This window comes from Balaenoptera acutorostrata, chromosome 2 (genome assembly GCF_949987535.1).
Source record: "Balaenoptera acutorostrata chromosome 2, mBalAcu1.1, whole genome shotgun sequence".
NCBI lineage: Eukaryota > Metazoa > Chordata > Mammalia > Artiodactyla > Balaenopteridae > Balaenoptera > Balaenoptera acutorostrata.
This window is the reverse complement of record NC_080065.1, coordinates 52987765-53131943: the sequence shown is the minus strand read 5'-3', so window position 1 is coordinate 53131943 and position 144179 is coordinate 52987765.

Sequence of the window (144179 nt, the reverse complement as noted above, 5' to 3'; positions counted from 1 at the left end):
ACACTCACATAGGCCATATAACAACCTGGGAGTTTGCAGAAATCTTTGAAAGGGATGCGGGGGGAGTGGAAACATGGAGAAAGCTGTATCCATGGGACAGTCAAATATTGAGTACTTCCATATTAAATAAGCGAATTCAAATGCCAAGGTTCAATAGCCATTCAATCAGATACAATGTTACATTTATATTATCCTTGTTTATTTTGCTATTACAGATTGATTTTTATAAACCTGCATTCTGGATTACATTTTCTGAATTCTGTAATCTGAATTCTGTCATTGTAAATCAAAAACTCACACATTCAAATATCACTTAATCATCACATGGGTATAATTTAAAACACATACACACTATTTAACTTTAATTGCTTTCAGTACCCAACAGAGTAAACTTCTCAAAGCACTCATATTTACAAAAGTAAAAATCCATGCCTACTTTAACAACAGCTGTCTAATAAATTGAAATTGAAGCAATAAAGACTTGTAGCACCTATCAGGTGAGAAAAAAGTAGACTCATATTCAGATATGGTTTGCTGTCATGACTCATCATTTCCCCAACCCTCCTGACAATAATGGGGAAAAGCACATAAATGAAATGTTAATTAAGAGTTCATACCAAAATCCTGCTAAGCAAAAATTCTAACTCCTATTTTTCGGTTAGTAGGAAAAGTCAAACATTGACAACCTTTATTACTATGGTGTGATGATAACAGATGAACATTTTCCCCAATCTATACCTCATTGCCAGGAATCTGAGGTTCAGGTGTCAGCTGTTAGAGACAAGCCTCCTCCATCTGGAATTTCTAGAAGGTAATAGGCATAAAGGTACTTATCACAGAACCCAGCAGGCAGTCCATAACTGTTAGTTTCTTTTCCCATCCTCCTTCCAACATTACTAACTCACCTGGTCATAATTATGTCTAGTTCCCATCAGTCTTCCAAGCTCGAAATGAAATATGAACAAATTCCACTGCCTCAAAATATGCATAAACAAGAAGGGTCAACTCTTCTTATCTCTTTTAAGTGTCCTATGCCTCTAAAAACCACTTTCCTTAGCTCCAACAACTGTCTACTGAGGGGTGACCATCGTGGTCCTCTGTATCCTCTCTGTGTAGCATTGTGTCCCCCTCATCAGGACCTCCACATTCGCCTTGCAGGGATCCACAGGAGACTGGTAGGGACCCAAGTAACAGCATTCAGAAGGGAAACATACATGAAAATATACAATGTGATCCAAACACAAATCAAAATACATTGTATTGTCTCTTATTATGACCCTCTCTTTTGTCAGAATATATCTCCCTTCCATCATCTCTTTACTCTGGAAGGAAAAAAAGACAAAATCAAGAGTTGAAAGAAGAGAGAAAAAAATACAAAGACTGAAAAAAGTAGAAAGAGAAAGAGAACAGGACTGTTGCAGATAGGTTTAAAAAACAAAAGGTCATCTTTCAAACTTCCAAAAAACTGCTATCTCTAAAATTATTAACCAGATATTCCCATATATATTGTTGTTCAGTGACTTCATATTAGTAGTCTACAGGATGAGCATCCTGCAGAAGGCATCCATCCTCATTTTTATGAAAATTTTATCAGCGGACTCACTGCATGCCAAGCCCAGGTGGACTGGTCCCTGATGATTTTCAGGGCAGCATGACACAGCTTTCTGGGCTTTCCTTCAGGGTTAGTTAAAATTAGATGCTAAGGACTCAAGGAACAAGGGAACTCATTTTTAGCTGTCACAGATGCCTATGCACCCCAGAGAAGATACTGATATTGCATTAGGCATGGTGGAGATGCCCACTTAATGTCTTGGTCAAATTCATTTACCTGTTGTGATGAGTTCATTTCCACAATGCAATTTCCAATCTGAAGCATGAAATCAAAATCAGCCAACTATATTCTAGCTTGTGATGCAGTGCAATGAACAAGTAGAATTAAAATCAGCTCATCACTGCCCAGAAAATTAGTGAAAACCTCAGATTCACAAATCAACAGGATTTATGTATGCAGTGAAATCTAAAAAATTATCTGTTATTTAACTCTAAAATAAACACATTTGAACATTGATACTCAAAGTATTCCTCATTTGAATTATACAGAGCTTAGGAAACCAACATGTATTCTCAAAACACAAGAGCAGGAATAATTTACTGGCCTATTTCAATATTAGCAGCCCATGGAGGGCTTTTGGTAACCACCATCTATCTGTTCCTGCAACCTGTCCAAACCAAATTCATTAATTGGATTTCCTCAGCCTCCTGATATAGAATATAAATCTATAAATGTATATACCAGAAGATGTTCCCTTGGATATCCCTGGGGGGTGAAAAAAACATGTTAAAACAAAACCACAAACACAAGAGGACAGCTATCGGCTTTCAATTATCCTTCAGAGCAGACAGAATGTTCATTTTACATTTTAGGACTTAATAATAGAGAAAATAACTCTGTGATCTCTAATCACTTCTTGAAATTCAAACCTGGGACTCCATTGGGCCTCTGGAGATGTAAACAGTGAGATCTTCTAAAAACAGTTTGGAAAAGAGGCTTCCAGTAGAATAAGAAGGCAATCACCCTTCTGAAGAAATCTAGAGGGATACCATTTTCGCAGGCCAGATTGTAAGAGGCAAAATAAACCCTTCCAATTCTACCTTGGGCATGGCTACCATTGCCACCCATTCCAAATAGCCCTACACTGGCTTAGGATGAGGTGGGATTTGGAGGTGCTCACACATCTTTACCCAGCCCCTCCTCCCCCCGAGTAATGAGATAGTGGTGTCCTCCAGAATAACATTTTTGTCTTCGTAAGACCATATGTCCTGGGTTGTCACTCACATTGCTTCACCAAGAAGCAAACACATTATTTACTTAATTGATAAATACAGTTCTAATTAGAATCCCATCTGCATTCATCCTCTTGTAAAATTACATGTAAATGAGCATGTTTGTTTTTTGTTGTAATCATAGTCTTATGATGCATTTAAAAATATTTACATAGATAGACCTAGAGATTGCCATACTGAGTAAAATAAGTCAGACAGAGAAAGACAAATATCATATGATATCATTTATATGTGGAATCTAAAAATATGGTACAAATGAACCTATTTAAAAAACAAAAGTAGAGTCACAGATGTAGAATACAAACTTATGGTTACCAAGGGAGAACGGGGTGGGGGGGGGGTGGGGAGGATAAACTGGGAGATTGGGATTGACATATACACACTACTATATACAAAATAGATAACTAATAAGAACCTACTGTATAACACAGGAAACTCTTTTCAGTACTCTGTAATGACCTATATGGGAACAGAATCTAAAATAGAGTGGATATATGTATATGTATAACTGATTCACTTTGCTGTACAGCAGAAACTAAAACAACATTGTAAATCAACTATATTCCAATAAAAATTAATTTAAATAAAAATATTTAGAAGAAACATAAAATAAGCCCTTATTCTTAAGAACTATTAAAAGACAAGTAGATCATAGCACATAAATAAAAGAGGACTCTTAAATAAACATATGTATATCACCTTCATATCAATTTATAAATATTTTATTTGAGAAGTCATATAACATAACCTTGAAATATTAGTAAAAGTTTGAATTTCTCCCTCTTGATTCTATAATTAGAAGCTAAACTCACCAATCATTTCCACTAAACACAGTGTTTCTACTACAATTTATTACAGTAACATGTTACTATAATCAATATACATCTGTCTTGTGCTTTGTATGTCTTTCTGCCCACCATAATTACTGTAAAGGCAATGTTATAAAACCACACTTTAATTCTTTATCTTGACTATAAATAGAAGGGTTTAGCAAGCCTTCGTGGCCTTATATTTTGTGAACTTAATCTGTATACTGTAACTATAAATCCTCTAGCTTAATACATTACAAGTCAGCTATATTACTTTGTTTACTTAACAGACAATTTAAACTAAATAATTGATAACCCTTGAGTTTTCTTTTGAGGAAAAAAATTATTATTTTATCCAGGAGGTGACTCAATCACATCTGCGTTCACTCCTCTCATGAACACAGCACATCCACGAACCTTGTAGGTGTCCGCAGGTCATCAGGTCAGTCAGTCACTTTTCCCCAAGTCCACCCTGATTCTTATGTATACCACCACTCTATATTACTAGGGGAATTCCAGCATGCCTTTTGCCTGAGAATACACAAATTCTAAAATAATTAACCATTATTACAGGAAATAAAGGCTAAGCCTTGAGGGAATACATCCTAGAAGGTAAGTTTGAATTGATATTTGGTGGAGAGATTTGCAGATAAAGGACAAAGGTTTAGAATATGAGATATACCCCCAAAAAAGAGGACAAATCAAGGCTGGACTTCAAGGGCAGACACTAAACCTTTCCACTGCCTCATGAAAACTTTATAGTTCCTTAGGTAGGAAAAGAATTCCCAATTAGTTAATTTTTCAATGGGTACAGCTTTACCATTTTCCCTACAGTTGCCCTTATCAGTGGCCCTTTGACCATAGAACTTTGGGGTGAGTTGGTAATTGATAACATCCTACTAGATGCTCCTTAGCTTGCATGCTTATTACTAAGTTCTCTCTCCTAAAGAAATATGGAGCATAAATTACATGAATCATGCAGACATAATTAAACCTCAATGCTGAATGAGAAGCTTTTTCAAAGAAGCATAAGCTCAACTGCCTGTGATGTTCTCTTCAGGAACAGGTTCTGTCACAAGCAGAAATAAATCTTTAAATGTGATTTAAGCCTCTAGATAAGTTACTGACATACTCCTATTGACTAATGTCAAAATTTTGTATACAACTATTCCCAGTTAATTTGACTGACGTGTTTCTCGGCTGATTGGCTAGTCACTACCTCTTTTGATTGATGTTCATTAAGTTAATCAGTAAATTTGCACTTTACTGATTAAAGTTCAATTTGATAGGTATGTTAGCTATTTAATAATAAGTATATATATATATGTACAAAGTTAAGATAAATTTTCATTAGTAAGGAATTTTTAAAAGGTACACATACGTGGCATGTTAAGGAGCTCGGTATTTCAAAAACATGTTTCTGCTCTAGAATTTACCATAGTCATCGGTGGAATCTTGCAGTGCATGATTGAATAAGTATGTCTGATAAAACTGTCCAAATGATTTCTGTGGAACTTCCCAAATCCTGTATTTCAGACATCATTATATTGGATTTACAGAATGGCTCATCTCTACTCACACTTAACAAAAAGTAAGGGAAGGGGAAGACGTTAGCAGAGAAAAGCTTCCAATCATACCCATTGCAACTATTTGATAGATTGAACTGGTGGAAATAGGAGATTTTCCATCAAACAATTCATCCCATTTCCAAGTCCATAGCTTTTTCCAAATTTCCAGCTTTCCTTCCTCAAATCTCTGACTGTACTCCAATATTTGTGTGGGTCATCTTGCTTAGGCATCCTATCAGTTGTACAGAATTTTCCGCCCTTTCTCCAGTAGTCTCAGGGAACCCAATCACAGTGAGTTTACAGTTGTCCTCCCTTATCCTCAGGAGGATATGTTCCAAGACCCCCAGTGGATGTCTGAAACAACAGATAGTACCAAACCCTACATACACTATGTTTTTTTCCTATAATAAATAACTATGATAAAGTTTAATTCATAAATTAGGCACAGTAAGAGAATATCTGTATTGCCAGCCTCACTACTCTTGTACTTTGGAGCCAGTTTTAAGTAAAATAAGGGTTACTTGAACACAAGCACTGTGATCCCACTACAGTAGATCTGATAACCCAGAAGGCTACCAAATGACTAAGGCAGGATGGAGCAGGATGGTGCCAGATTTCATCACGCTACTCAGAACACTACCCAATTTTTATAACTTATATATGTTTTATTTCTGGAATCTTCCATTTAATATTTTAGACCATGGTTGACTGTGGGTAACTGAAACCATGGAAAGTGAAACCACAGTAAAGGAGGGACCACTGTATTGTGAAATAAGTTATTATACTGAAGATTTCAGGCTTCTGCCATCTCTCCACCTGTGCTCCTGATATCTGATCCTCTCTGCTGAGTGCAGCCTACTCTTCCATTACAAATGCTTTTCTCATAGGGAGTGGTCTCATGTGCCAGTGAATATAGTTATCACCAGTTATCCTATGCATATAATGATTGTAAAAATTAAGATAGAACACAACTGAAAGTTATTATAACAAACTTAACCTATCATAGCCACCCTTGCAAATTATGAAAAATGTGTTCCTTTTGATTTCTACACTCAGGAAAATGATGTAATCCTGAAGCACAGATGGGAAGAGGGGAATGCAGTACACCCAAGAGGAATTCATGGCTCTTTTACACATTAGACCTACTCTACCCTTTGAGGAAGGGGGGTGGGGGTGGGGAAGAGATCAGGAGAAGGGCAGCCCCCATGGAAATGACCTTGGCCTTTTTCACTAGACAACACAAGTGCCAGGGTCCCAGTGTTCCATCTTCAAAAGATAGACTTGACTTAGCAACTACCCAGCAACTTTCCAGAGACCTAAGAACATCTAGGCAACTTCTACTATTCTTCTATTTACTCTTCTATTTATTCTTCTATTCTACTATTCTTCTATTTAATTGAACAAATAATATTTGGGGAATAAGAAGTTTTCATGGGTAATAAAACATTCAAAAAATTGGCCATCCTTTCCAGAACTGTAGATGAAATGTATTTGACTCTCCTGGGATCCTGAATTGCTATATTCTGATCAGAGGCTTTATGTAATTTGAGAAAAAAGACATTTGCATGCAAAGAAATATATATGTTCTCTATGCCTTCCTAAAAATGTCTTTCCTTTTTTTCTCCTAATAATCTGGCTTTATAGAGAAAAGCCAGATTATAATAAATTATAAATATATGTGGCATTATATATAATAAATTATAAGTAAATCTGGCATTTATTTTCCACCATTTTCTACTCACAGAGATTATTCAAAAGACCATAGCTATAATAATTATTATTTTATTTATTTTAGCTTTTCATTGCCCACAGAACATTTTTATCTGATCGTCCAGAAAACTTGTATGGATGGAAAATACTACTGTGATGATTATTTCAATTTTATAATGAGGAAACTGAGTCTCAAAGCAGTTAGTAAACTTGCCTAAGACCACATAACTAATAAAGGGCAGTGCCGGAACTCAAACAGGTCTTCTGATTTTTCACCCCATGATCCTATGCTTCAGCAAAACAAATTTGCTAAATCATATGCAGCAAATCAATGCAAAAGCAAAATCTTAAATATGATATTTTGAACCCAGAGTGAGTCTTCATGTTATCTAAAATATTTTCCTCATAAGCATCTTAGTTTCAATAGAACACTGTTAGAGTAAAGCTATATCTATTGGTCGTGGAGAAATATTGTAACCATTGATAGTCCTGACTTTCAGATTTTTCCAAGGATTGTCTTTATAAAACACATTAATGTTTACAGTTTTTCCCTCTTCAAATATGAAGAATAGAAGCAATATTGGTTCTGTTGTTGTCCTGGCCAGGGTGCTTTGCTGTAGCCAACAAACCCTGTGTTACCGCTTTAAGCAGAGAGAAAGACAGAGAGAGCCCACAGAATCTTTGTAAGGCTGAAGAGGCAGAATCCAAGCTGGGCTTCTGGGGAGGACACCCAGAGCTACATCTCAGAACCAACCTACCAAGAAGGAAACTGCTGCCTCTGCCATCATCAGAAAGTGCCTAAGTCAGGGGGCTGCTACCATCACTGTCAGTAATAGAGCCTTCCTCAGTGCAATTGTCTAAATGTGTGTGTCCCCCCACAAAATTTGTATGTTGAAATCCTAATCCCTAAAGTGATGGTATTAGGATTTGGGGCCTTTGGGAGGCGTTTAGGTCATGACGGCAGGGCCCTCATGAATGGGATTAGCGCCCTTATGAAAGAGGTTACAGAGAGATCCCTTGCCCTTTCTCTGCCATGTGAGGATACAATGAGAAGTCTGCAACCCAGAAGAGGGCCTTCACCTGACCATGCTGGCACCCTGATCTTGGACTTCCAGGCTCCAAAACTGGAAGAAATAAATTTCTGTTGTTTATAAGCTATGCAGCCTGTGGTATTTTGTTACAGCAGCCCAAACGGATTAAGACACTTTCTCTGTCTCAGTACCTGCTGCAGAATGGAAACTCAGCACCATGCCTCTTCCCTCCATGTGACTCAATTCCGTATGAAGTCTCTTGCAGGTATATCTGATGGGTAGAATCTAAATCACTTATTCTTCTCCAAAAACAATGTTTTCATTTGTTAGTTTCCTCACTGGGATAGTAAGACATAATTCAATGGAATTATTACAAAATGGGAAGGCTTTTAAAAATATTCTTTTGCAACCAGATATAATAGAAGTCCATTACAGAGTTTAACTGTTTAAATGAGAATAACAATAGAACTATCATATGGTATTGTCATATGGATTAAGTGAAATAGAATACATAAAAGGCTTAATATAATTAGTACAAAGGAAATCATTAATAGATATTGTATATTATAATGTAAAGGGCTGCTGAGTAGAACCTTTCCTACTATTCTGGAATTGGCAGTGAGGCCTCACGACTGAGGACACAGGATTGTCTAATAACACACTTCCTAAATAAAGGTACAAGCAACTGGGGAGCAAGACATCCCCTCCAAGTTCTTGTAAAAGGTGAGTATATTCTCTCTGTTGCTCCAAAACATCCCTCAGGACTCTCCCCTGAGAGAGAAAGAGAAAACTAGAGAGGGAGAAAGGGAAGAGGGGGATGAGGATCCACAGACTCACACATGACTGATTCTAAGGTCTAATCAGGGTACTGAAGCTTTTCCTCACGGAAGGAGGAAGGAAGGTGAGTGCTCATCCACCAAAGTCCAGTGACGGCTCCACCAAAAAGACCACTTGTAGGATTTGGGGGTGTCTACAGGAAAAAGAGACTAGCATCTCATTCCCAGTGTTACTGCTAACCTGATCAGACAAGAAAGTTGAACACAGATGGCAAAAGTGAAGGAAGGGAACGGAAGCCATGTGGTGTCTGGTGATGTTTGAGTATGTGAGTGATGTGTGATGTGTGAGTGATGTATGAGTCTCTCATATGTCAAGAGAACACTGGAACGTAGTAGCAAGGCTTGAGTTATGAGCTCACACCCTAAATAGGAGGGATCTCTGTTGCTTCAGGATGCAGCAGGAGCTTATGGCCATGTGATATACTAATGGCGAAGGAATCTGGCGGCCAAGGGAAAAGTTTGAGCTGGAGATGGATCTTCCATGAGAGTAACTATGAAGTGGGGTCCTTCCCACAGTCCACCTAAAAAGCTTACACATGTGTCCATACATCTATTTCTATCTTCTCCCTCTCATTCCATCTCCTTCCTCCTTAGTCCAACACACCAGAGGAGGAAAAGGGGAGGGAAGTGGACTTTAATAGCGAGGCCCTCCTTCCCCCCGTGCTGCATGCCCCCTCAGGCCACTGATGAACCCTGAGCTAGGAAGAGGGGTTAGGTGTGATTGAAGTTTTATATTGGACTGGACTAGATTTAGTAACTGAAATTTATTTGGAAGCTATGAGATCTGACAAAGATGTTATTAAGATCTAGGAAACCCAGATTCAACAGAATAATGTCAAAGGCACTGGCTGAGAAGAAATTAGACCCTTGCATGTTTGTATCCATTAGGATAAACTTTCAAAAACCAGTTACAATGGGATTGCTTTTATTATTTGTATTCACTCACCTGTTTTTCTATCAGGACTTGGTTCACCTTAGAAAGATAAAGCAACTAGAACCAAGATACCCAGTGGCCTCAGCTAATGCCATGAAAGTGTCTCACCATCCTCTGAAACTTTTCTCACCCAATATAGGCCCAAATTTCTACACTATGTTGCCAAGGCAGATGGAGGACAACCAACTATGGTTTTTCTTCTTTAACATTTTTTTTTTCTCTGCCTATTTGTTTGCACCCAACGCATATCTTAACTGGAGTAGTATCTAGGGGAACGTATCTTCATGCTCTCTGTTAGACTATGATCTGCTTCCCCACAACCCCTGATTTACAATGTTGGAATGTTGTAGCACAGCTTCTGAAACTTAAAAAGGCATATAACTCACCCAGGAATTTTGTGAAAATGTAAATTCTGATTTTATATGTCTATGGAAAAACCTGATATCCTGTTTTTCTAACACATTTCCAGGTCTGTGGACCACATCTTGTGTGACAAGGCTCTAGAGTAGAGAACACTCCACCTCATTAAATGGGAGAACCAAAAAAAAAAAAAAAAAAACCACACCACACACAAAGCTTTCCAGATCCTCTGAAAAGACATCAGTAAGAGCAAACAAGCAGGAATTCTATTTATTCTGCCATTACAACATTGTTCAGACTGTATTCTGTATGCTTTAGGACTAGATTTTTCATATCTACACTGGTCTCTTTTCATGGTAATATTTATCACCTGATAGCAATCATATTTTTCTTTCTAGTACGTGAGATATTCTTAGAATATTTAATAAAATTCATTTCTCACCTGAGAAAATCAACTGAAGTCAACATTTAAATGGTGACCTGTGGTGTCAGGAGGAGTCAATCTACAAATTCAACTCATGAGGGGAAAGAAAATGTGTGGGACCTTAACCACAAAATTCCTAACAATTGAATTCTGTTCAATTCCATGTATGTGCTAGAGTTCAACTTGTCTTTCATCTTACATAGAATTATTCTGCTTCATCTTCTTTTTCATGCTCCTCTTGTGTCATTGTTTATATTTAATAAAATCAAGTATCAGGTATCTTTAGGATAGTCATAGATTTGAATACTCTTGTTAGGGGAACCACTGACTGAAACCAACCTGGCCAGGCATAAGTTATCTTAAAACAGGAGGTCCTGGTAAGGAACTTGGAACTATCAAGCTACCACCAACCAGAAGAATTTGGGAAAGGTCAAAAAGAGAGAAGAGACGCCAGTCCATATGCCTACCAACCTCCCAGAATCCTTCTCGCAGGAATCCATCTTGCTGAGCGATGCACGTGCCACCAGGAAGGACCCTGAGTCAGAATGATTGGCCAGAGACAACCAGGAAACTAACCCCATTACCATAAAGCTGAGACTGTAAGTCACATGGCAGAGCAGTTCTCCTGGGTTCCCTTACCCTACTGCTCTCTGCCCAGGCAGCCTTTCCCAACAAAGTCTCTTTGTCAGCACATGTGTCCCCTTGGACAATTCATTTCTGAGTGTTAAACCCACTCTAACACTCTAAGAGCCCACTCTCGAGCCATGGAAGAGATGTCCTTTCCTGCAACACTCTGATCTGTGGACAAACTATTTGACCTGATGACGTTTACTTTTGAAACAGGAGGGAAGGGGGCAGGGCACAACCTTTAAAAGAATGACATAGCCATAGTACATGACAATAATTAGTGAGAACCAACTGGGTCCAAGATGGCAGAAGATTCGACTTCCACTAGACCTTGAGCCTCATTATAAGCTCATTGTGATACATTAACATGTTAAGTGACACACCCACCAATGCCATGACAGTTCTGAGGCTAACCATAAAAGGCCAGAAAGTGGGAGGTGGCCCAATTCCTGGAAATCCCCGCCCCTTCCCCAAAATAACTGGAATAATCCTCCTACTCATTAGCCTATGAAATTACCCAGCCCATAAAAATTAACCATGCCATATTTCAAAGCCTCTTGCCTCTTGCCTTCCAAGATGGCCCACACTGTCTATGGAGTGTGTTTCTCTCTAAATAAGTCCGATTCTTACCTATCACTGCATCTCTGAATCCTTTCACGACAAAGAAAGAACCTCAAATTCACCAGGAACACTTTCAATGAGGGTAGAGCCCAGCAATCTGTTTTAACAAACACCCCAGTTGATTTTGACACACAAAAATGTGAGAATCATGGCTATAAACCTGTGGCTTTCAAACCAGGCTCTCAAGCCTATCTCCCCCACCACCCCAGTCCCCAACGAGCCCCTGATTCTGATTGAACTATTCCAGAAGTGGGCCCAGCCACCTGTATTTTTTCAAAACTCCCCAGATGAGTCTAGGGTTCTAATATCCAAATAAGGTTGGGAATCACTGCTCTAAGGTGTGTGTGCTGTTCAGTACTGAATCACATACGGACAGATGTACAGTTGAGGACAGAGCTGAGATTTGAACCCATATGCTTGGATTCCAGACTGCAACACTATGCTGACATTTTGGTTCCCAATTCCTCTGTTCCAAGTCCATGTAATTATCTGCATTCTCAGTCAAACTTCAACTTTATGACTATCTGTGATTTCTCTAAGTTTGCTTCTATAATATTTTTTCATCATGGCTCCTTCATCCTGGGATTGCTCTCTCTCAATCCTCATTTCATAGGTCACATGGACATTGAAACCCTCCCTTCCTCATGCCCCTTTGCTCTCTGCCTAACACACAATAGCTCAATCATTTGGAGATCAAATTCTTTGTTAATACTTGAAATTCCAGGCTGTTAAAACTGAAAGGATCTCTGGGATCAGCAGGTCCAGCTCCTTTTTATTGCTCATTAGTATAATTACTCTAGATTTTCCAGATGAGATCTTCTCAATTATATACATTTCCTGCAAAGGATATGAAGGTAGTGCAAGCAAGTCCTTTGACACAACATGCCAAAGGAATTTTTGTTCTTTGGAACAAAGAGGGTTGGAATTGCCAAAGTCATCTGTATAAATCTTTATTTTCCTTTTACTGTGGTGCTATGACCCATATGCTCTAAAATCCAAATACAGGGCTCATGTGGAGAAGAATCTCAGCCTTTGCTGCAGGGTAAAGAAATAAGCAGAAAGGGGCTGGGAGGGGATTAGTGAGGGATACAAAATCCCAAGCCTATTTAATGGTCTGTGCCTTGTCTCAAAGCACCAAATCACACTGGTGTTTCAAGTTGGAATATATAGATGATAAAATAGCATTAAAAATAATGGGCATCTTGAAAGTGGAGAGTATTATCTTCAACTACTAGACCTTTTTTAGGAGCCTAAATATGAATGGGGAATGCTCTCCTACGGTTAACTTATGTGGCATATGTTAAATATGAATAACTCATGAAAATGAAAATTAAAGCCTAATGAACTAATAATCTAGGGTTCTAGTGCTCCCTGATAATAACTGTTCTCTGCCTCAGATTTCTCAACTGTAAACCAAAAATAAAGCACTTTCCCTAAGAACCTCATTACATTATCCCAAAGATAGCATAACCAAGCATGTGTGAAAGGAATTTGGAAAACAAAGATAAGAAGAATTATCTTTACTATTAGCATCCTATAGCCAAGTAATACGTTCTTTCCCAGTAACTAGGAGGTTTAGCTTCTGTGGGCAAAAGTGGCAAGTGCTCTGGGTCACTGTTTTGAGAGGAGAACCATGATATAAGGCCCTTAAAGGAGTATCTTTAAAAAAAAAAAAAAAAAAGACAGCTGCAGCAGCTGTCAAATTCTATCAACTACTGAATGTTCAATAGATCAAATCCCACAAAGATAGACAGCTTGACAGGAATGCTCTAGTAACTTTTTCTAACAGAAAAATTCCTTTAAAGTTTTTACTCACGCTGTGGATCGTAAGCAATTTTGGTCGTTGATCCTTTTTGAAAATGAAACTGGATAAAAACCTTACCAGGAGAAAGGTGACCCCAAATCATCTCATGAGTCTTACCACAGTGAGGGCTGAAATAGGCACATTTGGCTTTTCTGACCATATATACACTCTTGGAAAATTTACGAGAAAGCCCAAGGGTATTACTACCAGGCAAAGTTCATGAGTATAAGCAGTTTCTGTTTTAACTTGAGAGGTAGATGGGAAAGCAAAAAGAATTGCAATCCAGAGAATACACCCAGAGCCCTAGGGATGGTTTTTAATACTACTAATTGGTAGTAAATACTTTTGCCATATTGCCAAACGAGGCTTGTCTAACTATTGTATATTTTTTATAATCTATATATTGCTACATATAAGAAAACAGTGACCTAGAATTAACACTTAACAAAAAAGCAATACTTGGTGAAAAATAATCCAATACTGAAAATAATGAACAATAGTTGAAAGGCACTATTTACAGGAAGACTCTGTGTGTATGGATTCATCTCTGGTTTTCATAGGCACACCTTGCTTGTAACTTCCTTTAAACTACATTTGTCTAATCATCCCAGTCCAGATTCCCCATAGTAATATAAAAGTCCAAAATGTAATAGGCTTCCTTCAGTTTCTTACACATTGAGTCATAGAACATTTAGAACCAGAGGAGACTTGTGAAAAGCTAATTCTGGACATCTATGCTCACCTCCCTCTAGCTGAGCTCATGGCAGTCATCACTGACCCACCATGGCCCCTTCTTTGATGAACAGTGACATAAACTAAGAGATCTTCTCATAATAGTCCATTAAATATATATGTCAGGGTGCCAGCAGGAAATAGTTGGTACAACCAAATTAAGATAATTCAAAGAGAGTTTAGTAAAGAGACTATTTATCAAGGGAAAATCCTCAGCTTGTAAGGTAGGTAGGGACTATGTGGGTGAGGGGTAAAGGGGGACAGCAGGGAGGGTCACATAAGGATAATATGCCCAAGGGTAGTTATGAACTTTGGTTGAGGGACAAAGTCAGCCCAAGGTGAGTTCACAGAAAAATATCCAAGCTCACTGTTATCCCTCCCTCCAGGCTCCTGCTGGGGCTCAGCATTTACCAAACCCAACAGGAAACCAGAACACTAGGAAGCCTTCTGATGTAGTCCCTAAAAGTCAGTCCTCTGGGACAGAGAGCAGGTTAGAGAAGGGTGGATAGGACATCCAGAGAGGCAAAAGGCAGTTATCCAGCAATTGAGGTGATTTGCTCTAGACCACATAGCTATTAAGTAACAGAAAAGGGATAAAAAACACAAGCTTTCTTAGTCTTATTCTCAAGCCTTTCCTTTGCACACCACGGTGTGTGTGTGTGTGTGTGTGTTCACTTGGGGGCATGCACACAGGTGAGTATTCACATGTGCACCTTGAAGATAGGGAGTTGGCCACTGAGCAGATTCATCTGGCACTCTGGGACTGGTTGAGTCAAAATTGTTCTTCAGCTCTGTGACCAGCCCAGGCCCTGAAGGTCAAGCACTCTGTGACGTTCTAGATCCAACCAACCTGATCACAAGTGTTGCAGTTTAAACCAGATGGCCTTTAGGACCCTTCCAAGGCAGTGTTGCAATGGACTCTAAGGATTGTTTCTTTCCTTCTACTGGGTAAAACGTAAAGCTGCTTTCCAGATTTACATGAGCCCAAATTAGCTTACCTTTCTGACCCATGGCATTACTGAAAATGTCAACCTGTCTTCAACCCAGTGTTATTTTGGAAAGTCCTGCACCCATAATTAACTCGGTGTCACGTCCCAACCTCCTGTGTATTTGGTGAAAGTAAACAAAGAGGATTTATTGAGCAACTGGGCCATTCAAGATTGTTTAAAATGCCACAATAACTCAGCCACTACTGTTAGCTAGAAAGCCTCCTTCTTCTTTCTCTTAAGCTCATAGCATGAAAATATGTTTTTTGAAAGCACAGATTTGGGTTGGGACAACTCTTTGTGTACTAAATCTTACAACAGCACCATATTTCTAGACATTCAGTAAAAAACATTTTTGGCATGATATTAATATAGAATGTTTTGCAAAAAGCTTCAGTTTCCCACTCCAATTTTGTACTGCATAGACAGGACATTAAATTTCCATCTGGATTACTACATGTTCACTTCCTTTGGTGTAAAGAAATCAAATCAGAATTAAAGCAATCAACCAGGAAACAAACACGTCCTTATTTTCACATTCAATTCACATTAGTGATTGACTCTCTACTGTCATCTAAGTCACAAACCAAGAATGGTACTATTTGCTGAAGAAATTCAGCAACAGTTAACACACAAATAATTATCCTGAAATATTGACCTGCTTTAAGCTACTCTGTCATCAAAAGCATTGGAAGTGTTATTAGTAAATATGAATAATACGGGTAAATATTCATGATTTTTTAAATTATATGATTTATGTGAAAGACTTTTCACTAAGAATAATAATAGTTTCTAGATCAAAATCACTAAAAGAAATTCTGGTTTGGCATTAACAACAAAAAGAAGGTCACAAAAAGAAAGAACCAGTAATATAATCATATCCACACACTCATGTTGGCATATCACCCTCACTCTTACAAAATTCTTTCATATCCAGGTGAACCTCTGGTAACAGTTGAGGCTTAGTGGTTTGAACAGGTAAAAGACAATGAAGTAAAGAAAGAGATAAGAGGGAGGATACAAAAGGAAATACATTATCAGTTACTTCACCATTCAGGCCCCACATTCATCTTACCATATTTATTTGTCCTACAAGCAACCTTTCCAGTTACCCAACTAGTCAGTGACAGAGCCAGAAACAAACCCAGGTTTTCTGATTCCTCTGGTGCCATTTCCACTATATTTCTTTTGATGATTCTCCTCTATTTGCATTGACTTCACAGCCCCACCTTTCTAGGCAGAGTACTTCAAATATATGGACATGTATTTTAGTTAAACCAAAATAAGCTGTGTTAGAAATCAAAAGCAATTAAGAATCATATGCCACCTCTTCATCTGACGTAATCTTACTCCAACAATTTTGGGCTCAGCTAATAAAGTAATGATGCCTCTAGGTTATAATCTCCTAGGTGGCAGCTTATTTTAATGTACAAATCATTTTTTGATAGAAATAACTTCTCTTTGAGGATCTCAAATTGTGTACAAAGCTACATTCAAATACCATGAAGATGATGGATCCTGAAGCCAGACGAACAAACACAATCAGTGAGTGGGCAAATAAAAATGTAATTGAAAATTAACAATGAGAACAGACATAGCTAGTCTATTTCTTTTAGGGCACTGTTTCCACCTATATGTGGTTTTTCTCCCATCCCACTACCAATTAGCTAATTCAGGTCCATGCTGTCTCAATATCTAGAAATGCTATTCTTGAGTTTGCCATATAATTTCTGCTCCTCCAATCTGTCCTCAATATAAATTAAAAGCAGGGAGTGGAGATAGTTTCAGTAAATGAACTAACAATTATTAACCCCAAACTAAGTAAGTACTAACTCCATAGACACACAGACATATACACACACAAACACACACTGGATTAGTCAAGGTTCTCCAGAGAAACAGAACCAATAGGATAGTACAAAGAACTCTGCATATGTAGTTCCTCATTTAAATTTATACACTTTGAGGTGAGTAACAATCTCTCCATTTTAGGTGAAGAAACTAGGGCTCAAAGAGGTTCAACAACTTGCCCAAGATCAGGCAGCTAGTAAATCAGAGAACCCAAAATATCAACCCACAATATTTTCCATATCTAATCTAATCCATATCTAAACCACATTCCATGCCTACATTGTGTGGTCATATACATTTTAGTAGCACAGCTGGCAAAAGTAACTCCCTTGGGATCTATGGCAAACCCAATCCCTTTGGCAAGTGATCCTTAGGTTCATGATCCTTTTCCTTCCTTGCACCTGCTACTTCTTCTATTGGAAACTGTCTCCAGTCCTGCGAGACTGAGCTTTGGTCATGTTTCATCTCTTATAGGAAGCCTTCCTCATGTCACAGCTTGATTTCAGCACCCTTCTTCTGCTTTGCTACACCCATAAGCATACCTCTATTACAGCATATGTCACACTGTAATCCAATCTACCATTTGTCTGTCCCCACAAAAGACAGTGAGCTTGAAAAATAGGTCTGTGTTTTGTTTATCATTATCCAACACCACACTCACTTTCCCACTGTAGGCTTTTAGCCTAAAGCAGGCAGAGCTGGAGCAAAGAAATGAAATAGCACTAAATCAAGTTTAAAGCTTTAATCATGTCTTAGACTGGAAATTCGACTGAATTGAGACAGAGTTTGTGACTTAGGTTAGAGAATGTCAATTACTCAGGAGTGAACAGAATATCTATAGGACTTGATGGGTTCTTATCCAGTGGCTGAGAAAGTTTTAAAAATGGAGGGAAGAAAAACATAATTTTGCACTTTAGTTCCAAAAGGCTTATTCAACAAACTGGTCACTTTGTATCCCCAGTGCCTAGGACTCTGAAGAAATAAAGAATGATTTTCCTTGCCCTAACTATGAAAACTCTCCTAGTAATTTCCTCGGAACTCAGGACATCACTTGTCCTTCTGAGCAAATTTTCCAGATACCAGAGCCCTCATCTTTAGAGATCCAAGAAGTGGGAAGAACTAACTCTGCCTTGAGAAATTTTGGTCATAGTATCTAACATTTATTATACATTAACTGTTCTAAGAAGGGATGTGGAGTCCTGCTACATATATTTTATCATTTAACTCTCATAACAGTCTTAAGATATAGGTATCATTATTGATCTTCCCATGTTATGGACATGGAACCCAAGACAAGAGAAGTTAAGTGACTTGCCTGAGATCACACTGCAAGTTGGCGGAGGATTCCAACCCAGACTATCTGTCTCCATAGCCCATAGTCTTAACCAGTACCCAAGATTGTCACCCATTCGGAGGTGGCTTCAAGGAGAATGCAGGAAGAAGGAATAGAGGAATTCAAAGCAGGGGGAGTTGTAGATACAAAGGAGTGAAAGTGTAGAGGAGCCTGGCATATTGGGGGAATGGTTAAGAATTCCCAAGAGCTGGGCTTTAGGAAGAGTGAGTGGTTGTCACAGGAGAGGTGTGTTGGGACCTGGCTGTGAGGGGCCTTTGTGACATGATGAGGAGTTTGAGCAGCACCAGTGGTCTGCAGAGTGGGGAACTGTTCTGGCAGCAGTAATGGCAGATGGAGAGAAATTCAGAAGGACTGCAGAAGCACAGATCTGTTGGACTCTGTTGATAAGAGTCTGAACTAAGGCAGGGGGAAGGGAGGCAGAGGACAGAGGCTTGCATTCAAAAGACAGTTCTGAGGTAGAAGTAACAGGAGTCAATGGACAATCAAATATGAGGAGTAAATGGAAAGGAGGGGAAAAGGGTGAATCTGGGGCTTATTGTGGGAGACTGGCTGGATGGTGATGGCACTGAGGCACAGGTTTGCAAGGGGAAGTGATGGGTCCAGGTTGGGGTGCGCTGAGTCTGAGGGACCAGAGTATCCACATAAGACGTCTAGAGGCAGCTGCCTGTGCAGAGCTCAGGTGAGGGGTCTTTCATAGAATGTTATCTGGTAAACTTTTGCTAAAAGTTTCTCTTCTAGTCCACGTTTACACACTGACATCTGTGCTGAAGCTCTGGAAGTGAGTGAAATCATCAGGAAAGGGTATAGAGGGAATGAAAAAAGGGGGGGGGACTTTTTCCCCTTATTTTCAATGTTTAGGTTGTACTCAGTTTCTTTTGATTCAAATGCCTTTTTATTAGATTTCAGATTCTATGAAATCTGACTGGGTAATAAGTTTTTATTCTCTAATTACTTTTTATTCTTTCTTTACATTTTATTTCTATGCTTCTCAGTGTATTTTTTTTCTATATCAAATACTAGCTCTATAGACACATAGACACACACACTGTATTAGTCAGGGTTATCCAGAGAAACAGAACCAATAGGATATAACAGATATGTAAAAAAAGATTTATTATGAGGAACTGGCTCACACGATTATAAAGACTGAGAAGATCTGCCATCGGCAAGTTGGAGACCCAAGAAAGTCAGTGGTATAATTCACTCTGAGTCTAAAGACCTGAGAGTCAGGGGGCTGATGGTGTAAGTCCTGGTCTGAGTCCAAAAGCCCAAGAACCAGGAGCGCTGATGTCAGAGGGCAGAAGATGGATGTCTCAGCTCAAGCAGAGAGAGTGAAACCACCCTTCCTCTGCCTTTTTGTTTTATTCAGGCTCTCAACAGATTGGATGATGCCCACCTACATGGAGGAGGGCAATCTTCTTTACTCAGTCTACTAATTCAAATGTTAATCTCTTCTGGAGACACCCTCACTGACACACCAGAAACACTGTTTTACCTGCTATCTGGCATCCCTTAGCCCAGTCAAGTTGACACATAAAATTAACTATCACAAGCCCCCCGGCTGTCAATTTGGCAACCATATGCATCTCCTTAAACCATACTTAATCTCTAGATAAAAACAATAACAAGGTCATAATTCCATCTAACATGATACAACTATCCTACATACAACCGAAAACGCACTAATACCTTTACCAGAAAAAGAGGTGAAGTCCTTGAGTGATGTTTACTCTTCTCCCGACATCCAATAACTTAAATACTATGATGTAAAATCAACAATATTTAAATACTGATATCAAGTCAATATATCTTACCTTACATGATAAGGGAATAATATAGGAAAGAAAAAAGATATTATACACATACACAAACGTATTCATAATAAACACGGAGGAAATCCTCATAACAATTACAGTCCTCATTTTTGTAACTGGTCATGTGGTTGTAGCTGATATTTATAGCTACCTTCTTCTACCAGACATTCTGTATTCTCTTCGCCTTTGCCAAGCATCTCAGCTGGTCATGGTTCATTACCTGGCAGGGTGATCCTACCTTCATTCCTGAAGGGTCTAGGCCATTAGTCCTACTTGGATGGGGTTGCTGTAGTTGACCATATTTACAGGGCATGGTAATACTCAGAGACAACCTAAGGGATCTCCTTTATTCCAGACATACTCTTCCTTACCTCCATGGTAGAAAAGCAGTCCAAGTTCTCCTTGATAATCAGGATCAATCACTCCAGCCAGCACAAGAACTCCCTTTTTTGCCTGTTGAGTCAGAAGCATGAGGAGTCCACAGCGGACAGGTCTTAACTTCCAGTTTAATGGAAACACTGTGTCTCCTGGTAGAAGCATTCCTCCCTCTGGAATTAAGACCTCTAGGCCAGCAAAACATAAAGTTACAGGAACAGATAGCAACAATTTTGCTAGTGGGTTACTACAGGTAATGGTGAGTAGTGCCACTCCCATTCCACCCCTTGATTCCTGAATCCATGGATCCTGGCTATGGAAAAAACAGCATCATATATTGTATGCTGATTTCAGAGCATATACAGCCCTCAAGAGAACCTTGCCTCAGCTCTGCAAGGAACTGCCACCTAACTGGCGTGGTAACTTAGTTTTCAAATGGCCATCCTACCACTCTATCAAGCCAGCTGCTTCAGGATAGTGAACACGGGAAGACCAGGAAATTCCATGAGCATAGCCCCATTGCCATACTCCTTTTTCTTTGAGATGGGTTCCTTGATCAGAAGCAATGCTGTATGCAAATCTGTATGCAGAGTGTCTATCCCAGTAAGCACAAAGCACTGACCTTTCCTGACGAAAGGGGTCCCATGTAATCAACCTGCAACCAGGTAGCTGACTGATTACCCCAGGGAATGGTGCCATATCAGGAACTCAGTGTTGGTGTCTCCTACTGGTGGATTGGGCATTCAGCAGTGACCATAGCCAAGTTGGCATCGGTGAGTGGAAGTCCATGTTGCTGAGCCCATGCATAACTTCCATCCCTGCCATCATGGCCACTTTGTTCATAAGCCCACTGGGCAATAACAAGGGTACTTGGGGAAAGATGCTGGCTGGCATACACAGAACTGGTTGCCCTATCCACTTGATTATTAAAATTTTCCTCTGCTGAAGTCCCCCTTTGGTGAGCATTCATATGGAACTACACACATGCATAAGTTTCCTTTAATTTTCTTTCTAAAGTATACATGGCTCCATGATGTCTGGGGAACATGCCTAATTTGAAAAGGCACCAGGTCTTACGTTGCAAGGATTTTCATCTCAGTAGCTCACATTATTATCATTAAGCTGTATTTATCAGCATTAGATCACAGACAGCATTTTTATAAATCCACTTGTAGTAGCCAGATCCCTTTTTGGCAAACTATCGGTAATGAGCAGCTGGAATTTTCTTTGTCTTAGGCACCGATATTATCTCAGGCTATACTGAGCCCCACTGGCTTAGTAAACAAAATAGGAAATGCATTATTTATATTGGTCTTCATTAATAATTAATAAAATTACAGGTGCGTGATGCTCCCTGGCTTCCCAACTCACATCAGTGACAGTGGTACATGATTTCCTTCTCCCAAAAGATCACAAATAAATGACTGTTGCCGACCGTATGTTGTTAATTAATTTGTGTGACCTTCTCACACTGAAGCTGGAAAATAATGAGGCAATTTTCAAGTAGACAAATATGCTATGGTTTGTGAACTTTTTGTTCTTAGATGTTGAAATTGCAGCAGACCCATTATTTAACTTCCTACAGACATCTAAAGAAATGATGATTACTAAATTATTCTAAAGTTCCAGGAAAGAAAATGAGCAGAAGAGTATCCTTACAGTAGTATGGGATTTGGCTTTCAAATCCAATTTTTCTTTTGATCACTTTACCTACCATCCACTCAGACTCTTCTTTTTCACCAACACCACTATCTTTTTCTCAGGTTTTTACGTAAACATCTCATTTGGTAATTAACAACAAATAGTTAAGAAGCACTGATTATACTTTACTGGACAATTAATAATAGTAATATTAAAATAATAATAATTTATCATATTTATAAAAGCTCCCTTAGAAATTTTAAAATGCTAACAAAAATATGATTTTATTTTCATGGTATATGCTAACCTCTGTAGCGATACAAAGATTGAGATCCTGCATTCAGTGTGGTAAAGTCTAATGGTAAAAAAATAAAATATGTAGCACAAATGATCAAACTATGCATCAGAAAATAAAAGGCAATGCTCTTCTCCACTCAGAGCTCCTTGAAGGCAGGGTCTTATTTCCTTCCTCTTGATTGCCAATATCTAGCTCCATAGTTGGTACAGTGCTCATTGACTGAGTGAAGAGCCCTAAGAAAAGTGTCATTCTTTCTATGCTGTGTGTCACTAACTGTGCTGAAAACCCAAGATATGGCAATAAAGACAACAGAGCAGGTTCCCGCCCTCATGCCACTAATATTCTAATGAGAGAAACAGCCACTAATATGGAAGCAAACAAATAAAAAACTGTAACAGATTTGGTAAATTCCATTAAGAAAGTAACAGATAAATGGAATAGGAAATGATGGGAGGTAAGCAGAAGAGGAGGGTGACTTTAGACCAGGAGGTCAGAAGATGCTCTGACCTGAGAAAATGATGTTTAAGGTGAACTAAAAGGAGCCAAAGGGAAGAAGCAGGTAAGGAGCATCCAAGGCAGAGACAACAATAAATTGCAAAGGCTTGAAGGTGGGAAAAGCATAGAGAAGGAATTGTAGGAGGACAAGAGCAAAGCAAAGAGACCAGGTGGAACCCCAGTAAGAGGGGAAGGTAACTTGGTCTAGGAACGTGACAGTGGAGATGGAAAAATACAGGTAGGTTTGAGATGGATCTGGAGACATGGTTTCCCTGCTCTTGATTGTCTTATAATATAATCTCAATTGCTTTTTATTGTCTAAGAATTCTTTACATTTTTTGATTTTCTAATGCACTTATGGATTTTTTTCAATCTTTGGGGGAAAAAAATGGAAAATAACAAGTCTTTCTGATATTTCAAAGAACGTTGAGTAGAAGGAATTATAGCCCTTTACCTCATGCACATAAAACACTTTAAAGTAAGCAAAGTTTGAGTTTACAGTATTGTTATTTTCCCAATCTTATCCTCTTTTTTTTTTAAATGAGTATCTTAGCTTGGGTTCCTTAGAAAACAGAGCGGGAAACAAAGACAAATTTCTTTTCAGGAACTGCGATCCAGGTAGCAGGAGTTAGGGGCAGTGAATGAAGTGGAAGAGCTGGGAGAACCAACAGAAAGAGACATAATAGAGATGGCTAGCCCCTCCCACCCACCCCATCACTGTAGCTTCAGGAGAGAAATCCTGGGAAAGAAAGTGTTCAGATGGGGGCAGATGTACATTAAAGCGTTCATATGTCAATTACTGCTGGCAAAGATCTCTCAACAGATATAGTTAATTTCATTATCACAATAACTATGGGTGTGTTAGAGGTTGGACAAGTTGAATACCTCCAGGACTCCATTCCATAAGGGTTGCTAAAATATCATGAGAATCATTTTAATGCGTTTACACATCAAAACAACTCTTAACACAATAGAAAGATGTAAATGGGCCCCTCTCCTATGCAGGCCATGTAAGAAATTGCTTATTTTGCATTTTACTGTGGTCATCTGCTCATAGTAGATTTGTCAGTTTTTATTTCCCATTGCCTTCTAAGGAACATAAATTTTGGTATATGGAGGAACTTCTATTCGTTTAACAGAAGTAAAACTTTTGTCCCTCATATAATGGCCTTTGATGTTACTGTAGGCAGTTTTAACTAGTGAGTGGGAGTGTCAAAGTTTGAATTTAAAACTGTTACAGCACTAAATTGCTCTGCCTAAGAAAGGAAAACTTGAGAATCCCAGATACGGATCTAGAAAATCTAAGGCAGGAGCAAGAAGGCAGAGTGTGTATGGGAAAAGAGAGGGAGGAAACCTGTTAGCTGTGAGGATGAGAAGAGGAATTTGGAAAACCAGGCAGGGCTCACTGAGCTCGGTGTGCAAACTGTGAAACAGCGGGCACAGTGCAATACCAACCCTCTCCTTGTCACCCCACTTCACCTCAGTAAATATCGTTCCCTAATGTTCTCATTGATGTGAAATTTTGTTTGGGAGAAAATAAAATAGGAAAAGAGGATGAAAGGAAGGAAGGGAGGGAGGGAGGGAGGGAGGGAGAGGGAGAGAGGGAGGAAGAATTTTTACTATTAATAAACCAATTTTCCCTCTAAATAAATATTGAACGTGAACACATACTTAATAAATATTGGTTGAAATGGTGCATTTTTCTTTAATTCTATAGGCCACCACATGAATTTTTCTAGACCTGACTAAAGCCTATTGCTACAATGCAAAGTAAATAAGTTTTCCAGCCACATGAGGCAGGACATAACTAATGATGCAGTCTCAACTATAGAAGCCAGTATTAATTCTTCAATATTTAAACACCTTCTCTGTAAAGCCTGTCATTATCATGGAGAGATGCAAAGGTGGAATGAGACATAGACCCTACTTTAAAGGCTTGGAGAATATTTTTTCTTAGAGTTTTTTTTTGTTTTTTTTGTTTTTTTTTTTTTAAGTTAAGGGCTTTCCCTGACCTTTCTAGCACTACAGTCTGTCAATGACAAGAAGTGGGCAAACTATGGAGAACAGTATGGAGGTTCCTTAAAAAACTAAAAACAGAACTACCATACAACCCAGCAATCCCACTACTGGGCATATACCCTGAGAAAACCATAATTCAAAAAGAGTCATGTACCACAATGTTCACTGCAGCTCTATTTACAATAGCCAGGACACAGAAGCAACCTAAGTGTCCATCAACAGATGAATGGATAAAGAAGATGTGGCACATATATACAATGGAATATTACTCAGCCATAAACAGAAACAAAATTGAGTTATTTGTAGTGAGGTGGATGGACATAGAGTCTGCCATACAGAGTGAAGTAAGTCAGAAAGAGAAAAACAAATACCGTATGCTAACACATACATATGGAATCTAAAAAAAAAAAAAAGGTCATGAAGAACCTGGGGGCAAGATGGGAATAAAGACACAGACCTACTAGAGAATGGACTTGAGGACACGAGGAGGGGGAAGGGTAAGCTGGGACAAAGTGAGAGAGTAGTAGTGTATATATGAACATATACACTACCAAATGTAAAATAGATAGCTAGTGGGAAGCAGCCGCATAGCACAGGGAGATCAGCTCAGTGCTTTGTGACCAGCTAGAAGGATGGGATAGGGAGTGTGGGAGGGAGCGAGACGCAAGAGGGAAGAGATATGGCGATACATGTATGTGTATAACTGATTCACTTTGTTATAAAGCAGAAACTAACACACCATTGTAAGGCAATTATACTCCAATAAAAATGTTAAAAAAAAAAAAAAGAAAAGAAGGGGACTAGAAAGTAAAAAAAAAAAAAAAAAGTATTGGGTAACTATCCCTCTGAAAAATTAATAAGACATGATAATGCTAAGTTTTTAAGACCTAATGATATGATTTGATCTGTTAAAAAAGAAATATACCATTCCTCCCACATTCTGGTTATTTGTCAAGGCATTATGGTTCATAATAGGGCCTCCTTGGTGCAGGTGGGCATATTTTCATTGGGCAGACCATGGGATGAACATCAGCTAGCCTATTCCATTCACACCAAAGAGAAATGTGCTTTGGACAAAACATTTCAATTGCAGATTAAAGTACCCAACAACATTTTCTGCATTATTATCTCTTTCTATTCTGTATACTTCCTTACCATTCAAATTACTGTGACAGGTTATTTACAAAAATGGCCACAATTATTCCCTTCCCTATATCCATACCCATTTGTAATGTGACCTCCCAGCTGGGCTGGACTTGTGACTTAGGTTTATCAATATAATACAGCTGAAGTGATGTTATGCCAGTTCTAAGACCAAGCCACAAGAGAACCTGTGTGCTTCGTGTATTAGTTTGCTAGGGCGGCAATAACAAAATACCACAGACTAGGTGGCTTAAATGACAGAAATCTATTTTCTTACAGTTCTGGAGGCTGGAAGTCCAGGATTAAGGTATTGGCAGGTTTGGTTTTTTCTGAGACCTCTTTCCTGGCATGCTGGCCACCCTCTTGCTGTGTCCTCACATAGCCTTTCCTCTATGCATGTGTACCCCTAGTGTCTCTCTGTGTGTCCAAATTTCTTCTTAAAAAAGCATCAGTCAGATTGGATTAGAGCCCACCCTAATGGCCTCATTTAACTTAATCACTTCATTAAAGGTCCTATCTCCAAATACAGTCACAGTCTGAGTTACTGGGGGGTTGAAGCTTCAACATACGGATTTTGAGGGAACACAATTCAGCACATAATGCTTCCCTCATTCTCTCGGGACCCCACTGCCACCATTTGAACAAGCCCAGAGAAACTTCCTAGATGGCTACATAACCTCCAAAAACAAAGCTGCCCACCTGATCTGCATTTCACCACAAAAGCATGAGAAAATTTTTCTAGGCACTTTCACCATAAACATCTTTAGCGACATCTTTGCCACAAGCATTTTTGCCCAAAGCTAATTGGCCTAAGGCAATTATTCCATGAAAAGTAAAATAACTGGTTGGCAGTTTTTGATTTGAAAGTGTGTTTTCATCTGGTTGAATATATTAGCATTTCTTCTAGTTAGCAACGTTATTGGCTTTTTTTGAGTTGACAGATGATGATGATGATTTGTCCCAAGAGTGGGTTTCATACTTTGAAACACACGACATTGGAAGAGAAAGAGGCCTCAAGAGCCTCAAAGGCACAAAGTTGAACCCACATTTCCCATAGAACTTTGAAACATCTTTCAACCAGCATGTGAAATAATGCTAACAAACAACAGTGCAGAGGCTTTCCCAACACAGTACAAAGCTCAGTTACAAATATTCATCCTAGTGTTTGAAAACTGATACCTTTATTAATAAAGGAAGAAATTTTAGCAAAAAAGAAAAAGTGTGGCACCAAACAGGGAGACAAATTAACAATCAATCAATCAATCAATGTATAAAATATCATGAACGAAAGCCTTGGAAGATAAGTGCTTTGTTACAACCCACAAAATAAAATCAGTTATATGTGCAGTATTGCATGAATCTACACACATTCTAAATGTATTCAAGTATTTTGTATTTTGCAATAAGGTCCTCTTAACTTTGTTACTCATTTCTCATGTTTTAGTATGTCCTTTTTAGTACCCCACTTTTATTTTTCATTATTTTATCCATGATAGCAAACTTGCCTCACAGCCGTTTAGTTATGCAGTGAAAATGTTTGGGGCAAAAACGCCTGTGGCAAAGATGCTTATGGCAAAAATACTGAATGTAGGGAAATCTGGTTGAGAACAAGAGAACCAGACAGCCGAACCCAGTCTAACCCATGGGCCTGCATAACTGCAGCTAAATAAATGGTTGTAATTTCAAGCCACCACATTTAGAGGTGATTTATTACAGAGCAGTAGCTAATCAAGACATTAACTATACAATTAAAATGTATTGAGAACTTACCTTACTCATAGCCATATCGTCAGAGTTCTCTGGTGGCAGCTAAGAAAAACCATCTCTGATTAACTAGGTAAACAGGAATTCATTGGAAAGAGAGCAGGCTAACAGAATCCGTGGAAAAGCTTGGAAATAGACAGAAACACACATAGCTCTGACGTCCAGGGAGCAAGAACTATTCTGTAGCTTTGTCAGAATGCTGTGCTGCCAGTCAAATTAAAAAAGAAAAAAAATTCATTTAGGGCATATGCCACCAACCCAAGATTCAAAGTCCCAGGAAAAAGTATCATTGGCTGAGTCTGGGTCACACACTGCAAGACTGTCAATCAAGTGCACAGAATACAATAGGCTTATCCATCACTGAGTTTACTTAGCCTTAAGAAAGCACACAGAAGCCTTAAGAAGAGGGACAACAACATACTGCAACAATGTCGTGGAGGCCTTGGACACCCCAGACACATCTTCCAATGTCTCAGTCACTACATGGGATACCCTTTAGTCATGAGGGACCAGCACTTACATGACATGAGTGCGAATCACATAAGCACAAGAAAACTGCAGGGCCTAGGGTCCCTCAGCTTAAATATCTTTCTAGTTACCTGTCACTGGGGAACTAAAGGAGAGGCTCCCTGGCTTCCTTTATTTTATGCGGCTGCAAATCAAACATTATAGGTTATATGATAAATTATCTTGACAACCAAGTATGCAAGAATATTCATGGATCAGTAACCTATTCACAGCAAACCCAGAGAGACCCTTGCAATGAAAAAATTCCTTGAGTTGATATTGTAAGAAGGTTGACAGTGTTTTATCTTTCCTCAATTAATTATAATGCTGAAGAAGATTGCAGTCTAGTTGTTAACCTATTTCTTCCAAAGACTCCTCTCCTGCTTGGCTAAGACAGGACAGGACAGCTTGCTTTTACCCACAGTTGTCCACCAAATGGAGGTGAGATGAGTTCCCAGAAAGAAAGCAGAATGTTATTATCAAGAGAAGAGGAATGAATAGAAGCCAGGAGAAACAAAACGAACAGATGCCTACAAAAAAAAAAAAGGCACCATGTCAGGTTCTGGGTTTGAAAAAAAGAGTAGAAAAAAATAGATAAGAAGTAGTTTCTGTCCTTAAGAAGCTTAAAATGTGTTTCAAGAAATAAAATGCACAGATAAAAAAGGCACTCAGCTCAGCTAGTGGGGCCTATTTAGAAGTAACAATTGAGTAACAGAGAAATAAAGACTAGAAGATCAATAGAAAATTACTGAGAGGGAAGGAAGAACTGTAGAGTGGGGATTTCATTTAGAGTCTAAGGATGGCATCAGAGAGCTCTTTAATGGCTCTAAAATGTAGACAAAATTCTATCTGTGTGTGGATTGTTAATATATGACATTTTAGCTAATGCAGTTCCATCCTTGAAGTTCTGTCCCATCATTAGTTCAACCAGTATTTACTGGACACATGCTAAGTGCAAGGCACTGTTCGAGGCTCTAGAAATATAACAATGAAAAACTCATATCAATTCTCCCCCCTCAAAGAAAGTCTTCTAGTGAGGCAAGACTTGGGATCAGTATTGTCCTGTGTTGATGACCTATGGTGAGAATGAGCAGTTGTGCCATAGAAGTAACCAGAAAATAAAAATCCAAATTCTTGGCTTTTCAGTTTTTTAAAACCCTCAATGTACATATTTAATAGAAGGAGAATACTTTTATTTTTAAATATGTTTAAACAGCTGAATTGACATTGTAAATAGTAGAATATGTGTGAGGCATAGTTCAATCTATAGACAAAGCTGAGTACCCAAATTCATTTGCAGGACGGACTTTCTGCAATAGATCCTGAAGCCACCAGGGCCCACAGGTGGTTAAACACTGATTTGATAAAATGTACAACAGATGCGTAGCTGGAATACCTGAGTTCTACTCCATCCCTGATGTTCACTGGTGCTTGTGTCTATGTTCATATTATTAATCTTTCCTATGTGCAAAATGACAATAATAATCCACACCTAGATTAACTCAGGTGTAGGCTTTTTCTTTTTAACTAATTTTTTATCTTGAAAATTTTCAAACCTATAGAAAATTAAAAGAAAATTGCATAAACACTTGCATATACCTCCCCAAGAACCACCAACTGTTACCATCCTGCCCCACTCTTTCCAACCATCTCACTATCTGCCTGCTTCCCTTGGCTCATGGCCTGCTTCTTCCATCTTCAAAATCAGTAACTGAGTCCTTCTCACATTGCCATCTCTCTGCTTCTCTCTTCTGCCTCCCTCTTCCACCTATAAGGACTCTGATTACATTGAGCCCACCCAAATAATCCAGGATAATCTCACCATCTCAAAGTCCTTAACCTTACTCCCATCTACAAAATGCCTTTCATCATGTAAAGTAACACATTTCTGGGATTAGGGCATGAACATTTTTGGCGGCTGTTTTTCTGCTACCACAGCACCACAGCATCCATTGATGATGCTTACCTAAATCAATTTAATATACTGGAGTTTACAAAGTGGGGACTGTTCTATCGTTCATTCTACATTTATTAGTTGGCATTATTCTACTTAAAGGAGGACAATCTTCTCTCTCAATCCCTCCCTCTATTCCTGTCCTTCTCCCTCTCCCTTTCCTTTTCCCTCTCCCTATTTCTGGATATCACTGTGGATTCATGGACTTTTTAATATGTATTACCATTACTATTCATGTTGTGTTCTTGACAAGACCCAGTTAGTCTTTGAACAATTCATTGTTTCCTGTCACAAGAAGTTCCAGGCTCACTTTGTACTTTCCCCATTTTAGCTGTTTCTCTAAGAAGTTCTGGTTTCATTTAGTAGATTATGGTATTCACAACCAAGATCTGGGTACTAGTGGTACTTGCTGCCACTAGGGTGTCTTTGATTTTAGGTCTTTCCAGGGGAGAACAAATGTATACAGTTAGCCAGTTATCTCTCTGTGTATATATACATACATATATACATATATATGTTAGTTCTCTATTATTTATATAATATTTATATGTACTTATAGCTATATACAGATATTTGAAATTTTTAATTTATATTAATAACTCCAATCTAAATTTAATACCAAGGAGTTCTTCCTTACTGTCCTTACATCCTGTATGTTGAAACTCCCTTCTCCTGGTGAAAATCCTGGCTGCCAACAATATCAACATATTGATTCATTTATTTTATCCTAAAATACACACAAAATAGTTTTAGAATTACAATAACTGCCAGGAGTTAATGACTAAATATAGTTTAAGATTTCCCTGCAGTTATTTTATTATCTTAATTATATCCAAGTACAAATAGGTGTCCAAATATAATCCAATTAAATATCTTCTCTATAGTTATGTTATCAGTTCAATATATAGTTAGGATTAGTATTTGTTTCTGTTAGTAAACAATTTTAAGGTTTGACTTGTTTCATCCTTTTTCATTTAATTTCATTTTTTGAATACATAAATTGTTAAAATGGTTTAAAATTCCAAACTATTTAAAAGGCACACTCAAAAGTCTCACTCCCTTCCCCATCCCTTTTACTGCATTCCTACCCACCCATTATAAATCATTTTCATTACTTTTTTTTCGTTACTTTTTCATTTATTCTTTGTATATTTTTAAATAAGAAAATACATAGACATATTCTTATATTCCCAGAAGGAGAATCCTTTATGACCAAGTTACTTCTCCTGTGCCATCCAGAGCCTCCAAGCTGTCAAGGAGAAAAGGATTTGAAGAAGGGCAGGGCCCTAACAGAGGGAGAATCGGGGAGTCAGGACAAAAGGACCCAGCAGTGACCAGCAGCAGGGACCATGCAGGTGCAGCACAATGGGGACACGGCTGCTCAGCAAGAAGAGCAAGCAGTGATGGAAGCGACAACCAGAAGCCCCAACACGCTGTTCATACGTCTCAGGTATACCTGCTCAAAGCAGAGCCAGAACAAGAAGCAGAGCCCCAGGGTTTAGAGGTAACCCCAGAAGGAGGAAGAGAGGAGGAAATATCAGGATTTTGTTGTTGTTGGTATTTTAAACCTCAAGTACTGGAGAAGTCACTGAAGGGTTGGCTTACTGCCAGGAGCTGGATTAGGTTCCTGCTATCAGGCAGAATGCAGGCTTGAGACAGAGACAAAGTGAAGCAGGTAAACAAAGAAGGTTACATTTTTGCACACCACTTAGTGGCCTTGGAGAACACTGTGCATAGGAGCATTTTTTTCTGGGGAGAAAATCTATTATTTTTTACAAGATTTTCAAAAGGTCCCTGGATCAAAGCAGGTTAAGAACCATTATGTTTATTTAACAGAAACAATGTAAGGGCAAGAAAAAAAAAATAGACGGAGGAGCTCATTTCATTACAACAGCTGCATTTTCCATTTTATGGTGTCACTGGACCCTTTGGCTCTCCTCTGTCTTATTTACCTTGACTTTCTCATCTTCACTCAGAATTTCATTCACTCTGCTGTAACTATCACGCAGACTTCTTTCCTTTTTCCTGTTGCCATCTATTTTCCCCTGGTAGTCTTATCTGTGTATAGTTGCATGAAAATAGTATTTCTTCCGTCTGAATCATTATTAATTATTAGCTAAATATCAGTTACTCTTCTAGTCTAAGAATTATTAAGTATTCAACTAACGCTTATTGTGATTAGCATGTTCCTTTTCAATTTGTAGATCTCGATAGGTAAAAGCTTGCTTTATATGTTTATATTTTCAATAGAGCAAAGTTCTGTGTTAACATATAAAGTGCATTTATATCCATTTTGAAGGATTTGTGAGAGGGAAGCAGTGTATCATGGAAAAACAGGAGATTAAGGCAGCCCTCAGTGATCTGTGTTCTAATCATAACCCTGCCAAGTATTTAGCTGTGCAACCCTGCACATCTCTGGCTGTTATTCCCTCGGACGTGAAATCAGTTTGTTAAATGACTACCAGGCAGCTGTGCGGCAGGGTTCTGGGCCAGGTTACTGGGAGAACAAATAGAGGCAGACATATCTTTTGATTACTTTATGGTTCACCATCTTGCTTTCACATCGATTCTTTTAATATCTTTATACCACGGCCTTAACAATTTTTGTGTCATCATGTGTTTAAAAATGTGTTGAAATACACAAATTTCGGAGACTGGGGACTAAGACCTGTTATTCCTAATGCCCACTTACCTTTGCTTCTGGCCAGTATAGCACTCAGGCCAATTTCCCAGCAAAAAGTAAATACATAAATAACACTGTGTCCCCTTCCCCACTAGGAATTTTCAATCCCTTGGAGGATTAATATAGAGTAATATACCTAGGAATGAGGGAGAGGGAGTTTTCAACAATTCATTAAAATACAATAACTTTGACATTTCAAGAACGGTTTTAAAAATCTCTCAAATATGAAGCCCACTGAAGGTGTGGGTTTTACAGATGACTCCTCATCACACCCACCCCTTACACTCCTTATGGGGTGCTGAAAAAACACTGTAATCACAATATTTTAGTCTCAAAACTACACAATCACTTATAAACACTTTTTGTTGTTGTTATCCCAAATCAGTGGTTTCAAACTGTTATTATCTATCTGCATAAACCTTTTCCCTAATGAAATCCTACCTGAACCCCAACATATAAGAGAGATAAAAACTGAGCTGTCCTGTTTGAATGGGAAAGGAATGGGCCACAGTTGTGTTTCCTTGGCCTCCCCCTCACTCTGTACCATAGCTACAGAGACCTCTACAATCCTGTTTTTGTCACAAAACAGAGTAACCAATTACCCATGTGGTGTTTTCAAAGATCTAGACCCATGGATTTATGGCTACTACAGGTCAGTCCACACTCATTTATTCAACATATTTTATTGAGCATCTACTATGTATCAGGCACTATTTTAAATGTGGGAGATAACAGCAGTGAATAAAACAAACTACAATCACTACCCACTTGGAGCTTTCATTATAAGGTAAAGATACACAATAAATGAAAATAAATAATTATATATAATATGTAAAATAATGATGGACCCTAAAGGGAAAAAAAATAAACCAGAAAAGGGGATAGAAAATGTGTGTTTGGTCAGGACAGGGGATTGAAATTTTAGACTAGATGATGAAGGAAGGCTTCTTTGAGAAGGTAACATTTGCATAAAATTTCTGAAGAAAGTGAGGATGGGAATCATTATCTGAAAGAAGAGCAATCAAGACAGAGAAAACAGAAATTTCAAAAGCCCTGAGGCAAGAACATTCTGTGTGAAGACAGCGAGGAGGCCACAAGTGTGGCTGAGTGAGGAGGGTGAGTGGTAAGAGGTGAATTGATCTCTCAATGGTGTGGGTTGAATCACATGGAACAGCCAGTATTTGACAGTTTTTCACCTACCAAACAGCAATTTTATATAGCTCAAGCTAAACTGGCAAGCAAGTACTTAGAATAATATAAATGGATTATTCACCACGTGCAAGGGCAGGGACTAAGGATACTTAAGCAATTCTTTTCCAATAACCAGCGTAATTTTTAAATCTCTAAAATAGAACCTCGATCCACAGTCAACTAAAATATATGATGTGGCCTCAGTAATGCAGGAGACAGAACCCTGAGTTCTGTCCTGACACCATCATACCACATGGACTCAGAGCTGTAGTTTATGCGTCTGTAAAGTGGAAATATGTGCCCTCCTGATCTCATCAAGTTTTGTAAAATCACTCAAGGAAATGGGTTTATGTAGTCATTAGTCACACCTCTAGTGACACTTGGTTAGAATTTTTCCACCTCAACCATCCACCTAGCACTACAGGTCCATGAGCAAGATATATATTGGGTTGGCCAAAAACTTTGTTCGGTTTTTTTCCATAAGATGGCTCTAGTAGCGCTTAGTTGTCTTTAACTTCATTTGAAACAATTCTGTTAGATTGATTGTGACAGCTGTCATATTAGCCTGCATTTTAAAAAGAAAATCTTATCAAAATTGGTAAATTTTGGTGTAGCCATTTTAATATTGAAGATGGAAGAAAAAAGCAACATTTTTGGCATATTATCCTTTAAGATTTCAAGAAAGGTAAAAATGCAACTGAAACGCAAAAAAAAGATTTGTGCAGTATATGGAGAAGGTGCTGTGACTGATCAAACGTGTCAAGAGTAGTTTGCGAAGTTTCATGCTGGACATTTCTTGCTGGACAATGCTCCACGGTTGGGTAGACCAGTTGAAGTTGATAACGATCAAATGGAGACATTAATTGAGAACAATCAACATTATACCACGTGGGAGATAGCTGACACACTCAAAATGTCCAAATCAAGCACTGAAAATCATTTGCACCAGCTTGATTATGTTAATCACTTAGACGTTTGGGTTCCACATAAGTTAAGTGAAGAAAACCTTCTTGACCATATCCCTGCAAGCGATTCTCTACTTAAACATAACAAGAAAGGAGGACAGGGGAGGCAAAAGCTCATTTTTTTTGTTGCTATATGGACTTACCGCAAGTCCTGATAAACAACCTCTAGCCTTGATGAACAGGACTGGATTATGTGGAGGCCAAGAGACTCCCTTGGTGGCTCTGGCCCAAAGCCTATACTAAAATCAAGTCCAGCAGCCTCCTCTGCCCCTTTCCATAGCCCTCTTCCAGGACGGTGTGCCACTCTGGGGCTTGAGAAGAGCAACCTGAGGAGGTTCATCCAAAGGAAATCAATCCAAACGAATATAACAAAAACATATTAGTCAGTGTCAGAACATACTCTAACTTAACCACAACAGGAGGGAAATGACGTACTTCACAGAATCCTTAGGAAGGACAAGAATTAGGATAGCCTGAGGATCTCAGAGAGGGTCTCTTTTGGTCACTAGCATTAAAAAATGACTCAGCTCCAACAATTTTCTACCCTGGAATTACTCTTCTCGTGATTGTTTTTAAATCTATTTAATAACATTTCCTGATATGTGGGTCCACAGTCAGTTGAAATTATGTGTCTTAGTGACACCATAAAAGGAGAACTGGTCTAAATTCAAATTCCCAGAAGGAATCCCATTGGCCTTGCTTGAGTCACTGCTCACCTTTGGACACAGAGCTGGTACATCTTGAGTAATTATCTTATCCAGATCATATAGAATGGAGGAAGAGTAATCTCCTATGGGAAAGCAGAATCTTGTTGCAAAAAATAAGAGGGAATGCTTGTTGAATAAAGGATGTCAGATATCTACTATGACTTGCCAGGGAGAAGCCCAAGTCGTTACCACTTTGCTCAGCCCCAAAATTTATTAAGCCAAAACTCATAGTGTTTTGGCTTAATAAATGCCCATGCCTAAAATTTTGACCTGTCTTTGCAAAAAATGTGAAAGGGAGACTTAAACCTAATTGTATACCATACTGTGTTGTTTTTTCCAGTAAACCTCAGTAGGGCTCAGTCAAAACAAAAAAAAATATGCCTGATTTTCCAAATCTTGACACTGATCCTACGTATCTGCTGGAACCAATGAAATAGTTAGGTAGAACCCTTCTTGATTTAAAACATGTTTTTGTATTGTTGTAGAAGCCTGTAAGACGAGTCAAGACTGAAGATGAATTATATTTACCAGAAAGCCATATAGTATACACTCTGAGACATGACTTCATCCCTTTCCCCAAGCAGACCTGAAAGGGTTAAACGATATGAACCAAGTATGAAGATAGCTCAGAAAATCTAACCTCAAAAATATAAATGTCCAAATCTCATGATATTTGCCCAAATGCCTGAAATTTTAATAATAAAAAACTTCATATTATTAATTTTTTCTAAAGTAAATTCCTTCTCTATTGACCCACAGAAAATGAAAATCTTAAAATGTGTATGAAAGCATACCTCTTGCCCCAGTTCTTTGTACTTCTTATTTTGCTCAGTTCCATCAGAAACATTTAACCTTGGTACCTAGCTAGAATCTGGGTTCTACCTTCAGCAGATAAAAGCAAGGACATCATCTGCCAAAAATATGTTCCTTCAGCTCCTCCAGTCCTGTGATTTTTCTAACCCCAAATCTTCTTGATTTAACTTTCAATTCCCTGAGCTTTTAACACTCTAATTTTATATTAAGTGTTCCAACATCAGTTCCACAGAGAGGCTTTTCCTTTCCTGGGGACCAAATTAGGTCTCTCTGGTACATGATTTTATTCTTTTCTATACTTCCCTTTATAACGTGTCACAATCACAACTCAATATCTTATGATTATGTAAATATGTCTGTCTCTCCCTCTGAAGTATAAGCTCCATGAGGGTGGGAACATTGAACCTCCTCTGGTTTGCTCACCACTGTAGTATCAGAGCAGAGCTTAGTGCCTAGAAAGAAGCAGGTGCTATAAACATTTGTTGGATGATTAACTCATCCATAGCCGAACACCGTCTCTTTGGGATTCTAAAGAGTAGAGTGGAAGGGGAATCAGAGCTTTCCCTAGAGACCAGTAGATGAGAAAGCACTGGAAGGGAAAAATGATAGAAAAAAGAATAAAAGCAATACATCACTTAACCTACTTGGTTCTTAGGACCAGCGTTCTCTCCAATAACGCTAGGTTTTATTACAGATAACACAATATGTTCAATCTCTTCAAGTGGAAAAAATATATTACATACATTCAAGTTCAAACTCAGTTTCAAAGTAACTGTAGCATATTTGCTTCTTGCCATCTAGCTAGTCTTTATAAATTCTACAGCCATTGGTGCCATAAAGGATGCAACAGAAAGACATGAACTACTAAATGAAACTGAATCAAGAAAAATCAATTTGAGGTTCTTTACCAATACATTTTAAAGAACACGGATTTAGCCTACTTTGAATAAGAACGGTATTCGAAAGGTACTAGCTTGACAAAAACCTAAAAATACATATCGTTAAACTAGGGGTCTGGGTGTATGTAATGTCTTTTATGCCTTATTATTTCAACCTTTTAGCCAAAATTTACAACAACAAGCTAAAACAGAAGTTTGTTCAGTTTCACATTAAATGTCTAGGTTGCCTTCAGGAGGGATAGGATGCATCCAAAAGGGAGGGTATCTATGCAGCCCCAGCAGATTCCCCACTCCCACCCCAGCATCAGCTTGAGCTTGTGTTCTACATACTAGGTTTCTTCAGAAAGTTTCTTTGAAGAAAGGATGCCAAGGGTTTTTTTTTTTGGAAGTGCTTAAAAATAATTGAGCTAAGCTAACACACCATGTCTTTTACCTAGTTACGTATACTTTGGAGGGGAAAATGGCCATTCTAAGTTAGTAAGGGGTTTTTTGATCATTAGGACTCAATTCTTTGTCATTATTTTCAACTACCAGCTCCTACATTTTCACAGCTTTCTTTGAAATCACCTGGGGAAGACAGTATGGGAAATCTAGAAAAGTCCTCTTTCAAACACAATACCCCTCATCTCTAAATAATTCAGTGCCTGCTATTTTTTCTAAAAAATTCCCAGAGCCTTGTTTTGACCTCATAGCATTTCTACCTCTGGTCAGTCACAGTATTTTTAAGACACACTTTAGCTCAAATATTCACTTTGAAGTCCTCTGGAAGTGTCACTTTAAAGGGGAATGTTATTTGGCAGAGTATTTGTACTTTTACACTAAGAGTTTGAAGAGTTTTATAAACCTAACTACTGAAAATAGGGGGCAAAAGTAAAAATCCCATAAAGTTTTCCAGATAATACCACACATTAATACTTGGCTTAGACCAGTTACCATCTCCACTTTTGTAACTATATCATGCATATTTGGAGCCGAAAATACTTACACTGATCCCCATTACATTTAAACTAATTGTTGGGTTTTTTCCTTCACTCGTAATCATCACTGAACAGTTTTCACATTGCCTTCTGGTTAAATTGCTGCTTCACAGGAATCACTGCAATTCCTCTGGCAAGAGGTAGACCGTATACAATTGGTTAAGATCGTAGAGGAGGGAATTGCAGTCCTTAGATTCAAATACCAGCTCTTTCACTCACTAACTGTATGACCTTGGGCAAGTTAACCTCTCTGTATCTAAGAGTCCCCATTTGTAAAATGGGAGTAAGAGAAGCACCTGCCTATAGGGTTGTTGTGAGGACTAAATTAGGGTGTCTGGCCCAGTAACTGATATATAAATATTAATCACTGTTGTTACTATTTACAGATGTCAGCAATGGAGCTAGGGATTCAATCCGGCTTCCAGGTATCTCTCAACCCAACCAGAAATTGGCCGACTATTCATTTATTTACAGACAAAAGACCTTGTGTTTTGTAAGGTAACTTTTCTAGATTTTTCTCTTCAGTGGTGATGTAAAAGAAGGATATAAAAAGGTGGGAGCTGGTGGTTAAAAATCATGACAAAGAATTTCATTCAACATCAACATCAAAACATGGAAATAACAATCTCCTTATTCAGATCCATGTTTGACACATCCAGCGTGGGCTGTATTTCCAATCAAAGTTATAGAAAGGAAGGTTGGGTCTAGTCCTACTTTTCATGTAAGTCATTCATAACTCTGTCAATCCTAAATAAATATGTCCCAATTCTTTTTAAGTGTGTTTTCATTTCCTACCTATAGCTCTTCTTAATGTGTCTCAACATGTTGTCCTCAACTAAGCCAATTAATGCTTCTCTGTATTTATATTAAATGTCCCTCTCAAGTTTCTAAAGGAGCTTCTCTCATCCTAGACCTTCAAGATTTTTTTGAACAAGCCCTTCTTTCTCTTATCTATGTTGTTTGTGATTTTACTGATATTAATCAGGTTTCTGCCCAGTATTTAATTTTCCAAGTGGAGGTCTAATATTTGTAGTACATTTTCATATAGGAGCTCTTACTCTCACCCCAGTTCCTCAACCTCTTTCTCCCCATACCTACCCTTCATACACTTGTGGGTGTGCCTACACACACACAGACACACACACACACACTCTTCAGATGCCTTTTTTTCTGGATTTCTCTAACTTTAATATCCTTTCTGTTGTTAACTGACAAAAATTACTCTCCATATTTCTAGTACAAATGTATCATAATTTGTAGAAGAAAGAAAGATAACATCTTGTTTTCAGCATCTCCCTTGAAGATGCCCAATATTTTGTTTGACCATTTGATCGCAGTAGTATATTGAATGGATAGCCTCAGAGAACATTCTACAATGATTTCCAAGTCCTTTTGTACCAGAGTTCTGCCTTCTAAAATCATCAATGGCTTTACAATTTTCCAAAATTGAGGAGAAGGATAAGTGTTGACAATAGTGCCAATTTGTAACTGAAAAACTGCTTGCTGTGTTAACTTACATGAATCCCAATAAGCAAAACAAAGAAAAACAAAAGTCCAGTAATGATGAAAATATATAATGTAGCTTTGGTTTTCTATTTGGGGTTGTTCATTACAATTTTGGCATTTCTAAAATTTGTTAGATATAATACCAAATATAAGTTGATAATATGAATTGGGGATGGCATAACAATGAAGTTGATGGGAAACGAGTTTGGCATACTATCCCACCTGACGAGAATAAAGACAGCTCAACCCCGAATGCCCTATGCCACGTGTTCAATTAGTTTGGGCTGTGACAGAGACCCTGAACCCCTATGTCTTTACCCCAGTGAGTGAAGATGGGAAGACAAATGCTTCATCTTTGAAAAGTCAAGGATGGATTCCCAAAACAGTTTTGTCCTTTCCACCTTTGGAAAGCCCGAAGGAGGTTATTCATGTGGTAATTCTGAATGTGCTGTTGAAGCTATAGGGGGAAAGATATAAAGGGAAGGTTTTCTGCACTTTGAAATGCCTACAGAGGGAGTACAAATATATGCCAAAGACAGCTGTTTGACCTAGATGTATAGGCTCCCTATAGCTGAATTCATCTTAGTGCACAAGACATTTACCATCTTGACTAGAGAAAAACTGCCTGTTCACAGGAGGAAAAAAAAAACCAAAGCCTTGCTTTTTTTTTTTTTTTGACTTGTTTGTCTCACTTGGGGAAAAAAACGATTTTCAAATGTATTGATTATTCTGAGCCATGAGTTTGAAGAAAGGAATCTTAAGAACATAAAATGAAGGGCCTGTCTATAGTTTCTGAGGAAATGATAGTATGCTATGGAATATTTCTGCCATCCCAGGAAAGACAGTAATTGCTTGTGTAACTTGGAGCACATATTCATTGTTCTTTTTTGGAATCTTCCATTCTCCAAGATCACTGCATTAAGACAGTGGTTCTCAACATGGGCAATTTTGATCCCTGGAGGACATTTGGCAAATGTCTGGAGGCTGGGGTTGCATTGGCATCTACTGGGTAGACACCAGGGATACTGCTAAACATCCCCCAGTGCACAAAGCAATTCCCTACAACAAAAAATTATCCACCTCAAAATGTCAATAATGCCAAAATTGGGAAACCTTGCAATTAGAGATGAGAAAGAGGTTTGAGAAAGGAAGGCTGAAACAAAAGCCTGACTGCTGGGGCAGTGCCTTTGCAGGGGGGCTGATGAACCTCTCTCACCACTTCCTGGTCCCACTGGAAGTCCTAGGTACCCAAAGAATTGACCAAAGCAGATAAATTACAGTTTCATTGCACAGAATACAGGATACAGTTTCTCTAAAGCTGGTTTAGAGAATGCCATGAGGAACTAAGGCCAAATCCAAGCTTCCTCGTCCTTTCCCCTTAACTGGAGGCAGCTAGTCACCCAGAACAAGCCTGACCTATCTTACCTACCTAGGAGTTGCCCAGCAGCTGGCACGGTCACCCACCATGCTGAAGTATCACTTCAATACTGCTACCTCCTGGCAGGTAGAACTGAAGAGCCCTCTACTCTATGGAAACATGGTGTGGGGGTGACTAAGTGATACCCCTAATCACCCAAACCCATAAGTGTCAAAGAGCCTTGTTTGCATGAGAATACCACAGTAGTGGGCTTGTCCAACGGCGCAAGGCAATTGTTTGTGGTTTCTTAATTCACAATATAACTGTCTCTTTCTCCTACCATTCTCTTTGCTACTCATTCTGCTCTAACCGCACTGGTCTATTTGCTGTTCCTCCAACATGCCAAACATGCGTCAAACACCCCAGCACAAGCTGCAGCACTTACACAGTAAGTTGTTGACTTACTGTGTACAATGTTGTTTGTCCAGAAATCCCTTACTTCACTCCATCTCTGCTCAAATGACACACTCACTGACCACCCATTGCTGCGCCTCCCACCGCTACAATTCACTGGGTTCTTATCCTGATTCACTTTGCTTATGCACTTACCACAGCCTGCAATTTTACATATGTATCCGCTTCCTGTCTCTCTTCCTTCTCCCCACTAGGATACAGGCTCCATGAGAGCAGAGACCTTATTTAATTGCTTCATGTTGTATCCCCAGTGCCTGGAATACTACCTAGCACATCATAGGCACTCAATACAAGCTTGTTAGATATATTAAATGGCTTTCTATTTTCTTGCTATCTCCATTTTCCTTTCACTAACTTTTCCTAAAACTCTTAAACCCATCATGTTTTGATTTTCATTTTATCCATTTTTATTTCTTTGATTAAGTATTAAGCCAGTCATGGCTTAATACCTGTTACTAACCACTTTGTTGGCCTTTGGGGCTAAAAAGTTTGCTGAACTTTCAATAAACAGGTACTGAACACCTGCTGTAAGTGACAACTCTGGGTTCTACTGGAAACACAAAGAATGGGAGGAAGCCTGGCCTTGACCTGTGGGAGAAAAGTAGAAGAGATAAAGTGTTCACACCAACACTTTAATGTCAGGACACTGAGATCTATACCATAATAAAGACCGGTGTTATGGGGTGGGGTGGGGGTCATAAAGAGGCCAGATGGTTCAGCCTGTGTACACTATGAAAGGCTTCCTAGAAGAACTGGGGTTTGAAAAGAAACTTGAAAAACAGGCATCTGTTAAACAGGCAGGATTAGGGAGGAAAAAAAAGTCCCTAATTATGAGAATTATGAGAAAATAAATGGCAGATATATTAGACTAACAGGGTTTGGTGACAAAGTAGGTAGGGATGAAATGAATTAACCAAACTGAATCTCAATGAATCTACTGAAATATGATAAATGATAGCTCCAAGACTTCATCATGGTACAACTATGACAATAGTGATAAAGCCATTAACAAAAATCAGAAAGGGGCACCTTTGGGGTAAGAAATGATTAGTTTGCTTTCTGTCATATTGGTTCTGTCATCTTAAGATTCCAGAGCAGCCCCCAGAGTGTGGTAGAGCCTTGTTCCTGGCTGTGTGGCTTCATGGCCTTGATCTGTGGCCCTCTTAGCAATTCTGTAAGCCAAATAATATCATTAATAACATTATTTCTCCTCATAAAGTAGCCAGAGTGCATTCTGTTGTTTGTCAATATGACTTCTAGGCAATACAAAAGGCCATCAAACTTTATTTCTTATAGATCTCAACTAATTCTATTAGGATGAACCTTATGAAATTGACATCATTATAGGTCAAAAATGGTTAAATACTGGCAATTTGATGTTAGTGCTATGGTGATAAGCACATACTCTGGAATCAAAGAAACCTGAGTTTAAACCCTTGCTCAGAATTTATCAGCTGTGTGATTTATACTAAGTCTCAGTTTTCTTAGCTATAATATAGTAACAATGGTCTGAATGTTTTATAGGTGGCATGAGGATTAAGTGAAAAGATAAATGTGAAGCACCATACCAGCACAACTTATACTTCTCTGACTGCAGAAGAAATAATGTCCTTCCTTACCTTCGAGGTTACCCTTGTCTTTTCTCTCCTTTTTCTATCATCATTGCTTCCCTGATATTCCCTCCCTCCCACACCTTCTATCAATCTCTCTCTACCCTGCAACCATGCTTCGGTCTTCGATACCAGGACAAAATGTACTGGAATCCTGCTGTGGCCTGAATATTTGTGTCCCCCCAAATTTCATTATGTTGAACCCTAATCCCCAATGTGATGGTATTTGGAAATGGAGCTTGGGGAAGTGATTAGGTCATGAGGGCAGAGCCCTCCTGAGTAGGATTAGTGCTTTTATATAAGAGGTCTCAGAGAGCGCCCTTGCCCCTTTTGCCATGTAAAGATACAGTAAAAAGACAGCTACCTACAAACCCGGAAGCAGGCCCTCACCAGACATAAAATCTGTTGACTCCGTGATTTTGGATTTCCCAGCCTCCAGAACTATGAGAAATAAATTTCTGTTTATCATCTCAAACATCACCAATGACCTCTAAGTGAACAAATTTAGTGATTCTTTTAAAAGTGTCGTCCCTTTTGATTTATTTGAATTATTTGAAACTGGCAACCACCTACTCTGACATAAAACCCCTCCAAGTTTTCAAGACTTGAAACCCTCATCGATACCTCTTCCATGCCTACATCATCGGGTCAACCACACGTTCACGTTGCTCTTCCTTCTCAATGTCTTTCATGTCTTATTCCCCATATTCCTGCCACTCTTTTTCTACTTAAATTTTTATTTATTTACTTATTTGGATAAATAACTTAAGCAGGTTTTTTTTTAACATCTTTATTGGAGTATAATTGCTTTACAACGGTGTGTTAGTTTCTGCTGTATAACAAAGTGAATCAGCTATACATAAACATATATCCCCATATCTCCTCCCTCTTGCGTTTCCCTCCCACCCTCCCGATCCCACCTCTCTAGGTGGACACAAAGCACCGAGCTGATTACTTAAGTATTTAAATCAGCCTTTACCCATATCTAAAATTTGTCATCAAAGGAAGAGCATATATGAGTAAATATATATTTTTTAAATTTCCAATTAAATTAGCAGATAGAAGAGGGGAATTAACTCAGTGGTGACAGTGATTGTTCATACCACCTGGGTTAGAGTCTCAGAAACTAGTTCTTCTGAAAGGAATTGCTGCATTCATTTCAACATAGGCAAAGTTAGTCTACCTGATTCAGGATCCAGGGCTATGAAGTTTTCTCTGGGCATATGCCTGACCATCAAAGATTGCAGGGAGAGCATAGGGAAAGAGGTGAACTGCTTCAGGAAAAGGAGAACTACAAAGGAGATTAACTGGTTTACCCTGCTAAAGCCTTATCGGTGCCATATATATATAATGCCCTACCCATCCCCTTGAGCACATGTTGAAAAATCAATCCCTGGAGCCTTGGATAAACTTGATAGTGTCTGTTGCCTTTTCTTTTTAAACATATTTTTATTGAATAATCTCCTCTGAGTCTGACAATATAAGACATGTTTTGCCCCCAAACATATTTTCCATGAAATCCTTAAACTAGTCTTCTTATCCTTACTATCCTGACGTTAAATTTGGATCTGTCTTTAATATATCTGAAATTGTTACCAAAGGAAATTTATAACTGATCTGACTGCATAACTCTTTAAATTCACAACTAAACTCAGTTTGTAAATTCATTTCTGTGCAACTATTTTTTTCAAAAAACAATTTGCACTTGAGTGAAATATTCAAAGCATGTCGTATGTTTTTAAAGAGTCTGTTTATCTATTTGTAAGAGAACACAATTTTCAAGTGTAATTTATTTTCAATGCTTTCATCAAAAACACCCAGGGGGATTTCATTTCTTTACCTTGAACAAATCAGTGGAATGTTATTACTATGAGTTGGCATGGGGACAGCTATTTTAAAATCTGTGAAGTATTTTAATTTGAAGATAATATATTAAAATATGTTTTTGGTGACAACGGTTCTAATTGGAACATCTTTCTGTCTTTTTTTTCTTTTTCCTAATATAACTAATCTCTCTTTATTCTATCAAGAGTCTTTCCACCTTTCCTAATATAGCAACAAATCTTTTCTCCAATCTGCAAGACTGAAAGTTTTATGAAGTACTAAACTTTTTTTCCCAGTAAAAGTAGAATTTTTCATCTCTTGAAAGAAAATGAAATAAGAACCAACAAAAAATGAGGCTAAAATCACCTTGTCAGAAATGACTGAAGGCTACAGAGAAAATGAACAAGGAAAAAGAGAAACAAACATTCAAATGAATATAAATGGATCGAGCCAGACTGAAAAGAGAAGCAAATGGGTCTCTGAGGAAAATGGCAAGGGAGCAAACATTTAGAAAGTACACAAAAATCCCTCTGCTCAGCTCTTCTTACTTCACTGCACTTCCTTGGTAAACTTACAGACGTCTGTTGCTTATTTTATTCATGTAAACTTCCCCTGATCACTAGAGTTCCATTCTGCCTTTCTAGAAGGCAAGTTAAACTGATAAATATTTGGCTTGGCATTACCCATTCCAGGATGGGGACCTATAAGGAGGCATGAAGAGGGCACCAAGCCATGAGTGAGGAGGTCTTGGTTCTGGTCCCACGTGTACTTCTCAAAAAAAAGTGTTTCTTTCTAAAAAATTAAGAAAAATGATACATGGTCATAGCAAATAAGTTGCTCTAGCAAGTGATGGATGTTAAGATGTCAGCATGGTGAGTGGGGTTAAGAGGTCAGGGCATGAGCTGTCCATAGAGACATTAAACCAAACCCAGGAGCTAGCACATGGTAAGTGTTCTATAAATACTTGTTGAATGATCAAGTGAACAAATGAATGCATCTGTTGGCAGACAATGCCAGCCTGACCAGTGGAAAAAGAGAAGTTTGAACTGTTCGTTATAAGATATATAGATATAGGTATATAGATATCATCATGATTCTCATGCAAACATAAAATAAACATCTGTCAAAGATTTTATTTAACTCATTAATTAATGAGGAATCCAGTAAGATATATAAAACCAAAGAAGCGTCTGAAGAACAAACACAAATATAGGCAATCAAAAATGCTGAAATGAATTTGCTCATAGATGTAAAAACAATGAATACCCACATGACAAGCATCATTTACATCTCCACTGGACAGTCTGTTTGCATCTTTATGGACAAAAATAATTTGCATCACCATCAATTTTCTACAACTTGCAGAGTTATAAAGCAGCTCAAAGACAATGTGAGATACAGACACACAGATTGAGAAGATTCCCAGCAGAGTATTTTAAACATCTTTAGCTTTCATTGAAAGGATACCATACTGGTCATAATTTTGCCCATTTTTTTTCACAGATTTGCTTGATATGGTAGAAATATGAATTATTTTCTGCCTGTTTGTATTTTTATTGAACCCTTCTAGCAAAACCCCAAACCTCATCAACTCAACTATTTCCTTTCTCCTTGCCTTCACCTGAGAAAATCCTATAATGATGAAAACCATAAAGTCATAACGATCACCAGCAACTGAGCCCTTGATATGACCTTCAGGAATTCTACTGAATTTCTGAGGCCATTTCACTGTCCCACTATATACAACACCTATTCAAATATTTTCCTCTCTCAGAAAATCTCTGATCACAGTAATCTTCAAAATATTTAGCTACCAGTAACGAATGGGAATCCGCTGCTCAGAACCAGGGCTGCATGTAGCTTTGGGGTCAGACAGTGCTACCTTCTAGATGCTGGATCATGGAAAGGTCTAGGGATCCTGGGTAAGGGTGGGACACAGAAACAGAGGCAAGTGGGGACTCTTAGCATAGCTTAGGAGTATTCCTATATTTTAACTACCAATATACCTATATTTCCAATTCACTCACTTCCCCCTATTTAAACAAATTACCTCACCTCCTATTCCAAAGGGAAAACTAAAGCCATTAGAAATTCCTTAGCTTTCAACTAGCAAAATTATCCTTCTTCTGCATTTACCCCATCCTCTTTTCATTCCGGGGTGTAAAAAGGAATCTGTAAGACACACAGAGTGTGTATCTGACATCTGACAGGATAACGGAAGAGAAAAAAAAGACAAGATTGGACTAAAATAATACAGTAATCCAGAGGAATGGAAGAGGACACTGAAAGGAGGTAGATACTACTGGTTAGTCTAGTTTATGTTTCATACTGCAGAAACTACAGAAAACTATAGAACAAGAATGACCAAATATACACAGCTTCTGTAAGAGGATCCCTTCAAGGAAAACGTGCTGTGGGTCACTTCAAAATGTTGATAGAGTCATTTCCCAGCATGAGTGTATTAGGGAGCCTAATTATAAATTCAATTGAAATGAACCCAAAGGACATTTGCAATATATCAAATCCCTAAAATAAGAATTTTATGTGTGCTTCAGACCAGCAGAGAAATTGAATTTATTTTCAGGATAGCAACAAGACAAAAAGGACCAGAAATGCTAGAAAAACTTTTTGTACTTCCACTTTGCAGGCAAGAATAAAAATTCTGTTCATCCCTTTAGGAGTGAGAAAGAGATTCATGTACTGGAAGTGTGTCTAGATGACACTGTGAACGAAACAGCCCTCTAAGAAGTAATGGACTAGGCACTAGGTTCAGTATCCTCTAATAGAACCTCAAGAAATGAAAAGTTTGGTATGGAACGCTTAAAGTTGGCGTTCTTAAAGACAGTTTTTATACTTATTTTAACTAGTAGTTCTTAAACTTGAGCTTCTGGAGGGCCTGATAAAACAGATTGCTGGGTCCCACTCCCAGAGTTTCTAAATCCAATAGGTCTGGGACTCAGCCTGACAATCAGCATTTCTACAAGTTCCCAGGTAATCTGGTGCAGTGGTCCAGGGACCACACTTTGAGAATCACTGGTCTTAACTGTATTTCTAAAATAAAATAAACCAATGGGAAAATACTGATTTGAGTGAATGGAGGGGGAATAGATAAATGGTAAATTAAAAAAAAAAAAAAAACTAATCCTGAAAAAATAATTCTTTGGAGTTTTTGATCAAATGTAAAGCTAATGAACTCAGTACATCACAGATGAAGAAAATAAACTGTCCTTTCTTGAAGTCCTTTCGACATATTTTTCCAGATGTCACATCATTTGTTTTAAAATTTGCTCCCTATTTGTTTCCTTTTATGGCTTTTGCCATTTCCCTGAGATTTCTCTTTCTCTTACACAATTGACCTTCCTTTGGTTTCCTGATACTTGTCTTAGCCCTCTTTTTCCTTGATTCTTGGAACTCCTCTCCACACAGCACACTGTCCTGACTGGCATCAGTAAGTCACTGATTCCCCTAGACTCTTTCTGTTGTTTTGGTTTCACCCCCAGTTAATTTTAACTTACTAAAACCAAGCTAACTAAAAGTGAACATTCTAAATTAAAATCAGACAACTAAAGCAACATAGATGAGACAGTCTCAGCTGAGAATGTGCCCCGTCTTATTTTTGTAAGATCAACAAAGTCCACCCACACAGTGTAAAAGGATTATTTTCTTGACTGGCTCTGCTGCTGGCCAGAGACACCTGAAAGACAACAAATCTGGAACCAGCCCTCTGCATGAGGTGGCAATGGATGAGGTTGAGTAGTACTACATAGAAGCCTATTCAGGGACCTAAAATTGAAGATAGAAAAAAAAAAAGAGAGAGAGAGAGAGAGAAGACACTGTAGCTGCTCCTATACTTAAGAAGAAAAGAGTTAACAAAAAAGTGAAAGTGGGTGGTGAAATTTCAAAAATTTGTAGGAAAACAAAGCAATTTAGAAGCTTGCACAACCAAAAATTAATGGATGCCTCTGTCACCTGAATCAGAATGCAGTAAACTGTGTTGGAAAAAGGTATAGTAGGAGGAAGAAGGGTAGTCAATTAATACAGCACAAATATCTGAAATAGCAAAACTCATCAGTAATTTTTAAAACTCATACAGTAAAGTTCAAGTATTAGAAAAAGCTTTCCAGTCACTTGAAATTGATTTCCAAAGACTGTATTTCTAGACCATATAACCTTCCCTCAAAACAAACAAACAGTTTCTAAAAGATTTTAAGTATTGTTTTCTGTGGTGGTCAGTTTTATGTGTCAACTTGGCTAGGTTATAGTCCCCAGTTATTCAATCAAACACTACTATTCTAGATATTGCCTGAAGATACTTCGTAGACGTGATTAAAGTCTATAATCAGTTGACTTAAACTAATGGAGATTATTTTTAGATAGTCAGGGTACTCCCAACTCAATCAGCTGATAGACCTTAAGACTGGAAGTGATCATTCCTTGATGAAGAAATTCTGCCTGTGGACTGCAGCTTCAGCTTGAGCCAGAGAGCTCCAGCCTACCCTTTTTGACAGCCTGCCCTGTGGATTTCAGACTTATCTAGCCAGCCCTCACCATTACATAAGCCAAAGTCATGCAATAAATCTCTTAATATATATCTCCTGCTGGCTGTTTCTCTGATTGGATGCTGACTGATATATTTTCCTTTTGTAACTGTTCATTATGTCACATATCTGCCTCTGCTGATGTCCACAGGCCAGTTTCTTAGACATACTTCATCAGTTCTCTACCATCTAATAAATAAATATGGCAGAAAGGCACAATTTGGTAACCATTAAGAGTTAGTTTAGAGTTTATTATTAAGGCAGTGATCATAGTCCAATTTACCAATTAAGTGAGCAAAGAATATTTTTAATAGAGGAAAAGCATTGTGTACTACTCATAAGGCAGAAAAAAAAAATTTTTTTAATTATGTCATCTATGGCATACGTGGAACCACACAAGAGAAAAAAATTCCTGCAAGAATAGAAGCAATTGCCAGGAAAGTGAGTGGACAAGATTCCCAGCCACCTCAAAATCAGAGTAATAAAGGTTGTAACTTACATTAGAATACTTAAAATGTGCCAGAAACTGTTTCATGTGCTTTATAAACAGTAACTCAAGCCTCATAACACTGCAAGGAAGTGGATGCTAGAATTATGCCCATTTTACAGGTATGAAATCTGAGGCAAGAATAATTAAGCCATTTGCCCTAAATCACTCTGACAGTAAGTAGCAGAAACAAATATCAAGCCCAGTCTGGCTTTAGAACCTGCACTCTCAATGCCATATGACCTTGTGACTCCTAGAAGCAGGAATTGTCAAGTAGGATGGAAATAGGGACATTTAGAATCTGCCATTAACTTCACTAAATAGTGGAATGAAGAGAGGCCCATTCTTAGTCTCATTCCCACCTGGAGTAGACAGTGTGCTAAGTAAAGTCATTGTTACTAAGGCAGTCAGTGCCAGATAGAGAAGGATGTCATCAATGGTAGGCTACTGTGACAGAAAAGGAAATGAAATCCTTTTTTCTCAACCAAACAATGAATCAGTTATCCACGTCTCTTCATAATACTGTCCCACCTAAATATTCCTTAAATTTGTTCACTTAGTTCCATCTCCCTTACAACAAGCCTGGTCCAAACCACAATCATGTCTTGTCTGGAAGGCTGCAAGAACATTCTAAAGTGGTTTCCCATATCCACTTGGTCCCTACAATCTGTCCCCCACAATGGAAGCTAGAGTGGGCCTTTAAAAATATAAGTTTAAATACACCATCCACTCACTTCATATCTTTCCACTGGTTTTGGATTATTCTCAGTGTCCTTAATGTGTCCCAAGAAGCCCTGCATGATCTGCCCTCTCCTACCTCCCTGGACTCTTCTCTATAGTCACCACACTATGAACAGTAGTCTCCTGTCAGTCCTTCCAATTCACCAGGAACCCATGAAGTTTTTATAACCCTTACCACTCTTGGTAATTAAGTAGATTTCTGTGTAATTATCTGATATATGACTTCACCAGGAACCAATGACCCAGGAACCAATTCACCAGGAACCCATGAAGTTTTTATAACCCTTACCACTCTTGGTAATTAAGTAGATTTTTGTGTAATTATCTGATATATGACTTCTCTAAGAGTTTATAAACCAAATAAGAGCAAGGACTGGGTATGTCATATTCATCATATCTTCAGTGCTCAGTAGTGTCAGACACAGAGCTGGCCCTCAGTAAATACTTGTTGAATAGATGAATTCTTTGCTATAATAATGAAGGTTCCAGACACCAAAGTGCTTCTACGCCTCTCTTTCATGGACAAAATTGAAACATCAAAAAATACAAACTTCTACTTTCCTCTTTTTCTGGAACTATAGGAGCTAAAGAAATGATCTCTGACAGAACACAGCTCAACTCTGGCTACTAGTCATAAAAAACATCCACCTAGAGACTGTCATACAGAGTGAAGTAAGTCGGAAAGATAAAAACAAATATTGTATATTAACGCATATATGTGGAACCTAGAAAAATGGTACAGATGAACCGGTTTGCAGGGCAGAAATTGAGACACAGATATAGAGAACAAACGTATGGACACCAAGTGGGGAAACTGGCGGCAGGGGGTGCTGGTGGTGTGATGAATTGGGCGATTGGGATTGACATGTATACACTGATGTGTATAAAATGGATAACTAATAAGAACCTGCTGTATAAAAAAAAAATTAAATAAAATTCAAAAAAAATACATCCACCTATGAGGATGAAAAATGAAAAAAAGTTACTAGACAATAGAAACATTTTAGTAGTTTAAAAGAAAGTGAACAATTTGGGGGATCATAACAAATGCAATGTACTATTAAAAATACTTTAAAGTTTGCAGAAAGTAATTTATTTGTGTTCTCAATAGTATCTGCATGTATAAAAAAAGAATGACATGAGTTAGGAAAGATAGTTTTCAGGTGAAAATCAAGAGAGATGAATTTTACTGGAGGTAGTAAAGTGAAATTAATTAGATAACACCAAAAACAAGCAAATAAATTACAACACATGTTTGACAAATGCTCCCAGAATTCAGTGGAAATTTACAAAGAAGGATAAATACACTGAACAAAATACTGTCAACATGGGAGGTATCCAGAATATCTAGCTTAAAGTACTTTAAGAGGAGAGAAGGGCCAGAGGAGAAGCAACAATTAAATAAATAATAGAAGAAAATATCCCTGATTTGAAAGAAAAAAGAAAAGAACATATGAATCTTCATGTAGAAAAGGTCCATTTAGTACCCTAATATGTTTAATTGTATAGAAAAATTAAAGAGCCACAACTTTAGAGATTCTGAATAAAGTTTTAAATTTTAAGAAGATAGAAGAGTATCTCTCAAAGACAGCAAAAATTGATTAACTGCAAAGAAAGGAAAGCAATATAATCAGTAAAATGTCATATTCTGTTTAAGTAGTTTTATCAAGATTATTGTCAAATTTAATGTAAATATAAATTACCCTTAAAAGAAAATTTTATACCTAAAGAAAGAAACTAATAATAAAGGTCTAGATCTAATAGCTCATGTTAGTTAAAACAAGTTGTGATGGGAAAAAAGACAGAGTGAAAAATATTTTAAACTAGGGAGATGACAGAATTTAGTGGATAAAAGAAGCCACAGAGGACTGGGTTCAAACTCTGGCCCTGCCAATTATTAGCTTTGTGCTCTCAAGCAAATGACTTAACTTCATGGAACTATTTTCTCATCGATAAATTGGGGTATTAATATTTACAGGGCTGTTTCAAAAATTAAATAATATATGTAAGAGACTCAGCTTGCTAACTGGAATGGTGTGGGCACTCAAGCTGCTATAAAATGCTATTTTTAACATAGAGAGGAAAACATGAGTTCAAATAACCACCAGAAGAATAGAAATGTCAAGCAAAACTAGAAAATTGCCAAGAAAACCTAAACAACAGGAAAATAAAAGGGAAACAAGGAAATGTCTAAAAAATCAGAAGGTTGAATAAAATATGATAGATATAATAAAACCAAATTATCAGAAAAACAATGATAAATCATAAATATATATAGTCCAATTACCACAGAAGATTTTCTATAACTCAGTTCTTGACAAATTAATTAATATAATAGAATTAATAAGAGGTATATAACAAAATTTGTATTTGAATAGCATATACATTACTTTTGAATATTCAGAGAATATTTACAAAAATTGACCAAATTCTAGACTACTAATAAGTTCTCAATAATTGCCCCCAAAATGTTTAGATCTCACAGGGGCAAAAGGGCAACCTGGGTAGGGAGTTAAATTGAGAAGCCCTATTCCTCTGGACTCAGCACAACATGGAAGCACATAGGTTACATTTATAAATTCTTTAGATAAACAAACAAAAACAAAAAAACAACAACAACAAAAACCAGGAGCTTTTTGTTCTGTGTTGGTTCTCAGAAGCCTATCTCCTATGATGAATCAGCTCTTGCTCAGATGGAAATTTGACCCTATTGCTAATCAATAGGATGACCTTTCATACTTCAAGCCTTCTATTTCATCTTTGAATTGTCCCCTTCCCCCAGTTACTGCATCTCCTAAAGCGTGTTGGGAAAAATATCGGCAACCACCACCATTTAATTTGTCCACCAAGGAGTCTCTAAAAATCTCCAAAATATACAAACAGCTCATGCAGCTCAATATCACAAAAACAAAAAATCCAATCCAAAAATGGGCAGAAGACCTAAATAGACATTTCTCCAAAGAAGACATACAGATGGCTAAAAAGCACATGAAAAGATACTCACCATCACTAATCATTAGAGAAATGCAAATCAAAACTACAATGATTTATCACCTCATACCAGTCAGAATGGCCATCATAAAAACTTTACAAACGATAAATGCTGGAGAGGGTGTGGAGAAAAGGGAACCCTCCTACACTGTTGGTGGGAATGTAAATTGATACAGCCACTATGGAGAACAGTACATAGCTTCCTTTAAAAACTAAAAATAGAACCACCATATGACCCAGTAATCCCATTCCTGGGCATATACCCAGAGAAACCCATAATTCGAAAAGATACATCCACCCCAGTGTTCATTGCAGCACTTCTTACAATAACCAGGACACAGAAGCAACCTAAATGTCCACCGACAGATGAATGGATAAAGAAGATGTGGTACATAAACAAAATGGAATATTACTCAGCCATAAAAAAGAATGAAATAATGCCACTTGCAGCAACATGGATGGACCTAGAGATTGCCATACTGAGTGAAGTAAGTCAGACAGAGAAAGACAAATATCATATGATATTGCTTATATGTGGAATCTAAAAAATGGGTACAAATGAACTTATCTACAAAACAGAAATAGAGTCACAGATGTAGAAAACAAACTTATGGTTACCAGGGGTAAGGGGGTGAGGAATAAACTGGAAGTTTGGGATGGACATAGACACACTACTATATATATAATAGGTAACTAACAAGAACCTGCTGTATAGCACAGGAAACTCTACTCACTACTCTGTAATGGCCTATATAAGGAAAGAATCTAAAAAAGATTTGATATATGTATATGTATAACAGATTCACTTTGCTGTACACCTGAAACTAACAATACATTGTATATCAACTATACTCCAATAAAATTTAAAAAAAGAAAAAAAAAAGACTTTCTACATCTATAAAATGTACAACCATCATAATAGAGGGATTCTATTGAGACAGAAAATGAGGTTACCATTTTCTGATTTGAATAATAACAAGTGTATTTGGAATAGTAATGTTCATTACAGTTCCTGCTGGTTCACTGGCAGATATTCCATGTTTCCCCCAAAGTCTCTGAAGTAATGTTTTTTGAATTGGCTTACATATGATCCTTGTGTTTCCAATGTCTCACCCTTCTAATAATTCAAAAAAGAGAAAAATGGTTTCAAAATCACACACACACAAAAAAGGAGTCTCTAAAAAATGCAATGACTTCCGAAGCACTACCAGATTTATGAGAAATTTTTAACAGGGGTATCCCACATTAAAAATGATAAAAATAATGATCAACATAAAAATCCTTATGATACCTTTGCAACAGTGATGGTTCACCTCTCTTATGAAATTAAAAGACCATGCACATAAATTCAAATATATTTGGAGGTAACTTGCCTTTTAAAGGAGATTATTTTTATCAGATGCTCTCTAAGGATGAGTGAATTTGAAGAAAATTACCAACCCATATAGAACACATCATATTCATTCTGTTCCCCTCTCCTAATTGTTCCTCCCTTGGCCTCTTTTTTCACATATGACTTATTATCCTTCAAGGACACCTATTTATTTTATGTAACTTCCTAACATCTCCAAATCATGTCATCCTCTCCTACCCTGAATCTTGCTGTTCTCATGAACCCCAATTTAACACTTGGTTATTTCTAATATAACTTAAAGATCATGTTACTTACTTTCTTAATAAGCCTCATAGGAACTAGAATAATGCTAGATGCAGAACTGTAGAGAATTTCACTAAACTTTATTTAATACTTTCCTGAACCCATATTTGAAATATTTTCTCTTATTCTCTATTTATGGTTCTTTTCAGATTACTTTAGATCTAAGACTCTACTGAAGTAATCTTATTACTTTTTGTTACCTGATTTCTGCTACAATAATAATTCATTAATGTTTCATATTTTTATATCAAAAAATTTAAACTATGCTACATTAATAGGACAGTTTATGACAAGAGCAACACAATTTTTGTTTGAAGCTGAAGAACTGAGGCTTAGAGTAATTAACTTAAAGATAATCTAATTTTGGCTTTGGCATTTATATTTAAGGTTTTTGAAATATTTTTTCAATAATTATAAATCCCTATGTAACATTAAAATTTAACAGGTATATCTATTGAATTCATATTATGTAAAGCTTAAAGCAAATGCAATCCCAAAGGCTTTGAGATTAGAGAGACTTTGCATCAAATCAGCAGAACAATACAAAGGCAAAATGCTATCTGTTGCATGTTAACAAACAAAACAAAACAAACCCTGAACAACCCCTCTTTTGAAGAATTGCACTAAAATCTGTTTAAACAATGTAATTCTTTTCAAGCTGGCCATGGGAAAAGGCTAAAATAAGAAAAGTAGATCAGCCTGATTGAAATAATAATTGACGTCTTATAAGAGAAAAATCAAAAACCGTTCTTTGGTGCTATATTTTTTCGGGTTTCAGATACTATTTGTTTTTCTTATCTGAGTGCCTTCACCCCTTTTAGTTCCTTATGACGGAGGACGTCAAATTTTTAAAACAACCTGAAAATATTAGCATTTTCACTTTTGCACAGCAGTAAGACTACAAAATTTTGAAATACCTCTGTAGCACAAGAAACTAGAAATTGATAACATGCCTGGATCACAGGGAAGTTTCTAGCATCATTTTTTTCCTCACCTTCCCACAAATCAGATCTTCCCTTTGATCTCATATTTCACACTGTCTTCAAAGAGAAATTGGCCTATGCCTTGTCTGTTTAATAGAACCAGGTATTAAGAAATGTGGATAACTTTATAAAAAGCTTGACTCCTTTGCAGTATCATTACATGAGTTTCTCTTCTAAGTTGGTGTCAGAGAATGCAGCGTACAAGAAACTGCCTTTAAAATTTGTTGAAACATGCTTTATGGCTTAGAACATGTTCATTTTTTGTAAATGTTCCTTAAGCTGGGAAAAATACATATTTTTAAATAGTTATAAATATATTACAAATATATTTCTTTCCTCCCATTGTTGGAAGCAGTGTTCAAAAGATAATTGTATAAAGACATGGATACATGTCATTGTACAGTTATCCAAACCCATAGAACGTACAACACTAAGAATGAACCCTATTGTAAACTTAGGCACTGGGTAAAAATGAAATGTCAGTGTAGGTTCATCAATTGTAACAAACAACTGTGCCATTCTAGTGGGGGATATTGATAATGGGGGAAGCTATGCATGTGTGATGTATTTGGGAAATCTCTGTACTTTCCACTCAATTTGGCTGTGAACTTAAAACTGCTCTAAAAAATAAAGTCTGTTTTAAAAAAATATAACTAGCTCAAGATGGTTGATTATATTTTTCAAATCTTTTATATCCGTATTGATTTTGTTCTGCTTTATTTATCAGTTACAAGAGAGGAAAATTAAATTCTCCCATTATGATAGCTGATTTGTTGATTTCTGCTCATATTTTAGTTGATTTTATATTTAGTTTGATTTTTGTATTTTGAACCTATGTTATTAAGCACTTCTACATTATAAATTATCAGTATCTTTCTGAAAACTTGAAACTTTTATCAACATATACTAAGCGTCTTTATTTCTAGTAGGGTTTTCCACGTTAAAGTCCATTTTTTCGGGGCTTCCTTGGTGGCGCAGTGGTTGAGAATCTGCCTGCTAATGCAGGGGACACGGGTTCGAGCCCTGGCCTGGGAAGATCCCACATGCCGCGGAGCAACTGGGCCCGTGAGCCACAACCACTGAGCCTACGTATCTGGAGCCTGTGCTCCGCAACAAGAGAGGCCATGACAGTGAGCGGCCCGCGCACCACGATGAAGAGTGGCCCCGGCTCACTGCAACTGGAGAAAAGCCCTCGCACAGAAACAAAGACCCAACACAGCCAAATAAATAAATAAATAAATAAATAAAATTTAAAAAGAGCCAACATGTTTCTTAAAAAAAAAACAAAAAAAAAACCAAATAGAGAATGTATTGAGGTGGGATTTCCTCTTAAAAAAAAAAAAAAAAAGTCCACTTTTTCTAGTTAATATAACTACACCAGCTTTCTTTTTTGCTTTATATTTCCTGGCGTATCTTTTTCCATACTCTTACTTTTACTCTTCCTATATTCTTATAAACTGCATGAGACATTCAATCTCCTGTAAACAGCAAATTGTAGGATTTTTAAAAATTCAGTCTGAAAATATTTGTATTTTAACTAGGGAGTTTAGCACATTTACACTTATATGATTACTAATATAACTGGATTACTTTCTACTGCCTTGTTTTGTGCTTCCTCTTTGCCTCAATATCTTCCATATTCTTGTTTTTTTCTCCTCCTTCTACCTTGCTTTCTTTAAGACTGATTGAGGTTTATTTCTTATTTTTCCCCTTTATTCTATTTTTTCCCATTCCTAGATTGGAAGATACAAACTCTACTTCCATTCTTTGATGATTACCTTGGAAAACTTAATATCAATATTTACATTTACTAAGGTCTAAATATCTTTACAAGCTTTGCAAAGACATAATGATCTTAGAATGTTTTTACTCTCATCATTCTCCTTCCTGATTTATAAATTGTTATCCAATGACTTGGTTCCACCTTCATTCTTAGTCCAACAAATTAGACATTATTACTGTGATTCCAACATGTATTAAATTTCCCTGTAATATTTTCCATCTGCTTCTCTGTGCTTCATTCTGAGCGATTTCTTTAGAGATACCCTCCAGTTTACAAACAGGTGCACTTTTCTTCATTTTTGTCTAATCTGCTGTTGAACTTGTATAGCATTCCTACTTGGAGTTATTATATTTTTCATTCATAAAAGTTCTCTTTCAGTTCTTTTTCAAATAACTGATTATTTTCAATAGATATGTGTTCCTTTGTCATACCTTCTTTTACTTCCTTAGAGAATATTATAACATGATAATTTTAAATTTGGTATCTAAATATTCCAACATCTCTATTCTCAGAAGTTTGATTCTGTTATTTGTTCTTTCAGCTGGCTCTTCCTTATGGTGGCTTATTTTTCATTTGTTTTGTGATTTTTTTTGTAAATTTTGCAATCACGTTTTTCAAAAATTTACCTGTAGGAATTCTTTGAAGTCTTGGTTTAAAATGTTTTACTCTAGAGATTTGTTTCTTTATGCCAGGTACCTGGAGGTACAACCAATCCAGTGGCGCTTTAGATTAAACTTTCTATGGATACCACAGAGGGTATGATTTCTGTCTCCAAACTCATGTGACTGTGGAGCTGAAATTAGGAATTTTCTGGACAAATGTGTTTCCTCACTCCACCCAGAGCTAAGGCAAAAGCAGACAGTATCTCTCCAGCTGCCTCTGTGCAGTGGGCTTTTTTTTTAGTACTCTTAAAGGAGAACCAGCCTTATTCAAGAGCCTCTGATCTGATCTCTACCCTCCTCAGACTCAGCCTTTATCTGCCCACGCATAAGTGTGGCCCATTAAAGTGTGACTCACTATACAAATGCCCCCAGGTAAAGGCCATTTCCAGAATTCTTTTATCTGTCTAGATTCACACTTTCCCATTGTTTCTAACCTACTATAATTTCCCTTACTTTCCTGCTGGCTTTGTCATTTTAAAATACATTTTAATAAGCATTTTTTGTATTCTCTGATAGGATATATTCTCCAGATAATTAGTCCATCCTATAACTGAAAGTCAAAGTCAGCCCTTTTTAATTGTAGTTCGGTAAAAACTGTGGATTGACCCCTAACTACTGCACTGAAAAGTGTACGTGTATCTGTGATTTTGAACACTGCCTATTCAAGCGAAGATTCTAGAACTCCAGTCTCTGATCTTTCAAGGATGGACTTGCTGAACCTTGGGAATCCAATGAGTTGGTTTTGCTGTCTTTGAAAAACAGTTACTAGATGCCTTGCTTTCAACAAACCTTCTCATTTTTATCTCACTCTGTCAGTAACCAACCCATGAGCTGTTTACTTGCCCTATTTACAAATATGGATAACTGAAATAGCAGAATGCACAGGTCATTGTGAGCAACTTGAGGAGGAACCCATACATGGAGACTAAGGGCATGGAGTCTGGTCATTTCTTTCGAGTCCTTTGTTCCTCCTATTCAGGCTTCCAATAGCAGGCAAACTGGAACTGTTAGTTTGTGAGTAAAAACTATGCTCAGAAATATCTTAAGTTTATCACATAAGTGACTATAAAAATTATAGTAAGAGCCCTGGGAAAATATTTTGCATATAAATGTGGAAATGAATGTTCCTTCTTAAATAAGAAAAAAAAATAGGGCTTATTAATGCTGATGCAAGTAATAAGGTTAAGAAGATCCATTCATTTTCCAAGACTTCTGCCAATGCTCCTGAATTATGAACAACAACATGCCAGCTACTTCAGACCTCTCTGTCTTGAAACTGTCACAGATTCATAATAGTTCTCACTGCACCAGCCTGATAATATCTTCTAAGGGATTCATCTGTTTGACTGAAGCACAAATAAACTGGTGGTTGGAAAAGGGCACATTTTAATCAAAGCTGAATGCTCACTCTCTGAGACAATGACAACAACAAGAACAAGAGAAATGAGTGTAAGTTTCTCCCGGACACCTCAGGAATTGAGCAAACTGCCACTGTCATTCTCATACATTTTGTTCCCGTAACATCCTCAGCCCAGTCCCCTATGGCCACTCTAAGGACTGCCTTGGGAAAGGTGACAAAATTGGTCAGGGGCTTGTGAGCTCACTTCACGGGCTCTTCGACAGCGCTGCAGGAAGTATTTCCAGCACCCTCCTATAATTCCGTCTTCGGGGTCCACGTGCAGGGCTCTGCTCCTTCTCAGCGTTGCAGCATTTTAACCAGACCACCAAACATCCATCCAGGAGGGGACCCAGGTTCGGCCTCACACCAAAAAGGTTAGAATCTTGCTAGCAGCTGAGCAGATCCAAGATGCAAGTAATAAGATAAAGATTAAAAACACGTCTCTACATTTCCCATCAAGTTGCCCCTTAGTTCATACAAAACCAACATCAAGCCAGCCTGAAATCCCTCTCATCAAGTGGTTGGTCCCAGGGGCTTTGTCCTGACACTATCCCTGTAATAAGGTCAAGAAGATCACTCCCGGCTCTACCCTTGGATCTACCCTTGGATTTTTTGAAATGGCATTTACAGAAAATACAAACTTCTCTCCTACTTCATACAGATTGCCTTGCACTGAAGGGTCACCCTCCCCCTTCATGGGTAAGGATGTGAAGGGTCAGGTGGGGTAAAAGGAACAAAGACCCTTGTTATCCCACAGCATACTCATCACCTCTGGACTGGATACCAAATTTTGTGTTATAGTTGGATACAGCACAATGCTCCTTAAAGCAAGAGATGTCTCAGGCCAACCAACAAGCCAGATCCATAGAGACAAAATCTTAAGTGACATTTTATTTGGACATGGAATCCAAATAAAAGATAAAGTCACAGATGTAAAGACACTGCCGAGTCTTACTTATTTACTCACTTGGAAGGTCTAAGATTCTGGAAACTGGAAGCCTAAGAGTATCTATATAAAGTCTTTAAGGCATTGGGTTCTCTCCACTCCAGAAGTTATGGAGTATAAGCCAGTAGGTAAGAGTTCAGGAAGGAAAGGGACATAAAGTCATCAGGAGCTTCCTCTGTTCATAATCGTTTGAATTTACCTTACCTGCTACACCATCCCCTCTTAAGGTCAGCTGTGAACCAACACCATCCATTTGGGAAGTGTTCCAGCTTTTTTTTTTTTTTTTTAAACATCTTTATTGGAGTATAATTGCTTTACAATGGTGTGTTAGTTTGTGCTTTATAACAAAGTGAATCAACTATACATAAACATATATCCCCATATCTCTTCCCTCTTGTGTTTCCCTCCCGCCCTCCCTAACCCACCCCTCTAGGTGGTCACAAAGCACTGAGCTGATCTCCCTGTGCTATGCAGCTGCTTCCCACTAGCTATCTATTTTACATTTGGTAGTATATATATGTCCATGCCACTCTCTCACTTCATCCCAGTTTACCCTTCCCCTTCCCCATGTCCTCAAGTCCATTCTCTACGTCTGCATCTTTATTCCTGTCCTGCCCCTAGGTTCTTCAGAACCTTTTTTTTTCTTTTTTAGATTCCATATATATGTGTTAGCATACGGTATTTGTTTTTCTCTTTCTGACTTATTTCACTCTGTATGACAGACTCTAGATCCATCCACCTCACTACAAATAGCTCAGTTTTGTTGCTTTTATGGCTGAGTAATATCCCAATGTATATATGTGCCACATCTTCTTTATCCATTCATCTGTCAATGGACACTTAGGTTGTTTCCATGTCCTGGCTATTGTAAATAGAGCTGCAATGAACATTGTGGTTCATGACTCTTTTTGAATTATGGTTTTCTCAGGGTATATGCCCAGTAGTGGGATTCCTGGGTCGTATGGTAGTTCTATTTTCAGTTTTTTAAGGAACCTCCATACTGTTCTCCAGAGGAGCTGTATCAATTTACATTCCCACCAACAGTGCAAGAGGGTTCCCTTTTCTCCACACCCTCTCCAGCATTTATTGTTTGTAGATTTTTTGATGATGGCCATTCTGACTGATGTGAGGTGATACCTCACTGTAGTTTTGATTTGCATTTCTCTAATGATTAGTGATGGTGAGCATCCTTTCATGTGTTTGCTGGTAATCTGTATGTCTTCTTTGGAGAAATGTCTATTTAGGTCTTCTGCCCATTTTTGGATTGGGTTGTTTGTTTTTTTGATATTGAGCTACATGAGCTGCTTGTAAATTTTGGAGATTAATCCTTTGTCAGTTGCTTCATTTGCAAATATTTTCTTCCATTCTGAGGGTTGTCTTTTCGTCTTGTTTATGTTTTCCTTTGCTGTGCAAAAGCTTTTAAGTTTCATAAGGTCCCATTTGTTTATTTTTGCTTTTATTTCTATTTCTCTAGGAGGTGGGTCAAAAAGGATCTTGCTGTGATTTATGTCATAGAGTGTTCTGCCTATGTTTTCCTCTAAGGGACTCCAGCTTCTAAGTGAATTAACATTTCCCAACGGCTCTTGCTCTGCATCCTAGGAGGTAACAACAACCCACAGAGATTTGTATTTATTGCCATCCAACTTCTACATCTCTCCCCTACATCTCATCATTTCACCAAATATTTTTTTTAACATCTTTATTGGAGTATAATTGCTTTACATTGTTTTGTTAGTTTCTTCACCAAACATTTTTTTTAACATCTTTATTGGAGTATAATTGCTTTACATTGTTTTGTTAGTTTCTTCACCAAACATTTTAAAGCGGGAAGAACAGCTTGGATATTTGCAAATGCGTTGGCAGATTTGGCAAAGCACTCCAATATGCATCTGGTAATGTCTGCAGAGAGGATTCTGTAGGTCTGGTGCTGTGCAGTCTGAGTCTGCTGAAACAAGCCTCTCTCTATAAAAGATTCCAAATGATAATAAGGAAAAAGGAGATTCAGCAAAGGAGATTGATAATTGGCTGTAAAGACATCATTGATGGAGGAAAGGAGGAGGCAGAGGAACAGAAGAATGGCAGAGTGTCTTCTGAAAGATAATCTTCCTTATCAACTTTTTAATTTTAAAAATGATATGACCACTCAAAACATTTGACAAAGAGAAAAAAAGAGTCATCCATAATTGCAAAGCTTAACAAAATCTTCTCGCTGAATTACAATTTTTAGGATTTCGCCCTACAGATCTGCTTTTCCACTTAGTCACTACCAATGGGGACGTATATTATGCCAGGTCTTACTGTCATTTCTTTGTCTTCCTATGCATGATCTTAATTTTTCCTGACTCACTGTCTTCTAAAACTTTCTCTCTTGGCCATTTTCTTCAGACACGGTATGCACCTTTGCTACACACTTGTTTCATGCCTTAGGTGTCCTCTGAACCAAAGTTATTGAATTCAAAGGGCTCACAAAAAACTGCAAAACGTGCTGTTGCCACTCTTTTTAGAGGGCCCTTGTGTCTTCTTTTTCTGCCTTCTCCTGCCTCTATAACTTTCCACTCTGCACAATCCATGACTGATTACTCCTATAAGAGGAAAATAACTTTTTCTCCCTGGTAGAAGGAAGAGCTATTTTTATTCTTTTAGTGTGAAAGCCATGTGTTTTCTCATTGGCTTCCATTTGTGTCTTCGAAAAGACTCCCCCTCCCTTTGCAGAAATTCAAACCGGTGCTCTAAATCACCTTTTCTGTTTCCTCTTTCAAATACCTTACAGTAATTGTACAGCAAACCAAGAGAATTGTCTCCTCCTAAGGTTATAGTTACACTTGTTAGAGACCTTGACATTGTAGAGTCAAATACTTCTTACAAATACATACAGGTTAAACATGTAATATGGACAAATTTTAAGGAAATAAGGATTCAACCTTTGGGACCTTCATGTGATACTTGGTTTGAGTCACAATGAATCAGAGTAATCATGCACACTGAGATGTACATATAAGTCACAACCCTGTTGCACAAAACATCACTTTTCTTTCTTTAATAAAAGTACATCTGCCTCTAAGCTCCAGTCATTAGAGTGATAAGATCCTTGAGATCAGTTGTTACTGTTTTGGGGTTTTTTTTGGGGTGGGTGGGTGTGGTCTTTCCCCACACAAACACAAACTTAGAAGAACCTGTGGGAAACCTAAAAAATGAGGGAAGAGTCTGACTCTTATAGGCCATTGTGGCCACTATACTAATTTCCTACTGCCATTATAACAAAGTACCAAAAACGTAGTGGCTTAACACAAATTTATTATGTTACAGTTCTAGAGATCAGAAGTCCGGAATGGGTCTCACAGGGACAAAATCAAGGTGTTGTCAGGGATGCATAGCTTTAGGAGGCTCTAGCAAAGTACCTATTTCCTTGCCTTTTGCAACTCCTAGAGGCTGCCCACATTCCTTGGCTCATGGCTTGCTTCTACCTTCAAAGTCAGCAATTACATCACTTGGACTTTTGCTTCTGTCCTCACATCTCCTCCTCTGCCTTTTCTCCCTTCCTTTTTCCCTGTTAGGACTCTTGCGATCACATTGGGCCCACCCACATAAATCCAGAACAATCTTCGCATCTCAAGATCCTTAACCAATCACATCTGTGAAGTCCCTTTTGCTATATAAGGTAACAGTCACAGATTTCTGGAACTGGGATGTAGGCATCTTTGAGAAATTATTTTTCTGCCGATGAAAGCCACCATTCTCACCTCTATTATGATGCCACTGTCAACACTTACGTCTCCTGCCTACCAGACACTGCTGTCCTGGGTGCCCAAAGAAGCTCTTCACCATGGTTCTCTCTACTGAAAACAGTCTCAACCACAGGTCCTGCCACTGTCTTCAGTGGCCCACCTGTGTGTCTAGAGCCATCCTCCAGCCACAGACCCAGTGAAGCCCTGTATCACACAGGATGTAGATCTCTACCGTTCATGGTAATCCCCCAAACCTCAGTCTCAGTAAAGCTAACTGCCTCTCTGTTGTGCAGAGTGGTCCTCCTTCTCCACAACACCCATCACCTTCCTTCTCAAAGGTTCTTCACATACCCCACAATTGTGGGTGTGGGATTGTCCTCAGATGCTTGACAACCTCTGATTCTGACAGCAAAACAGAAAAGTTTTTAATAAATCCCTAAGACAAGGAGCATAATCTCAGACCCACTGAAGGTTACTGTTCTTCTTGAGAGGGGTTAAAAAAATAATTCCCTTTGCTTTAAATTTACTACAGAAATGAGAAAAAAAAGACATGAATATTTTAATAAAATTTCTTGTCTCATCTGTAAGAAAGGGAAATTCCTAAGATAAAAGTGAACAAAGGCAAAGTATTAGAAATAGGTGTCATTAAGCAACAATATCATATAAAACAGATTTAGCAGAATTTAATTCAGTCCCATTTCTGGGAAAATACAAAGAACCCCATTATAACACTGATATGAGAGACCGGCAGAGTCAATCCACAATATAAGAGAGTTTTTCTTTTATATTTAATTGCAATTCCAGAGTCATTCCTTGACCAATAGTATTTTTTAATCTATAAGATTTTTTTTTTTACATTGGTGTTCTACTCCTGTTGAAAATACTACGAAAGAGAGCAAGAATAAAAAAGTTGGAAAAAGGAAGGGAAGCGAACAATTGAACAGAAAAAAAAACTATTTTGTAAACAAGTCTTAGAAAACACAACAATGAACACACCACATCTTTGGAACTGTAGTGTTTCTCTTAGGAATGTAAAAACTAAAATATGTATCAAAAGGGCTGATGGAGCCAGAGAGAGAGAGGAATAAAAGGTTTAACTTTTGGCTATCCAAATGTTCCAGTTCCATTATAGCAGCTTTATTTGTACTAGTTAAAAACTGGAAATAACCCATACATCTGTCAACAACAGAAAAATAAGAGGAGGCAGGATAAAGATGGCAGAGTAGGAAGACCCTGAGCTCCCCTCCCCCCACACACACACCAAAACTGCAACTGTATATAGAGCAACTCTTACTGAGAACAACCTGAAGACTAGCAGAACAGCTTTTTTACAACAAGGCTATAAAGAAAGAACCACACAGAGTCTGGTACAAGGGAAGAAGAAGTGATTTAGTTGGGACCCACATACTAGCAGGTGACCCAGAAGAGTAGGGGGATATCCCTCCTGGGGAGTGAAGGATTCAAGCCACATTTTAGGCAGCCCAGGCTTGGGTTCTGACACCAGGAAGATGAGCAACCTTAGCACGTTTTAAAACCAGTGGGACTTGGCAGAGGGCTGTAAGAAACCGAGACTCCACCCTTGAATAGTGCACACACAGACTACCTTGCTGCCAGTCCTAGCACACAGGCAGCAGAATGAAAACTGCCTGGTGCTGTGGCCAGCCTGCCAGGACCACCCCACCATGACTTCACCATTGCCAGTGAGCACACTCATGAACCAGGAAAGGAACAGAGTGAGCTGAGAAGTTTGGCTCCAAGCCCTCAGGCCCTGGCCATGCTCCCAATCAAGGTGGAGACAACCATCACACTGGGTAGAAGCCCAATGCCCTCAAGGATCCTACTTCAGCCCTTTGGGCCAAAGACCTGCCTCCAGTTGGGCAGCAATTGCCACTGAGCCTAGAAGAAGACCCAGCTCATACCTGGCTCTGGCTCTAGCCCCTCTGACTCCAGCCTTACCTCCCACAAAGGCACAGACTGTAAGTGCACCTAGAGGAAGACACAGAATGTGCTCACTTCAGATCAAGCTCTTCCATCAAAGCCACTGGTCACATGCAGACTGCACAGGGATACTCCCACACAAGGAAACACCTTCAAGACTGGGATAGATAATTGTTTCACCTAATTTCATAGAGACAAACAGAGAAAGTTAACAAAATGAGAAAAAAGAAGACTATACTTCAAATAAAAGAACAAGATAAAGCACCAAGGGAAAAAAAGAAAACCCTAAAGAAACAGAGGTAAATAATCTACTTGATAAAAAGCTCAAAGCAATAGTAATAAGAATGCTAACTGAACTTGAAAAAAGAATAGACTAACACAGTGAAAACTTCAACAAAGAACTAGAAAATATAAAAATGAACCAGTTATAGCTGAAGAATACAGCAACTGAAATGAAAAAACACCAGAAGGAATTAACAGCAGATTAAGTGATATGGAAGAGTACATAAGTGACCTGGAAGACAAAATATTGGAAATCACCCAATAAGAACAGCAAAAAGAAAAAAGAAATTTTTTAAAATGAGGATAGTTTGAGGGATCCCTAGGACAACATCAAGCATACTAACTATTGTATTATAAGAGTTCCAGAAGGAGAAGAGAGAGAGAAAGGAGTAAAAAATGTATTTGATGAAATTATGGCTGAAAACTTCCCTAACCTGAAGAAGAAAACAGATGTCCAGATACAGGAAACACAGAGAGTCACAAACAAGATGAACCCAAAGAGACCCATACCAAGACATACCATAGTTAAAATGGCAAAAGTTAAAGAGAGAATTTTAGAGGCAGCAAGAGAAAAACAAAGAGCTACATACAAGGGAACACGCATAAGGCCAGCAGCTGATTTTTCAGCAGAATCTGATACTCTCTCTAGCAAGGTTATCATTCAGAATTAAGGAAGAGATAAAGAGTTTCTCAGAAAAGAAAAGACCAAAAGAGTTCATCACTACTAAACTGTCCTTTCAAGAAATGTTAAAGGGTCTTCTTTAAATGAAAGGAAAAAAAAGCTATAACAAGAAATAAGAAAATAGAGGAAGGGGAAAATCCCACTGGTAAAAACATGTAGATCAACAAATTTTAAAAGCTAGTACAAAGGGCTTCCCTGGTGGCGCAGTGGTTGAGAATCTGCCTGCCAATGCAGGGGACACGGGTTCAAGCCCTGGTCTGGGAAGATCCCACATGCCATAGAGCAACAGGGCCCGTGAGCCACAATTACTGAGCCTGCGCGTCTGGAGCCTGTGCTCCGCAACAAGAGAGGCCGCGACAGTGAGAGGCCCGCGCACCGCGATGAAGAGTGGCCCCTGCTTGCCGCAACTAGAGAAAGCCCTCGCACAGAAACGAAGACCCAACACAGCCATAAATAAATAAATAAATAAATAAAATTAAAAAAAAAAAAGTTAAGAGTTAATTACTTTAAAAAAAAAAAGCTAGTACAAAGATTAAAATACAAAAATTATGAAGTCAACTCTAACTACAATAAATAGTTAAGCAATAGGCATGAAGATATAAAATATGACATCAGAAACATAAAATGTGGTAGAGGGAGTAAAAGTAAAAGATGTAGATCTATTGAACTTAAATGACTCTAAGTTTAAAATAAGTACATATAGTTATAGGTCAACATACATGAACTCCAAGGTAACCACAAATCAAAAACCTACAATGGACACACAAAAAGAAGAGAGAAAGGAACTCAAACATAACACTAAAGAAAACCATCAAATCACAAGGGAAGAGAAGAAAAGAAGAAAAGAACAGAGAAGAACTACAAAAACAATCAGAAAACAAGTAACAAAATGTCAATAAGTACATAACTATAAATAATCTCTTTAAATGTAAATGGAGTAATCAATCCAATCAAAAGGCATAGGGTGTCTGGATAAAGAAAAAAAATAAAACCCATATGTATACTGCCTACAAGAGACTACTTCAGATCTAGAGACACACAGAGACTGAAAGTGAAAGTATGGAAAAAGATATTCCATGCAAATGGAAACAAAAAGAAAGCAATACTCATATCAGACAAAGTAGACTTTAAAACAAAGTCTATAATAAAAGACAAAGGGCATTGCATAATGATAAATGGGTCAACCCAAGAAAAGGATATAACATTCATAAACTTATATGTACCCAACATAGGAACACATAAATATCAAAAACAAATATTAACAGGCATAAATGGAGAAACTGATGGTAATACAATAATAGTAGGAAATTTTAACAGCCCCCTTATATCAACAGAGAGATCATCCAGACAGAAAATCAATAAGGAAACAGTGGCCTTAAATGACACATTAGAGCAGATGGACTTAATAGATATCTACACAACGTTCCATCCAAAAACAGCAGAATATACATTCTCTTCAAGTACACACGAAATATTCTCCTGGATAGGTCACATGCTAGGCCACAAAACAAGTCTCAATAAATTTTAGAAGACTGAAACTATTACAAGCATCTTTTCCAACCATAACAGTATGAAACTATAAATCAATTACAGGACGAAAAATGGAAAAAACACAAACATGTGAGACTAAACAACATGTTACTAAAGTACAAATGGATCAATGATGAAATCAAAAAGAAAATCAGAAACACACAACTTTCTAAAATCTATGGGACACAGCAAAAGCAGTTCTAAGAGGAAAGTTTATAGAGATCCAGGCCTATATCAAGAAACAAGAAAAATCTCAAACAAACAACCTAACTTACCATTTAAAGGACTTAGAAAAGAACAAAGCCCAAAGTCAACAGAAGGAAGGAGATAATAAAGATTAAAGTGGAAATAAATAAAATAAACACCAAAGAAGAAAAGATCAATGAAGCCAAGAGCCGGTTTTTTGAAAAGATAAACAAAGTTGATAAATCTTTAGCCAGGTTCAGTAAGAAAAAAAAGGAGAGAGCACCCAAATAAACAAAATTTGAAATGAAAGAGGAAAAGTTCAATTGATAGCAAAGAAATACAAAAGATCATAAGAGAATATTACAAATAGTTATACACCAACAATTAGGCCAATCTAGAAGAAATGGATAAATTCATAGACACATACAATATTCCAAGACTGAATCAGGAAGAAAAAGATCATCTGAACAGATCAATTACTAATACTGAAATTGAATCAATAATCAAAGAAACTCCCATCAAACAAAAGTCCAAGACCAGACAACTTCACAGGGGAATCCTAGCAAACATTTAAAGAAGACTTAATACCTATTCTACTCAAACTATCCAAAAAAATTTAAGAGGAGGGAACAATCCCAAACTCATTCTACCAGGTCAGCAATATCTTGATAACAAAACCAGAGAAAGACACTACCAAAATAACCCCAAAATTCCAGGCCAACATCTTTAATAAACATAGATGCAAAAATTCTCAACAAAATATTAGCAAACTGAATTCAACAATAAAAAGGATCATACACCATGATCATGTGGGACTTATTCCAGGGATGCAAGGACAGTCCAATATGCACAAATCAATCAATGTGATACACCACATTAACAAAACACAGGATAAGTATCACATGATCATCTCAATAGATGCAAAAAAGCGTTTGACAAAATTCAACATCCATTTATCATAAAAACTCTCATCAAAGTTGGTATAGGGGAAAGATATCTCAATATAATAAAGGCCGTATATGAAAAGTTCATGGCTAACATCATACCCAGCAGTAGAAAAACAGAAAATTTTCCCTCTAAAATCAGGAACAAGACAAGGATACCCACTCTTATCATTTCTATTTAACAAAGTATTGGAAGTCCTTGCCACAGCAATCAGACAAGAAAAAGAAATAAAAGGCATCCAAATTGGAAGGGAAGAAGTAAAATTGTCACTATTTGCAGATGACATGACAGTATATATAGAAAACACTAAAGAATCCACCAAAAAACTATTAGAACTAATAAACAAATTCAATAAAATAGCAGGATACAAGATTAATATAAAGAAATCCTTTGCTTTTCCATACACTAATAACAGAGTATAAGAAAAGGAAAATAAGAAAACAATCCCATTTACAATCACATCAAAAAATAAAATTAAATAAAATACCTGGGAATAAATTTAACCAAGCAGGTGAAAGACGTATACTTTAAAAATTATAAAACACTGATGAAGGAAAATGAAGATGATAGAGATAAATGGAAAGATACTCTGCGTTCATGGATTGGAAGAAATTTGTTAGAATTTCCATACTATCCAAGTAATCTACAGATTTAATGCAAATCCTATCAAAATATCATGACATTTTTCACAGAACTAGAACAAATAATCCTAAAATTTATATGGAACCACAAAATACTCCAAATAGCCAAAGCAATCTTGAGAAAGAAGAACAAAGCTGGAGGTATCAGCTTTCTGACTTCAGACTATACTATAAAGCTACAGTAATCAAATCACAATAGTACTGGCACAAAAACAGACACATAGATCAATGGAACAGAATGGAGAGCCCAGAAATAAACTCACACACATATGGTCAATCTACAACAAAGGAGGCAAGAATATACAATGAGGAAAAGACAGTCTCTTCAATAAATGGTGCTGGGAATACTGGACAGCTACATGTAAAAGAATGAGATTAGAACATTTTCTTATACCATATACAAAAATAAACTCAAAATGGATTAAAGACCAAAATGTAAGACCTGAAAACATAAAATTCCTAGAAGAAAATATAGGCAGTACACTCTTTGACACAGGTCTTAGCAATACCTTTTTTGGATCTGTTTCCTCAGGTAAGGGAAACAAAAGCCAAAATAAACAAATGAGACCTAATCCAACTTAAAAGTTTTTGCAAAATGAAGGAAACCATCAACAACAAAAAAAGATAAACTACTGAATGGGAAAAGATATTTGCAAATGATATGCCTGGTAAGGGGTTAATATTCAAAATATATAAAGAACTCATAAACACAACATCAAAAAAAAAAAAACAAAACTTGACTTAAAAATGGGCAGAGAACCTGAATAGGCATTTTGCCAAAGAAGACATAAAGATGGATAACAGGCACATGAAAAGATGCTCAGCATTACTAATCATCAAGGAAATGCAAATCAAAACCATGATGAGAATCACCTCATACCTGTCAAAATGGCTATCGATAAAAAGACCACAAATAGCAAGTGTTGGCAAGGATGTGGAGAAAAGGGAACCCTCGTACACTGTTGGTGGGAATGTAAATTGGTACAGCCACTGTGGAAAACAGTATGGAGGTTCCTCAAAAAATTAAAAATAGAACTACCATATGATCCAGCAATTCCACCTGGGTATATATGCAAAGAAAATAAAAACACTAATTTGAAAGCTATATGAACCCCAACATTCATAGCAGCATTATTTACAAGGCCAAGCCATGGAAGTAACCTAAGTGTGCATCAATAGATGAATGGATAAAGATGATGTGAGATATATATATATGGAATATTACTCAACCATAAAAAGAATGAAATTTTGCCATTAGCAATAACATGGATGGACCTGGAGGGTATTATGCTTAACGAAATAAGTCAGAGAAAGACAAATACCATATGTTTTCACTTGCATGTGGAATCTAAAATAAAATTTTTTTTATTGAACAAATATAATAAAACAGAAACAGACTCACAGAGATGGAGAACAAACTAGTTGTTACCAGTGAGGAGAAGGGTGGGGAGGGGCAAGAAGGGGAATTAAGAGATACAAACTACTAGGCATAAAATAACTAAGATACAAAGATGTAATATACAGCACAGGGAATATACCCAATATTTTAGGAGGTATTGCTTTACAATATATTAATATCTGATAAGTATCTCTTTATTACTCCTCTTTTGCAATGTTTTTCAAATTTATGGTATGAGCATAAGCCCCCACATAACTAATTTTCCATGTTGATAAAAATTTTTCCCGTTTTTTTTTATGTTTGATCATTTCCATGGGAATATTTTTTTTAACATCTTTATTGGAGTATAATTGTTTTACAATGGTGTGTTAGTTTCTGCTTTATAACAAAGTGAATCAGTTATACATATACATATATCTCCATATCTCTTCCCTCTTGCATCTCCCTCCCTCCCACCCTCCCTATCCCGCCCCCTAGGTGGTCACAAAGCACGGAGCTGATCTCCCTGTGTTATGCGGCTGCTTTCCACTAGCTATCTATTTTACATTTGGTAGTGTATATATGTCCATGCCACTCTCTCATTTTGTCCCAGCTTACCCTTCCCCCTCCCCGTGTCCTCAAGTCCATTCTCTAGTAGGTCTGCATCTTTATTCCCGTCTTGCCCCTAGGTTCTTCATGACCTTTTTTTTTAGATCCCATATATATGTGCTACAAAAAATTTCACAATTTTTATGGAAACACAAAAGACCCCGAATAGCCAAAGCAATCTTGAGAAAGAAAAACGGAGCTGGAGGAATCAGGATCCATGGGAATTTGACAGAAGTGGTGTTAAACATGAGCTCTTGATTGTATAGTTCAGTTATTTGATTCTGAACAGAATATTCAACACAATTTTGTTTATTTCTAACTTAATTCAGTATTTTTTAATTAAAGTATAGTTGATTCACAATGCTGTGTTAGTTTCAGGTATACAGCAATGTGAATATATGTGTGTGTATATATATATTCTTTTTCAGATTCTTTTCCCTTATAGGTTATTCAAAATATTGAGTATTTCTCTGTGCTGTACAGTAGGTCCTCATTATTTATCTATTTTATATATAGTAGTGTGTATATGTTAATCCCAAACTCCTAATTTATCCTTTCCCCCCCTTTCCCCTTTAGTAACCATAAGTTTTCTATGTCTGTGGGTTTATTTCTGTTTTGTAAATAACTCCATTTGTATCATGTTTTTTAGATTCCATATATAAGCGATATCATATGAAATGATAATCCAGTATTTTTAACTTCTAAAAGATTTTTTCCAGTTGGTCATATCTTGCCTTCCAATTTGCAGATAAACCTAGTGATTTAAAAATGAATTGTTTCTGCTTGTTCATCATAAAATATTCCAATTTATGAAATTGCATGAAACTATAGTAATTTGTTCCTGTCTTTTTGCTAGTCTACCTGAAATTGATTACTCTTCCATATAAACTACAGAATAATTCCCTCAAATTCGAATTAATCCAGCTGGTATTATTGAATTATTGAATTCAATACATAGATTAATTTGGGAAGCATGAGCTCCTTCCCTATATTGACTTTTCCAATCCATTAATATTGTACATCTTTTATTTTGCCTTCCTCCAGGAATCCCGTCCATTTTTTATTTAGTTTAATCTTATTTTATATTTTATTCTTGTGAGTATCTATCTGTTCCCTTTTACCTTAGGAATGCATCCTAAGGTAAAGGCGAACACACCCAGACCTTCATAAAGCAGCAACTTGGGACATTTACATAGGGTGGCCATTCATCCTGATTTGTCTGAGACTGTGCCAGGGTAATAATTAATAGTGCTCCCTTTCACTCTTGGAAGTGTCCTGATTTGGACAATAAATTATATGGTCATCCTTAGGTTTTTGCCAAGAAGGACTTCTAAATCCATATTTCATTTTTATAGCTATAGTTAAAAGTGGGATATCAATTTTCAACTGTGTTTGAATAGCAGGTTAATCAATCCAGATGTGTAGTGTGACTACAGACTAAGGATTTATTGCTCTAGTTTAAAAATTATATAAGAAGATATAGGGCACTGAAAGAGGACAAAAGCAATAGAAATTACTGCAGTCAGAACAAAGAATTACTAGGAAAAAATGAGTAAATGAAAAAGAAACAAGAGAACTAGGAGGCCAGTTATAAGCCAGATATGACTTTAACAAGCCTCAAATATGCTTATTTTATCTGTTAGTCCTAAATCTGTTAGCCTTAAATCTCGTTCTTTTCTATTAACACATGACTCCCAGATCCCAGCAAAATATCACTCACGCAGGTATTTTGGGGAATCCCACATGGTGTCTCATGAGAGCTCACAATCAGTCCTATTTGCCTTGATCTGCTCCAGGACAAAAGCCTGCTCTGGGCTACTTGGAGATAGCTTCTCTGCCACTATCAGCCATGTGGTACCCACTTGACAACATTCATGTGCCTCACAAAAGCACTACCTCCCAATAAGGCTGCAAACACCAACTCCCCAAAGTGTTGCTGTACCCTCCAGATTCCTCAATGTGCCCAAGATACATTTTGAGGTAACAAATGTGAGAAAAATATTCCTTTTAATATACTTCTTTTGACAAATATTTATTGTGGTAGCACTGTGCTGGTCACTAGGGCTACGATGGTGTGCAAAAATGGACATGGTAACTTTACAAAGAGCTTACAGTTTAGTGAGAAGAATCTCTAACACTTATTGATGTTTATAGTGTGACAGGAACTACGTTAAATATTTTATTTGTGTTTTCTCTTTTATTATCACACAACTAGGAGGTAGGCATTTTTATTATCACGATTTTGTAGGATATTGCAGTAGGCTGAATAATGGCTACCCAAATTTTCAGGTCCCAATTCCTGGAACCTGTAATTGTTATTTGATAAAGGAAAACAGACTTTGCAGATGTGATTAAGTCAAGGATCTTGCTGTGGGGAGATTATCCTAGATTTTCTAGGGGGGTCCTAAATCCAATCATAAGTGTCTTTTATAAGTGGGAGGTAGAGGGAGATTTCATACACCAGAGAGAGAAAGGGAAGGGTTTGGGAGGGGGTGGGGAGAGAAAGGGATGTAAAAAGAGGCAGAGCTTGGAATGATGCAGCCATGAGCCAAGGAACTCTGAAAAATGCCAACCACCAGAATCTAAAACAGGCAAAGGACAAATTCTCCCCCAGAGCCTCCTAAAGGGAGCATGACCCTACTGACATCTTGATTTCGGAATTCTGGCCTCTAGAACTGAGATAATAAATTTCTGTTGCTTACTGAGTTTGTGGTAATTCACCATGGCAGCTAAAGAAAACTAATAGAGATGGGAAACTGAGGCTTAGGGAAGTAATTTGTCTAAGGTTACGAAGCTAGACATTTGGAGAGCAAGGGTTTAAAGTCAAGGAAATGTCTCCAGGACTCTTTCTTAGCTACTAGGCTAAGGCACTCTGCCAACATACCTTCTGGGCACCATGTCCACGATGTCCGTGTCCCAGAATCTTAAAGAATGTTTCATAAAAATAGCCTATTCTGGCAGCCCTTTTCTTTATATAGTTCTGGTAGAAATTCTGGGGGCTGGGTTGATAGATAGGGACAAACCCCTTCAATACTCTCCATGCTTCTTCTCTTCCACTACTTCTGTGCCCTTCTGCTTCTGTCTTCCCTCCTTCCACCAAAAGAAAATCCTCATGAAAACAGACTTGTAAATCAACATCTAGTGGGCCCAGCAACAGTTCCACAATTAGAAGAATGAGTTCAAATAATAGTGCCCTAACTTTACATTATCTGTCAAAAAATATCTCTAAGATAATCAATAAACCCCCTAGATAGATAAATATCAGCTAAAAAAGGAAAATGGAAGACAATAGGAATATTCTCAAGGTAAACTAAGCTAATCTCTGGATTCTTTCCTTAATATTATATTTTACATGTTTATGTATATCCAGTATATGCAAGATCTTGCTTGTGATGCAATTATTCTGGTACTTCCATCTCCACTTTCCAACTTAGTGAACTGACCATTTCTTCAAAGAACATCACTGAAATATGCCTCATGCAGAAACATTTCTAGGGAAAGTTGGCACAACTGAGAATCACTTTTTTTGTTGTTGTTAACAGAACTGATATGAGGTGTCTCCAGAGCAAGAGATTCAATTCTGTGAAACATTAGGAAAACAAGAAATAGTTCTATGTTTCAGAATATGAAGCAAAGGGGTTCATTGTACTTCATCTTGGGCTTTGAGCTCAATAGACCTGTCTGATTGCCTCTGAATGCAATGTTGCAGCACATAGAGATACTTTTTTATTTCATACATCATTTATAACTTCTACAGAAATTCTACAAAACTAATATACATTATTCTTCCAAACCAAATAAGCAATATCCTAATTTTGTTATTCTACTGGTTGCTGGGACTTCTGTCCAAGCATAAATAGCTTACGTTTCTATAAACAATACTGGGAAGTTTTCAAAACACTATCAGCCAGTTTTATGTTGACCTGGACTCTCCTCGGACTGTTTCTATATTTTCTTTCTCCTTCCACCTTCTAAATACAGACGTTTCCTCAGGTTTAATCCATGATCCCTTCCTTTTTGTATGTACACAAATGCTTTTCTTGTAACCATGATGACATCCATTGCCTCAAATATCAATTGTACTCAAAATTCTCTCCTACATCTGATTTTTTAAAAACTTTAAATAAATAGAAATTACTCAAGATATCTTTAACATGATACTAGCATCACACTTAATAGGAAACAACAGTGGTGTTTCCCCATTAAAGTCAAAAATAAGGTAAAGACAGTAAATAATTCTACAGTTATGTTTACATTGTTCTGGAGGACCTAGCCAATACAATTAGGCAAGATGAAGAAATGACAAGTATAAAAATCGTAAAGGAGGAGGTAAAATTATCTCTCCTTCAGGTGACATGAATTAGCAGGGTCACCATGTTTCACAACCCCAGGGACCACCCTTCCCATTGTATTCTAGTTGTGCTGGGTGGTGAACTGGCATGATTGTACACCTGTAAAACCAATAGATTTTACTGAAAAATTATTATAAACAATAAGAGAGTTTACTAAGGTGATTGGGAAAAAATAACATATAGAAAGCAAAAGCTTTCATGTATAAAACAATATTAGTTAGGACATGTAATACTAGGAAAGACCCAATTTACAATAGCAATTTAAAAATATTAAATACCTAAGAATAAACCCAGTATTAAAAGGGCAATATGAGACTTCTGGTTTCCATTCCAGCATGTAAGGAGCTTGGAAGTTGTCACTCCACCGTAACAAATAAAAAGTGAACAAACTAAAAAATTAACAACTCTTCTAAGATCTGTCATAGAAGTGACATCACAGAGCAAACCATTCTTCCAAAGATTGGAGAGACAAACAGGAGCTTACAGAGAATCACAACTTACCAGAGCAGAAACCTCCCTAGGAAACAGCACCAGCATAGGAAAACCTAAACTATAACTGCAAAATTGCTGGAGGCTCAGTGTGGAAGAAGTCTGAGAGTTAAAAACTTGAGGGGACCCAGTCATTTGGGAGACCTCATACTGTTGTGGGTTTTACCTCCAAAAACCTTAACAGGTTCTCACAGTCAAAATCAGAGAAAATATGCCCTCAGAACTTCCAGCCAGGGGAGGGGGAAAGTAATCATTTTGAAATATACCAAAGCATTCTGTTCTTCATAGAAAAATCTGGCTTCAAGAGAAACTTTTTTACTAGTTTTATGAAAGCCTAACTGATCTGGGAGAATAGAAATACCCAGCTCTAGCCTATTCTAGCCATCCTGTTCACCTAAGGTGGAGGGGAAGGAGGGGAGAGGAATCAATCTGAGAAGCACCAGTAAAGTTCACAGTCCAGGGACACAAGTTCACTAAAAGACTGAGACCTAATCATAAGACTATATAATGCTTCCCCACCCCCCACACCTTACCACCACACCACTGAGGGCATATTTAAAGCAATTCCTTTTACCCAGTAAATTATTTCTGACTTTCAACAAAAAATTACAAGGCAAACTAAAGGATAAAAAACACAGTTTGAAAATACAGAGAAAGCATAGACTAAGGTATGGCATGAATGTTGTAATTATCAGATTCAGAATTCAAAACAACTATGATTAATATGCTAAGGGACCTAATGAAAAGCATAGACAATATAGAAGAACAGATGGGTAATGTAGCAAGAGAGATGGAAATTCTAAGAAAGAATCAAATAGAAATGCTAGAGATTAAAAAAAACTGTAATAGAAATGAGGTATACTTCTGAGGGGCATATTAGCAGATGAGACATGGCAGAGGAAAAATATCTCTGACATTGAGAATATGTCAATAGAAAGTTGCAACACTGAAAAGCAAAGAGGAAAAAGATGGAAAAAACAGCAGAGAATATTCAAGAACTGTGTGACAACTACAAGAAATATAATATAGATGTAATGGGAATACCAGATAGAGAAGGAAGACAGATAGGATGCAAAAATCCTCAACAAAATATCAGCGAACCAAATTCAACAATATATAAAATGGATTATGCACCATGATCAAGTGGAATTTATTCCAGGGACCCAAGGATGGTTCAGTATCTGCAAATCAATCAAGTGATACACCACATTAACAAAATGGAGAATAAAAATCACATGATCATCTCAATAGATGCAGAAAAATCACTTGACAAAATTCAACATCTATTTATGATAAAAACCTCTCAAGAAAGTTGGTATAGAGGGAAGATATCTCAATATAATAAAAGTCATTTATTACAAACCCACAGCAAACATCATACACAACGGTGAAAAGCTGTAAGTTTTCCCTCTAAAATCAGGAACAAGACAAGGATGCCGACTCTCATAATTTCTATTTAACATAGTATTGGAAGTCCTAGCTACAGCAATCAGACAAGAAATAAAAGACATCCAAATTGGAAGGAAAGAAGTAAAACTGTCACTATTTGCTGATGACATGACACTATATATAGAAAACCCTAAGGACTCCACAAAAAAAAAAAAAAGAAAAAAAAACCCACCTATTAGAACCAATAAAGTAATTCAATACAGTAGCAGGATACAAGATTAAGAAACAGAAATCTGTTGTTTTCTATGCACTAATAAACTATCAGAAAGAGAAAGCAAGAAAATGATCCTGTTTAAAACTGCATCAAAAAGAATAAAATACCTAGAATAAACCTAACCAAGGAGGTGAAAGAACTATACTCTGAAAACTATAAAACACTGATGAAGGAAAATGAAGATGATAGAGATAAATGGAAAGATATTCTGTGCTCATGGACTGGGAGAAAATTGTTAGGATGTCCATACTATCCAAAGTAATCTACAGATTTAATGCAATCTCTATCAAAATACCTATGACACTTTTCACAGAACTAGAACAAATAATCCTAAAATTCACATCAAACCACAAAAGACCCCAAGTTGTCAAGGCAATCTTGAGAAAAAAGAACAAAGCTGGAGATATCACACTCCCTGGCTTTAGACTATACTACAAAGCTACAGTAATCAGAATAGCATGGCACTGGCACAAAACCAGACACATAGGTCAATGGAACAGAATAGGGAGCCCAGGAAAAAACCCACACACTTATGGTCAATTAAATTATGACAAATGAGGCAAGCATATACAATGGAAAAAAGACAGTCTCTTTAATAAATGGTGCTGGAAACACTGGACAAATACATGTAAAAGGATAAGATTAGAACATTTCCTCACACCATATACAGAAATAAAATTGAAATGATTAAAGACCTAGAGATAAGAGTGGAAACCATAAAACTCCTAGGAGAAAACATAGGTAGAACACTCTGACATAAGTTGTGGAAATATTTTTTGAATCTGTCTCCTCAAGAAAAGGAAACAAAAGCAAAAATAAATAAATGGGGTTTAACTAAACTTAAAAGTTTTTGCACAGCAAAGGAAACCATTGGCAAAACTAAAAGACAACCTACTTAATGGGAGGAAATACCATCAAAAGAAGTATGCTAAGAAAGGAGAAAAATAAAATTATATAAAAAGCTCATTTCAAACCACAAAATGTAGAAAAAGAGTGGTATACAAAAATAATAAAAAAAGGAGTAGGTCAACCTTCAACATAATAAAGCCCATATGTGACAAATGCACAGCTAACATCTACTCAATGGTGAAAAGCCAAAAGTTTTTTCTCTAAGATCAGGAATAAGACAAGGATGTCCACTCTTGACACTTTTATTCACCACAGTATTTTTATTCACCATAGTATTAGAAGTCCTAGCCAGAGCAATTAGGCAAAGGGAAAAAAAGGACATTCAAATCAGAAAAGAAAAGGTAAAACTTCACTATTTGCACATGACTTGCTACTGTATAGAGAAAACTGAGGATTCCACCAAAAAACTCTTAGAACTAATCAATGAATTCAATAAAATTTCAGGATACAAAATCAATATACAAAAATCACTTGCGTTTCTATACACTAAAAATAAACTATCAGGAAGAGAAATTAAGAAAGCAATCCTATTGACAATTGCATCAAGAAGGATAAAATACCTATGAATAAATTTAACCAAGGAGGTGAAAGACTTGTACACTTAAAACTCTAGGAAAATGATAAACAAAATTGAAGAAGACACTGATAAATGAAAATATATTCCATGCTCATGAAGTGGAAGAATTAATATTGTTAAAATATCCATACTACCTAAAGTCATCTATTGATTCAATGCAAACCCTATCAAAATTCCAATAGAATTTTCAACAGAAATCGAACAATCCTAAAATTTGAATGGAATCACAAAAGACCCAGAATAGCTAAAGGAATCTTGAGAAAGTATAACAGTGCTGAAGGCATCATGTTTCCTGATTTCAAACTATATTACAAAGCTATAGCAATCAAAACAGTATGGAATTGGCATAAAAACAGACACACAGATCAATGGAACAGAAAGCCGAGAAATAAACCCGTGCATATATGATCAATTAATTTATGTTAAAGGATCCAAGAATATACAGTGGGGAAAAGACAGCCTCTTCAACAAATGGTGTTGGGAAAACTGAACAGCCACATGCAAATGAATGCATCTCAAACACTATCTTACACTACACACAAAAATCAACTCAAAGTGAACTAAAGACTTGAACATAAGACCTGAAACCATAAAACTCCTAAAAGAAAACATAGGCGGTAAACTCCTTGACATCAGTCTTGACGATTTTTTGGGGATCTGACACCAAAAGCAAAGGCAAAAAAGCAAAAGTAAACAAGTAGGACTACATAAAACTAAAATGTCTCTGCACAGCAAAGGAAACCATCAACAAAATGAAAAGGGAACCTACTGAATGGGAGGTTGCCTATAGTATTTGCAATTTTTAAAATATTTATTTACTTATTTATTTATTTAGTATTTATTTTGGCTGCCTCAGGTCTTAGTTGCGGCATGCAGGATCTAATACCCTACATATTCAAGCATACCTTGTTTATAGTGCTTCTCTTTATTGTGCTTTGCAGGTATTGCTTTTTTTTTTTTTTTTTTTTTTTTTTACAAATTAAAGGTTTCTGACAACACTGCACTGAGCAAGATTATCATTGCCATTTTTCCAACAGTATTTGCTCACTTCATGTCTCTATGTCACATTTCAGTAATTCTTGCAACATTTCAAACTTTTTCATTATTATTATATTTGTTATGGTGATCTGTGATTAGTGATGTTTGGTGTTATATTGCAAAATAGATTATGACTCACTAAAGGCTCAGATAATGGTTCGCATTTTCAGCAAGAAAGTATTTTTAATTAAAATATACTTTTTCAGATATAATGCTACTGCACACTTAATAGACTATAGTATAGTGTAAACATAACTTTCATATGCACTGAGAAACAAAAAAATTCATGTGACTCACTTTATTGTGATATTTGATTTATCGTGGTGGTCTGGAACCAAACTCACAATATCTCCAAGATATGCCTGGATAAAAAACTCATACAACTCAATAGCAAAAACAAACAATCAATCTAATTAATAAATGGGCAGAGTGTCTGAATAGACATTTTTCAAAGAAGACATACAGAGGCCAACAGGCATATGAAAAGTTGTTCAACGTCATTAATCATAAGAAAAATGCAAATTAAAACCACAGTGTGACATCACCTCACACCTATTAGAATGGCTATTAACAAAAAGACAGGAGATAACAAGTGTTGGTGAGGATGTGGAGAAAAAGAATCCCTGTCCATTCTTTTTGGGAATATAAATTGGTACAGCCACTATGGAAAACAGTATGCAGGTTCCTCAAAAAGTAAAAAATAGAGCTATCATATGATCCAGCAATTCCACTTCTGAGTACACATCCAAAGGAAGTGAAAACAGGATCTTGAAAAGATATCTGTACTCCAATGTTCACTGCAGCGTTATTCACAATAGCCAAAACATGGAAACAACCTAAGCATCTGTCAGTGAATGAATGGATAAAGAGGATGTGGTATATATGTACAATGGAATACTATTCAGCCATGAGAAAGAAGGAAATTCTGCCATTTGCAACAACATGGATGGACCTGAGGGCACTATGCTAAGTGAAATAAGTCAGACAAAAACAACACTGTATGCTATCATTTACATGTAGAATCTAAAAAAGCTGAATTCACAAAAACAGAGTACAAAAATGGTTACCAGGGGCTGGGGTGGGGGGTAGGAGAAATGGGGAGATGTTGGTCAAAGGATACAAACTTCCAGTTATAAAACAAATAAGCTGTGGAGACCTAATGTAGAGCATGGTGATTATAGTTAATAATACTGTGTTATATACTTGAAAGTTGCTAAGAGAGTAGATCTTAAATGTTCTTACCACACAAAAGAAATGGTAATTATGTGATGTGTTAGAGGTGTTAGCTAACATTATGGTAGCAGTCATTTTGCAATATACAAATGTATGAAATCAACATGTACATCTTAAACTTATACAATATTATACCTCAATTATATGTCAATAAAACTAGAGCGGAGACGATGCTCTCAGAATAGGTAGCTTGCAGAAAATTTATAGATACCATCTTTTCTTTTTGCTTTCCTCAATTGTAGTACTCATGATAAAAGCTTACATCAAATGTTCAAGTCTCTTAAATTTCAGTGCCCTTCAAGAATAATAACATGGAGATGATAGGGTACAGCATAAGCTTAATAAGTATGTAACTTGATGTTGTTTATTAGATACTCTGATTTTATATTTACAGTAGGGGTGAAATTGCTTAACAGCAAATACACAAGAGCGTGTCTAGAAAATTAGTGTTTCCAAAAAAAAGTATTAAAATTCTCTCTGCCTTCTTTGTACTATCAGAGATAGATAAATACCTTACCTAGTTATCTGGTGCTGAAGAGACAGGTGGCTTTTTTTTGTCTGTCTACACAGTTCAAAAAAAGATAGCCCAGTAGCTGTCACTTTTCTAATATTATAATATGTGAAACACAAGAACAACTGTAAAAGGGGGTTATTCCAGGGAAGGAAAAAGATCAAATGGTTAATGAAAATTCATTTTATAAGATGATACCTTTCACAGATACAGTATTAGCTTCTGAGTTATTTTACATCCTATGGAGGTCACAATTATTTCCACCACAGGAGAGGGAGAGGGAGAAGGAGAGGGAAAGAGAGAGAAAGAGAAATTTTATATCAAAAAGTACCACTAAATTATGAGACCTTTCAAGATTTGAAATGTAACTTATGTTTTCATATCAGATAAATGAACTTTGTTAATCTGGTGAGCTAGTATATAATTAAATCTGTACGTGATATGTAACATCTTTTTCTCAGTAGATTAGTTGTACTTTAAGAACACTTCTAACTAATTCAACAGTTTAGTCTGCTTGTTTTATTTTTATGTGTCTTTAGTAGCTTGTGCTCACATATGTACTAGCTTTCCACATTACTTTCCACATTAAGGGTGGTTGAAGGTTACTGACAAAAACATTTTGATAACTTAATACACTATATTTGAAGTTGGAAAAAGGTACTTCTTAGAGATGACTGATGTGGACTTTACTGAAATGCAGAGAGAGGAAATCAATTTTTTCCCCTGAACAAGGTGATTTAATTAAGCTGCTTGTAAACAGAAATACTTTCCTGGAGACTCCCAACATTAATTAGACTAATTTTGCTAGGTGATGATCCTTCAGACTTGAATAGGAAAGGAAAGTCAAACGGCTACTTTCTCATTTTTACAAGACTCTTTTCCCACGTTACTCTTTCTGAAATCAGAATGTGATTTGTAGTGAGAGGCAAATTTAATTGGACCTTTCACTCATGATCTCCCTTCTCCCTCAAAAAGAGCTACTACCAACTTGATGATGCACCTTAGAATGAATAGGGACTTAAAACCCAAGAAACATAGATGAACCTATCTGCAACAGGGTGGACAAGGGAAGTCAATTTTTAAGAAGAATAAGCTGACAGAAAACAGGGGTAATGTCATCCTTGCCTAAGAGGATGTTGTGCCTCACGGCATCGTCAGGCAGACCGGTACTTCTTTCTCATCATCTTCCTCCGCTTCCTCCAGCATCACTAATTGAACAACTACTTGTAGCAGGCACTGTCCTTTTAACAAATGACCTTCACATGTGTCATTTAAATCAATTTGTCCTCAGTGCTAGCTGCATCTTAGAATGTCAAGAGCTTTTAACAATACAGCTGCCCAGGCCCATTACAGACCAGTTGTTTCAGAATCTTTGAGGGTAAGCCCTGAATATCTGTATTTTTTAAGTCTTTCCAAGTGATTCTGATGCACAGTGAATGCTGAGAGTCACTGTTTTTCTGTGCTGCCCCCAAACACCAACAGGTACTTGGAACAGAAGCTACACTGACTCATGTCGTTGCTTTTCAATCTAAAGAGATAATACTTCTTAAGATTTAGAAAGCACAAGAGAAAAAGAGCCCAATAAAAGAAATCACTCTCCTAGTATTTTTAAAAGAGGAGAAATGACCGCAGAATTAATAGGTTTGAAATTAATTCTTCTGAGAATAGCTAATAACATTAATAACTACCAGGTCCTCAAGCGCTCAGCCTTGGACTCCAACTCTCAGCATATTTGTCATTCATTATAATTAGTGTCAAATTTTTAGTCACATCTAGCAGAAAAAAGATGCTGGCTGCTGGTAGCTAATTGCCACAGTGAAACCAAGTGACTATTTGGAACCCTGAGGTTCCATGCTCCATAACCCAAAGTATTCCTGGAAATATACCTCTCATCAGTTGTTCCCCTTTACCATGAGTCCCATTTTAGAAGAAGGTGTCAATTTTTATTAGTACCCCGGCTCATCAGAGGTGCCTCCTCGGCAGCCTGTGCCTCATACAGTAACTTTCATCTGTTTCCTACAGCAGTATCCCTTTCCCTGAGGGACAAGCTAATAATTTCACCCTCCCTGGCATCAAATTCTCTTTCACCAAAGTAGCTCCTGAGGAACACCAACAAAATGCCCAGATTCTAAGAGAATGTGTTCTGTTTTCTCCTTTCTCTCAATTTAGAAGATGTTGCATTATACACAGGGTGTGAGAGACCCTGAGGGACCACTTTTTCAGCATTCAGTTGGAAAATGGACAGAGGAAACATATTTTCTTATTCTGATTATTTTCGGCATAGTACAGTTTTAGCAACACGCTCATTAGCAACGCACAAAATCTGCCAGCAAAGGATTTGACCCCATGTGCGAAGTACATGATGGCACCATCACACGTTCACTGAAGAGTTACCCACACAAAGGCCATACGCCTATTAAGCACAGGAAGCATGCCGGATCCTGCACACACATGTGGAGGAGAGACACTCTGTTCTAAATAGCTGCTGCTTCATTCCTTTGCGATCGACACTTCTAATTTTCCTAGGACAGAATTGTGCAAGTGCTTAGAATTTTTTTTTCTTACAGATCCACAATGGCAGAAGAGGTGCTGGTATACCATGGACAGTTTCCTTCAGGAGCACATTTAATTTCTAACCAGAACAATAACAAATTCAATATACGGATAATTGTATAGTTTTTCCTTCCACATTTACTGAGTGCAAACCTTGTTTATTTACTTCCATAATTTTATTCATGACTGATAAGAGAAATATTTATAATGAAGGTTTAAAGACAACTGTGTTAGAGAAGTGAGGCTTAAATATTTATTTCTAATCATACGTGTGTGCACGTGCACGTGTGTGTGTTGGTTAATAATCAAGAACATGTTGAGCACCTTCTAGGTCAAAACACAGTGAGTCAGGGAATCCAAACAGTTCTCAGTCACAGTACTCTTCAAGGAACTTGCAAGAGAGTAAAGGAGATTTCCACCCTAAAAGTAATTGTTTTCAGAAATGGTTTGTAAAGAAGACAAATTAGCAAGCTGAGCACCCAGTGAAATCCTGAATTCCTGTGCCTGAGCCCTGGTTCATCATTATTAAAATAAATTATCTGCTGGTGACACATAAAATACCTAAAACCAAGAAAAAGAATAATTTTTCTTGCTACAATATCTGTTATCATAATGCCAACTGGCTTATAAGGGATGAGTAAAGGAAGGAGAGATATCAGGATAACACAGAGGTTACACTGGTTTATATCTGATTGTTTTCTCACATTACCAGTTTGTGCCAGCCAGTATCAGCAGCTGAACTCACGCAACACTAGCACAGCCGAGTACAGCAAGCCACCGTACACATGGCCCATGTCCTTCCTCCTGGCTCAGTTCAGTCGTGTACTCTGTCTTGGAAGAGTTATTGCAGGTCCTCCCAGATCTTCGTACATTTTGCTCATCTCCCTAACTCAGCAGCCTTGATCTTGCATTCTATCTTCCCTCCCATCATCAAAGTGCCTTTTTTAAATTAAAGTCCTAAATGCACTGTAGTATTTTTCATTTCTTAGGAATTTTAAAGTCTTTTGAAACTATCCTAAAATGTATCAAAAAGGATTATTCTTGTTTTCATCAGTGCTTTGGTCACAAGTTGCATAGGTTTTGAATCATCTGCTCCCAACCAATTTTCCCCATGAGTTCTGGTACTTTTAGTGCATTATTTTTCAGGAACACACATATAGGCCAAATGGGAACTCAAGGAAGGCACATCACTGTGGGTGCTGGAAGATGCTTAGAGACCGTGTTATAGCTGCAGAGCCTGATTCAGATGTTGAAGGAAGAGTAGGACTCAGTTAAGCACAGAGGAGGCAAGAGGTGGGAGGAGCAGAGGAAGAAGCCATCAGTGCAAACCGTGTGTGCAAAACCATCAGTAAAATGAGATCAAATAGGGGAAACATATTTTAAATTAGGTGTGCCCAGAATATAAAGGCCTAAGATCCTGAAGTTCCTTCTATAAAGAATTAAGAGCCACTGGAGACTGTAGGGCAAAGGTGAGGGCTAGAGTATTGACAGAGCAATTCCCTTTTGGTGCAGCAAGGGCTTCTGAAAACACTGTAGTCTATCCCCATTCTTTTATGTTAAAAAAAAAACTGAGGTCCGAGTAGGTGGCTGACATTCATAAGCACATTTATTCATGGCCTGTATCTCCTGGTTCCCAGGCCAAAGCTCATATGACAATACCCCTGTAGCACAAAAGGAATTTAAAAAATAATATGATGACTATTGCAACAGTCAATAGTCCAAAAGCCAGTGAGGACCTGAACTATGAGGTATCATTAGAAACAGAAGGGAGGGAATACATTCATGAGACCTCACAAATAAAGGATCCATATCTAGGCATGGTAAATGACTAATGAGTGATCAGTATTTCCTTAAGTAGAAACTTTATATATGTCATTCTGTACCTAACAAATTACCACAGGTAATTCATGTCTCTCTTTTGTGATATTACATAAACTATTAAGGTAATATATGCAGCATTGCAGGGTTAACATGTAGACAGTATGCAGCTCATCTCTGAAAAATAAGATTGGAAAAAGGCAAAAGGGAAAGCTGTATAGGATGGTGGAATTATTCCATGAAGCTGGACCAAGACCATCTTCTGCTCTGCATTTCCCGGGAAGGAAGTAGCCAAATAAGAAGACCCTCCCTCCTCCACGATCTGGCTGACCGGGAAGAGAGAGAGTCAAGTAAGACACCCCAGTTGTGCGAGGAAGCCAATCTTTCAACACATGGCAGCAAACCACACCCACAGAGCTTTAACACAGCCTGAGGGCAAGATGCTACCTGGTGTAATGAGCTGGTCCCTTAGGGAGACCTCAGCAGAGTGGCATTTCCTTGGTGAAGCCCAGTTTTTATAGTCTAAAATTATTATTATTATTTTTTTTTCAAACATCTTTATTGAAGTATAATTGCCTTACAATAGTGTGTTAGCATCTGCTTTATAACAAAGTGAATCTGTTATACATATACAATATGTTCCCATTTCTCTTCCCTCTTGCATCTCCCTCCCTCCCACCCTCCCCATCCCACCCCTCTAGGTGGTCACAAAGCACCGAGCTGATCTCCCTGTGCTATGCGGCTGCTTCCCACTAGCTATCTATTTTACATTTGGTAGTGTATATATGTCCATGACACTCTCTTACCCTGTCACATCTCACCCCACCCCCTCCCCATATCCTCAAGTCCATTCTCTAGTAGGTCTGTGTCTTTATTCCCGTCTTGCCACTAGGTTCTTCATGGCCTTTTTTTTTTTTTTTTCCCCTTAGATTCCATATATATGTGTTAGCATACTGTATTTGTTTTTCTCTTTCTGACTTACTTCACTCTGTATGACAGACTCTAACTCCATCCACCTCATTACAAATACCTCCATTTCATTTCTTTTTATGGCTGAGTAATATTCCATTGTATATATGTGCCACATCTTCTTTATCCATTCATCTGTCGATGGACATTTAGGTTGCTTCCATGTCCTGGCTATTGTAAATAGAGCTGCAATGAACATTTTGGTACATGACTCTTTTTGACCTATGGTTTTCTCAGGGTATATGCCCAGTAGTGGGATTGCTGGGTCGTATGGTAGTTCTATTTGTAGTTTTTTAAGGAACCTCCATACTGTTCTCCATAGTGGCTGTATCAATTTACATTCCCACCAACAGTGCAAGAGTGTTCCCTTTCCTCCACACCCTCTCCAGCATTTATTGTTTCTAGATTTTTTGATGATGGCCATTCTGACCGGTGTGAGATGATATCTCATTGTAGTTTTGATTTGCATTTCTCTAATGATTAATGATGTTGAGCATTCTTTCATGTGTCTGTAGGCCATCTGTATATCTTCTTTGGAGAAATGTCTATTTAGATCTTCTGCCCATTTTTGGATTGGGTTGTTTGTTTTTTTGTTATTGAGCTGCATGAGCTGCTTGTAAATCTTGGAGATTAATCCTTTGTCAGTTGCTTCATTTGCAAATATTTTCTCCCATTCTGAGGGTTGTCTTTTGGTCTTGTTTATGGTTTCCTTTGCTGTGCAAAAGCTTTTCAGTTTCATTAGGTCCCATTTGTTTATTTGTGTTCTTATTTCCATTTCTCTGGGAGCTGGGTCAGAAAGAATCTTGCTGTGATGTATGTCATAGAGTGTTCTGCCTATGTTTTCCTCTAAGAGTTTGATAGTGTCTGCCCTTACACTTAGGTCTTTAATCCATTTTGAGTTTATTTTTGTGCATGGTGTCAGGGAGTGTTCTAATTTCATACTTTTACATGTTCCTGTCCAATTTTCCCAGCACCACTTATTGAAGAGGCTGTCTTTTCTCCACTGTATATGCTTGCCTCCTTTATCAAAGATAAGTTGACCATATGTGTGTGGGTTTATCTCTGGGCTTTCTATCCTGTTCCATTGATCTATATTTCTGTTTTTGTGCCAGTACCAAACTGTCTTGATTACTGAAGCTTTGTAATATAGTCTGAAGTCAGGGAGCCTGATTCCCCCAGCTCCATTTTTCGTTCTCAAGATTGCTTTGGCTATTCGGGGTCTTTTGTGTTTCCATACAAATTGTGAAATTTTTTGTTCTAGTTCTGTGAAAAATGCCAGTGGTAGTTTGATAGGGATTGCATTGAATCTGTAGATTGCTTTGGGTAGTAGAGACATTTTCACAATGTTGATTCTTCCAATCCAGGAACATGGTATATCTCTCCATCTATTTGTATCATCTTTAATTTCTTTCATCAGTGTCTTATAATTTTCTGCATACAGGTCTTTTGTCTCCTTAGGTAGGTTTATTCCTAGATATTTTATTCTTTTTGTTGCAATGGTAAATGGGAGTGTTTTCTTAATTTCACTTTCAGATTTTTCGTCATTAGTGTATAGAAATGCAAGAGATTTCTGTGCATTAATTTTGTATCCTGCTACTTTACCAAATTCATTGATTAGCTCTAGGAGTTTTCTGGTAGCATCTTTAGGATTCTCTATGTATAGTATCATGTCATCTGCAAATAGTGACAGCTTTACTTCTTCTTTTCCGATTTGGATTCCTTTTATTTCTTTGTCTTCTCTGATTGCTGTGGCTAGGACTTCCAGAACTATGTTGAATAATAGTGGTGAGAGTGGGCAACCTTGTCTTGTTCCTGATCTTAGTGGAAATGCTTTCAGTTTTTCACCATTGAGGACAATGTTGGCTGTGGGTTTGTCATATATGGCCTTTATTATGTTGAGGAAAGTTCCCTCTATGCCTACTTTCTGCAGGGCTTTTATCATAAATGGGTGTTGAATTTTGTCAAAAGCTTTCTCTGCATCTATTGAGATGATCATATGGTTTTTCTCCTTCAATTTGTTAATATGGTGTATCACATTGATTGATTTGCGTATGTTGAAGAATCCTTGCATTCCTGGGATAAACCCCACTTGCATGGTGTATGATCCTTTTAATGTGCTGTTGGATTCTGTTTGCTAGTATTTTGTTGAGGATTTTTGCATCTATGTTCATCAGTGATATTGGCCTGTAGTTTTCTTTCTTTGTGACATCTTTGTCTGGTTTTGGTATCAGGGTGATGGTGGCCTCGTAGAATGAGTTGGGGAGTGTTCCTCCCTCTGCAATATTTTGGAAGAGTTTGAGAAGGATAGGTGTTAGCTCTTCTCTAAATGTTTGATAGAATTCGCCTGTGAAGCCATCTGGTCCTGGGCTTTTGTTTGTTGGAAGGTTTTTAATCACAGTTTCAATTTCAGTGCTTGTGATTGGTCTGTTCATATTTTCTATTTCTTCCTGGTTCAGTCTCGGCAGTTTATGCATTTCTAAGAATCTGTCCATTTCTTCCAGGTTGTCCATTTTATTGGCATAGAGTTGCTTGTAGTAATCTCTCATGATCTTTTGTATTTCTGCAGTGTCAGTGGTTACTTCTCCTTTTTCATTTCTAATTCTATTGATCTGAGTCTTCTCCCTTTTTCTCTTGATGAGTCTGGCTAATGGTTTATCAATTTTGTTTATCTTCTCAAAGAACCAGCTTTTAGTTTCATTGATTTTTGCTATTGTTTCCTTCATTTCTTTTTCATTTATTTCTGACCTGATCTTTATAATTTCTTTCCTTCTGCTGGCTTTGGGGTTTTTTTGTTCTTCTTTCTCTCATTGCTTTAGGTGCAAGGTTAGGTTGTTTATTCGAGATGTTTCCTGTTTCTTGAGGTAGGCTTGTATTGCTATAAACTTCCCTCTTAGCACTGCTTTTGCTGTGTCCCATAGGTTTTGGGTCGTCGTGTCTCCATTGTCATTTGTTTCTAGGTATTTTTTGATTTCCCCTTTGATTTCTTCAGTAATCACTTCGTTATTAAGTAATGTATTGTGTAGCCTCCATGTGTTTGTATTTTTTACAGATCTTTTCCTGTAATTGATATCTAGTCTCATAGCGTTGTGGTCGGAAAAGATACTTGATACGATTTCAATTTTCTTAAATTTACCAAGGCTTGATTTGTGACCCAAGATATGATCTATCCTGGAGAATGTTCCATGAGCACTTGAGAAAAATGTGTATTCTGTTGTTTTTGGGTGGAATGTCCTATAAATATCAATTAAGTCCATATTGTTTAATGTATCATTTAAAGCTTGTGTTTCCTTATTTATTTTCATTTTGGATGATCTGTCCATTGGTGAAAGTGGGGTGTTAAAGTCCCCTACTATGATTGTGTTGCTGTCAATTTCCCCTTTCATGGCTGTTAGTATTTGCCTTATGTATTGAGGTGCTCCTATGTTGGGTGCATAAATATTTACAATTGTTATACCTTCCTCTTGGATCGATCCCTTGATCATTATATAGTGTCCTTCTTTGTCTCTTGTAATAGTCTTTATTTTAAAGTCTATTTTGTCTGATATGAGAATTGCTACTCCAGCTTTCTTTTGATTTCCATTTGCATGGAATATCTTTTTCCATCCCCTCACTTTCAGTCTGTATGTGTCCCTAGGTCTGAAGTGGGTCTCTTGTAGACAGCATATGTATGGGTCTTGTTTTTGTATCCATTCAGCCAGCCTGTGTCTTTTGGTGGGAGCATTTAATCCATTTACATTCAAGGTAATTATCGATATGTATGTTCCTATTCCCATTTTCTTAAATGTATTGGGTTTGTTATTGTAGGTGTTTTCCTTCTCTTGTGTTTCTTGCCTAGAGAATTTCCTTTAGCATTTGTTGTAAAGCTGGTTTGGTGGTGCTGAACTCTCTCAGCTTTTGCTTGTCTGTAAAGGTTTTAATTTCTCCATCGAATCTGAATGAGATCCTTGCTGGGTAGAGTAATCTTGGTTGTAGGTTTTTCTCCTTCATGACTTTAAGTATATCCTGCCACTCCCTTCTGGCTTGCAGAGTTTCTGCTGAGAGATCAGATGTTAACCTTATGGGGATTCCCTTGTGTGTTATTTGTTTTTTTTCCCTTGCTGCCTTTAATATGTTTTCCTTATATTTAATTTTTGACAGTTTGATTAATATGTGTCTTGGCGTGTTCCTCCTTGGGTTTATCCTGTATGGGACTCTCTGTGCTTCCAGGACTTGATTAACTATTTCCTTTCCCATATTAGGGAAGTTTTCAACTATAATCTCTTCAAAAATTTTCTCAGTCCCTTTCTTTTTCTCTTCTTCTTCTGGTACCCCTATAATTCGAATGTTGGCACGTTTAATGTTGTCCCAGAGGTCCCTGAGACTGTCCTCAGTTCTTTTCATTCTTTTTTCTTTATCCTGCTCTGTAGTAGTTATTTCCACCATTTTATCTTCCAGGTCACTTATCCTTTCTTCTGCCTCAGTTATTCTACTATTGATCCCATCTAGAGTATTTTTAATTTCATTTATTGTGTTTTTCATCATTGCTTGGTTCCTCTTTAGTTCTTCTACATCCTTGTTAAATGTTTCTTGCATTTTGTCTATTCTATTTCCAAGATTTTGGATCATCCTTACTATCATTATTCTGAATTCTTTTTCAGGTAGACTACCTATTTCCTCTTCATTTGTTAAGTCCAGTGTGTTTTGAGCCTGCTCCTTCATCTGCTGTGTGTTTTTCTGTCGTCTCATTTTGCTTATCTTACTGTGTTTGGGGTCTCCTTTTCACAGGCTGCAGGTTCGTAGTTCCCGTTGTTTTTGGTATCTGTCCCCAGCGGCTAAGGTTGGTTCAGTGGGTTGTGTAGGCTTCCTGGTGGAGGGAACTAGTGCCTGAGTTCTGGTGGATGAGGCTAGATCTTGTCTTTCTGGTGGGCACGTCCACGTCTGGTGGTGTATTTTGTGGTGTCTGTGGCCTTATTATGATTTTAGGCAGCCTCTCTGCCAATGGATGGGGTTGTGTTCCTGTCTAGCTAGTTGTTTGGCATAGGATGTCCAGCACTGTAGCTTGCTGGTCGTTGAGTGAAGCTGGGTCTTGATGTTGAGATGGAGATCTCTGGGAGATTTTTGCCGTTTGGTATTACGTGGAGCTGGGAGGTCTCTTGTGGACCAGTGTTCTGAAGTTGGCTCTCCCACCTCAGAGGCACGGCCCTGATGCCTGGCTGGAGCACCAAGAGCCTTTCGTCCACACGGCTGAACTGTTTCAATAGGCCCTTAAGTGTTGTCTCATTCCCTGCTTTGTCTCATTTCTTCTCCATGTTGACTTCAACGTTACTTGCTTAAGAGTCTCTGCTCAGGCCACCATTTTATTCAGCTCCTCAGATTCCACGCCGGGTCGCTTATTTCTGCGCTTCATCCGAGATTTCGTGAATAGAGGTCACAAAGATGAGCCCTAAGTCTGAATTTTTAAACAAGCTTCTACCACCATTTTGCTGCACCTCAAGTTCTGGAAAACACTGCTTGGAACCCCACTCCTCAGGACCAGTCTAAAATTATTTTGTCAGTGTACCCAGAGTTCATCATTTTCTAAGGGACTAACACCATTCTCTTATGTTAACCAAACTCAGAAAAGACTGTTGCATTCACCAAAATGCCAACCAGAAAAAGTGGACTCAATATCCAGGGTCACTCATCAATGAGTACATTCTCTTTGAAAATCTATTTGGGAAGCCAAACATAATCAGAATATTGTGCAGCGTGTATGAAAGCAGAGGAAGGGGAATGATGTAAATGACCTTAAAGCCCGTGAAGCAAGGACAGCCTCAGCGTCTACATGTGCATTGAGATAGTTCTGCCAAACAGGCCAGAACACACAAGTTCACTGGTTACGGCTTTAGTGAACTGGTTTCAAAGAAACATTTTCATGAAGTGTTTCATAAAGAAGAAAAACTTTGAGTTAGATTTTTGCCATTATAAGCAGCAACGTTAAGAGCTGCAATTAGAATCTTCATATGATAAGTGAGTTTAAAATATTCAAAGGAAAATTTTACTTTGCTGAAAGTTCATGTTTGTTAAAACTATTCTATGAACTCTTTCCAGGTAATTTCAGATTAATCTGATAACCATTGCTAATTAGACTATGAAGGAAATTAGTGAATTAATTGTGGTTATCTTGGAACAACAGTCTCCCAGAAGAAAGGAGTCGTGCTTAAAATGGCTTACTTCAGAAATAGAGAGAAAAATAGCAAAATTGAATGGGAAGTCCGGAGAGAGAAACACAATATTATTAGAGAAAAAGCAAACTCCTTAATACTGCCTATAAATGTAACTTATGGAAGAATATTAGACTAAAACTAAAAAAACAGATGTTTCATTCAATTAAATTTATTTAAAGTGTACTATTAAAATTAATAGCACAGAAATGTACATCAAATTAAAATCTTACATAGTCTCTGCAAAATCTCATAACTCTATGTTTGACCAAGTTTTCATCATTCCTCCAAACTTGACTTGGAACTTTCAGACGTTTTCAAATTTTTCATCTTTCTTATTAAAACAAGCTTCCACTTTAATCTGATACAATGATAAAAGTATCAATATAAGGTAATGAGTTTTGCTGTCTGCTAATGTTGCCAGGATACCCCCCTGTCAGATGATTTCAGGTTCTGTGGAGGAATTTTCTTGGAACAAAACATACAAGCTTAGCAAATTGCCTAATTTGGCTGCTATTTCTAAGAGCTTTGGATTTTCCTTGTAACTTCGACCTTAGAATGTAGCCATCTTCTTATAGATCCTTCTCTTCATCTTCATGGTGACCCTCTATGACAGCAATATACTGTTCAGGCTGGTCTTTCTGAATACAGAAAAAAATGACTTTATTGTGGGGATGAGGAGATATGTGGGCACAATATATACACAAGAGGAAATATAATCACAGAGAAAACCCAAGTTCAGCTTTGTCTCTCCTTCCGTTAGAAAGAATTCTGACTGTCAGGTTAATTCATCCTACCATTTCCCTAGTCTGAAATACTCCTGCTTGGAACTTGGTAGCTTCTTTCTTTGTTTTCTTTGCATTGTTTTTCTTTTCCCATCCCCACCCCCTTTTTAGGTTGAATTCTTCTCTTCTAGGTATTCAGACAATCTTTCCATCTTAGTTCTTTAATTACTACTCTCATTTATCTACCAATACAGCACATAAATAGTTCCTAGGCAAAAGGACTGCGCTAGAGATTGGTGACAATATAAAAATATAAGACATAGACTCTGGCCTCCAAATGTTATACTCTAAGTAGGAAGATAAAGCAGGTCCAAAATACAGTTAAACAAAAAACAGATTATTCAAATAGATTCTATTCCACCAATATTTAAGGAATGCAGAAAGTACTTCTAGAATTCAGAGACTGAGAAGATGAGTGTGGGCGAGGGGAACTTGTAGCAGTGTGGGATGAAGCAATGACACCCTAATTTGGGGTGGCAGACCTCCTGACACTGCCAAGTTCTCAGTCTCAGATAGACTATGGCACCTTCCTGCCATCTAAAAATTGGCACTTGCCATCTGCCTCTACAAGGATTAAGTCACTAGTCACTGCAGCCACTGACCTTCAACACACCCTGAAAGGAGTTCAGGGTGGAGATCAGGAATAAGGCAATCTGTGTTCTGGGAAAAACTGGCAGAACAGGCCTTCAAATAGTTAGATATTTTCAGGAGAAGATTTTATGAGCCCAAGTTCTTATATCTCCTCATATCTAGAAAAGCACCAAAATCATCAATGGTAACATCTGCTCCTCATGACTAGCAGCAAGCCTCTGCCAAAATGTGTGCCTGACTGCACGTCCCCCCCTCACTGAAATCATATATCATACTGACCTTCCCCCCTACCTCTTTGGAGCAGTTCCTCAGAGCTATCAGAGACGCTGTCTCCCAGGCTATAGTCTTCATTTTGTCCCAATACAACTTAACTCACACTCTCACATTAGGCATTTTTTTCAGTTGACATTCCATAAAAACCTTTTTAAAAAAAATCTGTAGGGCTTCCCTGGTGGCGCAGTGGTTGCCTATCAATGCAGGGGACACGGGTTCGAGCCCTGGTCTGGGAGGATCCCACATGCCGCGGAGCAACTAGGCCCGTGAGCCACAACTGCTGAGCCTGCGCGACTGGAGCCTGTGCTCCGCAACAAGAGGCCGCGATAGTGAGAGGCCCGCGCACCGCGATGAAGAGTGGCCCCCGCTCGCCGCAACTAGAGAAAGCCCTCGCACAGAAACGAAGACCCAACATAGCAATCAATCAATCAATCTTTAAAATAAAAAAATCTGTAGGCAGTGTAAAATAGAGAGTGAGAGCCTGAACCCTGAGAGTCAGATCATCCACTTTACTTCCTGAGTCTGCTACTCAACAACTACAGGCAAGTAACATAACCTCTCTGTTACTCGGTTTCCCCATCAGTAATACAGAGTTGTGCTAAGGATAAAATAATATATATATAAAATACTTAATACTGTGCCTCACACAGAGCAAGTGCTATATGCATGTTTGTTGTTGTTGTTGTTGTGTTGTTGTCATTGCTGATGATGCCAAGGGCCTCTAAAGTCACATATAACCTTCTAGCAACACCCTTGCCCACAAAGATGTGGATCTTGTCTTGAATGCACAAGACATGTCACTCTCCTTTTTGAGTAACCAGATTCAATCAACACAAACAGTTATTGTGATGAAGGGAGTTTAAAAGAGCATAAGGAGGAAGGAAGAGAAGAGGGAAAACAGGTGATGGTGATCACATCTCTAAATTCAGATCATACTTTCCAAACCAGCTCAAACTATGAGCCCTTGAGCCTTGATTTAATCACAGGATGTGCACAGCTTTCATCTCTTTATGAATTGGTAAAAATTCACAAATTCTAAAGTAATTTTCTAAAAACTTTCTTTGCCTCCAACTTCCTTAATTTCAAAAGCTGCCTCCAAAGCACAGTTTGTTTTTCTAAGCACCTTTCTCATTTGCATGTAAAACTCTACCTCGTGTTACATCCTTGATGAATATCAATAGGATGCTTTAACTTTTATCATTATGAGTCCCAGGAAATTGTTCTTTCATGCCTTGACTGGCATTTAAAAGCATTGTTGGTGAAAGCATTGTTGGTGAATGCTTTTTGGTGGCAGCTGGAGTGGGTGAAGGACTTTGATGTTTAGCATGAATGCCTCAAAATGTAATTTTTATGGAAGCATTTGGAGAGAGAATTCAAGAGCTGGGAGTGCCCATGAGACGGAAAGGCATGATATGTTCAGATGTAGATGAGAACTGTAATCAGTAAATGCTGGTGTGGTGGAGGGTGTAGGGGGACAGCAATAAGTTGGAAATCAAGTCTTTGTTTACCTTCAGTGTGCATTTCAACATCACGTTTATGTGTCACTCTGTTAAGGAGACCTAGATAGTTCAACTAACCTGAAATAATTAACATGTGAAACACTTCAGAGGAAAAGCAAAACAAAGATTGAAAGTGTCATTTTTATTATCATCATCCTTATAAGGATAGAAGCAGTATTTGTGCTGTGTAGCAAGTACTTTGAAACGTTTCAGATCTTGAGAAAGCAAATATATTTGACAGCCCACTAAAGAACCCCTATAAATCTGTATCATTAAAAAGTCTGTTCCACAGAGAGAGGAAAGAAAGACAGATAGGGGGAAATGGGAGTAAGCAAATGGGAAAGGCAAGTTAATAAACACATCAGAACTGAACAGAGTAATATTTTTCCCCTTGTAGCTGAATATCAGCAGTGGGGAGATCAGAATGGGTTTCTCCTCATTCCCTTTTAAATTTCACCATTCCTATTCCAATTGTTGAAACTGCTGACAAGAAGTGAGGACACTGCAAATCCAACCTACTCTTCAAAATTCTTTAGAATGAGGCAGAACACAGAATTTAAATCCTGGATTTACTGGATTTAAGGGATGTGTGGGACTGTGGGTCATGTAACAGCATTAAAGTTAAGAGCATCAGAATGACCTAAAGTCCTGGTATTATTCAGAAGGATAGTAACAATGTTTATTAATTTCAGATTAAGTTAACTATGATACATATGTGATTTAAAATAGCTAGGATAACTACTAAAAGAATACACATGGACTACATACATTTCAAACAGTAAAGAGAGATTAGACAGAATGAGAAAAAAAATTCCAAAAGAATGTGTAAAGAAGAAAAAGCATAATAATCAGACAAATAGAAAACTCATAACAATATACCAGGCAAATATTAACCAAAAAATGATGTAGCTATACTAATAACACAAAAAACAGACTTTAAGACAAAATATAAAACCAGAATTAAAGATGGTTGCTACATAACAAAATGCTCAGTTTACTCATGTAAACCTAATAACATGGTCTTAGAGTAGATAATAACAAAAACTGATAAAAATACTAGGGGAAATCACAGTGGGGGATTTCTCACAGGCTTCTCTCCTTTTTATCAAACAAGAAAAATATAATCAGGAAGGATACAGGTGATTTAAACAGTATAATTGACAAGTTTGATGATGGTGAATATATATAGAATATTAGACACTACATTTGGAGAGTAAACCTTTATTTTTCAAGTATATATGGAACATTCCAAAATTTGACTATGTACTTCACCAATGGAATTAAGTTACAAATCAATAACAAGGAGATGTTAGAAAGAAAACATAGGAATACTTTCTAAGCAGTGAGAAAATGAGAAAAAAAATCATAATGGATATTAGAATATGTTTATACTGAATGATAATATAAATGTCATGTATTAAAACATGAGGCGAATATGCATCCCAGTAAATACTTACCTTAGAAAAAATAAAGTCTCATAATTAATGAGAGCTACCTAATAAGGTAGAAAGGAGCAGTATAACAAACGTTTAAAAAGTTATAGAAACAGGAGTTATAGAGTTCAGTGAATTCCACGCCCAAAGAAGTAAGTATAACATGGCAAATTTGTCTAAATCAGCTATAGCAGGACTCTGGAAATTGACTAAAAGCAAACAAAAAATGAAGAAATGTTTATTCATAAAAAACTGCTAGAAATGTGGGTAAGAACAGTGTCAATCTGAGGCCTCCATGGCTGGGACTGCTCCCACTCCCCATCCCCTAGCTCACTAAGTGAGAATGAAAGTTTTACCAGGGTGGGGCTGAGCATGAAAACCAGCCAGTTTGCTGCCATAAAGAAAGGATCTGATTTGGGATCAGTGATGAAAAGCCCTGCTAAAAAACATTGACACTAAAAGTATCACACTTGGTAGGAAACAGAAAATCTACAGATCTGTAGCCTGAGTAATTGGTTTTAGTTGGGGTGAATGATGGATCACCAGAAATTTAGTGGGAAGGTCCTGGAAATGAGAGAGCTATAGGAGGACTAGACATGCTCTCTGTGAATTCCTGGATCACTGTGAAAATATGTGCATACACAGGGGAACTCCAAAAGAGCCAAGCATAAAATAAAAAGCAAGACAGACTTGATAAGTGGCTGAACACTAAATGAACTCCCCAACCCATATCCAACCAGACCCATCACCAGAGGGTAAAAGACTTACCAGATTTGAGGTGTCTGAGCAAAATCTGTGCCCAAATCATTGACTTATCATTAAGCTATGTAAACACTGACATGACCCCTAGGAAGTCAGGCTATAAAAATAAGAATAACACAAGCTATCCACTAGCATTATTATAATAAAAGAGACAGATAATAATAAGTGTTAGTGAGAATGTGGAGAAATTGGGATCTTCATACACTACTAGTATAATTATAAAGTGGGGTAACTGCTTTGAAAAACAGTCTGGCAATTTCTCAAGACATTAAACATAGTTATCATATAACCCAGAAATTCCACTCCTAGGTACATATCCAAGAGAAATAAAAACATAAGTATACACAACAACTTGTACACAAATGTTCATAGCAGCATTATCTGTAAGAGCTAAAAAGGGGAAACAACCTAAATGTCTGTCCACTGATGACACTGATAGTTAAATAAAATGTAGTATATCTATAACAGAATATTATCTGGCAATCAAAAGGAGCTAATTACCAATACTTGCTATAATATACATGAACCTTGAAAACATTATTCTAAGTGGAAGAAGCCAGTCACAAAAAAACCATATATTATATAATTTCATTTATTTGAATTTTCTAGAATATCTAAATTTATAGAGACAGAAAGTAGATTAGTGGTTGCCTAGGACTATGGGCAGGGAAGGTTAAGAGAAAATGGGAAGTGACTGATCGTATATACAGAGTTTCTTTTAGAGGTGATGAAGTGTTCTAAAATTAATTGTGGTTATGGTTGCACAACTCTGTGACTATACTAAAAATTATTTACTTGTACACTTTAAATAGGTGAGTTGTATGGTATGTGACTTATATTCCAATTAAGTTGTTATTTTAAAAAGTCAAAGTAAAGCAGCAAACTTAACACTGCAAAAAATAGTAATAACACAAACTAAGCAGAAACATCAATAGCCATACACCACATGGGAAACAGATTGACACAATTTAAGTCCAAACACATTATTAAAAACAATAACAAAAACCATAAGGAAAAAAATTAAAATCCAGAGTTGCTACAATGTCCAGTTTTTAATAATAACAACAACAAAAAAGGAATCATGCAGAGAATCAGGACATTGTGACCACATACAAAGAAAAAAAAAAAAAAGCAGTCCATAAGAATAAACAGTGATGTTGGACTTAGCAGACAAAGATGTCAACATGGTCATTACAAACACACTCAAAGAATTAAAGAATCTTATATATAAGGAAGCACAATAACTAAAATAAAAATTTTACTAGATGGACACAACAGCAGATTTAAGATGGCAAAAGAATCAAGGAACTTGATGTTAGATCAATGGAAATAACATAGTTTGAGAAAAAGAGAGAAAGTAAGATTAAAAAGAATGAACAAAAACTTAATAGGATAACATCAAGCATACCAACATACATGTAATGGAAATCCCAGAAGGAGAAAGAAAAAGAGAGAGAAGAGCCAAAAAAAATTTGAAGAAATAGTGGACAAAAATATTTGCTGAAAGCATTAATTTGTTTAAAAAAAAAAACGTTTTCTACAGATTCATAAAGTTCAGTGACTTCTAAAAAGGACAAATATAAAGAGATCCATACCTAGCTAAAACATATTAAACTGATAAAATTCAAAGAAAGAAAGCAGCAAGATGAAAATGACTCATCACATACCAGAAAACAACCACGTGGTTAACAGCTGACTTCTCTTTGCAAACAATGGAGACCAGATGGCGGTAGAAGAAATATTCAAAGTGCTGAAAGAAAAAAAAAAAACTGTCAACCAATAACTCTATATTCAGGAAAACTATCATTTCAAAAATGAAAGCAAAATGAATATATTCACAGGTTAAAAACAGAAAGAATTTGCTGCTAGTTTACCTAACTTATACGAAAATCTACAGGATGTCCCTTCAGGCTGAAAGAAATAGCATTAACTTGAATATATTGCACAAAATAAAGAATACTGAAAATGGTGTTTAGTTAAATATAAAACAGTATGAATATATTTTTCTCTTAATTATTTTAAGAAACATAACTTTGTATAAGCAATATGTATAATACTTGTATTGTCTGGTTTAAAACACAAACATACAAACTTACTAAGTAAACTTACTAAGTAAAATTTTGGCTTTTCAAAATATACCATTAAGAAAATGAAGTCAAGGCACAGATTAGGAGAAAATATTTGTTAACCTTATATCTGATAAGGATTTGTATCTAGAATATAAAAAGAACACTTTAAAATTCAATAAAAGAATAACAATAAATGGGCAAATATTTTAATAAAAATGTCATCAAATAAGATATACAAATAGTAAGAAGCACATGAAAAGATGTTTTACATCATCGGTCATCAGGGAAGTATTATTTAAAGCCACCATAAAACATTATACACATCCACAAGAATGGCTATAATCCAAATGACTAAAAATACCAAGTGCTGACTGAGTATGTGGAGAACCTGAAACCCTCATACATTGTTGATGGGAATGGGAAATTGTGTGACTACTTTGGAAAACAGTTTAATAGCATCTTTAAAAGTTAAACATATAAATATACTTGGGCCAGCAATTCACTCATGGGTAGCCCAAGAAATGAAAACATATGTTCACTCAGAGACATGAATGCAAGTGTTTATAGCAGCATTATTTATAGCCCCCAAAAATAGAAACAACCCAAATGTCCATCTGATGGGGAATGAATAAACAAAACATTTCATATCCATAAAATGGAATATTAATTGCTATTAGTAATAAAAAAGAAGCAAACTACTGATACATGCTACAACTTGTATGCACCAAAAAATAGTTATCCTAGTCGAAAGAATCCAGACACAAAAGGCTACATATTAGATAATTCCACTTATAACTGAATAGTCCTATAACCACTTAGGAAAGTGAATCACTGCTTTAAAAATATCCCTCATACCACCAAGAAATCACCTTCCTTGGGTGGCTTTACCTTGCAGTTCTAGAAATATTTTTTAAAACCTTAAAATTCACTTTCAAAAGACTAAATTCTGAGGATCTGACATACAGCATGGTGACTATAGTTAATAATATGGTATTGTATACTTGACAGTATACTGCGGAGAGTAGATCTTAAGCGTTTTCACCACAAAATCACACAGAGTTAACTCTGTGAGGTGATGGATGTGTTAATTACCTTGATCTTGGTAATCATTCCACAGTGTATATGTATATCAAATCATCATGGTTGTACATTTTAAATATACACAATTATATTTTTCAATTATTCATCAATAAAGCTTTAAACATTCAATCTTGAAAAACCTTTAATTAATAAGAAGGGACTACTCCTGTGTCCATTTTACAGCAGAGCAGGTATATAGAAACAATGAACTACTGAATAACTGATGTTGAGATACTTATATTCCTCATATATTAGTATTATAGATTAATGTGTGTTATGTTATATATTACATATAGAAAATATATATATGTATTAATTACATATCTAGAAAAATTAAATCATATCTCTACCTCACACCACACACATACAAAATAAATCATTTCCAGGTAAATTAAAATCAATTCAATGTGAAATGCAGAATGTTCAAAAATTTTCAAAGATAGAAAATATCATTATGACCTTGGGGTATGGAAGTATTTTTGGTAACAAGATTTGTAGTTTCCATCATTGAAAGACACCAACAAAAAGAGTGAAAACACAAGTCACACTCAAACCACACCACAGATCTCTGCAACCCATATAACTAACAAGGATTAGAACTACATAAATATGTAAAGAACTCCCATAAATCAATAAGAAAATGACAAAACCAAATATAATAATAGCAAAGACTATAAACAAGTATTTCAGCAAATAGAAAACACAATATATTAAATTTTAATATGAAATATATTTAAATTAAACTCATTCTTAATTTGGGAAATGCAAATTAAAGTCATAATAAGATACCATTTCACACCAGATTAACAAAAATTAGAAAGCCAGAAATACCAAATGTTGGAGAGAATGTAATACAATGGGAACTGTCACACACTCTAGGTGGGAGTGCAAATTAGTCAACCATATTGGAGAAGGGTTTAGGATGGTCTAGTAAAGTCTAACATGTACATACCCTATGATGCAGATTCTAATTCTAAATATATACAATAAAGTACATGTGCACCAGAAAACATGTACATAGCAGCCCTGTTTGTATTAGAAAAAACTAGGAACAACAAAGTGCACATCAGAAAAATAATAAATATTCACAAAAGGGAATTTGATACAGCATTGAAAATGAATAAACCATAAGCCTAGAGAAATCTCAAAAACATAATTTGAGCCAAAGAGACAAGTCATAGATGAATACATACGGTATGATTCAATTATATTAAGTTCAGAATAAGGCAAATTTAAACATTTTAAGAATAAATACATAGGTGGCTGGACCATAAGTAACTCAAGGACTGATTAAAAATCAGGATAGTGGTTACCTCTGACATGGAAAGGGGAAGAATGGTACAGTGAGGGTCATACAGGGAACTTCTAAGATACATATAATGCTCTACTTCTTAAATTGAATACTGGGTACATGGGTGTTCATTTCCTTATTTTTTAAATGGTACATTACAGTTTATATACTTTTTAATGTATGTTGTATTTCACAATTTAAAAAATTGTCTATTTTAAAACTCCAAAACTAATCTCACTCAAAACTTTCCCCACCCCTGTTATAAGCCATTCTTGAGGCCTGGTGGTAGGATGACCAACCATCCCAATTTACCTGGAACTGTCCAGTTTTAGCACTGAGAGCCCCTCATTCTGGGAAACCCTTCCATCCTGGGCAAGCCAGGACAGTTGCTTCCCTTACCTGGAGAATCTTAAGCAAAGAGGACAGGACCCCTGCTGCCCCTCCCTTTCCTTGGAGCAGAGGGAATTATGTTCTGCCTCTGGGACCACTCCTCCTCCATCCCTTTTCAGAGCATTTACTATGATGTTGAGAGGTGGGGAGGTGAGAAAACAAGAGGAAGGACACATGATTCTTAGTCACCATTGCCATCTTCCTTTGTTGTCATCACTTCTCTGGCTGAGACTGACTTGTTACAATGACCCTGGTACAATATAAGCTGGCCCTCATATAGGACACATGTGTGAGGATGCCAGGGGAGCCCTGGGGGGCCTCTCCAGCATGTAATTCCCCTGGATGGGAATTCTGGCTCCAGCTCAACACCTTCGTGGCCTGGGGACACACTCCACTCCTTTTTCTGTTCATACCCTACCTGATGTCCCCTCAACTTGGGAGAAGACAGATGTCTCAAGGCCTGCTTTCTTCTCTGGCTTCCACTTGACTTGGGCAACCCCATCTCATTGCTACACCATCAGTAGGAGTCCAGGCTTCTCTGTTGTTGCCCTCTCTCAGCCATGCCCTCTCTCCCCACTCCTCAATTGGATATTGCTTAGAGGATATCCAACAGGAAAATGAGGTGCCAATCTACCCTTCCATGGCATCACAAATCTTTATGAAAGATTCTCCTGGGGCTGCTCTTATTCCACAAGCATCCTTGCCACGGGGGAAGAGGGATGAGCCTCAACACACTATTCTCTACTGGGCCAGCACCAACAGTTCTCTTCCCAAACACTTCCCGGGCCTCTGCTCACTTAGGCATGGAGTGGATTAAGTGAGAAGCAGATTTATGGTAACAGGACTGGTTCTCCTCCACATCTCTGTACTGCCTTGACAGTTGTCTGCCACACTGAAGTACTAAGTACCTCTTTTTCCATTGGTCTAAAGAAATAATGGCATCAGCACCTCATTCTCTGTGGGACACAGTCTCTGAAAAATAAATATTTCCACGCTGCTTCATGCTCTTTGGACATAAATGTCAAAAGACACACTAAAGATCTGTTCCTGATACTTGAGAGAAGATCTCCATTATGGCAACTCCCCAGGTTAATGACACATTTTCAGTAAGACGCTATCACCTGTTAGCAACCTGCCCATTTCCTTGAGTAGGTGGTTTTAGTGAATAAGGATGTTGTCTATATCAGTGCTTTGCAACCCAGGCTACAAATGAGAAATCCCTAGGGAGCATTTACAAAGTCCTGAGGCCCTGGGCCTACCCCAGGCCAACTGAATCAACATCTCTGCAGGTGGAGGCCCAGAGCAGGAATTTTTTGAAAGGTCCCCCAGTGCAGTTTATAACATGTAAATCATACATCAATAAAGTTCATTTTTTTAAAACTTCCCAGGTAATTCTAATAGCGCTTCAAGAACTTTTATATTAGGCCAGAATAACTTGGGATAAAGATTAGTACCATCGTAAAGAACATCCTAATGTGCCAGATCTGAAATGAGCATGCCCTTATGCTTTATATGATGTTTCATGGCCTTAGAAAACTGGTTAATTTATAGTCTGTGTTCATAGGGAAAAGGCACTCCATAATCACAAGATTATATTTGCAATATGTGGCACCATTTACATTTAGAGAGAGAATTTCAGTTCCTAAAACACTTTCATATCTATCAAAAAACTTTGTTTCCTTTGAGACTCACATCAACTGATGAAAATAGGCAGAGACAAGAATCCTTGATGAAACTAAGACTTCAGTTCAGCTAACTGACTTACCTAGCTGGTATGCTATGTCCTTTACCTAGAGACTTTCTCCGAACCTCCTAACAACCTGTCAAAAGCTGGAAAACCCAGACCTGTTCTAGGCATCATCTAATATGAAAAAAGGACGAAAGTGAACTCACATCCAAAGCATAGTGATTTGACATTAATGTGTGAGATTTGGCTGCATTAACAGCTAGTCCTAATCTTAATCCTCCACTGATAATATCCTTCTTCTAGATTTTCAGTCTATCAGTCCCCTAATAAATGTGATTAGCAAACCCTCCATGATTGAAAGCATCCAATGTTAGATATAGCTCCTTCTCTAAAGGGAAAAAATGAAACCATTTGTCAAAGATTTGCTAGAAATGTTAATAGAACATAAAAATTATATCCAAACATTTAGAGAATGGTTAATTTGAATGAGAAAAAAAAGTAAAATAAATTTATCTAAATAACTCACAACTATGATCACATAATTTTGACAAAAGCACAAAAGCAATGTGTGCTTTCAACAACAGGTACTGGAACAATTGAACATCTATATATAAAAATAATGAACTTCGACATGAACTTCACACCTTATACAAAAATTAACTCAAAATGGAGTGAATCTTTTGGAGATCCTGATTTCAATTTTTTTGGGTATATACACAAAAGTGGGATTGCTGGATCATACAGTAGTTCTATCTTTAATCTTTTGAGGAACCTCCATACTGTTTCCCATAAAAGCTGTAGCATTTTACATTCCCACCAACAGTGTACAAGGGTTCCAATTCCTCCACATCCTTGACAACACTTCTTATCTTTTGTTTTTCAATTATAGCCATCCTACCGAGTGCAAACCGATATCTCATTGTGGTTTTGATTTTAATTTCCCTAAAGATTAGTGACTTTGAAGATTTTTTCATATATCTGTTGGCCATTTGCATGTCTTCTTTGGAGAAATGTTTATTAAGCCTTTTGCCCATTTTGTAATTGGGTTACTTGTTACTTTGCTATTGAGTTCTAGGAGTTCTTTATATATTGATATTTTGGATATTAACCCCTTATTAGATATATGAATCGAAAGTATTTTCTCCCATTCAGTAGGTTGCTATTTCATTCTTTTGATTGTTTCCTTGCCTGTGCAGAAGTTTTTGATTTGATATTGTCCTGCTTATCTATTTTAGCTTGTGTCACATGTCCTTTTGGTGTCATAAACAAAAATATCATTGCTGAGGTTAATGGCAACAAGTTATTCTTCTATGTTTACTTTGAGGAATTTTACAGTTTCAGGTCTTGCATTTAAGTCTTTAATCCATTTTAAGTTGATTTTTATGTATGGTGTAAGACTGGAGTACAATTTTATTCTTTCACATGTGGATATCCAATTTTCTGATAACCATTGGTTGAAGAGGTTATCCTTTCCCCACTGTGTATTCTTGGCACCCTCATTAAAGACCAGTTCACTGCATATGAGTGGGTTTACTTCTGGGCTCTCTATTTTGTTCCATCGGTCTATATGTCTGTATTTACACCAGCACCATACTGTTTTAATTACTGTGGCCTTGTGATATATTTTGAAATCAGGAATTGCGATGCCTCCAGCTTTGTTCTTCTTTCTCAATATTGCTTTGACTATTTGTGGTCATCTGTGGTTCCAGGTGAATTTTAGAATTTTTTTTTTCTATTTCTGTGAGAAATGCTATTGGGATTTTGATGGGAATCCCATTGAATTGGTAGATCACTTTGGGTAGTATGGATATTTTAACAATATTAAATCTGTTAATCCATGAATATGAATATGGAATGTCTTTCCATGTATTTGTCTCTAATTTCTTTCATCAATGTTTGGTAGTTCTCAGAATTGAAGTCAGGATCTCAAAGAGATATCAACACTCACATATTCATTGCAGCATTATTCACACTAGCCAACATATGGGAACAACCTAAACGTTCATCAGTGGATGAACAGGTAAAGAAAATGTGTTATATACATATACAAATGGAATAATATTCAGCATTAAAAAGAAGGAAATCCTGCCATATGTGACAACATGGATGAACCTGGAGGACATTATGCTAAGTGAAATAAGCCAGCCACAGAAGGACAAATACTGCATGATTCCACTTACATGAGGTATCTAAAAATAGTCAAACTGATAGAAACAGAGAATGGTGGTTGCCAGGGCCTGGAGGGAAGGGGAAATAGGGAGTTGTTGTTCAACAGGTAAAAAGTTTCAGTTATGCAAGATGAATACTTTTTAGAGATCTGCTGTACATCAGAGTGCCTATAGTTAATTATTCAGTAGTGTACACTTAAAAATTTTTCAAGAGGGTAGATGTCACGTTAAGTGTTCTTACCACTAAGAAAAGGTGGGGAGGATGAGGAAACTTTTGGAGGTGAAAGATTACCTTAATTGTGGTAATGGTTTCATAAGTGTCTACATATCTCTAACCTCATCAAATTGTATACATTAAATATGTCCAGTTGTTATTTATCAATTATACCTCAATAAGGGTGTTTTTTTTAAAAGAATTTTAAAATATATAAACAAAAAATACAACAGCAACAAAAATGGATTCTAGAACTAAATGTAAAACATAAAATTATAAAACTTTTAGGAGAAATGAGTTGTTACCTAGGGTTAGGCAGCATTCTTAGACATGATTCTAAAAGCACTGTCCACACAAGAAAATAATTATTGTGTTTGTGGTTTTTGGTTTGTTTTTCAAATTTTTATGAATTTTACTTAACAATTATTATAGTATTTTTAAACTTTTTAATTGAAGTATGATTTATAACGTTGTATTAGCTTCAGGTGTACAGCAAAATGATTCAGTTATATATATACACATTTATATATATTTTATATATATATATATATATATATATATATATATATATATATATAAATCTTTTTCACATTCTTTTCCATTATAGGTTATTATAAGATATTGAATATAATTCCCTGTGGTAAACAGTAGATCCTTGTTGTTTATCTATTTTAATATGACAGTGTGTATATGTTAATCCCAAACTGCTAATCTATCTCTCCCCCTACTCCCACTATCCCCTTTGGTAACCATAGTTTGTAGAAAATAATTATTTATTTTATCAAAACTAAGAACTTTTGCTCTGTAAATGCAACTGTTAAAGCTAAAAACAGAGAATCACATGTCAAACAAAGAACTTGTACCCAGAATATATAAAGAATTCTCAAAACTCAGAAGAAAACAACCCAATTAATAAATGAACAAAGACAATAAGTGAGTAAGAGACAATTCACCAAAGAGGATATATAGATGTCAAATAAGCACATGAAAAGTTGTTTAACACTATTATCCATTCAAGAGATGCAAATTAAAACTATGATATATACCACAATACATTCTTCAGGATGGCTAGAATAAAAAATATTAACAATATCAGGTGCTGGCAAAGATATGGCACACCTAGAATTCTCATTCACTGCTAGTGGGAACACACATTGTATAGACACTCTGGAAGATAGTTTGACAGTTTCTAAAAAGTTGAACATACACATATCATAGGACCCAGCAACCACACCCATGGGTATTGACAATGGAGAAATGAAAAGTTAGGCTCATATAAATACCTAAATATAAATGTTTACAGGAGCTTTGTTCATAATCACCAAAAGCTGGAAACAACCCAAATGCCTATCCACGAATAAATGCATAAACAAACTACAGTATTTCCATTTAATGGAATATTGGTCAGCAGAGAAAAAGGAAGGAACTGTTGATATATGTAACAACCTGAATGGACCTCAAAAAAAGAAGCCAGCTTCAAAAGATTACCTCTTGTATGATTTCACTTATATGACACTGTTTGAAAGACAAAACTATAGTGATGGAGAACATGTCAGTGGTCACCAGGGATTAGAGGGGGAGTAAGATGTTACTATGGGGACAGCAGGAGGGAGTTTATCCTGATTGCGGTAGTGGCCACATGAATCAACTCATGTGTTACAATGCATAGAATTCTATACCACTTCCCAAATTTCAATATATTACTGTATACAATTTTTACTGTTTTTAATTTACCTATATAGAAGCAGAAATGAACCTTGAGAAACATCCACTTTTATCCCTTTACAGTCTATTCTCCACAGAGCAATCAGAGTTGCCCTTTTAAATGCAAATTTGTTCATGTCATGCATCTGCTCAAGACATCCAGGGCCTTCCCACCAATCTTAGAATAAAATCCAAAATCTTTAAGGCCTTTGTGATCCTACCCATGCCCCACTCCCTGCCCTCAATCCTTCTACTCTCTCCCTGGATCCCTATGCTCCAGCCACACTGACCTCCTTGCTGTTCCTCAAAATATACTCCTGCCTCAGGGTCCTTGCATTTGCTGTTCCCTTTGCCTAGAACTCCCTTCCCTCGGATATCACAGGGCAGGCTGCCTCACTTCAGTCAGGTCTCCATTCACATGTCATTCCTCTAGGGAGGCCTTCTGGGACCACCCTATCTCAGAGAGCAAACCCCCTCACACTGCTTTTTTTTTTTTTTTTATAACATCTTTATTTAAGTATAATTGCTTTACAATGCTGTGTTAGTTTCTGCTTTAAAACAAACTGAATCAGTTATACATATACATATGTTCCCTTCCTTTTTTAAAATTGCTGTGCTTATCTCAACTGATTGATTAAATCTTCTTATTCCCCTCCTACCCGCTCCCTCTCTCTCCCCCTCAATGAGGATGGCACTTCTTGGTTTTTTTAAATGAATGAATCCCCAGAACCTAGAATAGTACCTGGTACATAGCAGGCATTCAAATTATTGTCAAATCAATGTACAGAGTAAAATGACTTTTATCATGTGATTGAGAAAATCACAGGTAACTTTCATTGTCGTCTTTGTCCTCATCAGCCCCTTGCCTGGTCCTTCACCCTTGTGCATCAGATGACAACAGCTACTCAGCCCTGCTCCTGCCATCAGTCAATTCTGAAAAGTCTCAACTTCCTTCCTCCCTAGTAAACACAGACAGGAGGTTTAAATATATATTAAAATTCACTGGGAGTTATTTATTTTGTTATTAAAATATTACTAAATGTTGTTCTAGCTGCCCATTGTTCATTGTCAATGAGGTTTAAATCATTCTCATAACGTATGAAGAGACACCATTTTAGAGCAAAAAAATAGGAGTCACTTCTTTGATTTCTGTGTTTGGGGGCAGGGGAGGGTATGCTCAGCCATTTATTTTAGGCATATTTCACAGAATTCAAGAGATCCCATTTTAGAAAATTACTGCAGCCTCATCCCATTATATCTTCAGAACTAAATTACTTACATTTCATTTTATTCTGAAAATAGCTTGTTATAAGCCAATTCTTTGGACACTGGAACCTACATTTTGCCTGGAGAGGGGTGGGGTATAAAGTCACATTTGTTAAATATGAAGCTCTTCAACTGGTGATTTGTTGTTCTTTCCAGAATTATGGGTAAATGTTAAACTTTGAAATGTCATCTCTTCATTGCCAGATAGCCAATCTTTTCCCTGGGAAACTGCTAGTTCTGAGATCACTGATTGTATCTTTTCAATTGCACCATATTCCAAATATGAAATTTTAGCAATTGTAACATGACCAGAATAAAACAGAAAAAGTCTTAAAGCCAGGTATTTTATAAATAGGAGATGTCTTATATTAATAAAGTCTGTCTTCCTTGCTTGAAAAACATACTATCTTAAAGTTTATTCCTAGTTTTAAAAGATATTTTCAACAAATGGTAAATTTTAAAAAATATTATGCTTTTTATTATAAAGAAGAACCTGAAATAGTTCATTCATGTTATAATGTTTCTCAACAATGGGAACATTTTAGAACTGTGTCATTCTTCAGATTACTACCTTAGATAAATGTTTTCTTTTATTTCATCCACAGTGTCAAAATTTGTGGTTAAAATTACACCTTCCAGGAAAAAAAAAGTTACTGAGGGTGACAATTTAGCTCCTAAGTTAAAATGACATGAGCAATCAGAAGAAAATGTAAGGGAAAATCTTCATGACATTGGACTTGGCAATGATTTCTTAGATATGACACAAAAAGCACAGGCAATAAGAGCTAAAATAGATAAATGGGACTACATCAAACTTAAAAACTTTTGTGCATCAAAGGACACAATCAACAGAGTAAGAAGGCAACCTATGGAATTGGGGAAAATATTTATAAATCATATAACTGATAAAAGGTTAATATATAGGATATACAAATGACTCCTACAACTCAACAACAAAGCACCTAATAACCTGATTTTTAAAAGGGGCAAAGGACTTCAGTAGACATTTCTCCAAAAAAAAATACAAATGGCCAATGCACATAAAAAAAACATATTCAACATCACTAATCATCAGAGAAATGCAAATCAAAACCACAATGAGATATCATCCTTCACCCAGCAGGATGGCTACTATCAAAAATAAGAGAAAATAACAAGTGTTGGTAGGAGATAGAAAATTTGAAACTCTTGTGCACTGCTGATTTTTTTTATAAAATCATGCAACAGATAAGGTAAACAGTATGAGTTTCCTCAAAAAAACTAAAAAAAATATTCCATATGATCCAGCAATCCCACTTTTGGGTATATACCCAAAAGAATTGCAGGATCTTTAAAAGATACTTGCACATCACGTCCATAGCAGCACTATTCACAATAGTCAAGAGGTGGAAGCAACTCAAAAGTCCACCAACAGATGAACTGATAAACAAAACGTGATATACACATACAGTGGAATATTATTCATCCTTAAAAAGGAAAGGAATCTTGCCACGTACTACAACATGGATAACTTTGAGGATATTATGCTAAGCGAAATAAGCCAATCACAAAAAGACAAACACTGTATGACTCTCTTATAAGAAGTATATAAAGTAGGCAAATTCATACAGAGAGAAAGTAGCATGGTAGTTAACACGATGGGGGAAGGGGCACAAGGGGAGTTGTTTAATGGGCAGAAAGTTTCAAATTTGCAAGATGAAAAATTTTGGAGAGCTGTTTCACAGCAATAAGCATATAATTCACACTGCTGAACTGTATACTTAAAAATGATAAAGATGATAACTTTTATGCTACATATTTTTTACCACAATTTTTTTGTAAAGCTACATAAGTGGTTTAATTGGCCACATTGTCCAAAGACTTGGTGTGATCCTTCATGAGAGTGAGGTCTAGACACATGTCCAAGAAAGTCCTCAGAAAGAGAGGCCATTGCTGATACTTCAACACTCAGCCCAGAACTAAACCAGCATATGATGGCAGAAAAGTACAAAAAAAAAAAAAAAATCACTGGTTACCTATGCAATATGATTTAAAGAAAGTCAGAAAAGTTCTGTATGACTCAAAATGTCTGCCCCACAGTGTTTGAAAATCTCTCCTCTGCTTCTGTACACTGCCTCAATTGCTCTCAGTTAAAAACTAGCATGTGCTAATAAGCACCTATTTCCAATAGGCAATTAGCAGAAATTAACTTGATCCTATGACATTTTTCCTTCAACTAAAAGAGATTTGCCACAATGAGGTATTACTGAGGAAAAAAGGATGTAGGTTTGGGTCACAGGATACTTTAATAGAAGCCAGCTCATGTGGAATGCTACAAGTCAGATGCTAGAGACATCAGGGTGGTAAAAAGCACTAATGAATAGGGAAGAAGACTCAGATAGACTAATGAATTGTCCAGCTACACATTTAGAAATTCACTGAACCTCTCTGGTTCTATGTCCAACAACTGGAGAATTTGAAGTGCTGAGTTTTATTACATTTAAATGCTGGCAAGTTTAATTTTAAAATGGACTGTTTTTATTGCTTGGCATCAGTGAACAAGATATTTTTCATTTATTTTTAATACAAATGTAGTATTTTATGTACCTTATGTGTTTAGTATTTTGATATTTTAATGTATTAATTTAATATCAATACAATGAATTGATGGACTATTAGGACAATATTCTTAAGGACACACTGTTAAGGTAAGTTTTACTATAAGAATAGAGGCAATAAAATATCTATAAATGAAAAGTTCAAACATATTCATCTAGATAGCTTTTCTATAGGACTGATCTTTCTAAATTTTTTTTCTGTTAAGTGTACTGTGCCACCAAATTCTATAGGCCAGTGGTTCTCAAACTTAAACAGGCATCAGAATCACATTAGAGGGTTTGTTAAAATACAGAATGCTGGGACCAGCCCCAGAGTTTCCTACTCAGTAGTTCTGAGGTAAGGCCTGAGAATTTGAATTCCTAGCATGTTTCCAGGTGATGCTGATGTTGCTGGTTGGTAACCAGAATTTGAAAACGCTTGCTATAAAAATCGTTATTTCTATATAACAAGCTGAGTAAATGTCACAAGAGAAAATGTTGAGTAAAATACATTCCTCATTTTAAAAAATATTATTAACCTCAGATTCACTCATTGCTTACAGGTGACATGGCTGTTTCGTTGCCTGGTCTTACAGCTCAGTAGACAGCCTATATATCACAGCATAAGATTTAGCATAAGGTTCTAATCATTTCCAGAATTGCTCTGTTACTGTGTGAAGGTCCAGCCTGAGGCATGTGGGCATACTGGATTTTCATGTTGAGAGTTTTCTATTATGAAGAGTACATAGAATTCTCTTAAAATTATATGTCACTTCACAAGTTCATAAATGAATGATAAAACAAAACTAATAGCAATTTGTCCATGAATATGAACCACTGCTAGTAAATGGTCTGTTCAATGTTGCCTTGAAATATTTCAAAACAGAAATTTGTCTTTATTTCTAAGGTCATATTTAAGTTCTCTGTAGTCTCTTTATTTTGTTTTCTTTGAGGTGATTTATGCGAGAGGCAAAAAAAAAAAACTGACCATAATCATAAACAAGATGTAAAGGTAACACTAACACTAATTCATAGCAAGATAACCAACACATGTTCATACTATATCAAGCACACATATATAATTTTTTTTTAAAGGAAACAGAGGTTTAGCATGTAATATTTTCTTCTCATTTATCCTGACAGGATTAAAAAGAAATTATCTGGGAGTGTACAGATCACAAATCAAGACCTTTCTAGGCTAAATTTCTCTGCATCCCTTTTGTTGACAAGGTTAGTAGACAAGCACCTCAGTAGGCTCTGAGATGACTTCTCAGAGTTGTCCCTGACAATCTTGCCACCTCCTCCCACAAGACTAAGCACAGCTTTCATAATGACACATCTCCATGCAGACAGACACCTTGACTGGCTTTGCTTTTCCTGTTGGGAATAATTTGGAAAAACGAACTAAATTTTTAATCATTGCTAATGAACCTGACATTGTGCTAGGTGTTGAGGTCAGATCGCTGAATAAATAGACAGGGTCTCTGCCCTTGTATATCAGGTGTGAGGAGTGTGGACAGGCACCAAGCCTGCAGGGGAAGGCCTTCTGTATCTATATAGCTGAGCCAACCCGGTGCAGGGAGGGATTGTCATACTATGCCTAACATGTTCTAGAACACAATATAGATATCTTTTAAAATATTCATTAATGGACTCGGTGTTTTGTGATTGAAGGAAACTTAAAAACTGCCAGACATAGTCCTCTAGAGTCATTGCACCCATAAATATTATATGAACTGCCAGAAAATTCACTCATATGACTGATTTCTTCATAAATTTCAAGGTTTCCAGGAGAGAAATCATTTCAGATGTCAACCTTCATATGAAAGTTGCAACCTTCCTTCATGATCCAGAATGCATTTTCTCCAATATAAAATATAAATGTGATAAATATATATTCTATTTAACATATTTTTATTTTACTCAACCAGACAATGAATGTGACTCACATTTTTAGGACACAGAACAAACCAACTGGCGATTTTGGCACCAACTAACAATTTGGCTAAATTGCCCAATAAATCAATTCAATTATAAACCTGGCCAATGATTTTAAAAGGATGCATGTTTCTCTGCATGGCTCCAAAATACCTTTAAGACTAAAGACTACATTTGGTAGAGAGATGTTTTTTCCACTTGATTCAATAAAACACTTAGGAATGGGCTAATTTTCAGTATCTATTCCCTTAAAGGAAAGTGGAAACTGTAGTCGCCCTATTCTTCCTGTCTTACAACAAAATACTGTAAATTTACTTGCTTTGAACAACTCCTTGCCACTACTATAGATCTTGGATTCATTCATTCATTTATTCATTCATTCAACAATTCATTATTGAACAATACTGTGTGCCAGAGATAGAGTTAGGTGCTAGAAGTACAATGGTAAACAGTAAAATGACACCATCCCTGCCCTTATCATAAAGACACCGATTAATCAAATTTTCACCAAACTAATATAAAATTCAACTGTAACAAATACTACAAAGGAGAGGAGCATGTTTTCATGAGAGTATATAATTGGGGGAATTAGTTTCCCCAAGGATGAGATATTTGAGCTGAGATTAGGAAAAATAATGCAGACATAAGGGTTATCAAAGTTGGTAGGGAAAGATGGCTGTTCTAGTTATCTATCAACAACAACCAGAAAAGCTTAATAGCTTATAGCACATTTTGTCGTTATGTCTTATAATATCGTGGGTCAGGATTTTAATTTCCTGCTCCATGTGGCATCATGTGGGGTATCCCATGATATTCAGCTGGCAGCTGGGCTGGTCTGGAGAATCCAAGGTGGCTTCATTCACATGGCTGGCTTCTAGGCAGAGACGGCTGGAAAACTGGGTTTACCTGTGCCCCTTTTCCATCTTCCCTTCCATATTTTCTCTCCAGACAGAAAGTCAAACTTCTAAAGTGGAAGCTCAGTCTCTAAGAGACTAAGATGGAAGCAATCAGTCTTCTTAATGGTTTAGTGCCACAACTGGCACAATATCACTTCCACTGTACATTCTTTTTTTTTTTAACTTTTTTTTTTATTTTTAAACATCTTTATTGAAGTATAATTGCCTTACAATGGTGTGTTAGCTTCTGCTTTATAACAAAGTGAATCAGTTATACATATACAATATGTTCCCATTTCTCTTCCCTCTTGCATCTCCCTCCCTCCCACCCTCCCCATCCCACCCCTCTAGGTGGTCACAAAGCACCGAGCTGATCTCCCTGTGCTATGCGGCTGCTTCCCACTAGTTATCTATTTTACATTTGATAGTGTATATATGTCCATGACACTCTCTCACCCTGTCACATCTCACCCCACCCCCTCCCCATATCCTCAAGTCCATTCTCTAGTGGGTCTGTGTCTTTATTCCCGTCTTGCAACTAGGTTCTTCATGGCCTTTTTTTTTTTTTTTCCCCTTAGATTCCGTATATATGTGTTAGCATACTGTATTTGCTTTTCTCTTTCTGACTTACTTCACTCTGTATGACAGACTCTAAATCCATCCACCTCATTACAAATACCTCCATTTCATTTCTTTTTATGGCTGAGTAATATTCCATTGTATATATGTGCCACATCTTCTTTATCCATTCATCTGTCGATGGACATGTAGGTTGCTTCCATGTCCTGGCTATTGTAAATAGAGCTGCAATGAACATTTTGGTACATGACTCTTTTTGACCTATGGTTTTCTCAGGGTATATGCCCAGTAGTGGGATTGCTGGGTCGTATGGTAGTTCTAGTTGTAGTTTTTTAAGGAACCCCCATACTGTTCTCCATAGTGGCTGTATCAATTTACATTCCCACCAACAGTGCAAGAGTGTTCCCTTTCCTCCACACCCTCTCCAGCATTTATTGTTTCTAGATTTTTTGATGATGGCCATTCTGACCGGTGTGAGATGATATCTCATTGTAGTTTTGATTTGCATTTCTCTAATGATTAATGATGTTGAGCATTCTTTCATGTGTCTGTAGGCCATCTGTATATCTTCTTTGGAGAAATGTCTATCTAGATCTTCTGCCCATTTTTGGATTGGGTTGTTCGTTTTTTTGTTATTGAGCTGCATGAGCTGCTTGTAAATCTTGGAGATTAATCCTTTGTCAGTTGCTTCATTTGCAAATATTTTCTCCCATTCTGAGGGTTGTCTTTTGGTCTTGTTTATGGTTTCCTTTGCTGTGCAAAAGCTTTTCAGTTTCATTAGGTCCCATTTGTTTATTTGTGTTCTTATTTCCATTTCTCTGGGAGCTGGGTCAAAAAGAATCTTGCTGTGATGTATGTCATAGAGTGTTCTGCCTATGTTTTCCTCTAAGAGTTTGATAGTGTCTGCCCTTACACTTAGGTCTTTAATCCATTTTGAGTTTATTTTTGTGCATGGTGTCAGGGAGTGTTCTAGTTTCATACTTTTACATGTTCCTGTCCAATTTTCCCAGCACCACTTATTGAAGAGGCTGTCTTTTCTCCACTGTATATGCTTGCCTCCTTTATCAAAGATAAGTTGACCATATGTGTGTGGGTTTATCTCTGGGCTTTCTATCCTGTTCCATTGATCTATATTTCTGTTTTTGTGCCAGTACCAAACTGTCTTGATTACTGAAGCTTTGTAATATAGTCTGAAGTCAGGGAGCCTGATTCCCCCAGCTCCATTTTTCGTTCTCAAGATTGCTTTGGCTATTCGGGGTCTTTTGTGTTTCCATACAAATTGTGAAATTTTTTGTTCTAGTTCTGTGAAAAATGCCAGTGGTAGTTTGATAGGGATTGCATTGAATCTGTAGATTGCTTTGGGTAGTAGAGTCATTTTCACAATGTTGATTCTTCCAATCCAGGAACATGGTATATCTCTCCATCTATTTGTATCCTCTTTAATTTCTTTCATCAGTGTCTTATAATTTTCTGCATACAGGTCTTTTGTCTCCTTAGGTAGGTTTATTCCTAGATATTTTATTCTTTTTGTTGCAATGGTAAATGGGAGTGTTTTCTTAATTTCACTTTCAGATTTTTCGTCATTAGTGTATAGAAATGCAAGAGATTTCTGTGCATTAATTTTGTATCCTGCTACTTTACCAAATTCATTGATTAGCTCTAGGAGTTTTCTGGTAGCATCTTTAGAATTCTCTATGTATAGTATCATGTCATCTGCAAATAGTAACAGCTTTACTTCTTCTTTTCCGATTTGGATTCCTTTTATTTCTTTGTCTTCTCTGATTGCTGTGGCTAACACTTCCAAAACTATGTTGAATAATAGTGGTGAGAGTGGGCAACCTTGTCTTGTTCCTGATCTTAGTGGAAATGCTTTCAGTTTTTCACCATTGAGGACAATGTTGGCTGTGGGTTTGTCATATATGGCCTTTATTATGTTGAGGAAAGTTCCCTCTATGCCTACTTTCTGCAGGGCTTTTATCATAAATGGGTGTTGAATTTTGTCGAAAGCTTTCTCTGCATCTATTGAGATGATCATATGGTTTTTCTCCTTCAATTTGTTAATATGGTGTATCACATTGATTGATTTGCGTATATTGAAGAATCCTTGCATTCCTGGGATAAACCCCACTTGATCATGGTGTATGATCCTTTTAATGTGCTGTTGGATTCTGTTTGCTAGTATTTTGTTGAGGATTTTTGCATCTATGTTCATCAGTGATATTGGCCTGTAGTTTTCTTTCTTTGGGACATCTTTGTCTGGTTTTGGTATCAGGGTGATGGTGGCCTCATAGAATGAGTTTGGGAGTGTTCCTCCCTCTGCTATATTTTGGAAGAGTTTGAGAAGGATAGGTGTTAGCTCTTCTCTAAATGTTTGATAGAATTCACCTGTGAAGCCATCTGGTCCTGGGCTTTTGTTTGTTGGAAGGTTTTTAATCACAGTTTCAATTTCAGTGCTTGTGATTGGTCTGTTCATATTTTCTATTTCTTCCTGGTTCAGTCTCGGCAGTTTGTGCATTTCTAAGAATCTGTCCATTTCTTCCAGGTTGTCCATTTTATTGGCATAGAGTTGCTTGTAGTAATCTCTCATGATCTTTTGTATTTCTGCAGTGTCAGTGGTTACTTCTCCTTTTTAATTTCTAATTCTATTGATCTGAGTCTTCTCCCTTTTTCTCTTGATGAGTCTGGCTAATGGTTTATCAATTTTGTTTATCTTCTCAAAGAACCAGCTTTTAGTTTCATTGATTTTTGCTATTGTTTCCTTCATTTCTTTTTCATTTATTTCTGACATGATCTTTATAATTTCTTTCCTTCTGCTGGCTTTGGGGTGTTTTTGCTCTTCTTTCTCTAATTGCTTTAGGTGCAAGGTTAGGTTGTTTATTCGAGATGTTTCCTGTTTCTTGAGGTAGGCTTGTATTGCTATAAACTTCCCTCTTAGCACTGTTTTTGCTGCGTCCCATAGGTTTTGGGTCGTCGTATCTCCATTGTCATTTGTTTCTAGGTATTTTTTGATTTCCCCTTTGATTTCTTCAGTAATCACTTCGTTATTAAGTAATGTATTGTGTAGCCTCCATGTGTTTGTATTTTTTACAGATCTTTTCCTGTAATTGATATCTAGTCTCATAGCGTTGTGGTCGGAAAAGATACTTGATACGATTTCAATTTTCTTAAATTTACCAAGGATTGATTTGTGACCCAAGATATGATCTATCCTGGAGAATGTTCCATGAGCACTTGAGAAAAATGTGTATTCTGTTGTTTTTGGGTGGAATGTCCTATAAATATCAATTAAGTCCATCTTGTTTAATGTATCATTTAAAGCTTGTGTTTCCTTATTTATTTTCATTTTGGATGATCTGTCCATTGGTGAAAGTGGGGTGTTAATGTCCCCTACTATGATTGGGTTGCTGTCGATTTCCCCTTTTATGGCTGTTAGTATTTGCCTTATGTATTGAGGTGCTCCTATGTTGGGTGCATAAATATTTACAATTGTTATACCTTCCTCTTGGATCGATCCCTTGATCATTATATAGTGTCCTTCTTTGTCTCTTGTAATAGTCTTTATTTTAAAGTCTATTTTGTCTGATATGAGAATTGCTACTCCAGCTTTCTTTTGATTTCCATTTGCATGGAATATCTTTTTCCATCCCCTTACTTTCAGTCTGTATGTGTCTCTAGGTCTGAAGTGGGTCTCTTGTAGACAGCATATATATGGGTCTTGTTTTTGTATCCATTCAGCCAGCCTGTGTCTTTTGGTGGGAGCATTTAATCCATTTACATTCAAGGTAATTATCGATATGTATGTTCCTATTCCCATTTTCTTAAATGTTTTGGGTTTGTTATTGTAGGTGTTTTCCTTCTCTTGTGTTTCTTGCCTAGAGAAGTTCCTTTAGCATTTGTTGTAAAGCTGGTTTGGTGGTGCTGAACTCTCTCAGCTTTTGCTTGTCTGTAAAGGTTTTAATTTCTCCATCGAATCTGAATGAGATCCTTGCTGGGTAGAGTAATCTTGGTTGTAGGTTTTTCTCCTTCATCACTTTAAGTATATCCTGCCACTCCCTTCTGGCTTGCAGAGTTTCTGCTGAAAGATCAGATGTTAACCTTATGGGGATTCCCTTGTGTGTTATTTGTTGTTTATCCCTTGCTGCCTTTAATATGTTTTCCTTATATTTAATTTTTGTCAGTTTGATTAATATGTGTCTTGGCGTGTTTCTCCTTGGGTTTATCCTGTATGGGACTCTCTGTGCTTCCAGGACTTGATTAACTATTTCCTTTCCCATATTAGGGAAGTTTTCAACTATAATCTCTTCATATATTTTCTCAGTCCCTTTCTTTTTCTCTTCTTCTTCTGGGACCCCTATAATTCGAATGTTGGTGCGTTTAATGGTGTCCCAGAGGTCTCTGAGACTGTCCTCAGTTCTTTTCATTCTTTTTTCTTTATCCTGCTCTGTAGTAGTTATTTCCACCATTTTATCTTCCAGGTCACTTATCCTTTCTTCTGCCTCAGTTATTCTGCTATTGATCCCATCTAGAGTATTTTTAATTTCATTTATTGTGTTTTTCATCATTGCTTGGTTCCTCTTTAGTTCTTCTACATCCTTGTTAAATGTTTCTTGCATTTTGTCTATTCTATTTCCAAGATTTTGGATCATCCTTACTATCATTATTCTGAATTCTTTTTCAGGCAGACTACCTATTTCCTCTTCATTTGTTAAGTCTGGTGTGTTTTGACCCTGCTCCTTCATCTGCTGTGTGTTTTTCTGTCGTCTCATTTTGCTTATCTTACTGTGTTTGGGGTCTCCTTTTGACAGGCTGCAGGTTCGTAGTTCCCGTTGTTTTTGGTATCTGTCCCCAGTGGCTAAGGTTGGTTCAGTGGGTTGTGTAGGCTTCCTGGTGGAGGGAACTAGTGCCTGAGCTCTGGTGGATGAGGCTGGATCTTGTCTTTCTGGTGGGCACGTCCACGTCTGGTGGTGTATTTTGGGGTGTCTGTGGCCTTATTATGATTTTAGGCACCCTCTCTGCTAATGGATGGGGCTGTGTTCCTGTCTTGCTAGTTGTTTGGCATAGGGTGTCCAGCACTGTAGCTTGCTGGTCGTTGAGTGAAGCTGGTTCTTGATGTTGAGATGGAGATCTCTGAGAGATTTTTGCCGTTTGGTATTACATGGAGCTGGGAGGTCTCTTGTGGACCAGTGTCCTGAAGTTGGCTCTCCCACCTCAGAGGCACGGCCCTGATGCCTGGCTGGAGCACCAAGAGCCTTTCATCCACACGGCTCAGAGTAAAAGGGAGAAAAAATAGAAAGAAAGAAAGAAAGAGGCTATAATATAGTGAAGTAAAATAAAGCTATTGTAAAGCAAAGCTATACAGACAAAATCTCACCCAGAAGCATATACATATACACTCACAAAAAAAAGGAAAAGGGGAAAAATTAATATCTCCTGCTCCCAGAGTCCCCCTCCTGAACTTGGGATGATTCGTTGTCTATTCAGGTGTTCAGCAGATGCAGGCACATCAAGTTGTTTGTGGAGTTTTAATCCGCTGCTCCTGAGGCTGCTGGGAGAGATTTCCCCTTCTCTTCCCTGTTCGCACAGCTCCTGGGGTTCAGCTTTGGATTTGGACCCGCCTCTGCGTGTAGGTCGCCTGAGGGCGTCTATTCCCCGCCCAGACAGGACGGGGTTAAAGGAGCAGCTGCTTCGGGGGCTCTGGCTCACCCAGGCCGCGGGGAGGGAGGGGTACAGAGGAGGCGGGGCGAGCCTGCAGCGGCCGAGGCCGGCGTGACGTTGCACCAGCCTGAGGCGCGCAGTGCGTTCTCCCGGGGATGTTGTCCCCGGATCCCGGGACCCTGGCAGTGGCAGGCTGCACAGGCTCCCGGGAGGGGCGGTGTGGAGAGTGACCTGTGCTCACACACAGGCTTTTTGGAGGCGGCAGCAGCAGCCCCAGCGTCTCACGCCCGTCTCTGGGGTCCGCGCTGATCGCCGCGGCTCGCGCCCTTCTCTGGAGTTCGTTTAGGCGGCGCTCTGAATCCCCTCTCCTTGCCCGCCGCGAAACAAAGAGGCAAGAAAAAGTCTCTTGCCTCTTCGGCAGCTGCAGACTTTTTCCCCGGACTCCCTCCCGGCTAGCTGTGGTGCGCCAACCCCTTCAGGCTGTGTTCACGCCGCCAGCCCCAGTCCTCTCCCTGCGATCCGACCGAAGCCCAAGCCTCAGCTCCCAGCCCCGCCCGCCCTGGCAGGGGAGCAGACAAGCCTCTCGGGCTGGTGAGTGCTGGTCGGCACTGATCCTCCGTGCGGGAACCTCTCCGCTTTGCCCTCCGCACCTGTGGCTGCACTCTCCTCCGTGGCTCCAGAGCTTCCCCCCTCTGCCACCTGCCGTCTCCGCCCGCGAAGGGGCTCCTAGTGCGTGGAAACCTTTCCTCCTTCACAGCTCCCTCCCACTGGTGCAGGTGCCGTCCCTATTCTTTTGTCTCTGTTATTTCTTTTTTCTTTTGCCCTACCCAAGTACGGGGGGAGTTTCTTGCCTTTTTGGAGGTCGGACGTTTTCTGCCAGCGTTCAGTGGGTGTTCTGTAGGAGCAGTTCCACGTGTAGATGTATTTCTACTGTATCTGTGGGAAGGAAGGTGATCTCCGCGTCTTACTCTTCCGCCATCTTCTCTCCCCCACTGTACATTCTTGATCAAAGTAATTGTAGTCCAGCCCAGATTCAATGGAAGGAAAACGAACACTATCTCTCAATGGGAGGAGTGTCAAGGAATTTGTGCAAATCTTTAATCTACCATGGTGGTAGAAAGAACATTCAGGATATAGAAAATCACACATAAAAAGGCCTTGTGACAGGAGAAACCTTGGTAAAACTGGGGAACAGGGAGATCTGTGTAGTTTCAGTGCATTGATATAAGTTGAAGCCTGAAGATGTATACAGAAACTAGCCTCTGAGGGGACACCATAAGAATGCAGTCTTTGTCCTAAAAGCAAAGAGGAATCATTAAAGGATTTTTTAAGCAGGGAATGAAATGGTCAGTTTTGCAGCTCAAAGAAATTGTAAAGGTGTGAAATACTAATTGGAGGGAGGCTAGAGTGAATGCATGGAGGCCAGTCAAGAAAACCAGGTAAGAAATGATGGCTATGGTGATGAAATTCATTAGCAGTGAATACGGAGATAAATGGAGGATTCAAAAGCTTTTTTAGTCAGTGAAGCTAATGGAACTTTATTGATGTATTCAATATGGGAGGTAAAGGACAGGGAGACAAGACTCTCAAGAATGATTACTAGATCTGGTGTATGTAGTAAGATTATAAAGGTTTCTATTCACTGTGATGGAAATGCTAAAAGAAGACTGTGTTTGGGAGAAAGAGATCATGAGTTTAAACTATCTTGGATATGTAGGTCTGGAAATCGGACCAGACATCTGGGTTGGAAGTAGGAATCCTGTATATACCTCTAAGAATAATGTTTCTATAGCAACACATTCATCTCAGCTTCCTCAAGATACTGTTGTGGCTCCTACTATTTTCAAGGTCAAATAGCTAAAGTCATTGCCAAGCACTAAAGTCCACCCTCTCCTTCACTGACACTTGCACACCTCTCTGGTAATTATTCTGTACATGGCTTTCCCATCACATAGGAGGTCTTTACTTCTTATTATCCAAGATGATACCTTCCTTTAAGAGTCAGCTGACATTTCACGTTTTTCGTGAACACTTTTCTGATTAATCCAACTCTCACACACTACATTTCGTCATCATTTTTCTTACTTTAAGGGCTATATCATGTGCACTAAGGTTTGCCTTTAAGCTGTTTCATGTAGGTAAATCTTGTTTCTCCAAATAGAGTATAAACTTCTGGAATGCAGAAACTGTAGGTTTTACTTCTTTTGTAGTAATAATATTATAGTACTATTAACACAGCTAGTATGTCAAAACTGAATTAAACTGCATTTCAACTTATTTCTCTAAGACCGTTAGTTTCTAAGAAATCTTTCTTGGAAATAGAATAGTGAGAGAAATGGAGGTCACTAGAAAATAAAGTAATAAAATCTTTGCCATGATACTCTACAATTAAGCAGTGAAAGTACGTTTAACACTCTACCATACACTATTTTAATTTTATTGCTTTTGAACTTGACCAAAAGATGATGGGGCTGCTGACATACATTAATAAAAATAAATGTATCACTGTATAAAAATGCAGATTAAAGTCAATAAAATAAACATCTAATATCATATGAGTTTCGTTCTTTGGCACCTGTGTTTTTATAATTCTTTCATGCAAGTATACATCATTGAAAGATTGTGTGTAAAGGTGCTACAAAATTAGTTAAATCTTTCTAATCTTTTATCAAATTGAATTTATGCCCTATGCTGTACTTCTAAGTGTTTTATTTTCTTTGTTCTTGGAAATACTAGCTTGAAATGCTACCTGTGAACTTTATTTTAAGATACAATTCAATTTTCTAATTTGTTTCCCTGAGTTTTTATATTTTTCAATAAAAATTCTGAATGGGACACATTTTGTGGGGCCTGACCACTCATCAGAAGTAATCATCAGAAGGATGACCAATTGTCTTGAACTGTCCCAAGGGCCTAGTTTTAACCCCAATGTTTTAACCACCAATCTACAATGGAGTAATAGGAACTGGACTGATCCTTGAAATGATGCCTTAACTAGAAAACCAAATAAAATAGGAATCCACAGTTCTTGGATATTGAGAAACAGGCAGTAAAGGACAGTGATCCTTAATATAAGGGACACAAATGAGATTAGTATTACAAACGCAACAGTTTACCACCTAGAGAGAATATCCAGGCTACAGCACAGAGAAGGGAAATCCAAACAGAGCCCAGCAAACTCCCTGAGTTGAGGAGACAAGAATATGATATAAAGAGGCCAAGATGACCAGAATTTGTGGGACAAAATAAAAGAATGGAAGGAACTGCACAGAGAGACATCTGCAGAAGTCTGCAGAAGTTTCCCTGAAGTCTTCGGCTCAGTACTGATCCTCTCGTAGGTCAAAAAAAAAAAAAAAAAAAGTACCAATGGCCTTGGACAAAAACTACCAGGAAGAAGTAGGCAAAAAAATCTCCAGAGCTTACATAGGAGTAAGGTTTGTATTCCTACCAGCCAGAGTTGAAATACCTCCTAATACCCAAGGGTAGAATCCTCCAAAGGACAGTACTTTAGTAGTAGGGCCAAATTAGCCTTTGGTTAAGGGCTGATCTGACTCATCATAACTCAGCTTAAAAAGAAGCTTTGGAAGGATCAAACTAATTTCAAGTATTTTAACTGTGTCCCAGAACAAAGCCCAACAGTATTTAAAGGAATAAAAAAAAAAATCTAACAATGTAAAATTCACAATTTACCTGGCATGAAAAAATATCAGGAAAATATGACTCATAACCAAGAGAAAAATCAATCAATAGAAACAGACCCAGAAATGACAATGATAGAATTAGCAAAGGCAGATATCATATCTATACTCCATATGTTTAAGAACATATATCTATAAATAATATATAAACAGGTATTATATTTATACTTTACATGTTTAAGAAGTTAGGAGGAACTAAGAGCATAAGGAGAAGAAAAAAAATTGAAGATATGAAAAGACTGCAAGTCAACTTCTAGAGATGAAATATAGAATATCAGAAGTGACAACCCAGATGAAATTACCCGTATATTAGACACAGCAGAATAAAAGATTAGTGAACTTGAAGACATAAAAAAAAAAGAAATTACCCAAATGAATGTCCATCCTTGCCTCTGGCCTGGCAGCTCTATTTCAAGTATCACTATATCTTGATATTCATGACTGCCCTTGGTGGAGTTCTGTGCCTACACCCCAGGATGGACAGTCAAGAATGGCTTCATTCATTGTCTCACTGAGAATGAGCTCAACTTGGCTAGTGTTTCTTCTGCTTCAAGGATCTGGAAGTCTAGGAGACAGATGATGACCCACAAAGAAAACCAACAATAAGCTAAAGAATCTGAAGAAATTGCAAAGAAAATACAATATGCCACTGAGCAGCTGACTGCCTTGGAGTTGCATCTCTTGCCTTATTTGCCCAATTTCAAAGTTGAAAAAATTACTTCCAAGGCATATTCTCCTATGTTTCCAACCTTTCTGTGGGACTCATTAACTATGCCTCTGTCTTCAGAAGGTAAAACTTGGAAATTTTGAAATTAGAATTTTTTTCTTAAAAGTGACATCAGGGCTTCCCTGGTAGTGCAGTGGTTGAGAGTCTGCCTGCCAATGTAGGGGACACGGGTTCAAGCCCTGGTCTGGGAAGATGCCACATGCTGCAGAGCAACTGGGCCCGTGAGCCACAACTGCTGAGCCTGTGCGTCTGGAGCCTGTGCTCTGCAACAAGAGAGGCCGCGACAGTAAGAGGCCCGCCCACCGTGATGAAGAGTGGCCCCTGCTTGCCGCAACCAGAGAAAGCCCACGCACAGAAATGAAGACCCAACACAGCCAAAAATTAATTAATTAATTAATTTAAAAAAATTTTTCCTTCCCCCACCCCCCACCATAGCACTTTGACCTTTAAAAAAAGTGACATCAAAAACTGCTTCTGTTTTTAAAGCTGATGCTGCTGATCCAGTATATCCTTTTCTCTGTCTCTCTGTCTCTCTGTGTATCTCTCTGTCCCTGTCTCTCTGTGTGTCTCTTTGTCTCTGTCTCTTGTCTCTCTGTCTGTCTCTCTCTCTCTCACCTCTCCAGTAGTTTTTACTTTATTGAACCTTGGACTCATTTTTGCTTTTGATTCCTGAGAGGTATATAGGGAATAAGGCAGAATGCTCATTTTTCTAAAACTGACGGATTTGTTCATGTTGATATAGTAGCCCTCTGCACAGAGAACAGAGCCAGACTTAAGGTTGTTAACTAGATGCTGCTCTCTCAATGCTGAAATTTAAGAACCAGATTATTTGGTATGTAAATAAGATCATAGGTCCATTATAAATGACAAAAGAGAATTAAGGAGGAAATTTTTAAACATAGTTTTATAATAATCTAAATTTATTTTGCACACTTTCACATTGTGTTCAAAATACTTTATTTTCTCATTTTTCACATTTACAAGAACTGTAGTCTTCCTTTTATCCCCTTAGGCCTGTGATATTACAACAGCCTCCCTTACTCCAAAGTGAATTATATGAAATCACATCACTTATCAAACTTCTGAATTTGCCACACATACTAGGGGTTTCCTTGCCTGTTTGTATATGCCTTTTTCATCATTTGGAAGTGTATTTTATCATCTTAAAGTTCCACATATGAAGAACCAATGAAATTAGATACCAGATGCTGCCTCTGGAGTCAATGTGTATGGTTAGATTCCTTATCGAGTCGCTACAGCATTAAGAGCTAGAAGGAATGAAGGAGCACTGATGTATTAAGACCAAAAGAAAGCTATTATCTTCCTTTAAAGTCAGTTGAAAGTATTTCTTTTTATCATAATTTACCTACAATGTGCAAATGGCAAGTTTCCAACAGCTCTCCAAAGCAGACCGGGAAATTTTCCTTAATGCCAAAAAAGGTATTTTGCATAGTCTCAGCTCACTACTTCCTCCATTCTCTAATTAATAAACTGTCACAAATTAGAGTACTCACAGAAGTCACAGCATAAATGTCCAGCTTACTCCTGAAGTATGTTACTCTGGATGAGGCTACAATACATAGGTGGTGAGGTGTAAGGGGGTAAAAATGAAATACCTACGTTACAGTTTTCCTAGCCTTATTATTTCCAATTTTCAGCAAATAGTTATTTCCCATTTATAACATAAATCATCTGGTTAATAATTCATCTGTCTATATATGAAGCTTCCTTCCAGACAGCAATGAGATGAACTATTTTTTTTAACGGACAGGAGAAAAAAGACACCTTCCAAAATAAAGCACAAAAAAAGAAATAAAAAGCCTTAAAAAGTAACATATTATAAGTGACCTGTGTAACAAATCAATCAACCTGACAGACACAATTATAGTAAAAAGGAACTTGAAAAATAATGGCCAAATTTTTTTCCAAATTTGATAAAAACTATAAACTCACAGATCCAAGATTCTCAATGAACTTTGAGCACAAGAAACATAAAGAAAACTACATGAAGGTACATCATGATCAGATTAATAAAAAGAAAATCTTAAGAGCAGCCAGAGTAAAAAATGACACATTATATACTGAGAAACAAATATAACAGCAGACTTCTCATCAGGTAATATTCAAGATAGAAGACAATGGAGAGACATATTTAATATACAGAAGAAAAACCTGTAAACCTAACTCTGTGCCCAGCAAAAATATCTTTTATTAATCAAGAGGAAGATAGAGATTTTTGACAAGAAACAAAAGCTGGATGTTGATTTCCAGCAGAACTACGGTAGAAGAAATGTTAAATGAAATTCTCCAGAAGAAAATGAGACAAGATAGAAATTTCCATATACACAAAGGTATGAAGGATACCATAAATGGTAAACATATGGATAAATATAAATTTTTTCCTCACTTAATTTCTTTAAAAGATGATTGATTAAAGAAAAACACTAACATTCTGAATACAGAAGTGAAATGTATGACAACAATAGCACAAAAGGTGGGGGGGGGATGAAACTGTACTGCTTGGGGTTCCTACAATATATGTGAATTGGTATAACATTACTGATTGTAGAATCTAACAAGTTAAAGATATTTATTGTTACCTCAGAACAACCATGAGGAAAAGGGAAAGAGAGAAAGCTAATAAGCCAAAAAATAAATAAATAAAATTTAATTCTAAAGCAATACTCAGTTAACCTTAAAAATGAGAGTAAAAAAAAGAAAAGTACCAAAGAACAGCAGGACAAACAGAAAACAAATAGCAAGATGGTAGGGCAAACCCAACTACACCAATAATCACATTAAATAATAAATGGTCTAAACCAGAGCTGTTCTCTAGAAAAAAAATATAAGCCATAGCTATGATTTTACATTTTCTAGTAGTCACATTCAAAAAAGTGAAATGAAGCAAGTGTATACTTTACACTAACACCACATCTAAATTTGGACTAGATACATTTCAAGTGCTCAACCAGCCACCTGTAGTAAATACCATGTGCGGCAGCAAAGATATTAAACTCCAAAAAAGGCAGAGATTGTAAGATTGGATAAAAAAGCAAAATCCAGCAATATGCTGTCTACAAGAAACACATTTTAAATAAAAAGACAGATAGGCTCAAATTTAAAAGCTCTGGTAATAAAAAGAAAAGCTGGAGTGGCTATGCTAGTATCAGACAAAGTGGATGTCAGAAAATGTTTCCATGGATAAAGAAGGATATTACATAATGATAAAGGGGACAATTCATTAGCAAAAGACTATTACTTTAAAATTCCACTTATATTAAATTCTAGAAAAGGCAAAACTGTAGTGATAGAAAGCAGATCAGGTGGCCAGAGACCAAAGGGTTGGAGTAGGTTATTGAATACAAAAGACCACAAGAGAACATTTTGGGATAATGGAAATACTCTATATTATGATTGTGGTGGTGGTTACATGACTCTAAACATTTGCCAAAACTCATCAAATTTTAAAATTAAAATTGAAAGTTATCATCAGGAGGCTTTTAAAAAAATACCCTAAAAGTTGCTGGACTGAATACCAACTTTGAACTGTTAAATTTTCTAAAAGCAGTCAAAGATATCTAGATCTAAAGAACTATTTTCAAATCTCATTGTTGGAAACCACTCCACTCCTTTCAAAAATGCTTCCAAAGATTGAGATAACGACATTTTAAATCCTCTGAGAAAGATGAAAAAATGGTAGATATTTGTAATCAACTAAAGGAAGCTCTCCCTGGAAAGATGTGAAAACTGCCTCCAGTATGCTGGCTTCTCTTTACTAGAGGAGGAACCTGCTCACCTATGGAAGAATCAGAGAGGGTGTCCTGTGGGTGGCTGCTGATCAGGGAACTACAGTATGATTACAGCAGTCATATTCAAAATACTGTGGTGAATAACATTACTAAGAGAAGTATACTTGACTACTTGATTTAAAACTAAAGAGACGCATGTACATTTCCATGTCTCGAATTCAAAAAGTCATTTAATTAGAAATTCAAGCTACATCTTGTCAGGCTAAAGCAGTGAACAGATCTGATATCTGCCTTATAGATGGCCTATTATTCTCTGAAGACTTGTGCAAAGAACAAAGATTGTGTTTTTTGCAGTAGCAAAGAATATGAATTAGACATATTTTCAGACCTTTCAACCCAGTTCTAAACTCCACGTCATTTGAACTAAGGGTATCTAAAAAGAAAAACTTCAACTTGTAAAAGAAAAAAAAAAAACTTAAAGAACCAGAACTTCAAGGACCAGCAATATGTATATATTTTTAATGCCATGTCAAGTACTCAAGTAAAAATGAGTTAGATAAAAGAAAAGGTTGAAAAATTCATACCTGTGCACTTTGGATAGAGATGCTGTGTAACAAGGATGATATGCAGCTGGCAAGAACCAGTATGATTAAATAATGGGGAACCAAAGTACCTAAGATAAGAAAAGAATCTAGGCCAGGCTGATTGCTTGCAACTAGAACTGGAGTGGATCTGTCCTTCCTCTGAAAGGAAGGTGAGATAATATAAACTAAGACTGCTGCCTGAAGATGCCTGCACACTCAAGAGACACAAGGAAGCAAAATCAGCTTTCCAACAAGGAACTTAGGCCTATGTCCACAGCTCAGTGATACTGATTATCAGAGTATGAAGAAAGCTCAATATACACCTGGAGCTACCTGAAAAATCGCTAGGTAGGAAAGTATGAGTGCAGAGAAAGAGGAAACAGTACAACTCAACTTGAGGCTGCAACTAAAATTCCAACAATGACACAAAACCTATGGGATGCAACAAAAGCAGTTCTAAGTGGGAAGTTTATAGCAATACAATCCTACCTCAAGAAACAAGAAACATCTCAAATAAACAACCCAACCTTACACCTAAAGCAACCAGAGAAAGAAGAATAAAACCCAAAGTTAGTAGAAGGAAAGAAATCATAAAGATCAAAGCAGAAACAAATGAAATAGAAACAAAGAAAACAATAGCAAAGATAAATAAAACTAAAAGCTGGTTCTTTCAGAAGATAAAAAAAATTGATAAACTTTTAGCCAGACTAATCAAGAAAAAAAGGGACAGGACTCAAATCAGTAAAATTAGAAATGAAAAAGGAGAAGTTACCACTGACACCATAGAAATACAAAGGATCATAAGGGAGTACTACAAGCAACTATACGCCAATAAAATGGACAACCTGGATGAAATGGACAAATTCTTAGAAAAGTACAACCTTCCAAGAATGAACGAAGAAGAAATAGAAAATATGAACAGACCAATCACAAGTAATGAAATTGAAACTGTGATTAAAAATCTTCAACAAACAAAAGTCCAGGATCAGATAGCTTCACAGGTGAATTCTATCAAACATTTAGAGAAGAGCTAACACCCATCCTTCTCAAACTGGTCCAAAAAAACTGCAGAGGATGGAACACTCCCAAACTCATTCTACGAGGCCACCATCATCCTGATACCAAAAACAAAGATATCACAAAAAACGAAAATTACAGGCCAGTATCAGTGATGAACACAGATGCAAAACTCCTCAACAAAATACTAGCAAACAGAATCCAACAACACATTAAAAGGATCATATACCATGATCAAGTGGCATTTATTCCAGGGATGCAAGGATTCTTCAATATATGCAAATCAAACAATGTGATACACCATATTAATAAATTAAAGAATAAAAACCACATGATCATCTCAATAGATGCAGAAAAAACTTTCGATGAAATTCAACACCTATTTATGATAAAAACTCTCCAGAAAGTGGGCACAGAAGGAACCTACCTTAACATAATAAAGGCCATATATGACAAACCCACAGCAAACATTATTCTCAGTGGTGAAAAATTGAAAGCATTTCCTCTAAGATCAGGAAGAAGACAAGGGTGTCCACTCTCACCACCATTATTAAACATACTTTTGGAAGTCCTAGCCATGACAATCAGAGAAGAAAAAGAAATAAAAGGAATCCAAATTGGAAAAGAAGAAGTAAAACTGTCACTGTTTGCAGATGACATGATACTATACATAGAAAATCCTAAAGATGCCACCAGAAAACCACTAGAGCTAATCAATGAATTTGGTAAAGTGGCAGGATACAAAATTAACGCACAGTAATCTCTTGCCTTCCTATATACAAACAACAAAAGGGCTGAAAGAGAAATTAAGGAAACAGTCCCATTTACCATTGCAACAAAAAGAATAAAATACCTAGGAATAAACCTATCTAAGGAGGCATAAGACCTGTACTCAGAAAACTATAAAACACTGATGAAAGAAATCAAAGATGACATAAACAGATGGAGAGATATACCATGTTCTTGGATTGGAAGAATCAATATTGTGAAAATGACTATATTACCCAAAGCTATCTACAGATTCAATGCAATCCCTATCAAATTACCAATGGCATTTTTGACAGAACTAGAACAAAAAATTTTACAATTTGTATGGAAACACAAAAGACCCCGAAGAGCAAAAGCAATCCTGAGAAAGAAAAATGGAGCTGTAGGAATCAGGCTCCCTGACTTCAGACTATACTACAAAGCTACAGTAATCAAGACAGTATGGTACTGGCACAAAAACAGAAATATAGATCAGTGGAACAGGATAGAAAGCACAGAGATAAACCCACACACCTGTGGTCAACTAATCTATGACAAAGGAGGCAAGAATATACAATGGAGAATAGACAGCCTCTTCAATAAGTGGTGCTGGGAAAACTGGACAGCTACATGTAAAAGAATGAAAATAGAACACTCCCTAACACCATACACAAAAATAAACTCAAAATGGATTAAAGACCTAAATGTAAGACCACACACTATAAAATTCTTAGAGGAAAACACTTAGGCCGAACACTCTTTGACATAAATTACAGCAACATCTTTTTTGACCCACCTCCTAGAGAAAGGGAAATAAAAACAAAAAGAAACAAATGAGACCTAATGAAACTTAAAAGCTTTTGCACAGCAAAGGAAACCATAAACAAGATGAAAAGACAACTCTCAGAATGGGAGAAAATATTTGCAAACGAAGCAACTGACAAAGGATTAATCTCCAAAATATACAAGCAGCTCATGCAGCTCAATATCAGAGAAACAAACACCCCAATCCAAAAATGGGCAGAAGACCTAAATAGACATTTCTCCATAGGAGACATACAGATGGCCAACAAACACATGAAAAGATGCTCAACAGCACTAATCATTAGAGAAATGCAAATCAAAACTACAACGAGGTGTCACCTCACACTGGTCAGAAGGGCCATCATCAAAAAATCTACAAAAAATAAATGCTGGAGAGGGTGTGGAGAAAAGGGAACCCTCATACACTGTTGCTGGGAAGGTAAATTGATACAGGCACTGTGAAAAACAGTATGGAGGTTCCTTAAAAAACTAAAACTAGAACTACCATATGACCAAACAATCCCACTACTGGGCATATACCCAGAGAAAACCATAATTCAGAAAAACACATGCACCCCAATGTTCATAGCAGCACTATTTACAATAGCCAGGACATGGAAGCAACCTAAATATCCATCAATAGAGGAATGAATAAAGAAGATGTGGTACATATACACAATGGACTATTACTCAGCCATAAAAGGGAACGAAATTGGGTCATTTGTAGAGACATGGGTGGACTTAGAGAGTGTCATACAGAGGGAAGTAAGTCAGAAAGAGAAAAGCAAATATCGTATAATAACACACATATGTGGAACCTAGAAAAATGGTATAGATGATCTTATTTGCAAAGCAGAAATAGAGACATAGATGTAGAGAACAAATATATGGATACCAAGGGGGAAAGGGGTGGGGAGGGAGGAATTGGGAGACTGGGATTGACACATATACACTATTGATACTATGTATAAAATAGACAACTGATGGGAACATACTCTATAGCACAGGGAACTCTACCTAATGCACTGTGGTGACCTAAACGGGAAGGAAGTCCAAAAGGGAGGGGATATCTGTATGTTTTATGGCTGATTCATTTTGTTGTGCAGTGGAGGCTAACACAATATTGTAAAGCAACCACATAACAATAAAAATTAATAAAAAATAAAATAAAATAAAGGTAGCAAATTATGGCCTAAAGTCTGTTTTACAAGTAAAGTTTTATTGGAACACAGTAAAGGGGTCCAGCATATGCTACTGAGGCATAAAAATTATTTTGAACTGAAGTAATTTGAGAATAGGCTTTTTTTTTTCTGAAATCTTTTATATGCCTAAGAGCAGAGCCTCCCAGAAGAACTCAATTGTGATGAAATTCCCCAGGAATGTTCAACCAGGGAAGACTGACTCTTATCACAGATATGAGAAACTGGAACCACATCTAAACAGACATGGTCACAAAACTATACCTGTCATCTGTTCTCCGCAGGGCCCATTTCTCTTTCCTAAAAGGCATCTGTTTTTCCATAAGTGTGCTTTCTTCCCCTCCACTTCCCCTATTAAGATAATTATAAAGATAAGACACCTTGAGTCATGTTTTTCTGTAACCTCTTGTGTATGTACATGAATAAAAATCTGTCTTTTCTCTTCCTAAAAAAAAGACAGTCAAATAAATCCATAATTGGAAAAATGAATTCACTTTGAGACAAATTACAATGAAAAAATGGAGCAATCTGAACTTAATACTACACTAAGGAATGGAGAGGTTTATATTTTGGTTATTCTGTGGAATATATACACAGGTCCACATATGAGAACATTTATTGCAGTGTTATTTGCAGTAGGAAAGCATTGAAAGAAAGTCCATTAATTTGGAATAAAAAAGTAAAATACAATATATGTGCGCGATGCAAAAGTATGCAGTTTCAGAAGTAACATAAGGCAACATGGATGGAGTTCAATATTAATGCTGAGTGAAGCATAATGAAACTTTATATAGCAATATAATTGTAGACAATATATAATTGTGCACATTAAAACACGTGCACAAAAACCAACACTAAATTTTCAAAAGTACACACAAACAATACAATATGCTAGAGGCTTGGGGGAAAGGATGAATGCATTTGAGGATAGAGCAAGAATTAAATCAATCATTTAAAAAACAACAACAACAACAAAACTAAAGACAAGGTTACTTGGATGGATGATAATGGTGTACCATGACCTAAGAAATACAATCATCAGCTGGTCTCACCTACCTGAGGCACTTTAAAAAAAAAGAGAGAATATAAATTAGTCGATCATACTTTACCATTACAAATTCTCTCCCCTTCTGTAAAATTTTAACTGAGAATAAATTAAACACACACTTTTGTTAACACTTTACCTTGAAAAAAAATTCTGATTCAACTACTGAACACAAAATACAATGAAGGAAAAAATAGTTTTCTTCAATGTGTGGGATGAGTTACTTTCACATCACTTTTAGTGAATGGGGAAACATCACTCAATAAGGATTTAAGACATTAACTCCAAATGGCTGGAAATTCCAATTAGAACTGAAAATCTGAAGTTTCAAAGGAACAAAAATGGGAAAATTGTCTTCATGAAAGGTATTATCTGTCACTTTTATAAAAGCTCTTTTCTTGCTCTGTATATGCGAGGGAACTAGCCATAGTTACTCTCCACAAGCTTCCCTCTAGAAAGGTTTATATTCATCCTGTGCGTTTCAAAAAGTACTTGTTCACTAAAAAAAAAAATTTTTTTTTAAAACAGTACTCCTTCTGACTTACTTCACTATATATGGAAACTTAAAAAAAAAAGTTCTGAAGAACCTAGGGGCAGGACAGGAATAAAGATGCAGACATAGAGAATGGACTTGAGGACACGGGGAGGGGGAAGGGTAAGCTGGGACGAAGTGAGAGAGTGGCATGGACATATATACACTACCAAATGTAAAACAGATAGCTAGTGGGAAGCAGCCACATAGCCCAGGGAGATCAGCTGGGTGCTTTGTGTCCACCTGGAGGGGTGGGATAGGGAGGGTGGGAGGGAGACACAAGAGGGAAGAGATATGGGGATATATGTATTTGTATAGCTGATTCACTTTGTTATACAGCAGAAACTAACACACCATTGTAAAGCAATTATACTCCAATAAAAGATGTTAAAAATAACAGTAATAGCTGACTGCTTTTCATTCCAAAATATCTTTCAAGATTATGGTACTTAAAATGTTATGCTTTGCAGAACAGAATCTATTGCATGTCCCTCCAATACCCTACAATGTGAATATCTAAACACCTCATGAGAGACATAAACTCAAGACAGCATTAAAATCTGACAAGCGCATCATGCTGACTTCCAGAATTCTGTTTAGAAATAATCTCACGAATCACTGAAGCACCTTGGTGAGTATGTGTCTGTGCTGCTGCCCAGGAGAAGCAGAAATTGTGCCTGAATTTTCCAGATGGACTGTGAAACCCATCCACTGACAACTGGAAAAATATTTTGACAGAGAATGATCTAATGATGATGTTTTTCAACAATAAAGTCCTGGGCTAAATTAGTGCACAAAACCTTCCACAATTTAGTCTTAATTGAAGAGTTGATTTAATGATCTTCTACTATTGATAATAAAACCAATTAATAGAGAATTATTTTAATGGTGGGAGTAAATCATTAACTTGAATCTAACTGACAGGCTGTTTGACCAAATTAATCCAACAGTATTGTCAAAACCATTGAACTGGTTAGGCTTATGGATACCCATTTATGCAATAACCACTTCCACCAACTACCATCTTTGATTAAAACTCTCTCGAACAAAAGTTTCTCTAATGTGTCAATAAGTTACTCTAGGTCAAATTCCCATTTAAAATCTTCTGTATCTCCTAACTTATTTTGATTTGAATCCTTCACTGCTTTTGAAAAAATACCTTTATTTCTTCATTGTGTAAGCCCCATCCTCTTTGTTGTGTCTTCTGTCGCATTTTATACTCTCAGGAATTTTTGATCAGTTGAAAACACATGAATTTATGTATTGTGTGGTTTGATATTCATAATCCTTGCCTGCAAAAAATGTACCCTTATTGGCAAAATCAGTTATAGCAAGTCAGTGGCTTAGAACCAATTCCCACAACTGGATATGTACTTAAAACTAATGCCTGCATAAGAATCAGTAGCAAACCAAAGTTGCCTACTCATTCCTCTGCCTTTTTAACAATTGAGTACATTAACACCACCCCATGCAATTGGCACATTCTTTTATATTTAGCCAAGTATCAATACGTTCATATCAACTGCCCTATATGTTCTTAACAACCAACTCTGAAAGTAGAAGAAATATACTTATATTCTCATCTGTTCTATAAGGAAATAGACAAGAAGATAATGTATTCATTCCTTCAACAAATATTGAAATCCACGAAGGAACACAGGACTATGCTAAAGCTCTAGAAATACAAATATGCATAAAACATAATCCACACTGTCTGTAGGCTTATGGTGAAGAAAGACTAAACAGATAAACATAGAAAAAGAAAAACCACCCTTTAGGGAGGGCCTCTATATGAAGTGTCAAATGCAGTGTTAGGTAGCTTAAATATAATATCTCCTTTAAATTTTAAAACAACCCAGCAAAGAAATTTACAGTTTAAGAAAAATTAAAATTTAGAGAGGTTAGCACTTTGCTCTAAATCTTACAGTGTGAAATCATATTTGAACCTTCACTGCATGATTCCGAAATTTGTCTTCCACAGTAATTAGTGCAGTAATGAGCTTTATAGGTTCTGATAAAAGAACAGAGTACAGGGTGGCTCGGAAGATGGCGGAAGAGTAAGACGCGGAGATCACCTTCCTTCCCACAGATACAGTAGAAATACATCTACACGTGGAACTGCTCCTACAGAACACCCACTGAACGCTGGCAGAAAACGTCCGACCTCCAAAAAGGCAAGAAACTCCCCCCGTACTTGGGTAGGGCAAAAGAAAAAAGAAATAACAGAGACAAAAGAATAGGGACGGCACCTGCACCAGTGGGAGGGAGCCGTGAAGGAGGAAAGGTTTCCACGCACTAGGAGCCCCTTCGCGGGCGGAGACGGCAGGTGGCAGAGGGGGGAAGCTCTGGAGCCACGGAGGAGAGCGCAGCCACAGGGGTGCGGAGGGCAAAGCGGAGAGGTTCCCGCACAGAGGCTCGGCGCCGAGCAGCACTCACCAGCCCGAGAGGCTTGTCTGCTCCCCCGCCGGGGCGGGCAGGGCTGGGAGCTGAGGCTCGGGCTGCGGTCGGATCGCAGGGAGAGGACTGGGGCTGGCGGCGTGAACACAGCCTGAAGGGGTTAGCGCACCACAGCTAGCCGGGAGGGAGTCCGGGGAAAAAGTCTGCAGCTGCCGAAGAGGCAAGAGACTTTTTCTTCCCTCTTTGTTTCCTGGTGCGCGAGGAGAGGGGATTCAGAGCACCGCCTAAATGAACTTCAGAGACTGGCGCGAGCCGCAGCTATCAGCGCGGACCCCACAGCAACAGGGGTGCAGAGGGAAAATCGGAGAGACTCCCGCACAGAGGCTCGGCGCCGAGCAGCGCTCATCAGCCCGAGAGGCTTGTCTGCTCACCCGCCGGGGCGGGCGGGACTGGGAGCTGAGGCTCGGCTTCGGTCGGATCGCAGGGAGAGGACTGGGGCTGGCAGCGTGAACACAGCCTGAAGGGGTTAGCGCACCACAGCTAGCCGGGAGGGAGACCGGGAAAAGGTCTGCAGCTGCCGAAGAGGCAAGAGACTTTTTCTTGCCTCTTAGTTTCGCTGCGCGCAAGGAGAGGGGATTCAGAGCGCCGCCTAAACGAACTCCAGAGAAGGGCACGAGCCGCGGCGATCAGCGCGGACCCCAGAGACGGGCGTGAGACGCTGGGGCTGCTGCTGCCGCCTCCAAAAAGCCTGTGTGTGAGCACAGGTCACTCTCCACACCTCCCCTCCCGGTAGCCTGTGCAGCCCGCCACTGCCAGGGCCCCGGGATCCGGGGACAACATCCCCGGGAGAACGCACTGCGCGCCTCAGGCTGGTGCAACGTCACGCCGGCCTCGGCCGCCGCAGGCTCGCCCCGCCTCCTCTGTACCCCTCCCTCCCCCGGCCTGAGTGAGCCAGAGCCCCCGAAGCAGCTGCTCCTTTAACCCCGTCCTGTCTGGGCGGGGAACAGACGCCCTCAGGCGACCTACACGCAGAGGCGGGTCCAAATCCAAAGCTGAACCCCGGGAGCTGTGCGAACAGGGAAGAGAAGGGGAAATCTCTCCCAGCAGCCTCAGGAGCAGCGGATTAAAGCTCCACAAACAACTTGATGTGCCTGCATCTGCTGAATACCTGAATAGACAACGAATCAGCCCAAATTCAGGAGGGGGACTCTGGGAGCAGGAGATATTAATTTTTCCCCTTTTCCTTTTTTTTTTTGTGAGTGTATATGTATATGCTTCTGGGTGAGATTTTGTCTGTATAGCTTTGCTTTACAATAGCTTTATTTTACTTCACTATATTATAGCCTCTTTCTTTCTTTCTTTCTAATTTTTCTCCCTTTTACTCTGAGCTGTGTGGACGAAAGGCTCTTGGTGCTCCAGCCAGGCATCAGGGCCGTGCCTCTGAGGTGGGAGAGCCAACTTCAGAACACTGGTCCACAAGAGACCTCCCAGCTCCACGTAATACCAAACGGCAAAAATCTCCCAGAGATCTCCATCTCAACATCAAGACCCAGCTTCACCCAACGATCAGCAAGCTACAGTGCTGGACACCCTATGCCAAACAACTAGCTAGACAGGAACACAACCCCATCCATTAGCAGAGAGGCTGCCTAAAATCATAATAAGGCCACAGACACCCCAAAATACACCACCAGACGTGGACGTGGCCACCAGAAAGACAAGATCTAGCCTCAGCCACCAGAACTCAGGCACTAGTTCCCTCCACCAGGAAGCCTACACAACCCACTGAACCAACCTTAGCCACTGGGGACAGATACCAAAAACAACGGGAACTACGAACCTGCAGCCTGTGAAAAGGAGACCCCAAACACAGTAAGATAGGCAAAATGAGACGACAGAAAAACACACAGCAGATGAAGGAGCAGGCTCAAAACACACTGGACTTAACAAATGAAGAGGAAATAGGTAGTCTACCTGAAAAAGAATTCAGAATAATGATAGTAAGGATGATCCAAAATCTTGGAAATAGAATAGACAAAATGCAAGAAACATTTAACAAGGATGTAGAAGAACTAAAGAAGAACCAAGCAATGATGAAGAACACAATAAATGAAATTAAAAATACTCTAGATGGGATCAATAGTAGAATAACTGAGGCAGAAGAAAGGATAAGTGACCTGGAAGATAAAATGGTGGAAATAACTACTACAGAGCAGGATAAAGAAAAAAGAATGAAAAGAACTGAGGACAGTCTCAGGGACCTCTGGGACAACATTAAACGCTCCAACATTCGAATTATAGGGGTACCAGAAGAAGAAGAGAAAAAGAAAGGGACTGAGAAAATTTTTGAAGAGATTATAGTTGAAAACTTCCCTAATATGGGAAAGGAAATAGTTAATCAAGTCCTGGAAGCACAGAGAGTCCCATACAGGATAAACCCAAGGAGGAACACGCCAAGACACATATTAATCAAACTGTCAAAAATTAAATATAAGGAAAACATATTAAAGGCAGCAAGGGAAAAAAAACAAATAACACACAAGGGAATCCCCATAAGGTTAACATCTGATCTCTCAGCAGAAACTCTGCAAGCCAGAAGGGAGTGGCAGGATATACTTAAAGTGATGAAGGAGAAAAACCTACAACCAAGATTACTCTACCCAGCAAGGATCTCATTCAGATTCGATGGAGAAATTAAAACCTTTACAGACAAGCAAAAGCTGAGAGAGTTCAGCACCACCAAACCAGCTTTACAACAAATGCTAAAGGAAATTCTCTAGGCAAGAAACACAAGAGAAGGAAAACACCTACAATAACAAACCCAATACATTTAAGAAAATGGGAATAGGAACATACATATCGATAATTACCTTGAATGTAAATGGATTAAATGCTCCCACCAAAAGACACAGGCTGGCTG